The sequence below is a fragment of the Dicentrarchus labrax genome, unplaced genomic scaffold, assembly GCF_905237075.1.
Source record: "Dicentrarchus labrax unplaced genomic scaffold, dlabrax2021, whole genome shotgun sequence".
In the NCBI taxonomy this organism is placed as follows: domain Eukaryota; kingdom Metazoa; phylum Chordata; class Actinopteri; family Moronidae; genus Dicentrarchus; species Dicentrarchus labrax.
The window spans coordinates 5,951,575-6,083,888 of NW_026136711.1; the positions used below are offsets into that span (position 1 = coordinate 5,951,575).

Sequence of the window (132,314 nt, forward strand, 5' to 3'; positions counted from 1 at the left end):
CCTTTTTTATTTTTATTTATTTAACCTTGATTTAACCAGGAAAAGTCCCATTGAGTTACAGTTACTCTTCTCCCAGGGACTCCTGGCCAAGACTGGTGGCAAAAAGTTTTAAAAAATATATACATAAAAGACAGGACAAAGGTTACATACTACACCACAAATCTCTGTACATACACTATACGTACTAGAACACAAACAAGACATTACACTTAACTTAAGCTAATACAGACATACAGCTTAAAGGGCACCTAGTTAAAAACAATTACACTGTTCTGTCAGAGTTGACTTTAAAAGGTTTTTAAAAGTATTGAAAGGTGGAAAGCTGATCATTACACAGAGTTCTCCTTGGCAAACAGATCCTGCCTACATAAAGTTATATGGTTGTTTTGAATATAATCTATATATAAAACACATCAAGAAAATAAAATGTTTCATGTAAAACACATTTTCCCTCCACTTGCCCTATCTAGAGCCAGTGTTCAGTTTGTCCATTCTGGTCGACTGACAGTTCAACAATGGCGGAATCCACAGAAGAGAGCCCCCAGGAAGAGCGCAGAGCTTTAAGCTTTGAAAAGTCTAGAAGAGCTGCACCATTAAATCATTTTAACTCCACTGAAGTTAGTGCTGGGCTAAAGTGGAAGTTAGCAACTAGGCCGATGGAAGTCTCTAGTATGGAAGCCCATTTTCACTAATGTGACAGGGAAAAGTTCTGGAAGTCATTATAGTGAGAAACTTTCTCAAAATATTTACTTAGTATCTGAAAATAATGAGAAACTTTCTCAATATTTTGAATTAGTATTTGAAAATTCTGAATTAGTATCTCAAAATAATGACTTTATGATATTAACTCATTATTTTCAGAAAGTTTCTCCAACATAATCCTTCACTATAGTATGGAAATATACTTCCATACTATAGTGAGCTCACCCTTTGGGGCTATGGTTTGGATTGTGGGAGCTGAGCCCCCGTAATACATCTGTGGGGGTTGCTAATATATTGCTAGCAACCATTATTTTAATCACAAGTAATGCATTTTCAATATAATGAGTATTATTTATCTCTAGATTGACTGCTTTCTTTCTATTGGATTTACAACTCCCAAAAAACAATCCTTTCTCGTACTCGTGGAGTGCTACATAGGGTAGAATAAAAGTGCACCGGCAGCCAGCAGTGCCTAAAATAACATTCTTTCATATGATACTAAAAAGGGCAGAAGTGCATTTTTTCTTTTAATGATTGGTCTCAGTTTGACATATTTCAGGCTACTGAAACTTTGTTGCAATATGGCAGGGGAGGTTCAGGTTTTACAATCTCCTTGATGCAGTTGTTACTGTAGTAGTAGGCTGCCGTGTGTGTGTGAACACACAGAATGCCCACCCATTAGGCTATTATTTATTTATCTCCACTCCTAACATTGTTTATTTTATTGACCCCCACTAAACTCAGATTATAACTCGAACTCTGTGTGCCCCACACGATGTTAAAGTATATGCAGAAGATGCAAATTTTATACCAGGATATCAAACTTTTCTGGCTTCATGTGACACTGAGTAGCTTCTGTAGGAATGAACAGAGCCCCATCTCCAGCTCTCCTTTAATACATCCATGGCTGCCTCTGTAGATATAAACAGCTCATTCTAAGATAACAAAGACAAAACAGTTCTTCTTTTCAGGTAATTACACACTAATGAAAACACACCTATGAATATTATACTCCATTTCCTCCTAAATGTTACATAGCAGATCTTTAATATTTATTTTACTGGAACTAAGGGACTCCAAAATCAGGCATAAGTATGTGGGGAGGGGTGTATACATACTTTTTACTCTAATAATAATGCTTGTGTGGATCATAACATTTTCTGTAAAAAGAAAATCGGTATGGGAAAAGATCAGGCTGTTAAGTAACCAATTCAAGGGATGTACATCTTTGCCATGAGATAAAACAAAATGCGGGGTCTTTTTAACAGAATATCTCCCAGGCTTCATATACAGTATAAAGTACAGTAGAGTCAACCCACCTGTCTTCTCCTCCTTTTACCCAGATTGATGCTCCATGTGAGAGGCAACTTGTTTTCATGTGTCCACCAGGCAAACTTTCTTTGTGGCATCATCTAGATGGAGTAGCTCTATAACCTTTTACTGCCTGCCACACTGTGTGTTGTGTAACTACATTACACAGCGACTGCTGTACTGCCTTTTTAGGGATTTTGACTTGTGTCCTTGGTAAGGCCTTATGCTTAAACAAACAATGTGTTTCTGACCTCCAGGTTGCCAGGCCGCAGCACGCTTAAGTATGCAGACTCCTTTTTCTGTCTCTGACTGTACAGGAATGAAAGTGCATCTAAACACCCATCAAGCAACTCACCATGGACAGCAGCTATACATCCACTCCACCCATGCATACTCAGACATGCATGTGCATCACTCTGGACGAGGTCAGAGATCAAGCAGGATGTTGTAATTGTAATTGTAATTGTATTGTATTGTATTACTTTATTAATCCCACAACGGGGAAATTCCCTTGTCACAGCAGCAATTACTTGAAATAAATAAATACAGATATAAAAAACTATGGTAAAGTGCTAAAGCTATGGTATGGTGGTAATTTGAAAAACACAAACTACAACACTGATCAGGTGTTGTAGAGTCTGACAGCGGCAGGGATGAAAGACTGCGGAACCTCTCCTTCTTACACCGAGGGTGTAACAGTCTGCTGCTGAAGGAGCTACTCAGGGACCCCACAGTGTCATGTAGGGGGTGAGAGGTGTTGTCCGTGATGGATGTGATTTTCACTAACATCCTCCTCTCACCTACTTCCTCTATGGAGTCCAGAGGACAGTCCAGGACAGAGCTCGCTCTCCTAATCAGTTTATTGAGTCTCTTCCTGTCCCTGTCCGTACTGTCCCCTCTCCAGCAGACCACAGCATAGAAGATGGCTGAAGTTGCCTGAGAACAAGGCTTCTCTCACATTTTACTGTAAGCTTATACAATTCCCTCATATGGTTTCTTTAATAAACCACTGTTACAGGCGGATTTTATAGGATCTGTGTTCAATAAACTCTGTGAGGGTCTCTGGAAGTCAAGCATGATTCAAGTTCAGATAGTCAAGGAAATGTCATCTGGGTCATATGGTGTTAGTGGTCTTGTAGTGATGAATTTGCAAAGAAACAGCAATAAACAGCAGACAGACACAGTCAGCGATTAGCTGGTGAACATAGTTGTGGTAAACAAAGTGGTAACTGGTGAACGCGAAATGCCTTATCTAGAGCCAGCGTTGGGTTGGTCCGTTCTGGTCAACTGTAGAAAACACAACTGTATAATTAAAACTGGACGTAGTCTCTGTGACGTCCCCCATAGATTTGTGAAGAGCCCTTGTGAAGCTCAGTGTGGTCGACTCTGGCCGTTACCACCTTGGCAGTCCTGACTCCACTGGCTCTGGACTGATCCAAAAATGGTCAAAGAGGTGGAGCGTGGGTGGAGCTGTGGTGGGCTGAATGAAGCCTGGTTACTAAAAACAGCTACCTGTGACTGCACCCACCTGTCACTCAAAACAGCTCCTCCCTTGATTATGCATAACTTTAAGCCTAAATTAATTTAACAGCTGGGTTGTATAAAAATGCACCCCCTGTACAGTTGTCATGAATGGGGAAATTAGCTATAGAGACCAAAAGAGTTTATATACCATTGTGCCAGGCTGTAAACATTGTAGACATTTTAATATTGGGCCTTATGGGGATTGACTAACTGCTGGAGCCAGCCTCAAGTGGCCGTTAGAGGAACTGCAGTTTTTGGTAAAGAAAGAAAAGAGATTGTCTGAAGCAATCAAAAGGTCATTATTAACTTTAACTAAAGCTGTCTCTGTGCTGCGATGAACTCTAAATCCTGACTGAAAATCCTCAAATAAACTATTGTTATGTAGAAAGTCACACAACTCTTTGGCGACTACTTTCTCCAGAATCTTAGAGAGGAAGGGGAGGTTAGAGATCGGTCTATAGTTGGCTAAAACCCCTGGGTCAAGAGTGGGCTTTTTAAGAAGGGGTTTAATTACAGCTACTTTAAAGGACTGTGGTACATATCCTGATAATAAAGAAAGATTAATCATATCCAGTAAAGAAGTGCCAATTAAGGGAACAACTTCTTTAAGCAGCCTAGTTGGGATCGGGTCTAACAGACAGATTGATGGCTTCAATGAAGAAATTATTGAAGTTAACTGATGAAGATCGATAGCAGAAAAACATTCTAAATATATATCTGAGTTTACATTAGTTGAAGTCCCTGAACTTGGAGAGCCACTGATAACTGTTGATGGCAGTTGGTGACTAATTTTCTCTCTAATAGTAATAATTTTATTATAAAAGAAGCTCATAAAGTTTATGGGGATATGTGGCTCAATAGAGCTGTGACTCTCTGTCAGCCTGGCTACAGTGCTGAAGAGGAACCTGGGGTTGTTCTTATTTTCTTCTATTAGTGCTGAATAATTACAGAGGGCCTTTCTATAAGTTTTAAGATTATCTTGCCAAATTGAGCAATATTCTGATAATTTGGAAGAGCGCCATTTCCTTTCAGATTTCCTAGCTTTTTGCGTTATTCAGCGGGTTTGGTGGTTGTACCACGGTGCTAGTCTCCTATGTTTTAATATTTTCCTCTTTATAGGAGCAATAGAATCTAATGTTGTTCATAGTGAGCCTGCAGCACTATTAACAAGATGAGTGAATGTGTGTGAAAGGGTGAATGTGGCATGTAGTGTAAAAGCACTTTGAGTTGTCGGAAGACAAGAAAGGCGCTATACAAGTACAGGTCCATTTACCATTTACCATTTAAAAAAAATGTAAATTAAAGAATTTGAATGATTTGATTGAAAAGAAGTTACATCTGTGAAATCTTGCATACCAGCAGAAAATAAAAATGTTCTAACATAATGTAATAACATAATAATGCTTGAATTATTATAGAAATAAGAAAGAGCGTCTCTGTTGAAAGGGTTCTGGGCTACTATGTTTTCAAACTAGTCAGCGCTTACACATTGATTCACAGTGCAGTGTCAGAGTTTGTTTTGTACGTATTGTAATTTTTATTTAAAAAATGCTGCAAAATAAAAATATGTACTGATGCTTTTTTTGAATGTATTGGGGCCTTTTTTGCCTTCATTGACAGGACAGTTCAACATAGAAAAGGACTTGCGGCAAAGGGTCACAGGTCAGACTTGAATCCATGGCTGCTGCTGCAAAGACCAGCTCTACCAGGTGAGCTACCAGGGCACCCCTTTTATTACTGCTTCCTTATTTTTAGATTTTACCCACATTTTCTATAGCTTCTTAAAAATGTTGGTAATAAAATAAAATTCACAAAGTCTGACAGTGGCACATACAGTATATTCTGTCTTGTCACTGAAGACACTGCTTTCAGTTCAATATTCAAACACAAGACACCTGGACTCCACCATCAAGTGGGAAATATTCTTCACTAGACTTGACAATGAAGTTCTGTGAGTTTGAAAAAATGTGTTTGTCCCACTTGCAGGTCAGTTTGAAACACTGTTTTGAAACACACACATTTTCAGCTGGCAACTAAAAGGACTCTCTTTGCTACACATGGTGGTTTTAAAACTGAGCTCACAATTCAAACCAGGATGTAATCGAATCCTTGTCTGCAGCGCTGTGCAGCCTGTTGTTCTTTACTCAGAGGATGCTTGGCTGACACCGGGAAGGGCTTGGCAAAGCGTCAGCAGCTTCACACTGTGTGCTCTGGTATCCACTGGCAACCTTTCAAAGCAAATCCCTGTTTCTTTGAAAGACAGAATAAAAAGTCTTTCCCAACCATTTTTTCACTTTGATTTGACTTTCTGTAATTGATATTTTGACCCCAAGTTAAATTGTTAAGTTGTGCAGCTGGAGGGTTCATAATTTTGTCAAATGCAATGACAGGAGGCAGCCTTTTTGCAGATCGGGACTTTAAATGCCCTTTTTAAGCACACAGTGAAAACACTTTAACTTTTAACTGTTTTACTAACTTTTCATTTGTTAAATAACAAAATAATCATCAATGTATGTCAGAAACTTATGCAACTAGACAATAGTGAGAACCCGTAAATAGTATTAAATCTCCCTTAAACTCTTTAGGTATAAGATAGGAAATCTTAAAGGCAAGACAGCTAAAAAATGTAAATGTTAATATTGATTGTTGAGTTTCATTCCCAGAGTATCAAATGCTGGGAATTATCAACTATCTTCAAGCTTCCAACCCACAGCATCTTTAGATCTTTTTCGGCTCAGATTGGTTGTTTTCATTAACCCACTGTGGATTCTTGCAAATCCCATTAGGAGCACTAGGAGGAGCCAGAGGAACCTGATTTTTTAACAAATTGTCTGTCTCATGAATTATTGTCAGAACACGGTGCAAATTCGAGAAAATACAACAAAAAGTTGTTTTTAGAAAAGTTACCTACTGCAGCTTTAAAATAATTATTATAATGTCATACTTGGATATCATGTTCTGTCACACTCATTATTACCTAACCCAATAGAAAAAGATGCACCACTCGTCTGAATTCAACACTGTGTGTGTTAATGGATGTGTCGTCAAGTAGTCACAGGCAAGCTTCATTGGCTATGGCACTTGCTGCTCTTTCAAACAGAACTTGTATGCTAACAGTTAGCTATCTATCCTTTATTGATCCCCTGCATTTCACCCATCCTAAGTGTGAGGATCAGTGGGCAGCAACTGAACAGTGTCCGGGGGCCAACTCCAGTTTGGAGCCAGTGCCTTGGTCAAAGGCAAAGACAGGAGAATTAACATACATGGAAGAAATCCAAACATAGGAAGAACATGAAAACCCCGCACAGAAAGCTGGGACTCGAACCCAGGACCTCGTTGCTGTGACGCGACAGTGCTAACAGCCTTAGTGCTATTCACCATTTACATTACATCACTGCTTTGTTACACACACCTGTTTACGGGGCTCACAGTCAGTTTAGGTCAACTGTGTGCAGAGATTTAAGTGTTGTCCGTTTCAGCCCTCACGTAGGCCATCACTCAAACTATTCTCAGACCAAACAGTATCATGTTGACTCAGGGTTATATTGGCCTCCCACTCATGTGTGTTCACGTGTCAGGCAGCATTGTTCCATTGTGGCTGTGCTATCTCAGTGAGCCATGCTGCTGGATCTGTTAGTGCCTCCGCTGAACCGTCCTGTGACCCTATAAAACCTGCAGTTAGCCATTAACACACCAGGGTCTCAGGGCAAACAGTGGAGTGTGTATCTCACATTAACCCACACTGTGTAAGACCAGTTATCCATACTTACAGATCTCACCTTAACATTATGGAAGCCAATTTCCACAAACGTGATGAAAAAGAAAAGCTATAATGGCTGTCTAAAAATAATGACTTACTATCTCAAAATAATGAGAAACTATCCTCAAAATTAGCTCAAAATAATGCCGAGTCAGAGAGCCGGTGACTTTAGACCAGTAGCACTGACATCACATGATTATGTCGGATGATACTGCGATATTTGGGTGTATCAGGTGGACGGGGGGGGTACGGTGCCTGGTTGAGGACTTTGTGAGGTGGTGCGGTCCAACTGTTTGCGCTGAACACCTCCTGACCAAGGAGATGGTGGGGGACTTCAGAAGGGAACCACATCTCCACCTTGTCCTGGGTCGATGTGGAGGTGGTCAGGACTTATAAATATCTGGGGCTGCAGCTGGACGACAAGCTGGACTAGACAGCAAACATGGACGCTTTACACAGGAAAGGGCAGAGCCGTCTGTACTTTCTGAGAAGGCTGGGGTCCTTCAACATCTGTAAAAAACTGCTGCAGATGTTTTACCAGTCTGTGGTGGCCAGCGTGCTCTTTTATGCTGTGGTTTGCTGGGGAGGAAGCAGCAAGAGGAGAGACGCAGGTCGACTGGACAGACCAGTGAGGAGAGCTGGCTCAGTGGTGGGCACAGAGCTGGACTCTCTGGTGACAGTGGCAGAGAGAAGGACCCTGGACAACGCCCACCACCCTCTGCACAACACCTTCACCAGGCAGAGGAGTGTGTTCAGTGGCAGACTGCTGTCCCAGTCCAGCTCCACCAACAGACTCAAAAACTCTTTCGTCCCCCATCAGACTGTACAACAGCTCTTAGTCAAGGCAGGGAGGACAATAGATAATGGACAATTTCCTCCTCCATTTGCACTGTTTTCCGTGACATTCTTTCATTCACTGTCATTTCTGACTCCATCTGCACTACCTCTGCTACATGCTGTGACTTTCATTCATTGGTCGACAGCCTAATTTTAATTGCACATAGTTTACATTAACCTATAAACACTTAACTTACCTGCACATGTTTCATTTCTATTTTTCTAGTTTATTTTCTCTCTCGGCACATATTTTTATTCCTCTGCAAAAGTTGAATTTATCCAATTAAATGTATTGCTACTGTACTTTAGGTTAATTTTAATTTTAATTTTAATTTCTCACCAACTTGCTTCTGTTGCTTTGGTACAATGCATAGGCCTATGCAAATTTTTTTAGGGATTACTAAGTCATTATTTCATTGTAATGACTTACAGGATCTGTTCTTTTTTTATCAGATTGGCGGAACGGGGCTTCCACACTGAAGTGAAAAGCTTAAGGAGTTTCTCTCAGGCTCTACATACTGGATGCAGTAGCCTTGAGTCTGTGTGGATATCTATCAGCAGCTTGCTCTGTTGGTCGGTTGGTCAATAAGTCGTCATTGTACTACAACCAGTTGAAACCTGTTAACTAAACACAGGTGATCACCATTTAACTAAGAGTGAGTGAGTGTCCTATTAAAGTAGGTGACTACTAGCATTTGTAATTCTTTGTAATATCACTTTTTTTTATGACTGTTTTCCCTTTGACATTAAAGGGTCTTGATGGTCAGTGTATAAAGAGCCACAGTAAATTTAACATCAATGTTGGAAAACAATAAAAAGCTGTCTGGATAGGGCTCCCTAGTAAATTATGATTTCTCACCCAATATTATTTCATAATAAACTTGTGTTTGTATGATCTCTGTGTATCCTTGTGATTTCTATATATCTTATTTATGGATTAACCACTTTTAGGTAGGAACCTTCACTCAGGGAACAGGCGTTGCTGGAGGGAGGCTTTTTGACCACTACACTAGGCTACGCTACAGGTTAACGCTGTGTTGTTGTATTGGTGAAAAATGTTGTGGTTGTGTGGAGATTCATGGGCGATGGTTATGGATTCTTAACACACTGAAGACCTTTACCAGTGAAAAGAAATATTCCATCAAAAGCAGAAGTTGGACTCATCAGCATCTGTGCACCAATGAGCACGCAGCAGGCTAATGCTAACACTATGTGTACAGGGCTTGCTGTTTGTACTGTGAGCTTCCTAACTGCACAGACAACTGAGTTGACATGCTTGTTAGCCAGTGCAGCTAACCTGTATCTGCTCTTCATTAGCCGCGGCGCATCCTCTCCTCGCCATCGCCAACCTGTAGTTCTAACAGAAAGGCTAGCCAAATCTACCTGACATCACTAAACATCTTCACAAACATACTTTGGCTTTCATAGAACATAAAGCTTATCAATTGTTTTGCATAAAATTTAAAATAAATTATTCTTCATATCAGCTGATAATTTATCGGCTTTACTTTAATTAAGATAAGAGAAGATATTCCTTTATTTGTCCCACAAATAATTTAAAATAATATAAATTTCCCATTATCTGTCCCAATCATTATTATATCCCTAACAGAGACTCTGACACTATTTCCCAGTGCCATAAACGTCCCACACAGTCAATCCCTTCTTCTTCTTCTTCTTCTTCTTCTTCTTCTTCTTCTTCTTCTTCTTCTTCTGTGGATTAGATTAAATGTATTGCTGCCATACTGTTTGTTATTAATGTTCCTTTGACAGTTATTTATAGTTTTTATAATGTCCAATACTGTGCAGATATTCAGTTTTATTTCATCATTGTAGTCCCGTTCACCAGGATGAGTAAAGTAAGCAGTTTCTCCAGCTGCTCCAGGTCTTTGAACAGCTTTCCCTTTCTTTTCTTTTGGTTAAAATACATTTTATAAAATTTGCATTGTTCAAATGAAAAATTATTTAATAGATGCTGATATTGCCACAGTAATAGAACTTGCTCTATTGTCTGATCCAGTCAGCGAGACGGAGGGGAAATGACACAAAGTTGAAATTATTTTAAAAGCTGGAGGCCCTGAAGCCACCCCACACTCCGCCCCTGGCACCTGCTCTTGTGTGACTTGGATGTGTAAGCTTTCTCTTGTTTCATATCTTTAAACAACACACATAATAAATCTTATATCTTCTTTCTCTATGGTCAAGAAAGAAATGACACTTCTCGAAGGTTCTTGTAAGTTATTTGTAATAACAGGTGAACTAAGATCTTCATAATGCTAACCCTAACCCTGTTTGCAGTGAACTAGTCACACTTTTCTTTACAAGCATAAGTTTACCTGTGCCTAATCTTAGGACTTGATCAAATGTACAGCAAATGTTTGAAGGAGTCAAAGCAGAGGGAAACCAGACATAATAAATAAAATGAACTTTATTGGTATGAAAAACAGATAGTACAGTATTTGCACATAGCACAATATTTACAAAAACACTCCTCTCATTGAGCCCAGTATGTGGGTGGAGTGGCGGTCAGATACACTCAGCAGATAACAAGTGGTGCTGCACAGCAGCTTATCACAGCCAACCGATGCTGCCTTCGGGGACTTGTTGTAAACTTCCAACTTCAAGCTCTGAAGTCCAAACTTTTGATTTGATAATCATAAACAATTCCTGCGTTTGATGGGGACTCAGGAAAACAAATTGGAAGATCCCTGGGGAACCGCAAAACCATTGCTCTGACTGACTTAATGTACACTTCACTTATACCACATACTGTATTGCTGACTCGATTTCCACACTCTCATGACAATGGGTGGGCTTGTCCAAAACTCTCCCATGTTGGCTGACCCTGGGCCCATGTGTGCCCAATGCATAAGGCATACTAAGCAACATTTCCAGCAGCACTTGAAGGCATCATCAGTAAGCAGCACAGAATGGCAAGTTGTCAGTAAAGCTTCAGATTATGTACATGTGGCGCAACTCAGTGGTGCAGAAGGAGCAGCCCCCTAATAAATATCTCAAGTCACTCAGGGTTGACCCCTTTAGGAGGCGTGCAGCCGGTTGGCTGTGCTCCGCTGGCTGAGTCTGTGAGTCTTGGAGAGGGTCATGCTCTGGGTCGTGGCCCCGCTTTCACGAGCCAGCTGCTCCTGATCTTCCTCCCCCTGGCCCTCCACACTGCTGCGCTGCACCTCGGCCTCAACAGTTCTGTGTTCCCTGGCCAACATGAGGACCATCTCCGCATCCATCGTGTCACCAGAGGAGAAAGGGTGGCACACAGTCTCGACCAGGCCAATGACCGTCCCCAGCAATGCAAACACAGAGCCCACCAGGTAGACCTTCAGCAAACCACGGCTGGGTTTCTGACTCAGCATCTCTTTGGCGAATGGGATCAACTCCTGCATGCTTTCCATTTCCTCTGGTTCTGCAGCGAGGGTTGTATGTAGACCTGTTAAAACGTATCAGTGAAGAACAAAGTTATTTGAAGCATTCATTCTGTAAAATTAGCCTATTAGGCTATGTAGTTCCAGCTGTTTTTAGATGTGCAGATATACCATTTGTCTGTTTCATATCACTGTAAACACTTTTGGCTATTTAAACTGTTGGTCAGACTAAAGAAGCAGTTAAATGCATCACTTTGGGTTCTGGGAACATGTAGTCATTAGACCAGATCACATATCAGCTCTGAGATTTGCACCACAAGTGCAGCAGCATTACAAACTGCCCAATGGATTGACACATTATAAGACATTCAAATTTAAGCTACAGTTTAGTCTAGAATAAATCGAAAACTTATTTTAAAAAATGTATGTAATAAAGCCTAATATCCCATTTCTGTGTTTAACACACGTAGCATACACTCTCTACCACTGATGTCTGAAAAGGAAAAACAATAACTTACCGTGATGTGGTTTGTTCTTTGTTGTAGTCACAGGTTCTCACTATGAGTTCCAGTTTGTGGCATGAACACACCTTTACTGGACACTGTGGTCATTTATAGCCCTTCTCTCTCCACCCACACAGTGACAGCAGCTGAATATTCATGAAGCACAGAGGCCAGTTTCTGGAAACCAAAAAAAGAAGAAAAAAAGCAAGAAACTTTCACCCAGTTGTGTGTAGGCTTATTACACAGTCAGCACTGTCACTAATGTTCTCACTGATATTCCATTAGGGTTTGTGTAGTATTCAAAAGTAAGTTACTTTGAGTTCAATTTAATAAAACATTGTCAGAATTTACATTGTGTATATTGTAGCCTGTTAACCAGTGAAGCTGTGGTGTTCATACTGGTGCTAATACCATAATGTACAGTATGTATACAGTATTATACCAAAATTATAGGAATTGTTGAGAAAAAAACAAAAAAAGACAAATGAAGACAACGTATATATCTTCAGTCTGGCTTTTATATTTTATTTATAATATCTCATTTTTATCCCTCTTTTATTTGTTTTTATTTTTACTAGCCCTCTCTATTTTATCTAGTTTAACTAGTTTTCTAGTTTAGCTTAAGTAGCTGTTTAGTAAACTCTATTTTTTATTATAGCTGTTAAATCTATTTTATTGTTGTTGGTTTTTTGGTTGTTGTTTTTTTTTGCTCAAGGTCTTTTTATTTGTATTTTGAGTCATGCAAAATGCAACAAATATACAGATACAGTTAGATGAGAAGAGTATACCCCCCATGTTCCTGCTCCAACATGGGGGGGTATACTATTAAAGTATGACTTTATATGTACAAGAGTTGCTTGTACATATAAATATGGTCAATAGGACTAAAATCATACATAAGAAAAGTAAATAAATAATAAATAAGATTTGAAGAAGAAATTACAAATAAGTAAACAATATTAATAAAGATGTTATATAGGGTCAGCAGTACTGAACTGTAATCTCAACGGTGTCCATTTTTTTCTATATAGGTCAGAAACAGTTTTTCTTTCGATTTCAGAAGTATAAATTGTCTGCATCCCATGTTTTGCCTTTTTAATCTATTTCATTTGCTATTATCGGCTTGTCAGTTATCTTTGAACTGCACTCATCTGTATTAAAGGTGCTATATAAATAAAGTTTGATTCATACACAAAAAAACAATAGGACACTAAAAACTGATGGCATGAAGCTGTTGTATAGCCAGTATCTCCACTAGCCTCATATTGCTATTCTGCAATCAAGATGTTGAAGCTACAATAAATACAAGTGGTTGATGTATTTTGTCCCCTGGAAATGTCCGACGTGTCCAGTACGACTAAACAACTAAATTTGTTGACGATTACTTATTTACGTTTCATGAACAATCAACTACCTTCAAACCACTAACCCAAAGCGTCTTTCTCAACTCTGATTGGTTGTTTTCATCCAGGCCTGGTGGATTCTTACAAATGCCATTAGGAGCACTACGAGGAGCCAGAGGAACCTGTGTTTGTATTTGTTTCTAAACAAAATTGTAATTTAATTAGAAAATTTCAGACAAACAGAACATTCTTCCAATAGTTGACACTGTTCATATGGTCAACACTCAGAAAGAAAAGAAATTTAGGTTCCACAGTCTTATATCCATAGTATTAAAGCTCCTAGCCCAACAAATGATATCATTTCTGCCAGAAAACTATCTGTTCATCTATTCCTAACACATTTCAAGGACTGCTACAAACACTGGCACAGTGAGGAGAAGGAAATTGTGTCAAAGGTCAAGATGATATTAAAAAAAGAAAACAGGAATGAACTCGTGAGGTTTCTCAGTTGTTTGTCAGGTCGGTGCCATACAGGTGACCAGACCAGGGCCTCTTCATTGGGCTGATGGAGTCCATGTGAATCTTCCACATCTACAGCCTCTAAATCAGGGGAAAGGTTGTGTCAACCCAGTTACCCTGCAGCATTTCACGCTGTGAACTGTGGTCAGAGTGGAATGGCCCACACGTACCACACACACGATGATGATGATGACTAATGTGAAGCAGAGCAGGAAGCGCAGAGATGTTTGTTCATCAGGGAAACACTGTCTGTCTGCCAGCGGGGACAGCACGTAGGACAGACACTGTGATTACACCTACTGCTGTGTCCTCAAAGACGGGGTTGTTTGTAATTAGATAAGCTATGTGCTAGGCTTGACATATATAAAGCCCCACTTAAGATAGCTAGCTACTGTTAACAAAATACTAGCTATCTTCGTAGCTAATCAACATCATCATTTGTTAGTGATGTAGTTATCCGGCTAGTTCTTAGCCATCTAATGATTGATATAGATTAGCTAGCTAGTCAGCTAGTGTTTTGCTAACATTAGCTAGCTTAATATGGGACTATATATATGTCTCTTCTATTCAAAACCAACCTAAAAATGTGGTTGTCTTTTCAACATAGATTAGCCTAGCACATAGCATATCTAAGTACAGGAAGGAGGAAGTTGACCGAGGTTCTGACCAAAGCCTGCTTTACTGTTATTGGAGCACAGAACAAAAAGGGGCGTGGCTTACAAAAGGTAAATTGAAAAGGAATTTTCCCTTTTAAACCAATGGATTTTTAACTCAATTAGGCCTATCTTTCTCGTTTAGTGGACCAAACTAATTGCCTCTATTCATTACACTGATGGGATCCATAATAGACTTTTTTTTGACAGTATTGACAGTAACTAATAACACTGAAATATTTCAGATTTCAGAGCCCTCCTGTGCATGCTGGCTCACTGAGATGGCTCACTGAGATGGCTCACTGGCACACCTAAATGAAATGACCATCATTATAATCATCAGTGTTAGTCACACCTGTGTGTTTCCTGCTATAACCAATCAATCTAACTGTCCTGAATTTTGTCATAGCAGCCTTTTTTAAAGGGTTCTGTTTATTTGAAATGTTGTTTTCTGTTTCACAAAACTAATTCTACAATAAAAACAGTCAGGTTGTAGACTGCAGTAGTGTGTCTGTGAGTAGCAGCAGTCTAATCAGCACACACCTAGTGTCAATAATGACCATTCAGAATAGATAAATGATATACATAAGATACAGAGATATGTAAAGCATGAAGGAACAGAGGATAGAAGCTACATAATCAGAAGTCATACAGGGTGTGTCCCTTAGTTGTGAAAATGATATCTTGGGGGAATTTCTTCAAATTTGGCACAAACGTCGCAAACTCAAGGATAACTGATTAGATTTTGGTGGTCAAAGGTCACTGTGAACTCAAAATGATCTTGTTTTTGGTCATAACTCAAGAATTGACACTGTAATCATGGCAGAATTTCACACAGATGTTTAAGGTGATACAACGATTAAGATGACATCATTAAGTCCTTACTTGTCAATTCAGATTGTATTTTTGAAGATAGCAATATCTATATTGTATATTATATGCACAATTGATCATAATATTATTGAAAACGCATTATGCAAATCATAAGCATTGCCATTATTATTACTATCGGTTGTAGTATTACAGTGTACTGCAGTTCTGCGTGTGGTTTGTCCAAGTGGTGTTGCCGTATCCCAGCAGAAGCTGTTGCTCAATGGGGCTATGTGTGGGTACAATCACTGTCAAACACTGTACTGTCTCTCTATTTCATTAATTGAAATGGATTAAAAAAGATTGCTGTTGGCCACCACTTTATTGTAAAAATAAGTAACAAATAAGTACATCCCATGTGTTAGTAAAGTTTGAAATATAATGGCAGGCAATACATTTCATTCAAATCATTCAAATGTTGAACATTTCCCCACAGACACCCCCCGGTAGATTTGTTCCCTCCCAATGTTGACTCAATGGCTACGGCCGAGCATTTTGTTCAGTGTACCTATCAATTTCATACAGTTTTATAGATCATTTCACACATATACAAATCAAATTACACACACGGATTGAGATAAAGTTACACAACTTTCCACTCATATTTGTAAATAGTTTTGCTACAATAATGGCCCCAATAGATACAGCACACACACAGATGTGCCTCTACATGAAAAGGAAAGTCAAAAATGAATTTCAGGAAGAAAATACACCACAGAATGTCTTTGTTGTGTGTGTGATACCTTCGATAGTTATTAGCAGCAAAACGTTTGCCTTGCCAGTTGGAACCAATCCCTGAAGTTGATCTTGCCAAGGAATGCCTTTGATTAGACAGTTGTACTTTGGCAAACTTATCACTGTGTATGTGTGTCTACGTGTGTGTGTGTGTGTGTGTGTACCCATATCTTTTATCTACCTTAACAAACTTTATTGCAGAAACATTTACAGGCACACATGAGTTTAATTAGAAGGTATAGACATAGCTTGTTTTCCAGTGTCTTGGATGTTTGTTGCTTATCTGCTCCTATGTGATCTTTGCCACCTTATGATACCAACACCTCCAATGAAGCAGCTTTGGCTCCATCTCACTGTAACCAAGGGTGGGTGTTAAAAGAGGAGAAACAACCAGGCTGTTACCAAGAAAGAAATCACAGCTCCAGCTGCCATCCAGAGCCACTGAAGGCGTGATGGCACTTGTCTGAAGCTGTGTGTGTACAGTAGTCTGTGTGTGTTAGTTGAGTCAGGAGACACACCCTGTACTTGGACTTAGTCAGTGTGTCTGCGCAGAGCAGAGAAAAACATAAGGTGTGTGTTCAGCTGGCCCTCGGGCTACTATATCTTTCCACGCAGGTGATGATGAGCACACTGCCTGCTTAAACACTGTCTGCAGGGTGTGTATTTGTGTCTGCAGAGAAAGGGAGGAGTCTGTGTGACAGTGTTTCTGGAAAATACCACAAAACAGTGTTGATATAGAGTTATGTAATACATTCTTTAATGAATAAATAATAAATACTACTACTATACTAGTACAGATGAACATTTCTGCATTATCTCTCTCTAGGACATTATTGGACTGTGTGTCCAGACATGCTTTTTTTTCTAGTGTGAACTCACTCCATACTTAAGGGTTTTAAGGCTTAGAACCAGTGTGTCCACAGCCATGGTAGTGGCTCTTTGAGGCTGTATTTGGGCACAGTAATACCTTGAGTGAATTGCTAACATTAGCATGCAAAAATATTCACAGTGACATTGCATTTGTTTGCAGGTATAACAGGGGTTTTTGTAATCTAATTTTTATTTTTCAGCAATGCACCTTAGATTGACAGGAAGTCATAAGCTATTGCATACATCTGTACGAGGCTACTAAACTAAGATGATGATGAAGTCACTATATGGAAAGACACCAAAATTATAAGGATTTATCCTCTGGGACCCTGAGTTTTTTATCCTGCACATTAACAAGAGACAAATCTACAAACATTGGCTTTGTATAGTAGAGGCGCCCAGATAGCTCAGCTGGTAGAGCTGGCACCTCATGTACCAGGGCTGAGTCCTTACCACAGTGGCCATAGGTTCAACTCTGACCTGTAGCCCTTTGCTGCATGTCATCCCCTCTCTCCCCCCTTTCCTATCTTCAGCTGCCCTATCCAATAAAGGCAAAAATATATTAAAAATCATTTGAGTTCAGTTTTAGTTTGTTATTTGAGCTCACAATAGTATTTCATGTGGCTCCTTGCGTCAGCCTGCGTGTCTGGCTGTGTGTGCGTTTGTTGATTCATGGAGTGAAGGGAGTGTCAGTGAAGGGTGTGACTCTGACACACACTGTATCATAGCATCCAGGTGAGACTGTATTTATAAAGCAGCCACCTGGCAGCAACACACATTAATACAGCAGATAACAGAGCTGATACACTGCCAGGTGAGCCCCGCGTCAGGAAATACACTCAACTGGCTTTGATTGTTTCTGCTTGCTGATATTCTTTTGTTTTCTCTGTTCCAGACCTTTTCATAAGAAGAGCACAATATGAGAATACTTTTACTTGTAGCTGGTAAGATTTCCTTTTTTTTGTCTGTTGCTTTTATATTTTATTTCCTATCTTCTGGTTTACAAAATCTCTCCTGGAGCTTTCACCTTAAACTCTTCAGATGTTTACATCCCTAAACCATTGGGATTAACTATTTGAAAAGTGTCCTGAGATAACTTCTGTTATGAATTGACGCTATACAAATAAAATTGAATTGAATTGAATTGAACAGCAGCAACTGATCACACTGATCAATTAGTTTTGTAGCAGAGAGGAGAAACTAACTGGAAATGATCGTGTTGGAATAAAAACCAGTGATAGATAGATAGATAGATAGATAGATAGATAGATAGATAGATAGATAGATAGATAGATAGATAGATAGATAGATAGATAGATAGATAGATAGATAGATAGATAGATAGATAGATAGATAGATAGATAGATAGATAGATAGATAGATAGAGACTTTATTTATCCCGAGGGAAATTCAAGCATTCTCTGCGTTCTCTGCGTCTCTCTGGTCGTGATGGCACATGTTTAAAGAGTTGTAAACCCTGACAGGATTTCACTAGTCTGGGTCTGCTTAAGGCTCTTTCACCCTGACAAGGACGTTACAGAAAACTCCTGGATTTGTCCAAATTGAAGGAAAACATATTGGTGATACCTTCTTAATATACGCCTTAAAAGCACATTTTAAGGCTGATACTTTCTCACAGAAATGCATAGACCTTGACTCTGAGTTTGTCGAAACCACAAGAAGGCATTCTTTTTGAGTACCACAGATCTATCCTGTGCTTCCTTTTTAGGCGTTTTCTTTTGGAGTACAGTGATATTAAAGCTGCAGTAGGTTCTGATTGGTTGTTTTTGTTCAGACCCGGTCTTACAAATGCCATTAAGAGCGCTACAACAAGCCAGAGGAACCTCATTTTTTCACAGATTATCTGTTACATGTACTACTGTCAGGATATAGTGAAGGTTTCAGCAAATATAACAAACATATTTTTAGAAAAATTACCTACGCAGCTTTAAGGTGGAAAAAGGACATTTAAAAAACTGCAGCATCATCTAAACAGTGGTTCGCAACCTGGGGTCCAGGGATCCACAGGGGACCTTGAGAGGGTGCTAGAGGACCTTCAGAAAATTTTTTTATATTTTCGTTTCACTGTTATTTCATTGTGTAGAAGTTAGCTCAATGAGAGAATGTACAAGAATGACTACTGATCCAATAGTCATTCTTATACATTCTCTCCTACGTAGGTTTCACAGCTATTATATCTCTTCCTTTAAATTACTCTGCGTAAGCGTTAATCTAAACAAAGTATAAATATGAACTCTTTAATCCAGATTACACAGGATTTCAAATGTATTTGTTATAGGTTGTAGTGTAGTTTTGTTTGCCATGAATAGTTATTTTGTGTTAATCTCACATCAGAATCTTTTTTGCCGTTTCCAGACTATCAGTATAGGGTTGGTCCTTCTTTCTTGGGCTTGTATGTCATGATAAATCTCAGTATTGATTGTGAACTGGAATATTTGGGATGATTTTGATGACAGATGTTGGTCATATAGTTACAACGCATTATAATGTTTCATGGTTTCTCACTGTGCTGCCTTCCTCTTGACAGCCATAGCTGCAGTAGCACAGGCCCAGACAGACTGCTCTCGGGGGGCTTGCTACCCACCCAGCAATGACCTGCTCCTGGGCAGGGCCCACCAGCTCCACGCCTCCTCCACCTGCGGCCTCACAGGCTCCGAGGTCTACTGCACCCCATACCAACAGGTAGGAACAGTCCTCATCTCTGCAAAGATGTCTTGAGACACACATTTGTGTTGCACTTTTACAATAACAAGCTCTGATCAAACCTTACTCAATCATCATGATTAGGGGAGACTTCTCTGCATATGAAGGCTGGTTGGAAGTGCTGTTCACGTACACATGTAAAAGTAGTGGTGGGATGTAACTAAGTAAATAGTACTGTACTCAAGTACAAATTTGAGGTTCTTGTACTTTTCACATTCTACGTCTACTCCAGAACATCTGAGAGGGCAATATTGTACTTTTTATTGATCTGATGGCTTTAGTTACTAGTTAAACTACCCAACATTATGTACAAGTACCGCTGAAACCATTAGTTGATTAATCAATGGACAGAATAATAATTGTGAACTATTTTGACAGTTTTTCATGCAAAAATATTTTCATGGTTTCAGCTTCTTAAATGTGAAGATTTGCTGATTTTCCTTTTAATTAAATTTTAAATAGCCTATGTAATAGTTTTGAGGTCTGGACTGTTGTAAATGTGTCACTTTGGTTTCTAGATGAATATGACAGAATTTGTTACTATCAATGGATTAATGTACAAAATAATCAGCAGATGAATCCATAATGAAGATAATTATTAGTTTCATTCCGATACAAAATAGTTGAAAATGAGCATGAGTCCTATAATAATCTAATAATGTCATATATAATAGTAGAGTCAGATTAAAGAGAGTAAAATACTGGTATTGGCTTTATTAAAACCCATCAGTTAAAGCAGAGCACTACGTATGCAGACACTGAACTGGCTGTGTTCACCCGGGCCACGCATGGGTCTCTGCGTGGCACAGAGGTCAAAGTGAGCAGACAGACATGCAGGATGGAGGCTCTGGTGGATTTGGCCTGATTGCCTGCTGTCCATTTATGAAACAGTCTGATTTCAGTGCCAGTGCATCATGTTGCAACTGTACTCTTTGACCGACGTCTGAAAAGCCACTCACTGGCTCATCTGCTAGCTCAGCATAAACCTCCCAATACTGGATTTATATGCTGATTTTGAAATAACACTGTCCAGAGCAGAGGATGTGCAGTGGGCAAGATTCACGTTAATGTTATTTTCTCAAAAACTGGAGAAAAGGGCCTCTATGTGAGATATAATCCTTTAATTACAATACATATCAGCTTTCTTCATATAAAGTCCACTAAAACAAGTGAAACTGCACTAGAACCCAATGGCAGACTTTTTCTCTAGTTTGGTATGACCTAATCTAGTTTAAATGTGTGTATCTGCTGTGCTGTCATAATTCAGTTTTATAGAGATTTTCTAAAAAATATTTAATATTGTAACAGTGTAATGATAACAGGAATGGTGCAACACAGAGCAAGAGGGCAACAAAGGTCAGGAGCTGAACTGTTGCCCAGTCCAAGGTACCCCAAGAAGCTGTTTATTTATGTAAAATCTTCAGCTGCAAAATAACTCAACTCCTGCTTTCAGATAAATGTAGTGGAGGGAAAAATAAGTCTGGAAACAATGAGATAAGTCAGTAGAGATTATAAAACAGGCAGGATAATGTTACACAACCTTCTTTCCTCACAGTGTTACAGTGTGTGTGTGTGTGTGTGTGTGTGTGTGTGTGTGTGTGTGTGTGTGTGTGTGTGTGTGTGTGTGTGTGTGTGTGTGTGTTCACTCTGCCTCAGGGAATGGATAGCTGTGTTAAGCACAGACTCTTTCTGATTGATCAACGTTTTCCCTTTTCTTTTCATTTTTTCTACCTGAGCCGCACCTTGTCCAGACAGGGAGGGGCAGGATGCATGACTACCAGTAAAGACCAACAATGACAAAGATCAGAGCAGTCACAGAAACTAGTCAGATCTTGTTGGGTATATTCCGTAGCACTGCTGCAAGTATCAGATGTTGTAATAAATAATCAAGCATAATAATTGAATGAATTCATAGAGTAATGTTGATTGGTTTAGTGGCTTATGGTTACCATGTCCTTGTCAACAGCTAGGAGGTCTCAAAAGCAAGTTTCTAGTTTAACATTCAAAGTTGGGTAGATAGGAAGGACAACAAATTCAGGCTGCACCATATGTTAATTTCACTTGGTTAGTTTAAGCTGTTATTCACTTAAGTTTCTTTTCATATTTAACCTACACACATCAAATGTTCAAATTGGGCCTTTTTCTGGCAGTTTCTGGCTTAGAAGTTGGATAAATATGAAGGATAACATGGTTTGATTGAAAGCTAGGTAATTTCATAATCATGAATATCCTCACATGACTTGAAAAAGCTGTCTAGCTCTCCAGCATACAGTCCTATATTGATTTCCTGATGTACAACAAGGGGACAAGAGGGAGCCAACATCTTTCCAGTCATTCCAAAATCCTAATCCTGTCACCATGGCTGAAGGCTCAGCTTCTCCGTTTTATCCCCCACAAAAAAAAATGGATGTGTGGAAATAGTATAGATTCCAAAATAAAGAACAGGGAGATGAGGTTCCTATCTGTGATGCAATAAATATGTGTGTCTTAACAGAATGTAAGGTAAAGTGATTCCAGTATGTTTAGTGCCATTTTAAAAGTATGAAGTATATTTTCATAATTATTGTGAAAATATTGTGTATCGCAATTAAGATAATTGTGACATCGTCACCATGCCTACATCTAATATATTATTTCAGGGGAAAAGGAGGACTGAAGCACAGTGATTAATTCACAGCCTGTAATTGTGCAAGCAGAATAATGTTTTGACACAACTGTGTCTTCACCAGAGCCAAAATGGACAAAGACATGAGGCAAACAATGTATATGGTCAACCTAGTTGGATACTTGGTTGAAAAGGTTTTCACAATAGTTTCTCCTATAGACTTAATAATGTACCACTACACTAAATCCTACACACTGGTCCTTTAAGAGCTGTGAATGAATCAGTGCGCTCCAGTCTTCAGTCTTTCTGTTCTTCAGGAGCACGTGATTCAGCCTCATTTGGATTTTGAACCCTGTATTCCCTATATTGAATATTATATTATATTGAACCCTATATTCTTTATGCTATTATGTCAGATACTGACAATATGACCATGCACATAACCAACACCAGTGGTTTCAGTCCTGCAAACTAGTTAACATGAAGTGGTACAGTTAACATGAGTTCAAATGTAACCTGAGCCTCCTTGCTGACAATACAGTCCCAGATTTTGTTTAGCCAGCTAATCTACCATAATGCCCTGTAGACTTTATACCCCAATTTAGAATCAAATAAATGTTCCGTTTGTGCAAGTCAGCTGGCAACAACAGAATGCAAACAGTGTGTGTTTGCATGTGCCTTGGAGGTGACAGAAACCTTTGGAAATAAACCACGTTAGATCACTTTTAACATACATGGATAAAGTTTAAAAGAATCTCCTCGTTCCCTCTCTTTACTGAGGTGAAGCAGTCGTGAACCTGACATGGACACACCTGAGTCTTTGAGAGGATTAAATCTTGATCTCCTGAGATTAGATAAGAGGTACTGTTTTGTAATAAGAAAAAAAACTTTTAAAAGACTTAAAGTTAAATGCATTAGAGTTGAAGTGAGGACTGGTGGCCCTATAAGGCAAACGCGTTATATCTGGGATCAGTGCAGGATTCATTGAAGTTACTTAGTTTAGCCTAGCTTAGCACAAATACCTTTGGCAGGGAGAAACTTCTAGCTTTTATATTTACATATATGTGTCAGTAAAGTCAAAAAAAATAGCAATACAAAGGTTTATTAATGTAGGCATTGTTTTTCTTTATTTAAAACTGTTACGGCATCCAAGGCTGATGCCTTGAATGGGTATGAAGTCTGTGGTGGACTCAAATTTATTGTATGTTTTAACAAAAATGCTTCCATAAAATCCATTAAACTAGGCTAATGAGAGAGTTGAATTACAGACATTTGATCAAGCAGTTTCCACTGGAAAACAAGAAGTTTGATTGAAAACTTAGATCTTAATGTGAAAATGTAGACGAGCGAGTTGAGATATGTACTGTAGCTGGAGGGAAAAACATTATTAAGACCTTTATGTTGTAACAATCAGCAGCCCAGAGGGAACTTTTACCTAGAGGGAAAGCAGCCATGGTGTGTGTGCCAGAGTGGCAGCCATGTCTAGAGTACCAGCATAAAGGGCGGTTAATAAATATTGACAGTTGAAAGCAGCGGCCCAGCTGTCAGTGATGTGAGCACTTGTGTGGGGAATTATCAAAGTACATACATTCACAAACATACTGGGTGTCTCCACGAACAGCACGTAGCTCATCAGTGGGTAAAAAACAGCTCCATTATCGTAAATGATAAAGTAAAAGTTCACCCAGTGGTAATTTGGGCATTATCTGCTTTTACTGCTGCATTCTCTTTTCACTTTTACATGCTTTTGACATGAAATAGTCAGGTAAACTCAGGTGTTACCAGTGTAGCAGAGCCTTTCCAGTGAGCCAACATGCACAATAAGATAAGATAAGATGTTCCTTTATCGATCCCTTTATTGAGAAATTCAAAGAGAGGGGGAGCGAGAGCTGCTGTGTCGAGCTGCCACTCTCTGCGGTGCCGGAAGAATAGCAGCAACCTGACTCTGTTCGACCTGAATGGAACCTTAATTAATATCATTAAAAAATTGTTTAGTGGAATTGACAGTTGAGCTTCAGTCAGAACTTCGGTCAACTGCCTCCTTCCTGTACTGAGATATGCTATGTGCTAGGCTCTCTATGTTGAAAAGACAACCACATTTTGGAGATGGTTGAAAGAAAAAAGCGACATATATTTTTGCTGAAATTCTAATTTAAGATGTGACTATATATTTTATCATCATCAGAATGTGGTTGTCTTTTCAACATAGACGAGCCTAGCATAAGTTCCACTGGTGTCACAAAATGTTATTTATCAAAAACATGGTCAGATATGACTAGAGTCAACACTGTCCCGTGTTGTCTGTTACTGGGGAGAAGTTTGCCCCCAAGCTGTTGACAGCTTTATTAAAACGTTGTTTAAATATAGGACCGCCATCAGGCTTCCCGTCTGAGGCATATTGAATGGCTGCCCACTGTGTGACCTGCCCAGTGACACAGCTTATCTACCTGGCATAGCAGAGAGGCAAAGAGACACATTTAGAAGTTGGTCTGAGGTCCATGGGTCAGTTTCAGAACATTTGACACTCAGAGTGGCAAAATTCAATACATACATACACCAAATATTACCATGTAACTCTGCAGGAATGTCTGTTAATGATTTGTTTGTTTGTTTGTTTGTTTTTTGTGTCTCAGAGGAGGATGAAGTGTTGTCCATGTGACTCAAGGAACCCAAACAGTCAGCTGGCCCACACTGTCCAGGATGTCCTGTCCACTTCTGGACCAGACAGATGGTGGCAATCCAGGAAAGGTGGGAAAAAGACAGAAACAAGGACAGAAAGAGAGACAGAAATAATTTAAATCAAAATCAAAAAGGAGATAATGTTGTATCACCAGATTTGTCTTCCTGGAAAGAAGAGCTCAGTGCAATAAGTTATTTTTCTAGAAAGAAATGAATGAAGAAAGAAGGACAAAAGAAAGACAGAAAGAAAGCTTTTATGTTTGCAGGAATGAAAGAAAGAAATGAGGAAAGAAAGAAAGAAACCAATGAAGAAAGGAAGAAGCTAGCTTTTGTATTGGTAGGAGTGAAAGAAAGAAGGAAAGGTAGAACTTTCTATTGGCAGTAGTGAATTGGTATATTTGCTTTGCCCCCTGTACACTGTGAACTGCGGTGCTGCGTACAGTATGCAGTGTAGCTGATGGATTAGTGCTCTGCCTGTTTGTCCTGTAGAACTGAATCCAGTCAGTCTCCAGCTGGACCTCAACAGCCTGTTCCAGCTTGACAACCTTGTGCTGAGCTTCAAGGTATGATACAGTCTGCAGGATCACTTTTTATTTTTTTTTAAGTTTGATAAATGTGTATTTGTATTTATAGTCCTCTTATGTTCTTTATTCACCTTTTGTCCTTTGCAGGGTCCTCGTCCCAGTGCCTTTGTTATAGAGAGGACGCTGGACCATGGCAGGACGTGGCAGCCCGCTCTCCACCTGGCTACCGACTGTGCAACAGCGTTTCCTGGCATCCCCACAGCAACACCTCTCACCATGGACCAAAAATACTGCTACACACTGCCCCCTACTGGAGCAAACCCATACCAAGATCACACAGTAAGCGCAACCTATCTGTTGTGCCCTGTTTAGTTTTGTCAGGTTATAATTTAGAATTTTTTTATTATAGTTACTTTGAAGGAGCTTATTTGCTTTTGTGTTTTCACCACATTTCTCTTTAATTACTGAAGAATATTCTGAGATGTCCTCACCATAAGAGAACCATATTTTAGTGCAGCAGGAAAATAAATGTTGTTGCTTTTGGGCATAAAATCACACCAAATTCAATTTCTTGATATTAGCTTCATAATTTTAATTCTGTATATTTTTCCTGTCCTCCAGATCCAGTTCAGTCCTTTGCGTCAGTATACTTATGTCCAGGCTCCAAACAGCCAAAAAATTGAAGGTAAGTCTCCATCTGTAATGACTTCCTGGATCATGAGTGTTTTGGTCTTGAGTTAAAGGCCGTGGCCCGCTGACTCACCGCTGTCTCTTCCACAGTTGTGTCCGGGTTGACGGGGCTGAGGGTGAGGCTGACAGAGCTTGGCGATGTGCCACGTCTCCCAGGCAGAGCTCTCAGTAGATTTTATGCCCTCAAGGAGATGAGGGTGATGGGTAGCTGCATGTGCCACGGACACGCCAACCGATGCCTGCCAGAGACCTACAGCAAGGTACACAGCAAAAAGTCCAGTGTTGAATTAACTCCCACAGGGTTGATTTCAACACTTCTTCAGGGTTTATATAGCTCCACACTCACAGTTAAATGAACACTTTCGAAATAATTAAACATTTAACACTTTGCCTTCTTTAACTCGCAAAAGAGTAATACAACATAACACTGCTCTGAGTGACATTTTTTACTGTTTGGGTGGAGTTAATTTTACTCCCTTTAAGTGTAAAATCTACACTGAAAAAAATGTAATATATTATTATATTATAACAATTAATTACAATAACCTCAATCAAAAATAACAATTATTTTTGCCTTTCATGTGTAAAACAATGCACAATCATATAATATATATATATCATCATATATCATCATCATATAAATCACACAAATTAAAGGCAAAATGTGTTTTGAAATGTTCATCAAATGGCTTATGAGATGCTTATCCATGGTGATGTAGAAACTGTCAATCCAGTTCTTCTGACGCTCAACAGCTAGGAGGTATGGTTGTTGATCCTGCTGGTTGCAGAGATGATCCTCCAAACTGTAGCATGACTAAGGCTGAGATAAGGAAACAGAGAGAGAAAACTACAATATTGAAGTGTTAACTCAACCATCTCCCTGGCTAGTGTTAGAAAGGAAAGCCTGTGAAAACAATTGAATTCACTTTTTAACAACTCTAATTTACACATGTGGCCAAGAAAGTGATGTGACATTATAATCACCTTAATAGTTTTTGGAGACTTGACACCTGGGAGGTGGTGAAAGAAGATGTATCAGCAACAACAGGGAGGCAATTTCTTGTAGGCTGAGGAGAAACAGTCACAAGAATAAACTGAAAACTCTTCAAATGTAATACTTTTAAAGTGTGAATGGGAACAAAGAGGCATTATGAGTCCATCTTTTGCTCATATTCATTACAAAAATCAGATCAACTTTCAGAGACATACGGAATAAACCAAATTTATAGATAATAATATAGAAATAATGAATAAAGACTGTAACTGCAGTTATAGAAAATGATTTTAAAACAAGCAAAACAAATACAACTCACTTGTTTCCCATCAGAGAGCCTTGGCTTCAAGAACAATTAGAGTCTTGTTCCACCTTTGGGAAAGAAGATATTGATTAACCTATTATTAACTACTACTGAAACCTGCTATGGATTTCATTCCCATACTGAGATACAGCAGGTCGATGCACGCTATAATGTATATTTATTTCACTTGCAATGCTTGCTGGGATGGATTGGTGACAAGTCTTTTTCCTGTGTGCTCTGCAGGTGAATCCTCAGTGTGAATGCCAGCATAACACAGCAGGTGTGAACTGTGAGCGCTGTGCTGATCTCTACAATGATCTGCCCTGGAGACCCGCAGAGGAGGGCAACACTCACACCTGCCAACGTAAGACTTCACCCACACCTGTCACACATCTAGAAAAAACATGGAGGAAGCTTCTGTAACAAGGCTCAGACACCGTTGAGTTAAGCAGAATACATACCAGAATACACTTCAAAAACGAATCAAATCAGTGCAGTAATGGCCCACATTGCAGGAAGCTGAAGTAAATGTTCTTCTGGAAAGAAAATGAGTGACTTTCAATAAAGATGGGTCTTTTTATTTTATTGTCTTATATTACCTGCCCTCTTCCTGCCCTCTTCTCAAAATAAGTAAGTGGTCTACCGTAGATTCAATTCAATTCAATTCAATTTTCCTACCACTTAAAGTGCTTTTACGCTACATGCCACATTCACCACAAACCATCTGAGCCCACATCAAATGAAACTAAGTATACAAAGAAATGTCACACATATCACACATTGTTCTGTTTTGGAGCCTCCATCATGTCAGAGTAGTTTTCTGTTTGTTTTTGTATATGAAGTGTCTTTGGGATAAGTCTGGGTTGGGTTTTTACCCGCATCTTTCCTTTTTATTATTGCTCTCTTTGTAAGAGCTGTTTTGTAGAGACTGGATAACTTTTATCATGGTACTTTTTAATGTTTGTCTATCTGTAAAATATTTTGTCAAGAGGAATGCCTTGTCTTTTCGTGCCAACCAAATCTACCAACCTAATCCCTGTGCCCCTTCCTCAGGCTGTGAGTGTAACAACCACGCCCAGCGCTGTCGTTTTGACCAGGCGGTGTACGAAGCCAGCGGCAGGAGGAGTGGTGGTGTGTGTGAGGACTGCATGCACCACACCACAGGGCTGAAGTGTGACCAGTGTGCACCAGGCTACCAGCCGAACCCCCGCAGCCGGATGGACCGCCCTGACGCCTGCATACGTAAGTGGTTTGTTAGTAAAATTTACACACCGGTGTAGAGAGTGCAACACATCAAAATCTTTCAGTGACATGCTTCAGAAGTGTGCAGTATGTGGATACAACCCTTGATGAGTGGCTCATGCTTGTTGTTTTGCTGCTGCCAGGCTGTATCTGCAGTGCTGAGGGGACAGTGAATGGGGGCCGGTGTGACGACAGCACAGGCTCGTGTCAGTGTAAGGTGAATGTCGAGGGTCCCCGCTGCGACCGATGTAAGAGAGGCTACTACGGCCTGAGCGCCTCCAACCCTCTGGGCTGCTCCAGTGAGTCCTCCAACTCTCTCATATCACATTTTGTAACACCGCAGTCTTCTCCTTTCAGCCCTGTCTGTTTTGGATTCCAAAAATCGAGGTTGCCTGTATTGAAACACTCTTTTACTACCACTGTTACTAATCTGATCAAAGTCTCCAGTGCCTGTTCCTAACTCCTAACTCTGCTCTCCAGAATGCTCCTGTTCTCAGGACGGGTCACTGTCAGATGTTTGCGACCCAGTGACCGGCCAGTGTCCCTGTCGTCCCCACTTCCACGGCCTGACCTGTGAAGCGTGTTCAAAAGGCTACTGGAAACCAATCCTGTCAGGACGCTGTGAGCCCTGCAGCTGTGACCCCACCAGGTCACACAGTGATACTTGTGACCAGGTATGACCTCTACCCACCAACCTATAGCCCAGCCCCAGACCAAGTTGACATCTTCATGTTGCTTGTTTTGTCCGTAAAACTGAAAGTTATTCTAGAGCAAAGCTAACGGGTAACGGGCACCACAGCCCACCAGAATCCACTGACAAAACCAGTTATTTTACCTAGCAGTGGCACATAATCATAGAACACACTTCAAACTGGAATAAAACTATATGAAATTCAGTCTTTCTATCCTTCTAATCCTTGGGGACAAAGGTGCCCGTCAAAGTTAAGTCCACTATCAGTTGTTGTTGCCACTGACAGGCTCAGATTATTAATCTCAGTGTCTGACAACAGTATGGAAAGGATCCCTACAGTGATAGAGCTTTAGTTTAACCAGAAACACCCATAATATCACTCTCCACCAGACTCCATAAAACTCACCAAAACTGTATTTGTTAGCCTTTCCACTGTTCCAACAATCACTAACTGTGCTTTGGTAGAAATAAATCATTCATTCAGCGACGTAGATGATAAAAACAGCAGTTTCAGTCGCTCTACTCAGCTGCACGCGGAGCAGACCGGCTATGAAAACAAACCACAGAGAGGCTGCGAAAGCAAAATAGAGCGAGTTCCACTGTATCTTTACATAGTTTAAATAGTTTTTTGCTGCTATACTAATGTTCTAAATCTCACATATATATAACCTTAATAAATTCATTGATTTGGTAATTATAAAACGGTTGCAAATGAATCCTTTGTTGATCCCTTGAAAATATTTTAAAAACATATATAGCCCAAAATGTTTTAATGTTTTAATTTTATCAACTGACTCTGCGAAAGATGGCAATTATTTCCCACAATACGAGTGTGTTCCATTAACAAAACAAAAATGTTGAATTAAATTTCAGTACTCTAAAATAAATCTTAGTAATTCACAACCATATTTAGTAATCTCATGTAAGAATATTGATTTAAAAAAAATTGATAAATGTTGAGGGGAGGCTTTTGCAAACTGGTGATAAAATATGACAATGAGGACAAACTTTATTAAGTCCAGTATGTAGCTAACTGTTATTAACATTTATGAATTTATGAATGAAAATACAGTGGTGTACAACATGTTCTGTGTCCTTCCTTTCAGGTAACAGGTCAGTGTCAGTGCAGACCAGGCTTTGGAGGCCGAACATGTATCGAGTGCCCCAAAAACACATATGGAGACCCTCTCGTAGGATGCCAACGTAAGTCAGCACTCTCTGATTTGTTGGATTGCTGAGATGCAGTCATGGCTCATCCGAGGTTGTAGTTTAGTTTGCTGTCTGAGTCGTGGTAAAAGTATTTGCCATTTTAGTAAAGGGTAACACTTTATATTAAGGTACACATATTCACCATCTAGTTGCTTATTAGCGTGCATATTAGTAGAATATTAGCTCTTTATTCGTTATTATGAAGCACTTATTAATTCCTTAACACAATAACAGTGTCCAAATAACTTAAGTCTTTCTAATATGTTCACAGTTCAAATTAGAGGTATTGCTTAATTATGAGCAAGACAGTCTTACTCTTTTATCCCTTGTGTTATTTAATGGACTTTTTTTATTTGATATTTGATTGTAGTCATTTTTTGTCTTGCCAAATTGATGATTGGTTTTTATACACTGGTTTTCATACTTTTTTATCACTGATGTTTCTTTATTTTATTGTCTTTTATTTGTCTTTATTCATCAAAATCCTACTCTTCTCGTCTCTTCCTCCACAGCGTGCCGGTGTGATGCTGAAGGAACCCTTCCAGAAGTCTGCGACAAGCAGACAGGAACCTGCTTGTGCCGGCCAGGGGTCAGCGGGGCCCGCTGCGACTCCTGCAGCCAGGGGCACTGTGACTCCTTCCCTGCCTGCGAGACATGTCCATCCTGCTTCTTCACCCTAGACGCCCGGAGACAGAACATGAGCTTAGCCCTGGAGAGGCTCAGCTTCCCTACTGGTACCGGAGTTAATCTTGGAAATTTGGGGCCGCGCATCTTTGCCCTGGAGGACAGCCTGAACCTGATCCGCAACTCTATCTCCCTTCCACCCAGTACTGGCAGACAGATCGATAATGCTCTCTCCCAGCTGGACAAGCTCAGGTGAGGGACAGCTGAGAATTTGGATTTTAATTACAATTTTTTAAAAATGAAAATCTGCTCTTTATAAAGATTTCCATCATCATTGGATGTTAGTGGATGACATTCCTGAAGTCTTTCACTCGGTTCTCACTCTTGGATGGAACCTCACTCAGTGTAACTGAACCACTCTGATTTCTGTCTTACAGGGACCAGGTGGACATGGTTAACAATAACCTTCCACCTCTGGAAAGGATTCCTGGTCTGGACATGGAGCTAGACAAACTACGGGATCTGCTGGACCGCCTCACTGTAGAGTACAAAGCCAAGAAAGATGCAACGAAGAATTCTGTCAATCCTAACAATGCAGGTCAGAAACAGAGACAGTTTTGGTGATGACTGATTACAAGTGGTAAATGAATTACTGCATTAAGCTACCAATAAAACTTGAAATAGGGCATAATCACACTCTGGGTTTGAGTAGAACTACATTCTGATATGGCGTCAGCAGGAAATATATGTTGAATATTTTGTTTCTGTCCTATTTAGGAGCGTTTGATGCCATCAAGCACGCCTACGATGAGTCTACAGATGCGGCTAAGAAGGTCGATGCCACCGGGAACACGGTGAAGGAGTCCGCTAATGTCAGAGAGGACACTTTGGACCTTCAGAACCGAGTACAACCAGCCAACACCAGAGACCTGGACAAACTGAACCAGAGCATGGCTTCCCGACCTGACCTCACACCTGCTGCCAAACAGGTAGGTCACGTTTAGCAAATCAGTTTCTGTTAATGTCCGTTTATCTGTTTACATCACACTGTATGCATCTGTGCCACCATTAATCGGGCAGCTGTGGCTCAGAGGTAGAGCGGGTCATCCATGAATCGGAAGGCTCCTCTTGCTGCATGTCAAAGTGTCCTTGAGCAAGATACTGAACCCTAAATTGCTCCCTATGAGTGTGTGTGAATGCTTAGTTTCTGTTATGGTGAGCAGTTGGCACCTTGAATGGCAGCCACTGCCATCAGTGTATGAATGTGTGTGAATGGAGTGTGGCATGTAGTGTACAGCACATTGACTGGTCGAAAGACTAGAGAGGCGTTAAGGCGACAGTCCATTTACCATTTACCAATTAATCGTCCCATTTAGAAAATTAGTTTGTTTTGTTTGGACCCGGTGGATGCCATTAGGAGCACTAAGAGGAGCCAGAGGAACCTGATTTCTTTTTTAAAAAATGACAGATCATTCATTGCATATTTTGAGGCAATCTGGTCAGAAGTTATTGAGATATTATTATATTGAGAATTGTATTACTTTTGTTCAATGGGACCATTAGCTCCTGTATTTGCCCTTTAAATCACAACACTGTGACTTTACAGGTATGTGGCAGTGTCCGCTCAGAGCCCTGCACCCCTTTCAAGTGTGAGGGTGGAGATCTGTGTCCACCAGAGGGAAGCCCACCTTGCAAAAAGGGGGAGAAGTGCATGGGTGCCCTGCCTCTGAGCAAGAGGGCTGACACGGACGCTAAGGATGTGAAAGAGCGGCTGGAAGAGCTCAGTGGGAAGATCACAGAGGCTGCAGAGAAGGTGCAGACACGCTCACTTCTGCTGCATGTTCAATTTAAAAATTTTAAAGAATGTTATAGATTCTAAAGCATGATATAAATTCATTTCAACTCCTCACAGCTCCAGGAGACACAGGAGACAACCAATCAGGTGAGACAATCTGCAGAGAAGCTCTCCAATAAGATGAAGGCGACCAGAGACGAGCTAGAAAATGACTTAAAGGAGACTCGTGATGTTGTGAAAGAGCTCAAAGACTTCCTGTCAGGTAAAGATTGTTTTAGTGCAGAGGGCAGATGTGTGATTGGATTGATATATGGCAGGAATGTTCACTTAGTTTCAGTAATAATGGCTGATTTTTGAATGGATAAATCTTTCTTTCTGTGCAGACCCGTCCTCTAACCTGACCCACATCCAGGAGGTGAGCGACTGGATCCTGAAAGCCAAACTGCCTCTCAGTCTGGCTGCTCTACAGAGGAAGCTGGATGAGCTGAAGAATCTGGCGGCTAATTTGCCAGACAGCACAGCTGTGCTGAATGAGGCAGAACCACAGCTGGATGCAGCCAGGAAGCTGCTGCTGGAAGCCCAGGATGCCAGGTGGGCCTTCACACTCTAGGATAGACTACTCTAACTGATACTTGATGGTGCTTTCTCAAACAGTTATCAGATTTGCACATTCACAACATTTTAAAAGGCCTGGATGAAAAAATTATGTCCTTCCCTAGTTTCCTGTGATACAACTACTCTTTATTTTGAAAGGACAGCCTCATTGTGAGTTTCCAGTTGAGATAGTTACTTACTATCTTGAGCTTTTATTTTGAAAAACATGGCTCATCATCAAAAGGGAAAGACACAGGGGGGGGGGGGGGGGGGGGGGGGGGGGGGGGGGGGGGGGGGGGGGGGGGGGGGGGGGGGGGGGGGGGGGGGGGGGGGGGGGGGGTGTGTGTTTTAAAAAAAAAAAAAAAATCAATTGCCCCCTAGTGGATGACTGCAGCAAAGGTCATAAACCCCGCCCTCTCCATGTTAGCAGATTAGTGTACCAGAACAGAAACAAAATGCTGTGGTCTTTCTGAAGTTCCTTCCTCTGATTCTGATTCTGATGAGTCTCAGTGCTCTCTTATGTCTTTGTAGTGATAATTATCACACACTGTTTGCACATTCACAGGGACACGGCACTGGGAGTGAAGGCCGACGTGGATGGGTTGCTTGCAGGCTTCGGCTCGGTGGAGGGCTCCCTGTCTGACCTGGAGGACAAACTGCAGAACAGCATGGATCTCATAGACAACCTGAACAAAAGCCTGACTGAGGTAGGAAGCACAGATACACCAAACAGTGGATGACATGGTGGCTCACTGATTCCAGTTAGTCAGAAGCGTTACTGACTTTTAGAGCGGTTCCTCTTCTTGCAGGCCAAAACCCAGCTGAGTCCGGCAGAGAAGGCTCTGGATGAAGTATCGTCACTGATAAACCCAATGAAACCACAACTGGACAAGCTCAATGACTTGCTGCAGAATGTTGGCGAGAAGGCCCAGGACGCACAGGAAAATGCAGACAACGCAGAGGATGAAGCAGCTTCTGCAAAAGAGGTGAGGGACCTGCTGTAGCTGCTCCAGTTTGGAATATTGACTTTTACATTTTTTTTATTTCTGCTGTAAAGTTGGACATTTTAATACGGGGCCTTATGGAGATTGACTCACTGCTGGAGCCAGCCTCAAGTGGCCAGTAGAGGAACTGCAGGTTTTATTACTTCCATGTTGCTTAATTTGCAGCCACAGTGGTTGCAGATGGGTTGAACCCTGTTGAAGTTGCTTGATAAAGTCGGAGAGTTGAAATTAGAATGAATGAGTTTTTCACAAATGTGTGTGTGTGTGTGTGTGTGTGTGTGTGTGTGTGTGTGTGTGTTTTAGGACCTGTTGGCGTTGGCGAAGCAATTGGATCGTCTCAAAGATGAGGCTGCAGCCAGTGGGTCAGGTGGAGACGCGGGGCCGCTGGGGGATCGACTGGCGAAGCTGCAGAAGGATGCTGGAGTTCTAGTCAACACCACTGACAGCATGATGGAGGCTCTGGAAGGTAACCACACCACCAACACACATGTCTTTAAAAAACATCACTCTCAAATTCAAAAGGAAGTCCTCAGGTCCTTTGAGGTCCTACAAACATCCATTTGTAGAATATTCATGAACTGACAGGTCATTATATCTCCTAATTTCCCTGTTATCAGTTTGAGTTCTGGTCCTGTGACTGGATATTATGGGATTTGCAGTGTTTTATATCCCTGCACACTGGTCTTTTTCCAGGTAAGGGAGATTCTCTCAGGAGACTGCAGGACGAAATCCTCCAGAAGTCAACAAAGCTTGAAGGACTTGATGCTAAGGTTAAAGACCTTTTGGAAAAACTTCGAACAAAAGCCCACGACCTCAGCATCTGCCAGGGCTGAAAGTCTCCAAGCTGCCCGCCGGAGCCAGATCTGCAGCTGCTGTCACTACAACACTTTATACCAGCCTAACATGCCATTCACATCTCTGCTGTCTTCACTCTACGACAGGAGGATTCCTCCCTGACTTTGGAACACCATTACAACTCTTCTCCATAACATTGCACCTCTTCTCTGGCAGTGATCAAAGAACTGTGGGAAATGTAGGAAATCATTTCTGGGGATTAAGATAATGTTGACTACTCTTCATCATATAATAACTCCTTGAATATGTTCTGCATTAAAGGTTGTATATATGAAGTTCACTTGCCACTAGAGCACCAGCATCTCTGAGCAAAACAATGGGCACTACTGCTGACCAGACTCCACTGACAAGACATTCATTTTACCTCGCAGATAATCAGAAAACACACGTTGTCACGCAATACCATCTTTGTTAGTCTTTCCACAATCTTTTGCACCAAGCTCATCCTTAGGGACAAATGCGCCTGTCAAAGTAAGTCCACTAACAGTTGTTGTTGCCACTGACAGCATTGTACTCCATAGACAAAAACTGTAATTTTACCTCACATATTATCGGCTATGGAAACAAACCACAGAGAGGCTGCAATAGCAACACAGGAAGAGGGAGTGTGTCACCATTCTCTGTTCAGGACACCATGTCTCCACTATATAGCAAATTAAAACTCATATATATAACCTTTAAAGAGTAGTGATAAGTCACAATCTCAATGTAGCGACAGGGATGAGGGTGGTCCTTTAATGATGGTACATTATATAGGTAGAAAAACACTGTGATATTGTGAGTTTGTCAATATCATTTAACATTTAACATTTCTCACAGCCCTGCACAGAGCCAACAGAAACAATTGTGTCAGTAGCAATACACTCCATTGTGAACACTCCATTATTGTACTTGGAACTGGAGAGAGGGTGAATGTTTCATTATTTATTTGTCTGTTTTGTATCTTTTGTTTGTGCAGAATCCTTAGTATTTAAATAAAAGCCTATTAATACTTTGAATTCTGTCTTAAGGCCAGCCAGGTGTAGCAGCTATTCAGCAGCTGTTCATTCAACACAAGAAGAAGCAGAAAGTCTAGTTACTACATATTTATTGAGAAAATGATACAAAAAGAAAAAACATTTTTGTCACTACATTTGTGAATTCAGAAATGACATCAGTAGTGTTGACAGCATCTTTATATCAGCTTGTGGCACTTAATGAGTTCAGTTGTTTAACAAGAGAGCAGCTTATGTACATGTCAAAGAAAACACAGCAAACACTGGGCTCCCGTGTGACCATGACTCCACCTCAGCATAAAGTTTAATCTCATAAATACAATTTTCTCCATCACCCTTGTGTGAGGTGGAAGTCAGATTTATAATCCCTCAATGCAATCCATCATAAATATAAATATATAATAATGTCCAAAAATCTGCCTGCAAGGTTGAAAACTGTCCAAACAAACACAAACACAGGTAAATTCCCGGATTTTTCAAGTGACCAACTGTTAATGTAAATCAAGTATCTTGATATGCAGAGCAAACAAATGACTTGACCCTGAAGTATCAGAGCCTGAAATAGCTCAGTTTTATAAAAACGTATAAGCCAAGTACAGCCAGTTCAGTCTAAAAAAACTCAGCTTTCACATTGCAAGTGTCAGCTAAACTATTCAAAATAAATACATTTTCAATTGATGATATTTAATAACATTCTGACAGTAATATACAATAGATAATAATAGTTTTGAGGAAATGCATGTCATCAACGTTACAGAGTTTTGTATGAATTCTAAATTAGGAATTCCTGTTTCTGTCTGTTTAATGTGGCGTTCGCTGCATATAGACAGTCATTCCATGTTTACTAGTTTCTTTCACAGTGTAGTCACTGTATGACTGTCGATGGAACGCGTTTTCCGCAGCAGAGAACCACACCAGGCATGAAAAAGCTGAGCAGTAGACGTATCAGTGCCTTCATACCAAGATGGATGCCACTGAGTGCCATCAACTGAAAAAATGAGAGTTTTGAAAACGAGTTATCAGTTTGAATCAGTTATTGTAAAGCCGAAATCTAAATTCCAGAGAGAGACTCTTTACCTGCATGATATTTATCTTGGGTTAGCCAGCCATTCACATGACAGAACACACACCGGACTGAAGTGGCTGCTCCTTCCTCTGAGCCACAGCATCCATACTGCAACACATCACACAACCAGGATTCATTTTAATAACACCGTCATAAAGACTGAGAGAAGGATCAGAAATAATACAAGATAGTTGATTGTTGATCACGGTGTCCCAAAGCGTCTGTATTTGACGACCTGGGAATGAGACTCAACGATCAACTATCTTTCTTGTCTCTGATTGGTTGTTTTCGTTCAGGCCCAGTTGATTCTTGCAAATGCCATTAGGAGCACTAGGAGGGATTAGGATTAGGAGGGGCCAGAGGAACCTGAAGAAAATATTTTTTATAAAATGACCTACTGCAGCTTTAATAAGTTATAAACAGCTTTTTCAATACTTTTACTTTTCAACTTTATTTCTTGCTCTATGCTGTTTCCATCCTTGGAAAGTATTATTCCTTTATCAATATATTCACCCAGAAAATGCCCCAAAAAACAACTAGCTTCACCAAACCTCAAAACTTAAATAGACTTATAAAGCATTTGAACAATATTGTTTGTCAATACAGTTGATTCAACTTCTATGATAATGTTATAAAGCATACTGGAGATATATTATCCAAAGCTCTAAATGAACAAAATATTCTTGGACTATTTCTAAAAATGCTTTCACCACTTGCTTGATGAATTACCACCAAAAGGTGATGTTCGCAAATATTTGTAAATTTGTTGATTATTCATAACATAGACTATATGTCACTGTTAAAAAGCATACCTCTACCGTATAATCACTTGTGGGGTACCTCAAGGCTCCTTTCTTGAACCACAGCTCTTTTTAATTTACAAACATGGCATAATTATTTTTAAAGTAAACAATGATCTGGGAGAATAGGTAGAATGGCTTCAAATTAAGTTTCACAAAAATCCAATTAGATTTTTTTACTTACTCAGGACAACATTTCTGCCATTGATTGAACTTTATTGTTGAAATAGCAAGGAAATCTCTTTTTAGATTTTAATGACTGGGTAGCAGCTCTTACCTCTTGGATGGCCTGAAAGGAGCATCGATCTCTGAATGGAAGTTATTGACTTCTCCTGTCTCATTGACGGCGAGGGCATTGCCAGGCTCACTGTGACTGGCTCTCATTGGTGGAAAAACACCTTTATTACTGCAGGAAAGATGACTGGCAGCATGGATGTGATTCCCGTTTGGGTCGAGGACATTAGCCTTATCGTGGCTGGGTTCCAGGGTCTCCAGGTCATTCTGGGAGGAGGAATTTACTAAAATATGGGGCATAGAAAGGGGAGAGGGGGTGGGCTCCCTCTGGGACAACTGCAGTTTCTTCATGTGGTGGATTACTGTGGCTGCGTTGAAGGCTTGCTGTTGGAAATGCACATAAAAAGAAACAAAGTTATGCTGGTGCTGTCTATGTATAACATGACACGTGTCTTGAATTACTAAGGATACAGTCTATGTGATGCTCAGGTTAATACAGGGTTTCTGCTGGTTTCAACAAGTTTTTGAGGTTTTAAGGCCTTTTAAAAACCATTATGAATGCAATTTAAGACTTATTGGCCAGACTGGAAAAAATTTAAATTTAAAGTATATGAAGGAAAATGTGTATTGGTTCCATGTCAGTTTAATTTTGTAGTTGTTACAGCATTATCAATAAAATGTTTTCCCATTTAAAAGACAGACTTTGTAATTATACAAGTAACTTCATTATTCCAATCCATTTTTAAGACTAAAAATCCTATCTAAAGGTCCAGTATGTAGAATTAGTGGCATCTAGTGTAGTTCTAGATCGCACCTTCCTTGCTTCACTAAAAAAAACTACAGTTTTTTCCCTCATGTAATCAGTCTGAATTTATAACGGTTACAATGCGGAATGGATGGTGACAAGCTGTAAAAAACAACTGGACTGCAGTATAATCCACGGTTCACATGGTCAGTGTGTTCCTAATATCCATATTTTGCTAAAATATTGCTACATACACTGTTCTTGTTTGTATTTGTTGATTGCTACAGTTTGCTTACAGTATTTTGGCTGCCTATAACTAATAGAACAAACGCAGTTGCAATATGAAGTAGTCCATGAGCCAACAGTGTCACTTACCTTCCATTTGGATTTGGCAAAGTTTCTCTCCATCTGTTCACTGACTGACTGATAAATGTCGAGGCCTTTAGCTGTGTTTCCAGCAATCCTGCAAACAAGTCAAAGACATTAATTCATCTGGAAAACAAAAAAGCATTGTGTTTGTGCATGTGTGTGTGAAAGAGAAAGGACTAACCAGGGGTGTCTGAGTGCCTGTTCTGTAAGGAAGCGTTTTGTGGGGTTTTTCTCCATCATATTCCTGATGAAGTCTTTGGCTGTTAAGATATGGCAGGGAGAAAAAATTCAGTACTGACAGTGACATTATGTTTATTTCCATTACACAAATGTTATGCAAAAAGCAACTGTTTTTACGTGATTTAAATTTTCATAAAAATGGAATCAATCTATACATTTATGAATTGCAGAGGTGGGACCAATTCATTGTTTTGCATGTCATGCAAGTAAGTAAGTCCTAAGCAAGTCATAATGCACTCTTTACCAATTGTAATGTCATTTTAACAACAGAATGAACAAATCAAAATTATCTTAGGTATAATTTTTTCCAGCTGGTGCTCAGTAATGTAACGTTAGCTCTTCATGGTTCTTGTGGACTTGATTGGATTCTGTCTGATTGGTTCAAACTAAGTGGACCTGGGGAATTAAGTGTCGACTTGCTGGGAATTAATAGCATTAACATTTCACTCAGGAAATGAATTGTAACGCATTAGAAATAGCATACTTTAGAATCTTTGGCCTTGGGGGAAGGTATCAAATATTTTCAAGTCAAAAGGCTGAGTCACTGATGTTAAAGTAGAGTTGCAAGACTTTTACCCCTACCGACAAAACAAAGCTATGACTTGTATATGACGTTAAATGCAAAGTAAAGTGCTGCGCAGAATGAAGCCCATTTATAGAAAAGCTCATGCTTGTGTGTTGGATAACAGCCGGTATAAATGAGACACTGCATAATGTTGAACAGTGTCTTAGGCTTGACCATTATGTGGATGATAAGACTTTCTCTAGTCAATAATACTTTTTCTTCCGTTTCAAGTTCTTACAAAAGTCACAATACAATGCTCAGATTGATGATCATATTAAGATCAGACCCCTCATGGATACACAATTTACTTCTACTTAAAAAATGTATTTGTGTTCTAGTCCCTGGTTCTTAGCACAGTCCCAGTGTTTCTGGCCATTTTTGCAATTCCATTCAGGTTTTATTCATTTTTTTATTCCGCCTGTCCTTCACAGAAATAATTACAAATATTTTTGGTATTATTCGGTATTTGACATGTCTCTTAATACAAGATAATTTAATCCCCCAAGCAGGCGAGAACTGCCCCTGTCCATTTGGTATCTAGAGTGGCCATACATGACCTAATCCAAACAGGTCAAACCACTATAGCTGTCCTCAGCAGATGCTGTCACAAGGTATGCTGGTCTATATTAGGTTAAGCTCTAAGGATATATGAACAAATCCTGATCCATACTTAGCTAACACTGAAGTTAACCATTTCAAGGTTTCAAGGTAAGTCCCTTTGTAAGAATATTGCAGGTCCTGATGCAAGTTGACCTTATCCTGTACATTAACATGACACTTCCCTTTCAAACATTGTTCAATTCAAGCCAGGTCTTCATTTTATGTTCTATTTTTATGTATTAATCACTATTTACTGCCAATTTTGTGAACGGGTTGTAATGTAACTTAAATTTGACCTCCCCTGGCTTTTTCGGTTGCCTGTAACAGCCTGTGGACTGATTTCTATATAAGGGTTTCAGGATGTCACATTTATGCGCGCTCCCAAGTGTCTTCTCTCTCTGCTTCCCTACAGCGTCAACAGTGTGCAACACTAGCTAACACTAGCTTACAAATGGAGTCCGCTAATGTCTACAAACAAACGACAACCACCACAACACAGAGTCAAAACTCAAAGCTAACATTATTGCAAAGCTTGTGAAATATATTGAGATATTAGACACAGTCATTTGGATTATCAATGTCTAAAAATGGAAGTACAAAAGAGAGAGTGCAGGGGTTTTATGAAGACTGAGATGTTCCCTGCTGTTTCCATACCTGACTCAGAGATGTCGTCCCAGAAGGGTGAATGAAAAGAGTACTCAGCTCTCATGATCTTTGAAAACAGACGAGTCTCGTTGTCTTCAAAGAACGGAGGGTAGCCGCAGAGCCTGCAACACAGAGACAACCTCACTCAGCTGATCCCTTTATATCCACTGTTTTTAAATCCTTTACTTTACATCTACATTTTGGTTCCATTTTGGATAACTGTAGGTGCTATGGTGCAGTGTTTCGTTCCTGGTCCACTCTGGTTTCACAGAGTCTCTAGTATTCACAAATGATCCAGGTATGCAGGATATGTTTCTTTAGGTTATAATTGAAAGTAAACATTCAAATGTAAGCTTATAGTGGGGAAAATATCTCCAGAACTAATATATCCTAAACATTCAAATGTAAGCTTATAGTGGGGAAAATATCTCCAGAACTAATATATCCTCTCAGTGTTCTAGTCTGTAATGACTATTCATGAACAGTCATATACAATGATGTGTTACTGTCAGAGAACAGAACTCACAGGATGTAAGTGATGACTCCAATGGACCAGCAGTCCACTGCTTTGTTGTAGGGTTTCTGGGCCAGAACCTCAGGGGCTGCAGAATGATACACAATAATGGCTTATGCAGGTAACATTACAAGAAGAAGCACTTCAAAACTGATTACTTTTACCATAGATGTCCTGTAATATTATTGTTGTTGGGATTTAAAATGTTTCCATAAACCTGTTTATGACTGCCACCTGCTAATACATATTTATTGTAGTAGCATACTACTATACTACAACTACTAGATGAATTAGTCTTGAATATTTTGATCTGTATAATCACACTGTATAATGTAACTTAAATGATTCCTCTTAACTTTTCACCATAGATATACCTTTCAAATAACAGTGGAATATACATTTACTCTTGAATTATATTGAGAGATATCCTTTTTCATTATTTAAAAGTACAATTTTATATCAGGTATAGATAACAAGGGGACAGTGTATGGCCCTCCCCAAAAACTCACCAACATATCCTGGTGTACCACAGGCTGTGGACATGACACCGTGTTCCAACGTCTTAGACAGACCAAAGTCACTGACCATGATCTTAGCATTCTCATCTGTGCTGTAGTAAAGCAGGTTCTCAGGCTGCTCAGAGACAGAGAGAGAAAGACAGGGAGAGAGCATAAGAAATAGGCAAAGAGAAAGTGTGTGTGTGTGTGTTGTCTGTGTCCATGTGACTTAGACTACCTTTGGGGACACATTTCAGACTAAAGACCAGTTAATTGGTGATGGTTTGTCCAACTGGGGACCCAATTAGAAAAACGCTGATTTGTGTTGATGTGAGTCTATGTAATGTCCCCAAAAGTGGCATAAGTAAACATATCCATAATTCTTTTTTTTTATAGCATCCATCCTTGTAACAATTAATTGTCTTACATCATGTTGACAACCATGTAGCCTGGGCAGTGTTGGGAGTAATGTGTTATAAAGTATTTTGTCATTGTAATTCCACTACAGTCACAGTACAGTACAGTTTGGCAGTAACTAGTCATTTAAAATAGGCTTGTTACTCGTTACTTTTGTCTTACCTGAAAATAGTGGACAACTGCAGAAGAAGGCAGACTTAAGTACTTAACTTAAGTAACCTCTTGATTTTCTGGTTTATGATCTAATGCACCAACCTTACAGTGCCCTGTTAGTTCAGTCTGTTCATCAAATAATTATTTATTAACTAACTGCTGTAGCAAAGCTCAGTTAATGTTTACATCCATGTGGGCAATAACACAGTAAGTACCAAGACAATAGGCTTATAGGTAAGAAAGCTAGTCGTTGCTGCCCAGCAGTAGCAGTAATGACTAAATACATTTGTATTGTCCCACAGCAACACTAAAATAATATATCTGACAGCTGTATTACTATTAGGTACTGCTGTGTGTATTTATAAGAGAATTGACACAGACATTTAAAATGAAACACAGAAGTCACTTTACTTTGTAACTAATTACTTTTACATGTAGTAATAGGTAAAGTCATTCAATTACTTTTGAGTAACTAGTAACTGTAACTAATAACTATTTCTCAGTAACTTGCCCAACACTGGCCCTGGGTGATACCACCAGCTTAAAGTAGGCGTTTGCCAATATTAAAATGTATGATGGATTATTTTGGCAAAGAGTGAAATGATATATGTTATATGATATTTTATGGTCATTCTAATAACTCACTTTTCATTTTCTTTCTGAGTGAAATGATTCCCATTATGAGTGAGTGTGAGTGAGTGAGTGAGTGAGTGAGTGAGTGTGTGTCTTACCTTAAGGTCCCTGTGTACGATGCTGTTTTCGTGCAGGTAGCTGACGGCCTGCAGCACCTGTTTGATCACTGTGCTGGCATCCTTCTCGGTGTAAACCCCCTTGTCTAAAATGCGATCAAACAGCTCCCCACCTGACACCCTGGACACACACAAACGTACAAAGGAAATCATCAGTGATTCTATATTTCTGGGGATCTTGTTGCTTTCCTCAACTCCTCTGACCTGCCATTTGGACCAATAGTTCTGTAGATCAAAACAGTTTTGAACTTTCTTTTGAGATCACAGTTGACAAATAGCAAAAATGTCAGGTTGACCTTTATAAAATGAACATTTAGAATAATTTTTGATGGAATGGTACAGCCATAAAAAACATGGAACTTTGGGTTTGAGTATTTCGCTCAGTATAAACATCATATATGTAACTTCAATGAAGAGCTAGGACCTTCTCATATATTCTCAATATTTATTATCCTGTCAATACTTTGTTCTACCCAGGTAACTATGATGATTGATTGATTTGAAGATAATAAACTTCTTCAATCTTGAATCTTGAATCATTAGTGAAAAATGAGATGATAATAATGAGTCCACTTACAGTTGCATGACCAGGTAATAGTGTGTTCGACTCTCATAGAAATCCTCCAGTCCCACCACATTCTCGTGCTTTATCCTGAAATAATAAGAAAGAGGTTGAGGCATCAGCACTGTCTCCAGTGGAAATTATTACGTTTACCGTGATACAACTGTAATGCTGGTCCTTGTTCTTGAGACGGGGCCTAACTCATAGGGGTGCACAATATGTATTTTTTTCAGCCAATACAAAACCGATAATTACCTGCTTCTTGTGACTGATATCAATAAGATAACTGATCATTTCAGGTTTTCACATTTTAAAAACAAACAACAGTTCTGACTCTTCAAATGTTCATTACATAGGCTTTCATAGAACATAAAGCCTATCAATTGTTTCGCATAAGAATTACAAATAAATTATTATCAATATTAAACTAATAATTTATAGAAGAAGAGTTATTAATCCGAACATTTATAAAAATGTAAATTTCCCATTATCGGACGATATTTTATCTGCCCTGATAATTATTTATTTATAATTGTATCTGTACTAATTCTCATCCAGCTAATTTGGTTATTAGAACACAGTGTGGGGATTCATTTGTTAATTTTAAATTTGTTTAAATTTTTAAATTTTGTTAGCTAGAGTAACAGTGCACTTTTATTTTGAAATAAAGGCAAAATGAGTAGATAGTTGAAACCATTTATTCAATCATGTACATGGTTCACAGTAAAATACCTTGGTCAATATCATGCTGACTGTCAATGAGCCTGCACTTTTGCATGTTTGAGCTTGAATATATGGCTGTTGTGTGTGCGTGTGTGTTTACCTTCTCAGCACATTGATTTCATTTTCCAGGTTGCTATGAGCAAGGTGTTTTTTCTTCAGACATTTCAGGGCATACAGTTTTCCTGTAGACTTCTCTCTCACCATAAAGACCTCTGAAAAAGACCCCCTGCACAAAAATAGAAAATACAGACACATAAATGGAGGTGGGAGTTAATGGAGAGACAGCAGTCTATGGAAATGCACAAACAGGTTAATTTATTTATCATTCTACAGTAACATGTAGTCCCTTTTTAAATGATAGAAATGGATGATAAAAATATGTATTATGGTGGAGTGCAGAGGATGAATTCAGCACTCTTACAGCCACAAGGACTTGGCATGGGAATGTTGCTTTCTTTAAGAAATACAGTCGTTTCTGTGCTTTCTTAACCAGGTTGGAGATGTGCCATGGCAGGTTCTCTGTGATGTTGAAACTGTTCACATGCTCCACCTCAGCTCCACTGAGGTAAACAGGGTTGTGTCTTTGCCTCTTTTCTCCTAAAATCAACAATCAGCTCCTGGGTTTTGCCGACATTGAGCAGTAGGTTAACTTCACAACAGAGTTTTCTCCATGAAGGGGGGTGCAGTCATAGGTGTACAGCATTAAAGATAAAGTTAAATTTGCTCAGTAATACTTGAAAATGTAACTCTTTGTGTGGCTCTCTTGGATTTTTCAGCTGTACTGAACTGTGAAGAGTGCTTATGTTTCTGACAGGCCCTTGTTATGTTTTGCCTCATGCTGTGGTGTTTTTGCTTTAATTACTTTGCCTCCATATGTGGTGCTAAGTACTAACTACTCTGGGTTTGATTCTAATCTGATTGTTTCAGAGTGGGGGACTCTTTTGCTTGCGCCCAGAATGTTTAGTAAATATTTGCCTCTGATAAGCAGATCCTTAGGTATGTTTCGTCAGTAAAGAGAAGGAGACAAGTTAACTCCCTCTAGAACTATCATGACTATGAAATAACTGCAAGGAACAAAATGCTAACTAGATTTGTGTGGCAGCACTGAGGTATGTTTACAGTTTACTATTAATACTAATAATACTAATTAAGGTTCTGTTCCATTAAGTGCAGCAGAGCCTTTCCAGTTCAATTCAGTTCCATCCAATCAAGTTTTATTTGTATAGCGGCAATTCATAACAAAAGTTATCTCAGGACACTTTTCAAAATAGAGCAAACTGAAAAATTAAAAATGGTGACATTAAAATGGCAGAAATAAATCGGCTTGATTACTACTTTAAATAAAAAAAGGAATGGCCTTTTGCAAAGGAATGTAATGGACATCTCTAATGCAGCAATTGCAGAGTAACAGATGTGTCGACTCAGGCACGTGTCGATCTCATGTTTGCACACACCTGCCCCTGTTTATCCCTCCTCCCTTCATATACATTCAGTACACTCCACCAAGATAGTCAGTCAGACTCTTAATCCTATAATGAAGTGGTGCTAGGATGTTCTCACACTGCTGTTCTGACGTCAGTGTTCAGCAGCCTCACCACTCACACACACACACACACACACACACACACACACACAGAAACCTGACTCATTTACAGCCAGTGGAGCACTAAGCGCTTTAAGCTGCTTTAAGAGTGGAGGACAGCTCTGAGGAATCAACACCTACAGTTAACTCAGCATCCATTTGTTACAGGTCATTGTACTGAGCAGTGATGTGAGGCCAACCTGGTCTCCTGTTCAGGCTTCTTCATATTCTTTAATTACATTTTTTTTTGAATAATATAAAACAATTATAATTTTGTCAATTTACTTTATTTAAAGTTGATGCAAAAGCTGCTTGTATGAAGACATAAACATCAATGAATTTGTGAAGTCTGTCCTATTTTGAAGGAGCAATCCAGGTGCAGATTTTGTATTGCACTTCCATAAAGTTGCAGACAGACAGATCCAAAAAAGAATGGTGAAAATTGATGCAGAAGAGGCTGTGGTATCCTGATTTTCATTCAGTGTAGGTCAAACTAAAAAAATATATATGTCACATGGGTGCAGGTATCAAAACATCTGTTTGGAGAGTTAGCAAAATCAGGTAGTGTATTTTAAAAGGTTCAGTGAGTAACACTGAGGAGGATCTATATGTAGAAATTGAAAATAATATCCACAGGTATATTTTCATTAGTGTATAACCTGAAAAGGCCTGCATATAAGAATTTGTGACTTTAAAATGAGCCGTCCGTCTCTTATGGCAGAGTCCAGGTTAAACGACCATGTTTCTGCAGTAGCCAAGAACTGACAAACACTGGCTCTAGATAGGGCCCTTCACATTTCTCATATGTTTTACAGCCATCACAGTTTTGTCCTGCACACTTGGAAGGCTGCTCAGTTAGTGGCGATCAGCAACTTTACCAATTGATGCCATTAAGTCCTACCCACTTGCCGTCCAATCTCAATCACTCTGCATAAAATGTCAATATGAATTACACTTGATCAAGTTTATTTAACTGCAACGTTGTGATCATAATCATTATATGCTGATTATGTGGCCCTATTGTCTTCCAACTGGTTAACAATGTAAAGTCCTCCACTAGCAGGTAGAGTGTAATTGTAAATGGACCTGTACTTGTATAGCGCCTTTTTAGTCTTCCGACCACTCAAAGCGCTTTTACACTACGTGCCACATTCACCCTTTCACACACATTCACTCAGTGATGGCAAAGTCCATCGAACAGAAACTAACATTCATACACATTCACAGCATCAGGAGCAATTGCAGGTTCAGCTCAAGGATGCTTCGATGAGTGGGGGGAGGAGTTGGAGATCGGACCAACAACCTTCCGATTACAGGACGACCCGCTCTTCCTCTGAGCAACAGCCGCCCCAAGAGGCTCCATTGATAAAACACGCTCTCAGGGTTGAGGATTATCCTCAGCCCGTAAGCTAAACTGAGCCTGGTAACAGGGAGACAGACAGCCCCCCTTCCATTCACTTAATCCAGGAACTGCCCTCTGAATTTGGGCAAAATGATTTATTGTGTTTGTAAGAGAAATTAGGGTGAGTAAAAAGGCTAATATCTTGAGCCACTGTTTGGTTTGTCCGTTCTGGGCTACTGTAAAAACATGGTGGACTCTAGTCCCTCTGTAGCTAAAACAGCTCATTCTAAGGTAAAGAAACACAACAATTATGGACCTTTAAATGGCTTACTAGTGTGGCAAAGAAATCGGTATGGTTTACAGACTGTCTTTCAGCAGCTTGGTAACTATCCTACCCACACCATGACATGACAGTCAATATGAGTACCCATGCTTATCACAGACACAGAAAAAGCACTTAAGCACAGAAGAGTTTTTGGGCTTTTTTAGTCCCAAAAAAAATCTGCCCTACCTCCATCCTTGCAAATGGAGACAGTCACCGACTCACTGCACATTCCCTCATTAATCAACTTATACCTCTCCAAATTACATTCTTTTTATCAACTTGGTCTTGAACGCCCATTAGTGGTGTACTGATAGCCCTCAACAACAAAAAAAGCCCTCACTTTTTCTTATAAATTGCAATGTTCTTAAATTGCCTTTCTGTAACAAAAACCAAGCTGCAACTAACTGCCAATGAACCTTGATTACTGTGTGTGTACTTCACAGTACATTTCTTTCTCTTGTCTGTCTTTATTTTCATAAGCAGTACTTACGATCCCATTTTCCCATTGAAGTCAAACACATCCTTGATGTTACTGGTGCTTTTCTTCCAACTGCAGATGATCTCCTTCCGCCCCATCTTGGCTCTGACGTTGCCGTAGACTCCTGAAGCACAGGTTACATCAATTATTTATATTTCTTACTGGCTCAAAAACGCAGAAATCTCAGATCTGATCATATCTTTGGAAAGCCACCACTGTTGTACCTGGAATTATCAGTATCACATATATGTGTGTCTTTTCAACAAAATTCTAAACTGTAGCACCTTGACTTTTAACTGAATCAGTTTAGTTACTTTTATGAACTGTATTAAGACTTTTTGGAAGTATCAAAATAAATCAGACTGAATTGAATTAGGGAATTTGGGTGTTTTAGGAACCTGGAGGGAGTTTTTTATTCTACATTGATTGGCATTTTAATAATTATATTAATAATAATAAAATGTTTTTAAAAAACAAAATAATAAGATTGAGACTTAATTAATGGTTTCTGGTCACATTTTTCTGGGAGATGGTGCATCTCAGTATTCCAAAAATCCTGGATAGCCCACAGCCCTGACCACAGTGGTCGAACACACCCGATACACAAAGTCAGCGGGGGACTTCTTCACTGACCCTAACCTTTCCCTGTTCCACGACCCTTTAAGTTGTCCCCCCACCTTCCCCTTGTGTTCTGGTTACATAAACAGTTGCATGTCCATGACTGAGGTCAGTGCTCCCTGGGCAAAGCCCATTTGTACCTATCAGTTACACAAGATCCCAAAATGCAGAGGATTAGAGAGGTAAATAGCAGTGGTTAGTTAATCTTCCCTCCTCCTCATCTCCTGTTCTCCCTCCTTGTGTCTGTTGTGGGAACAGATTAGCGGCTGATTCCCTGTCAGGACAAAAACTGGGTCATTTTATAATGCTGGACTTTGCAACATTAGTAGTTAGAACATCCTAAAATGTATTTGCCAAATGATGAAATTAATTAAAGTTAATATCTCAGACAATCATAGACACATACTTGAGATTACATTCTGATGAATGGCTGCTGGAGACTTTAAACTGTCTGGAAAAACTAAGGCACAAAATGAAGCAACTTAGGGAACCCAGAATTTAAGGGGGTACAGATTCAAAGATGTACTTGAGAAAGTTAGATGTTTTGTCCCTTAGTGCTTCCAGCAAGCAAACAGCAAACACACTGTGAACAGTGGACAGTAAATTGTATACAACTAACAGTGGCTGAAATGGGCTGTTCAAGCCAAAATCAAGAGCCAAATTGATGTGAGTAGTTTCTATGAAGAGTGTAACATTAGTTTTGTCCTATTAAAAAGTATAACTTCCATAGATTATTAAACGGTAAGGACGATAGTATAAAGCGGGAAGTTTGAACCAATTTGTGTATATTCCTGAACAAAGATAACTTCATTGTATACACACAGCTATAAAATGCCAACAAGAAACCACACTGTAGTCGTAACCGTGTAATAAAGGTAGGTTTTACCTGAGGAGCGGTGCAGAGGCGGTGGAGTGGAGGTGTCCGCGGGTGGACCTGGCTCATCGACCTGGCTGCTGGCTTCACGAGGCTGCAGCTCTTCACGCGCAGGGGGGCGGAGCCTCGTGCATTCATCCAGTCAGCCGTCAGGCAACGTGCTACATTCAAAGACTCTTAGGATACTTTGTGCACGACGGAATAAACTGGGTTGGGAGGGTTACTTTAAAAATGTACTCAAATACAGTTACTATTTACCTGTTAAAAAATGTAGTCAGTAACCTAATCCAAGTATCACTGAATTACCGTAATTTGTAACTTATTATTATTATTTTCTGTGACTTCAACACCAAATATTTAAATAATAACGACAGAAAATAAATGTCAATAAGTACTGATGTAAGTGTATTCTATAAGACAACAGAACAATGAAACCTCTGAAAAGATAATGGAAACGGAAAGATTTTACGCATCAGAAATCCTCTGCTCAGTGTATTTTTAAAGAAAAGCGTATGCATTTTAAAATGGTAACCCTACAAATAAACTCCATTTCTGTAACTGTAGTGGATAACAGCTACCTTTTTTGTATACCGATTACGTAATCCATTACTCCTCAAGCATTTGAACAAGAAAGTAGGAAATGATCTGTTCTATTGTTGCCCATGTTGCATTTTATTCTGGAAAGACTGAGAATTATATGTTATGCAAAACAACTCATGTGATTGTCACTGAGTGACATTACTTTTTATGTAATGAGAACTAATGCACTATTGTTAATATTTCTTTAGGAATTTAAATTCTGAAAATTTCATATCCGCAAAAGTGAAACTCAGTCCCATCCTTTGGGTTCATTATAATTGAAATTGAATGCTAGTTTGAGTCTGTGTATCATTATCAGTGAAACTTCTGTTATATACTGTACTGTACATATTTCAAATGTTATTTTCTATATATTGTTATATACTGTGATATAGTGTACACATTTTACACACTCTCTATATTGTTGTTATATATTGTGATTTTATGCACATATTTTAATATTTTATATTTACTTTAATGTCTTGCTTGGCAACTGTAATGCAACCAGTTTTTCCCTGGGTATCAATAAAGTATTTCGGATTCTGATACTGAATCTGTTACAAATAAGAAATACATGATTATTATCTTTATTATTTCACCTTTTGATGTAGGCTATCTGGTTTCTTGGTTGTTTTTGTCTTCTTTGTGTTAATGAACTGGTATGACAGATTTTTTCACTCTGAATATTTTTTGAAAAAACATTAACCATCTAATTTCAACCAAAAATATTTATATAATATATATAATAATAATATTTACTTATGAATTAATCAATCAGTCTTCAACTTTTAGCAACATAGAGCTCAGCTTCATTAGGTAGCTAGCGTCACAATGGCTTTCTCTACAAGCGGACAGTTTTCTGGGGGCCAGGCTTCACCAATAACAGCACAAAAACACAACTTTCTCAATAATTTGTGAGAAACTCTGTGGAGAAAATATTTTCTGGTTTTCATTCTGTTGTCCTGCTCTGCCTCAACTGCGTTAACTGCTGTTAGTGTGGAACAGAGCTAACGTTAGCTGACTCAGCCCAAGGGGGCCAGGAGTCAACTCGGCAAAAAACAACAACACCTAAACACATAAATATGTGGAAGCAAACAGCGCTCAGCTTTCTGTTTCATGTGGACTAACATTTCCAGAATCTATCTAAATTTTGTTAATTTGTAAAGTTTTCTAGGCTACCCCTAGTAGGGGGTCCCGACTCCCATTTTGGGAACCACGGGTTTATAAGTGTCAATGTTGATGTTTCCAACAAACTTTAGTACAGCCTTGATTAAATGCATTGTGTGGTTCTTCTCTTCTGGGGCCAGTTGTTAACTCATTTCCATCTGTTTCTGTGTAGTCAGCATATTTTAAATTATAAAATATATTTACACTGCACGTGGAATACCTGTGAACGGCAGCAGCCATTGAAACCGTACAGTGATAATATTGTGTGTGATTATCTCAAACAAATAATCACACTCAGCATAACTGCCATAATGATTACATCACTTGACCATATGGTGATCAGCTCTCCAAGTACAACCTCTTTCTAATGATGCGGTTGTGTTAAACCATTTGCACGAGCTGGTTCACAGGCACTCCTTTACCTTCCTTGCACATGTGCTGTCATGTCCGCAGTCACATGTTTATAATGTGCAGACAATTCCACTTTTGCTTCAGTACTTTGTCCTAAAACCTTAGTAAGGTCATTCTTCATTTCAGCAGTCTGTGCAGCATGGGTCTCAAACTCAAATTGGCTTGGGGCCACTGCTGGTATTTGGCTGGCTACTTCAACATTCAAGCACTAAAGCAGTAATTAGAAAATAGTTCTATTGGTAATGCTAACACAAAAAACAAAATTGCAAACAGCAGTTCTATACATTTTGATATCATCATTATATATCATTGTTGTTTGCAGCCAAACAACAAATACAGCTCTAAAACATTTGCACACATTTGCAGGAACTTTTGATCTTTGCCATTATTCTGCACCAAAGCAAACACATTTTTTATGATAAAATTGTACTGGCCAAATTGATATGAAATAACTAGAAACAAAAAGTAAATAATGATAATCTTGTGAGCCAGATTATATAATATTGTTTTATGCGAAATGGCCCCTGGGCCAACAGTTTGAGGTCCCTGCTGTACAGCTTGAAGATATGTAAAGCTGGCAGCACAGGACATGTCTCTCACTTGTTCGGTATTGATAGCACAGCTAAGCTGATTATATATATATCAGCAGCTAATGCTGGATAGGATAGGAAGGAAGGATATTCCCAGTAGGACATATAAAGTGCATCATTAGTTGTCATAATTAGATTAATTATTTTATACAGACAATGTGTGAGAACAGGGCATAAACAAAATATTTTCTGAATGAAAACGTCAATAGCCAATATTGAGGTACATCATAAAAAAGTTGTGTGTTAACAGGGCAGGGCAAAACCTTTTAGGCACCAAAAGCAGAATTTATTAAGCCTGGTCTGGCCTGAGCCACTGACCTAACGCGTCCATTCAGGTCTGTCTACCATATACCTTCCAAAGCAAGGCTACTTTTTGGATGGAAAAATCTTTGACCTCTAAACTCAAGATATCTGAATGAAAATGGGTGAGTCCCACCTTTACAGACATGCCCACTTCATGCTAACCCAATGTAGTTCTGGACAAACAACATGTAGTTATTTTGCATGCAGTATAAATGTGTTATTTTTATTATTTTTATTTTTTTCAAGTGTATTTGAATATTTCTGCATACATATATATAAATAAACAGTGTTGGAACTAATTTAATTGGCTTTGACTGGATAACTGAGAGTCTTGTGTATCCAATGAGTTAAAAGTAGCCATTTTATTTTGGTGAGACATTGTGGTGTTTTGGGGCATTTTTTGTGTATTTAACTACTAATACTACAAACAAATTTTGGCCATAAAAGAAAATCAGTATTTTTTATTGTATTGCTTCTCTACTATATACTTACTTATTACTTGAAAGCCCTGCTTCCTCTTTCTTTAACCTGAGCACTGTGATCATGCCCAAGCAACACTTTCGTCAGGCAGCCACCACCACACACTTGACCTTTGTGTAGTGCATGTGCAAAAGGGCAGACATTGCTCAGTGCTAACACAGTGATATGGATAGACCTCCTGAATCTTAGCCTGAGGGAGAATCATCATTGCCATAATAAAGCAACTGACACTGAATAGCTCCACCAATAAATAGTGGGGTCTTTTATTTGTTTTATAGTTTGAACTACCCTAAATACCAGTTAACAAAACTAGATTTTATTTTGCTTTTATTTTTTTATCTAACATATATTAATTAATTCTTATATTTGCTCCTTAATACTAAAGCTAAACATAGCAACATCACAAAACATGAATGGAACTAAAACACACTTTAAATTTAAATATTTATTACAATTAAAATTTAATTTAAAGTACTTTATTCTTGTGTGATTTATATATTTTTGTGTGATTACTATATTTTTGTGTGATTGTATATTTTTGTGTGATTGTATATTTTTGTGTGATTGTATATTTTAAGCACTATTGTACCAAGACAAATTCGTATGTGTAAAAACCTACCTGGCAATAAATCTGATTCTGATTCTGAAATAAAGGGAAATAACTATATTTATTTAATAACATATTTGACAAAATCAAATATATTATTCTTTCGACCACGGAAAGAAAGCGTTGAAGTGCCACCTATGTAAATTCGGACAGAAAAGAGGACTCCGAAGGTTCCGGATATATCCGTTCCTCCCTCCAGTCACAACAAAGAGACGTCGCCTACGTCACTTGTTGACGTCGTGCTGATTTTGAGCGGAGAAATAATTTATTTATAAACTGACGTAAGGGCGCTAAATCTAAAATAAACCGTGAATAAAATGTGAAAATACATTAAAATATTTTGGTGAAGCAGCTGCACGCATGCAAGGTTCGATAATATTTCACCTTAACACAATAAACTCGTTACGTTAGCGTAAGGTAGCGTTAAATGGAAATTGCAGGGAAAATGACTTGCTAACGCTGCCGGTCGGGCTAGCTTCATTTTAGCTAGCTAGCTAGCATTAGCACGAGGGTAGTCCTTACTCCTGCCGTTACCCTGCAAATACTGTTTGTCGTGTTTATTGAATTCCAGTTGTGTGTATGTTGTTACGATGTGTGATATGCTATGCTCACTTTTTAAATTCAATAGGGTAACGTTAGTGATGGAACTAAGCTAATACTAGCTGGCTAGGTTAGGAGCACCACATAGCTAACGGTAGGTTGCTTCGTAAGAACCAAACTATGACCTGCAAGAACTTATTTTGTTAGCCCCTGTTAGCCGGCTATGTTAGCATTCCTGGGGACTGGGTTAGGCCATTGTATTGTTGTTTTTTTTTACTCATATATGTGACTGTGTGGTTAACGTTACATCGTAGGATTATGGCGCCCCGCTTACAGCTGGAAAAAGCGGCTTGGCGTTGGGTGGAAACGGTGAAACCAGAAGAAATCGGGCCGGAGCATATCGACCTAGCATATCGCGTCAATCTCCCGGCCTGCAAGAGAGGAACCTGCAGGTACAAAATTAACATTTCTGAACAACATGCCTCTGTTTTGCTAGCGTGTGCCTGTAAATAATACCAGTAGCAGACATTTGATTGAAAAGTTGAAAGCTTAATGGCCACATCCGCAGAGGGTTGCTAATTTGCACCATTAGTTTCCTTGTTTGTGGACAAGCCTCCATAGCATGCAGGGCAGCTCTGTAACACTTTGTATGAAAGGTCATGCAGAGCCACACCATACTTAAATTCGGCACACCACTAAATAGCTCTTTACATAGGGTGGTATGGATCACAGTGAGCAGTATCTCGTACATTTGAAATGTTAACGAACTCTTCTCCTGTGGCTCCTAACTACATATGAAAAACATAGTTTCAAAGGGTTTGTAGCTTTGTATGCAGGATGCCATTAAACTGTCAGATTTTGACCTGGAGTTTGGCTTTTGCCCTCCTAAGAGTTAGATGTCATCTCTAAAACAAGGTATTGGATCATAAGGTGATCGTGATTTGTGTTGCAGGAGAAACTGCAAAGGGAATCCCAACTGTCTTGTGGGTATTGGTGAGCAGGCATGGCTTGGGGAGATTGATGAAAATGCTTTCCACAATATCGATGACCCAAATTCAGAGCGACGAGACAAGGTATTTTTCTTAATCATTCCCACATATGTAAAATGTTTTGCTTACCTGTCTCTTTCCTGCTCAGATCACACATATGTTTTAGTAAGGATGTCAATAACGCTGCTAATTCAATACTATTTTGATAACACGTGTATAAAATGATACAGTACTCTAATTTAACAGTATAGAAAGTACCAAAGCTATAAAAAACAGACCTACTATCACATTGTCACCCCAAGGCTACACCGATGAAACAATGGGGAAGAAAATCAGCATCACATTATTTGTCCAGTGACCATTTCTGTACCAGCACTGTGTGCAGGCCATTTGGTGTGGTACTGAAATTGTTATGCAGTATTGCTGTTTTATGCGAGTGAAGTTTAAAATTCTGGTATCGCCCTGGGACGTTATCACAAGGCCAAAGATGGAATAAAAGGCAAAAGAGACTGTTGATCCCATTTCTGTTTCTGTCTCCTCCCCCCTCCAGAACACATTTGTTGGCCTGACCAACCTGGGTGCAACATGTTACGTCAACACATTCCTGCAAGTGTGGTTCCACAACCTGGAGCTGCGTAGGAGCCTCTATCAGTGCCACAACTCCAGAGCACAGGAACACAATATTGAGTCTGGTATAACTGAAAACTAAATACTGGGGATGCTTATCTGTGTTTGTTCTCTTCATGGTTTAAGCCAGCATGTTTTAGCCTGATTTTGTCATGTATTTTTCAAGTAGTAGGCTCTCTTACCCTGTGCTCAGTTATGTCTGCATGAATTATTTTAGGCAAAGACTAGAATAGAATAACATAACTAATATAATGTTCATTAGAGTGTTTGTCTTTGATGCGCAAATGAAAACAGAAGGCATTCAGAAAATACAGACTTCCACTAGTACAGAACAAAGATCCAGCTAGATGTTATACCCAAAGAAATCATCAACATCAATTTATATCAAATAATTTTGGAAACCAATATAAATCTGTCATACTGCCGACATCATTTAGTTGTGCTTTGTTCCAAAGCCCTGTCTTTCTACAAAACGGATTATCCATTTGTAAGTTCCTGATCAGATTTGTGGACAGACAGGCAAACTAACAAAGCTACAGTTACTATCTTGGAACAGTGAACTAAATATCTCTATGTGGATGTCTTTGGGAAATAATTTCACATTGGTGTTTAAGATAATTTGAAACAAGTGAGTTTACATATTGGCTAGTTTTCTGAGGCTAGCATGACACTGCCAACTCTTGCTTTCTTTACTCTGTGAGTTTTTAACTTTTGCATATGATGAAAGCATTTAATTTTCTCAGACAGACATCTCTTGTCTTTTTCAGATTACGAGCCTCAGTCCATCTGTGAGCATCTGCAATATTTGTTTGCACTCCTGCAGAACAGCAACAGAAAGTACATCGACCCGTCAGGGCTGGTCAAAGCACTGGGCCTGGACACGGGACAGCAGCAGGTAAATCACTGCATGAAACCAATCAAGACTTGAACTTAGAAATACAGGGCAGCTGTCACATTTAGAGGTGATCGATTTGTTTCTCTAGGATCTAATTGTCCTGGTTTTTCCTCATTGTGAGAAGTAACCTCAGCCTAAACTGATGTCTTGAAATTTGACCAACTCTCAAAACTGATTGATTGACAACATTTTTGAGGATAATTTAACAATTACGCATGTAACCAACTATTAGCGTCAGGATTACACAGCAGAACTAACACAGAGAACGGCAGCGCCTGCATGTTTATTGGTTGGTTATTGGTTCAGGGATGCACCGATTGGGAAATTCAGGGCCGATACGATGTTTAAAATAACAATTTGGCCAATAGCCAGTGCCGATAGCAGTGTTTTGGTTTTTTTCCCCTTTGTGCCAGGGAAACAAACAAAAGACAAGCATCTCTGCCTTAGTCTATTTGTCATCTAAGATGTTAGACACCGAGCTGAACAGTGGCCAACTTATTTGCTGATAGGCCAATGTCAGTCAATGTCTGTGCATCCCTAGTTATGTTTTTGAGACATGGGTTCTGTACGGTGGCAAGTGTGTCTGTAAGTGTGACTCTATCATCGCCCATTGGTTTGTAGGGTACCTTTTTGAAGCCTTGAATTCGGCGTTTTGGCCGTCGTCATGACAGCTAGACGGAGCCAGCGCGCGCCAGTGGACGTGATGTACTGCGAGTTGAACTACGCTCATTGGCTGAACAGTTTTGAGCCGGAAACAATGGCAGCTCGCCTGGTCACACGTGATCTCGTATGCCAGCTAAACAGTACACTGAAATAAGAAAAGTAAGAAATAGTAGTAGTAATAATAATAATAATAATAATATATTATAATATAATAATTTGATCAGCACTGCCTAGTTTGACAGTTTGATCTGAGTTTGGTGCGCTGCGCTGGACACACTCACTGAGAGTGACATGTCAATCAAAAGCATACATTATGGTCTATTTTACTGTAAATGGGACCATCATTTACTAAATGTACATCATGCTGTATGGAAGAAGACTGAAACTAGAGATTGAGACCATAAACTCATTAGGAAACTGTTTACTGAGCTCATAAATCAAGTCAGAAGTTGGCTCATTCTCCATTGAGTGAATGATAACGGTGTGTCATTGCAGCCAATGGAGCTCCCCCTGTTGGCCTTTATATAGAATGCAGGTTTGCAGACACTTCCGCGTTGGCTACAGTTTTCAGACCTGGAAGCTCTGTCCATTATATATACTGTCAATGGGTGGCACTGAATTCAAACATTTCATTTTCAGGATGCCCAGGAGTTTTCAAAGCTTTTCTTGTCTCTATTGGAAGACACACTGTCCAAGCAGAAGAGCACCAACCTGCAGAATGTCATCCAGCGGCAGTTCTGTGGACAGTTCTCCTACGTTACAGTGTAAGACCACTCGGCACTTAAACCTGACACAAGTTTATATTTAGCAAAGTGTTGAAGATCAGAACTCCTCAAATTGTCGTGATTTGTATTTTGTTAACTATGTGCAACCAGAGGCCAAAGTGAGATGAGGAAATTTCTTATTCAGCTTAGTAGCGAAGAAGAATGGAGAAAAGGCCTATGTCCCATAGGAGATAAAAGAATACTACTGGCTTGTCAGGCAGGTAAAGGAAACATCTCTCATGACAGGATATTCCTAAGCATCACCTTCCGCATTCTTGCCAAGTTTATTTCAGTGATGCCCCACCTACTGTATAACGATATCTGTGGCTTTACAGGTTATAGAAAGTGTCAGTAACTGTTGCAGATGAACAGAATGTGTTGGCTTCATGTCAAAACTGTCTTCTTTGCATTATGTCCCATGACCTGTTGCACAACTCTTCTTTGTTGAAGTATGAATTAGGCCTCAGTCTGTCACCTTGGCTTCCTCACAGAAATACAAGCTGAACCTCAGCTGTGAGAGAGGAGTCAGGCATAGTCTCATAATTGGGAAAGTTGAAAAGGTTGGCCTTTCCATATTTCACATAGAAATAAGGCTTGGTCATGAAGTAGTAATGGAATACAGGAACAGGTGGGCTTTTGCACAGAGGAAGTTTTCCTGTTGCTCAGAGAGATGTGCTCTCTTAAGGACATTTTTTTTAAAAGTCATGCTGTCTGGCTGTTTAACACTGCTATCACATGCGGTGCCAGTCAGAGGTGAGACTAGGTTTAACAGCCGTTTATTTAACATTCTTGAGGGAGATGGAACCCATTTTGTTGTCATGTTAAAGGAGCAGGCAAGATACCAGCTGATTTTATAGGGCTTGGTTTAGTGAAGGGAAGAATCATACAGCTACTTTTTGCTTGACTTGATAGAATGATTTTAAGTATTAAGCCAGTAAATATTGTTCAAGTTACAAAATGACACGGTTGACAAAAAAATGCTAGACCATACAAAAAGCTATTTTCTCTTTTTCCAGCTGTAACGAGTGTGGCAGATCATCTGCACTGCCGTCCCGATTTTACGAGCTGGAGCTGAACATCCAGGGCCACAAGAACCTCACCGAGTGTGTCACAGAGTTCCTGAAGGTAGCTATCATTCCCTACCAACATCTGCTCCAGTAAATCATATGAGTGCATTGTGTGATGTTAATTGTTTCGACACTTAATGGCACAACAAAGGATGAAGATAGTATAAGAGACACAAAAACATCAGTTCAATGGATAGATGTGAGAAAATAGTTGATCGATATTTTTATTTTTTTGCTAAAAAAAAGTTATTTGGATTACTAGGGCTGCTTGATTCACTCAGTTCAGGCTTCCATGCAATATTATGCAGGGTTCCCCCATCTCCTGGAAAACCAGGACGTATTTACCTATTATTTTTTAAGTTGTGGAAAAACCTGGAAATGAATTAATGTGACTAAATATCCTGGATATAATCTATGTTGTCCTGGAATATTGTTATTGTACTTTAACCCCTCAGATTGCCTATGTAAAGATAGGTTAGAGAAAAACCATAGTAAACTCAAATCACCAGAGACACTGCAGAAAAATTGTCTTTGGTGAGAACAGCACAAAAGTGAGGTAGCATGGAGAGAAGTAACATGGAGTGTCCCATAAATGTTGATCACCTACCTGTGTTGAATCGGAATCAATTCATCATGAACTCTGAATTCAGTTCAATTAAATTTTATTTGTATAGCGCCAATTCATAACAGAAATTATCTCAGGACACTTTTCAAATAGAACAGGTCTAGACCGAACTCTATAAAACATTAATTACAGAGACCCAACAGTACCACCATGAGCAAGCACTTGGAGACAAGGGCAGAAAAAAGGCAGAAACCTAGGACAGATCCTCCGGCTCTAGGTGGGTGGTCATCTGTCTCGACCAGTTGGGGTGAGAGAGAGAGAGAGAGAGAGAGAGAGCGAGTGACAGACAGACAGGTGCACAGCAACAACAGTATTGGCAATGGCAATCTAGCAGGACCATGGCAGGAGGCTCCACCAGGATCGACAAGAACCAGCATCATTAAAAAGGATTTAAATGTTTTCATTGTGAAGAAAACTCCTGGAAAATGTCCTTGTTTTTCTTAAAGACTAGGAACCCTGTCAGGATTATGTGATGATGATTCTGCTCTGTTTGTAGGGGGCAGATACATTTGTTTTTATCATGTCTTTGTCATGAGCAGTCTGAGCCTGCAGACTGACTTAAACTCAATAGTGGATTTAACATTGTGCAGTCGCAACAACATTTAAAGCATTTGCATGTGAGCTGCCTGCTTTTTTCTTTTTTCTTTAAAGCATGCACATATGGATTACATTAAACATTTTTGTAAATAAAAATAAAATAATGGTGTCCTTAAAAATTGTGGGAGAAAATTATCATCTCAGTTCTGAGTGGGAAAAGAAAAAAATCTGGATTCTCATTTTCACTAGAATCACATAGTCATATTGTACGGGGCAGTCTATTAAAAAGGGCTAAACAAAATAACATGAAATCAATTCAACCTGTGTCATTTGATTTTTTTTGTCTTGACGTTTGTATTTGTGTGTTCTTGTAGGAGGAGAAGCTGGATGGGGAGAACCGCTACTTCTGTGAGAGCTGTCAGACTAAACAGAGCGCCACCCGAAGGATCAGACTGCACAGCCTTCCTCCAACCCTCAACCTGCAGCTCATGCGCTTTGTCTTTGATAGGTCAGCCATCACTTTGGACTGTATTGTGTAAAAAGACATAACATCTGTGCTTTTTGATGACCCTAAGTACCAAAATGTACCAAATGTTTAAATAGTTTTTAAATTAGTGTCTGCTCCTTTCTGGTATGAGAACAACAGCTTTACTAACAGTGTTGTCTTCTCCAGACAAACAGGCCACAAGAAGAAGCTCAACACCTTTATCAGTTTTCCAGAGCAGCTGGACATGGGGCCTTTCTTGGAAGGAAAACAAGGTATTGACACGTATTAACCTCTGAGACACACACACACACACATTTTGCACTTTCACTTAATAATCAGTGCAAACTGGCATGTGTCAGCTATACAGAAGACACAAAGTACATACACTACTCTTTTTCTCTCTCTCTTAGTTTAAGTACTTTTTAATTTAGAAAGCTAGAGTGAAATATTATATATAAGAATATTTAAGATCAGGAGCAAAGCAGGGCAGCTTCGTATGGGTGATGGATGGCTGTCACAACAAGTTAATTAGTCTTTTCTAGGCAATACACTGCCCTTTTCGACTATTTACACCTTAGCACAGCAGTTTTTTTTGTTGTAGACTCTTTTGAAAAGTTAAACGTGTTGACTCTTTTTGTGTGTTTGGACTGACTGTTCTTCTAGACCAGAAGTGTGTTTATGAACTGAGCGCGGTGCTGATCCATCGGGGTATCAGTGCCTACTCAGGCCACTACATTGCCCATGTGAAGGACGCTCGTACTGGTGACTGGTACAAATTCAATGATGAGGAAATTGAGAAGATGGAAGGCAAAAAGTTGCAGCTTGGCATTGAGGAGGACATCGGTGAGTAGTAGAAAATGTACACTGTGTAGTTTTACCGTCCTGAAATTCATTGAAACTTCATGTAGTCTATTGTTCTAGCACTCTTATTGTTATTCAGTATTACTGGTAAGATAGATAGATAGATAGATAGATAGATAGATAGTAGATGATAGATACTTTATTTATCCCAAGGGATATTCAAGCATCCACTAGCAGCATACAAACATACATTACACATACATTAAACATACATTATGATTAAAATTAACCTAAAGCACAGTAGCAATACATTAAATTGGATAAATTAAACTTTTTCAGAGTTTAAAATGTTTAAATGATGTTTAAAAACATACTGTACACCAGCTGAAACATCCAACTGCAGTAAAGAAGTTTATGTGTTGTCACCATAATAATGGTGCTTACTGTTTACCCATCTGAGGATCATGTCTACATGTCATTTATAGACTTTCTCAAAGTTGTTGCTCTTTCTTGGTCTTTTTGCTTCCTAGCTGAGACCGTGAAGTCCCAGACACGAAAGCCAAAGTGCAGTAAAGGCTACCACTGCTCCAGAAACGCCTACATGCTGGTGTATAAGGTCCAGGAAGAGGAGAGCTCAGATCCCTCCAGGACCAACGTCGAGGTGCCAGGTGGGTAGTAATCATCTCTAGGTTCTATCTTCGTTTGCATCAAGATTTTAAATGTATAATATATAAAATGTGCTGCTAGGGGGTCTGGCACATCAAAGCAATAATAAAAGAAAGTTGATGACATCCTAAAGTGGGGTCATGGGAGTTCTTGTCTTCAGTGTTAAACAACCACCATTTCTGATGGAAATCTATCTAACGTGACTCGGGTAGAAAGTTTTATTCTGGTGCCCCATGTACCAAGTCTCTGCTGTAGTGCCATGGGTTCGAGTCCGGCCCACATATTGGGCTGCCAAAGTTAATGGGCAACACTGGGTCTAGTGTTTATAGACATTTTAATGTAGAAACGTTACATATTATACATTTAAGAAACTTATTTTAATAGTAAAAATAGTTCCTTCATCCTGGTCTGTGTCGTCTTGTCTGATGGTTTCTTGTCCTTCTGTCCTGGCTCCCAGCCTTCCTTCAGAGGTTGGTGGACCAAGACAACCATAAATTTGAGGAGTGGTGCAGTGAGATGGCCGACATGAGAAAACAGAGCGTGGATAAGGGCAAAGCCAAACATGAGGAGGTGAAGGAGCTCTACGAGCTTTTACCCGCAAAAGACGGTCGGTAAAAACATTCCCTCATCACCCACAGTCCACTTAACAGAAGCACTAAAGAATGTACATGTTGAGACTTTCAATTTAAAACATCCCCTGTCTGTAGTAATACAGCTAGTACAACACACCATACTGAACTAAGATGATTGTGATTTTTGCCAAAGCAAATACTGTGTCTTGATGTTTTGTTTTAGAATAGAACAGTTTCCAGTGCATTTGATTCCACATAATTTCCATACTTAACATGTGTAGATATGTTAGGATATGAGAGGGTTAAAATACAAAGAGCCAGTTGTTATCATAGAATAAGCCTGGATTTAATGAATCAAGACCAGAGGTCCTGTGTCTCTTAATGTTTGATGTGTTTCTCTGCTTTCTCTCCTCAGGCGAGCCGTATGAGTTTATCCCCCTTGAGTGGTTGAAGAAGTGGCTGGACGATTCCACTGCCACAAAAGAAATTGACAACTCCTTCTTCTTGTGCTCTCATGGCAAACTGCACCCAGACAAGGTGGCGGAGTCCAAGAGGGTTTCCCTCCAAGCTGCTGAGCTCCTCTACGAGCGCTACAGTGGAGGGCCAAGACTGGACGGTTAGTAAAACAGAGGGTGTGGTCTCTTCTCAAATCATGAGCTTCGGCAAAACTGAGAAAGTTTTAGTGCTTCCAGTTCAATATTTCCGCAGATGAAGGTATCACAATGATCGGTTAACTATTCTAAAATTCTGAAAACCTTCAAATAAAATATATCTATGTTTGTGTACTTTGCGTAGCTTTAGATTAGATTATACTTTATTCATCCCACATAGGGAAATTCACTCGTCACAGCAGCAAGTAAGTAATTGGAGGGAAAACAATCAATACAGATAAAAGACAGATATAAAAGCTATGGTGAGTAGTGGTGGTAATTGGGAACATAAGGGAGGGAGGGAGAGAGAGAAGGCAGAATCAAATCTGTTGAAAAACAGATTAAGTTCATCTGCCCAGTCCTTGTCAGATCACCCACTCCTTTTCCGTGGCCTGAGATGTTCTGCAGCCCTCTCCAGACATCCGTGGCGTTGTTCTGTTCCAGCCGCTTCTCCAGTTTCCTCCTGTAGCTGTCCTTCCCCTTCCTGATCTTCTACCTTTAAGCATCCTCATAGGTGTATGAGGTATGTTTGAAGAGTGAGCCTCAATTATACAGACCCTCTGGGATTTCACTGACTTTATAAGGGCTGGTTGGGGCCTAAAAGGCCTGATTTCAAGGCAGCTTTTCTAAATTACATTGCAATGCATGTTATGATCTTTAAGGCAATAAAACTGCAGGAGAATGAAATCGGTAGTAGTTCGGTGGCGTATGGCTCAACGTTTTGCTCAGGGGACTGACAAAACTCACAGGACCTTTCATAAAATAGAATGCAGCTCAAAGTTCTTCACAAGAGAAACAAATTGATGACAAAGGTATTAATAACAGAAGACATATAAGGAGTGATGAAAGAGATTAAAGAGATAAAGACATTAAAAATAATAAAATATAGTTAATAATGGTAAAAACAGCCTTAAGATATAAAAGCATCTATGCATCATATAAAACAAGTATAAGAAATAATGAATAACAATGATGTAATAAAAAGGTGGAATTAATTAAAGGCATATCATGAGCAGAACATGAAAATAAGTTTTGAGCTGTTTTGCTTGTTGCTTGTCTGATGTGTGATGGGAGTTTGTTACGTTTTTGGCTCACTGAGAAAACCAGTGCTTAACAACCTAAGAAAACAGTTAAGGAAAATAAGGTATGGAGGTGCTAAACCATTTAGGGCTTTAAAAATCAGTACTTGTGGTTACAGGTAACCAGTGTAGGGGAGCTAGTACTGGTGGAATATGTTCGCCTTTTCTGTTTTTTGTTAAAGTTCTTGCTGCTGCTTTTTGAATAGAGCATTCCAGTATAGAGTACATTACTGTAATCCAGACAAGATTAAAGGCATGGGTGACCTCTTCCAAAGAGAGGCTATAATTGTAGAGATATTTTTTAAATGATAAAAAGCAACCTTTGTAATGTTGTTGATATGATATGTGATTTAAAATTCAGCTCAGAGTCAAGAATAACACCCAGGCTTATTCTGTAGAACCAGACTTCCAGGTTCACTTAATATTTGTTCTCTCTATTATGCAAGTTCTAAAACTGGGAGGGAGGAATAGTAAAAGAAGCAGCAACCTCAACAAAAGGAACTGGTTAGTTTAAAAGCAAGTGTGTTAATTTTGATTGATTTGTTTTCTTAACGTTGTGTAATCATTCCCTAACATATTTTTAGCATCTTTAGTTGACTGAAATAATGGTTGAATAGTATTGTCTATATTTATCATTTTAGGAAATACTCGTGTTTGCAGTCAGATTGGAAACTTTGTACCTAAAGCTCATCTCAGTGTCTAGAAACGTTTCTAGTCCTGACTGTAGTCCTGACTCCTAAAACTACAATGTACTTTCTACATCTACTTTTTTTTTTTTTTTAACATATCCCACTTTTGTGTTTGTTCAGGCTCCTCTCTGTGTAGAGAGTGTGTTAGCCAGCGATGCAGAGTGCTGCGGCTGAAGAACCAGCTCAGTGAAGACTACAAGGAGGTCTCCAACATGGTCAAACGCACACTCAGGTAAACACACTCAGGACAAGTGTTTTCTGGTATCCCCTTCCCATTTTATCCAATCATTAAAGAGGACAAAGAGGTGGTCCTCAGGGGCAGCAAGCAGTGTGGTGATGTGGGGAGGAGGGAGGGGACTGCTGTCTGCAAGAACAGACAGGAAGTTAGCCAAGATGCAGATTTCACTTACAGCAGCTTTAAGGCTTCAAACTAAGTTTTAGAGTTCCTCAGTGATGCAGTCTGTGAGAGACTCTAATGCACCAGCAGCCAAATACTGTACAACCACACAGCTTATTCCATAAATGTCTGAATGAAGCAATATGGAACATTTAGTTACCTGTGTCTGAATGACAAAAACCATCACCTAAGCATATATAGATATGAACCAGATTTGTTATGTACTCCATGTCTGAAAAGGCCTAAAGATTCGATTCCCTTCTGTTGTTGCAGCTGCCAGCAGCTGATGATGATGCAGGAGAGAGAAAATAGGTATCTAAATATGAATAAAGTTAATTAGGGGTATTTCAGAAGAAGATGCAATTCCTCTAGTAGAGAAAACCTCTATACAGAAGGCTATCTAATGTAATGATGGGTATTTATTACTGTGTGTGTGTGTGTGTGTGTGTGTTCCAGTGGTGAGGGCTACTGGGTGGGGAAGACATCTCTGCGTAGCTGGAGGCAGTTGGCTTTGGATCAGCTGGAGGAGGACGAACATGAAACCAAACACAGCAATGGCCAGACCAATGGACAGGGACCACACACCAACAACAACAAAGGTGAGGGGAATGGATGTGTTTTTGTTTTTCTCCTAGTGTGTCTGTTTTGTTGTCTATTTTCTGTAAACCAAAATACAAGAAGAAGAGAAAAGATAATAATTGTGTAACATTGTGTACATGGGATGTGCTGCATTACATCAATCCAAACTGTGGGGGGGGGGGTTGTTCGGACAGGCCTGCCCCCACTGCTAAAAAAAATCCTAGAGGAAACACTGCATTGACATTGTTGGTGTTTGACTGCAGAGTTCAGCTCCGAGCTCTCAGAGGGCAATGAGGACGAGATGAAGACTTTCAATGAAGACATTGTCTGCAGTCACGGTACTGTCCCATCATCAGCATCTAGAATGATCTTAGCAAATACTTTTAACATTGATGTGCATTTGGTTTTTGGCATACATATATTATTGTTTCCAGGATAGAGGAACACATGGAACATTTTAATATAATATGAGGGCAGACTCCAGCACATAAATCCAGAAAAAAGTAATAAATGAATAAACAGAAAAATTTGAACAGAAACATGATTTTGTTGCTATTACATATGCACACATACTTTAATTGTTAATGTGTTGGTCTTTGAATGTGTTCCTACTGTAGCGGGTTTGAGTATTCTAGAAACTGAACGGAAGCTGGTGTCACCTGAAGTTTGGACCAAACTGAGGGCATACTTCCCCAAAGCCCCAGAATTCACACAAAACCAAGAGCCCTGTCAGCAGTGCCTGGTGAGTACACACTGACAAACCATAATTCTAAAAGTATGTTCTCCAAGCCTGCATTAAATCTGTAAGTGTAAATATGGAATTAGGTTCAGTGTACAGCCATCTCACCGGGGCTTGTAGTGTCTGATTGAGATTTTGATTTTACTACTACTAAGGGGTGGCTGTGGCTCAGAGGAAGAGCGGGTCGTCCCCTAATTGGAAGGTTGTTGGTTTGATCCCCGGCTCCTCCCGCCACACACATGTCGAAGTATCCTTGAGCAAGATACTGAACCCCAAATTGCTCCTGATGCTGTGCATTGGTGTGTGAATGTGTATGAATGCATTAGTTTCTGTTCGATGGACTTTGCCATCACTGAGTGAATGTGTGTGAAAGGGTGAATGTAGCATGTAGTGTAAAAGCGCTTTGAGTGGTCGGAAGACTAGAAAGACGCTATACAAGTACAGGTCCATTTACCATTTACTTAATAGTACCACCACAGAAAAGTCTAAGGCAACAAAGGGATAGATTAGCAGTAGTGAAAGGACACTACAACCATTAATAGCTGCAGTAATCCTGTCCATGTTCTTTGATTCACTGTGATAGAGGGCAGTGATCACAGTGAGCTAAAGGTTTGCAGTGGAGATGGTTTTTTCAACTTGCTTCATGTTGTCCTCACTTTCAACAGTCTCCACCAGCTTCAGAAACCTGTAGGAGAAAACAAGCTGACCATCACCAGTCTTCAAAATGTATTTAGTTATGAAGTTAAAGGTCCAGTGTGTAACATTGAGGAGGCTCTATGGTCAGAAATGGAATATAATATCCATTTTCATTAGTGTATAATCACCTGAATAGTTGTATTTTTGTTACCTTAGAATGAGAATTACGTACAGATTCTGCTGGTCGCCTTCCATGGAGTCCAGCAGTTAGTATTAATCTGCAACTTCACCACTAGATGGCACTAAATCCTACACGGTGGCCCTTGACTGTAACTTTTATAAAATGCTTGAATTAAGAACTTTAGGTGTAAAAGCATTAGAGTCGTCTTGGAGTTAAAACTGTTGAGTTGTTCAGATGTAAAATGTGAGTTAATTAATTCACTTTTTGCCAGTATTGATGTTAAATTGCTCTTCAATTGCATTCAGTATGGTCTTTTAACAGGTCTCAGTTCTTACATTGAACGTGTTGAAACCTGTAAAAACCCTGGTATCTCTATCACTTGGTGTGTGTGTGTGTGTGTGTGTGTGTGTGTGTGTGTGTGTGTGTGTGTGTGTGTGTGTGTGTGTGTGTGTGTGTGTGTGTGTGTGTGTGTTCTGTTACACTAACCCTTTAACATGCAACAATAAATCAATCCAAATTGATGAAAGCTACAGTCAGACAGCAGGCACACAGAGTAATGGGAAAGTAAACCATTGGGTTAGTGGTGGAATTACAACTTTTCCTTCTTGTGTGACCAGACATTAGAGCAGGAAGAAAAGGACAACGAGGCAGTCAGTAAGATGATGGCCCTGGACCAGAAGAACCAACTGCTCAACCTCTTTAATGAGAAGAACCGGCCAACACTTGCCAAGTGGCCTCAGGTAGACACAGAAATGAGAGTGATGCATGTGCGAAAACTGATACTGAAAATAACGTACAGTACATTGGAAGGTCCATAAAGAATAGAAAAAATGAGCTTCAGTAACCAGAGAATTACAAAGACTAGGACATATACAGTATATACAGTGCAACATAAATTATCTCTCCTCTCTTGTTTGTCTCTCCAGGGCACAGATGTACTTTACATAGTCCCTCTTTTTTTTGTGGATGAGTGGAGAAAATTCATCAGGTATGTTTGTTTCAACAGTGAAATGAACAAAATCATGTTATTGTGTTTGTTGTCACATTGTTAAAATATAATTGGACGGTATGCACTCAAGAACAAGGTCGCTTCTATAAAAGGAATAAGGAAACAGTTTACTTTGGCATGAATATCAGATGTGTGGCATTAGTAATTTGAGTGTGCATTAAGGTCAACCCTTTCATTTCCAAGTCGGCCAGTCGCTGACTGCTTGATTCCACCATGGCCACCAGAGCTGATCGCTGCTGTTCTAGAAAATGCTCGTGATTCCACCAGAAGCGCTGTAGCATGTTTCAGAAGTGGCTATGCTCTGTGGGGAATATGTCAAGCCACACAGAGCAGAATGTGTAGGCAGAAAGACGTCATAGAGAATCCGGTCACTTTTCAAAATAGAACACCCTGTGTAGACCTCAGATTGGTAAATCAACCAACAAGGAAACAGTTTAACTACATAGCCTAATTACCAATGTTGAAAGCACATAAATCAAGAAGTAATGGCCAAATCAGAGCAAATCTGGCGTGACATGTACTGGATGGACAAAAAAAAGCATCAGAGACATGACGTCACAGAGCTGCGCGTGGTGGAATCAAAGCGTAATGATGTTAAATATGACTGGCTGGCAGTAAAATTGCATATCACCATTTCAAATTGTAATTTTTCGTTGTGTAGGAGGCCCACAAAATCCTCTCCAGTGTCTAATGTGGGCAACACGCTGTTGCTCTGTCCCCACGGAGGCTTCATGTTCACCTACGACTCCCTGATCAGCGGAGATGCGCAACAGTGAGTTCTGCTTATTTAACTGACCAAAAGTTGTTTTCCATCCACAAACAAATTCCCCACAACATTTCAGATGCAGGGACATTTCAGTCTATTATAACCCCCACTAATACTTAACCCTAAACCCAGTGGGTGTGGGTTTGCGTTTATTAGTATTAGTGTGTAGTAACCGGTCAAATCGGAATCAACAAATACATGCAGCTATTATTTTACCTAGGCCAGTTGCAGTGTGCAGTATGAATAAAGTCAGTATATGAAGAACCATGAAGTGATGTATTGCTGATTGGATACTGCTGTGGTCATGGTCTCATGTTGTGCTGTTTGTCCTGCACAGTATAGCTCTGCTCTGGCCCAGCGAATGGGAAGTGATCAGCAGACTCTTCATCGTAGACCAGCCAATCTCCATCCACTGCTTCAAAGAGACCACATCCAGCGGTTCCACCACTCAATACACAACTCAGCCTGGTAAGTTAGGGAAAATGGGTCACCTCACATGTTACGGCGCAATTTTGTTACGCACTTTTTTCACTCACACATAACTGCCTGTAGGCTTAAAAGGTGGCTTAAGGAAATTTGTATTATGCTCCTTTGTGAAAGGCAGTAGTCGGCTTGGACTCACTTGTTACAAAGGAATCCAGTAGTGAGTCTGTTTCATGGTGACAGAAAGTATCCAAATGTCCAAACTTGGATGAAGTGGATTATGCAGTAAGAGCTGTCTGATACATTTATATGAACAGCTTTATAAAGCCACAGTTTGATACTTTTAGGTAGAGTGTTGGGTTGACAGTTTGGCTTCTCAATGTGCTTGATTCATTTCATTTTGTGTGTGTGTGTGTGTGTGTGTGTGTGTGTGTGTGTGTGTGTGTGTGTGTGTGTGTGTGTGTGTGTGTGTGTGTGTGTGTGTGTGTGTGTGTGTGTGTGTGTGTGTGTGTGTGTGTGTGTGTGTAGATCTGTGTTGGGAGTGCAGAGAGAGCTTCCTTTTCCAGCAGCAGAGGGACCTCAGAGAGTATACCCAAGCAACCATCTACATCCGCAAAGTCATCGAAGACAAGAGGGTACAGAAAAAAGGACTTTCTAGGTCGTCCAACACCATTTTTCCATATAATAATTAATAAAATGAGATCCACACATTTGCGTTTTCACGTTGTCCCCTACATAGATGATAAAGGAGGCAGCTCCAGAACTGAATGCCAGCAGCTCTGAGGCAGAGGAGGAAAAGGAAGAACAGCCAAAGGTGGATGGAGAGAGAGACCCAGACTTCAGCCAGGTGTGTCCATTACCAACCACACTATAGCTGTAGGTGGAAGGATTCCACCACAAATACAGTAAATCACTCACTAGGGCTGTCAACCACTGTTCTGTATTTGATTTTATAATTGAATTGAGGGAGGGGGTGTCTTGTCTCGCATGGGCCCGAACCACTGCACTGAATGCACTCCCTGACAGACAGCAGTCTCACAACATCACTTTAATTGATTGATTGAGAATAAGACGTTGGTCAGGCTGAAACGAGTGAATACTTCAACTAGAACTGTGTGGTCATGATGACAGAAAGTTCACAACCCAACTCAGCAGCAATGAATAGTATGTAAACAACTGTGGGAGAGTGCTATGAGTGCTAGAGCAAAGCTAGTGTAAGTGTAAATATATAGAGGTTAATTATCTGGTGCAATTTAGGGGCTGCAAGGTGGCTTAATGGATCAATAAAGGATAACTTAATGTCAAGAATGTAACAAATTTAACTGGGTTGAGTTAGAGCAGCAAAAATACACGAGCAGCACTCAACCACAAATGATACGTTTTGCAGTACACATTTTTAGTTTTATTGAAACAATCTGTCTGGACAGTTGAGCTACTACTTGGTTTTAGCAAAGATGAAGCATAGAAGTATCATCTGTTGCCAGCCCTAATAGCTAATAATCACATTGCTTCCTTTCAGTCAGAAGATGGTGCAAAACGGCTAAAGCTGAGTGACAGCAGCCCAACCTCTGCAGCTGCTGTTCCTGTGACCAACGTGACCAAACTAGGAGGAATCAGGAGAAGTACCCGACACAGGAAACTCAGAGGAGAGAAAGCACTAATCGTTTCAGCTAATCAGACACTTAAAGAGCTGAAAATACAGGTGAGTGCTCCGATGACTGGATACACGCCTGAAGCAGTTCAAATGAATGTGATAAGGAAATTGTTTATGGTGTCTTGAGGATGGAGAGTGAAGTTTGTAATAAACTATACATAAACTGGTTGTTACCATAAACCAGTGGTTCTTAAACTTTTTTCTGAATTCCTGTTACACACCCCCTGGGGGGTGATCGGTCTAATAAGCGGCAACACACAGCTAGGGCTGGGCGATAAATTGATTTTACCGATAAATTCAAATTCGTAAAACTTCCACAACACAGGCGCTCCCTTTGGGCGGGTCAACACGCAAGCCGTAGGTCGGTTGGATGGTTTGGTTTTGTGGCGTCTGAGAACCCGCTCTCCCCGCCGAAAGTCTCCAAACAGATCGGTGTAAAAATTAAGTTTACTCACACGCGCTGCATTTATAGTCACTCACACACACACACACACACACACACACAGTCACTCTCTAGTCTAGTGCGTGGTCTTGCTCCAGATTCCGGGAGATTGGATCTCATTTGTGGGTGTCAAGGAGCCGCTATCAATATGCGGGAGACTCCCGGAACTTCCGGGACAGTTGGGATGTCTGGATAAAGATATAAAGGCTTAAAAAGGAAAATGTCCTCCTGTTTGGTGCGCCCCACCTGTCACGTCTCTATTCGCCCCACACTTTGAGAATCACGTCCATAAACCATAGAACTAAAAATGGATGTAGTCATTTTAATATGGGGCCTTGTGGAGATTGACTCACTGCTGGAGCCAGCCTCAAGTGGCCAGTAGAGGAACTACAGGTTTTGGCACTTCCATGTTGGCTACACATGTCACAGTCAGTAATTCTACAGATGTATTGGACGCTGTTAACCAGAACTATAGAGATTATAGTAATAATAGTAAAAGATTGTGGATAGATAGTGATTACTCTATAGGAAAAGAGTAGTCTGTATTCACTCAACTAACTTTGCCTGTGACCCTGTAGATTATGCATGCCTTCTCCGTGGCTCCGTTTGACCAGAACCTCTCCATTGATGGAAAAAGTCTGACAGACGACTCGGCCACGCTGGGCAGTCTGGGTGTCATCCCCGAAAGCATCATCTGTCTTAAGGTACTTTCTACTTTCTACACAGACACCTTACCCACTGCTGCTTTCATCTTGATTCCAGACATTATCATTTTAATCCAAATTCCATTGTTTCCTTAAAGGCAGACGAGCCAATAGCAGACTATGCTGCAATGGATGATGTCTATCAGGGTAAGTGGAATTATCTTCACCTCCACTATGGCTGCTACACTACCATGATTTAAAAAAGCTATATTATGATCATATTGTTTTCTCATCTACTTCCTTCACAGTGAGAATGCCTGAAGAGGGATTTAAAGGTGAGCATGCTTTTTCTTCACTTGTTTTTAAATGTTTTCCATCATCCAGTAGGAAGTGAACATCTCTATTATCTACACTGATGCATTAAAGCTGAGAGGAACTACCCTGAAATTAATACTGAATTCAACTCATTATTGTGTTTGGATTTCTAAAAAAAAAAAAAACGTGAGATGTGATCAGAGGTTTCTACATCTGGAACCAGGCTATGCAATTCAAACATTGATTTATTCTTGCTAAGGATTCAAACTGTGTATTATTTGTTTATATTTATATTTAAAGGTCCAGTGTGTAGGATTTAATGGCATTAAGCTGAATCGAAAAACACAGACAGCCCTCTGTAGAGTGTTTGGTTTGTCCATTCTGGGCTGCTGTAGAAACATGGCAGCCTCCATGGAAGTCGACCCATGGTGTCTGTAGATAATAACGGCTCATTCTAAGGTACCAAAAACATTTAATTTAGGAGGATCTATTGTCAGAAAGGGAATATAATATTCATAGGTATGTTTTCATTAGTGTATAATCACCTGCACATAATAATCATTGTGGTTTTGTTACCTTAGAAGGAGCTGTTTTTATCTAGAGAGAGAGCGGGTCCTCTTCTACAGAGGCCATGTTGAACCGCCATGTTTCTCCTAAACAGACAAATCAAACACTGGCTCTAAACAGGGCCTTTGACATGTACATTTGACTCAAACCAGCATAGTTTCTCTTAGAAGATTGAGTGGTATTCAGTTAGTTGCAATCTGAAACTTCACCACTAGATGTCACTAAATCTTATACAGTGGTCCTATAGGAGCTTTTTTTTTTTAACTCTGTATGTATCAGGTGGCCAGTTAAGGCTTTACCTTTAAGGTGTAAAGTGTGATTTGGTTCTGATTTGATCTAATAATTTCCGTTCCTCTCTGCAGGCACTGGGCTTCTCGGGCACTGAGGAAAGCTATGCTTGAATTGGACAAATAACAGATGGAAATTTTAAAAAAGGCTTGAATTTGTCAAGTGTCCATATATAAATAAGTGCTTTAATTTGTTTTTTTACGTTTTGAGTAGGCTTTCTTTAATAAAACTGTGACTCTGTTACAAAGCCGCTGTTTTTCTCTACATAAGGTTAGCTGACCTTTGATATTTAAACTTCCTAATCATTCTGAAGGACTTTGTGGTAGCGCTTCTGCCTGGGTTGAGGAAACTAGGTGGATTTGTTTTATTCTGAGGCTTGGCTTCAGTTCACTTCTACTGTTACTCAAGAAAATGGGCTTTGTTTTGGACTCTTAAATTATGGCAGAAGAAAAACTCAAGACAATGTTCTTTCTTTCCATTATGTGGAGGCTTGTGTTCTCACTGCAGAGTTTTCAGGTTTGTCAAACGAATGCACGAGTAACTGTTAAGTATTACAAATATAACTGCTCTTAAATGTTAGAACATTTATTACCTCTACAATCTATATCCATATACTCCATGTGGCATTTAGAGATACATAGCTACACGGTATGTATAGAGGCTGATTCCTGCAGAAGTGTCAGCAGTGCAAACCTCCAGAGAAACAGAATGCAAGCAGTGATATGTCCTGTTCTTTTCACTGTTATTTCTTATGGACAATAAAGTTATTTTCAAAACACATTGTCTCACACACTCGTAATTATTAGTTCAACAAATTGCCTAACAGAATGCGGTATTGGTGGTACAGTGCTGTACCAAAGGTGGTCCATTGTTGAAAGTAGTTTGTAATTATCAGAATCAGAAATACTTTAATAATCCCAGGGGGAAATTACTTTAGTTACATATACTCCAGATGTAAAAGACATAGAATATATATATATATATATATAGATTAAGGTTTAAAATGTACGGTTTAAAATCACACTTTCAAATGTGCAAAAATGGCAAGTGTAAGTGACCATATGTACAGTGACCATGTGCAGTTTCTGATTGTCCGTGTTTGAGGTCAGATTACAGAGAGGGGGTGTCTGACTGAGGGAGGCGTTGTAGAGTTTGATGACCACAGGCAGGAATGATTTCCTGTGGTACATCTGGGTGAGAGGAGTCTTCTGCTGAAGGTGCTCCTCTTATTAAGCTGTTGTCTAAATTCTTGGTTAAAGGACTGAAGAGGTTAGTTGTTTAACGAGCCAATATGGGATTTTTGAGACACATACCAATTTTTTTTTTTTGTGGACCAATGTCATAAAACAAAGGTAGTCAGGAGGCTGCTTTCTTAACTACAAAGAATATTTAAGTGACCTTTAATAAAGTTAGAGTTAAATAATTGAACATACAAAGTGTCAACTGATTCCAGTTGACACTGCTGAGAGCTGCTGCTTCTCTTCCTCTGTGCTGCTTGCCACAGTGTTGTAAAATCACAGTGGATTCTGCTGGATAAACTTTGCAGTGACACCAATATATTAGCACAAGCACTTTTTGTCTGCATTATATACCAGGAAAAAAACCTGTTTTCATACCAGATAACATATACCACACTAACGATAATGTTTGTAATATGGCCTTGTCAGATGCTAACATTGGCGGTAGGGCTCTATAGTTTAATGACAGAATCAAACCAAACCCAAATGTCATCCTCCTAAACCTGTTTTCCTATGGAAACTGTCTCATTACTGGTGCCATCTAGTGTGGGTAAGGTACACTACAGATACAGTATGATTGATTGGAATACTTTGTGTTATTTTTTAAATTGAAAAGTAGCATTGTCTGTAGATGATATCCTACACTGACACAAATAAAGTTATCCTTCTCAGTCATAAAGTGTTCATTTGTTGGTGATCATTAGCTCTATTTGGTTGACAAAGGGAGAAAGACAGAGACAAAGCTACCAGCAATAACAGTAGCAACAACTATACTTGTAGAAATTACTGATGATGATGATAATGATGATGACAAACACCACAGTGATGGGGATTGATGAACAATAATAACAATAATGGCAGGAGGCTCCACCAGGATCCATGAGAACCTGCAAGATGAATGTGGTGAGGGTGTCTGCCTCCCGAACCACAACTGGAAGCTGGTTCCACAGGAGAGGAGCTTGGTAACTGAAGGCTCTGGCTCCTGTTCTACTTTTAGAGACTATAGGAACCACAAGTAGCCCAGCATTCAGAGAACGTAGTGTTCTAGAGGGGTAATAGGGTACTATGAGCTCTTTAAGATATGAAGGGGCCTGACCATGAAGAGCTTTATAGGTGAGGAGGAGGATTTTAAGCCAATGCAGAGAAGCTAGTACAGGAGAGATGTGATCTCTTTTTCTAGTTCCTGTCAGTACTCGTGCTGCAGCATTCTGAATTAATTGGAGCGTTTTAATGGACTTATTGGGGCAACCTGATAATAAAGAGTTGCAGTAATCCAGCCTAGAAGTAACAAATGCATGGATTAGTTTTTCTGCATCTGTCTGTGATAGTATGTGTCTAATTTTTGTAATATTATGTAAATGAAAGAAGGCAGTCCTAGAGGTCTGCTTCATGTGGGAATTAAATGACAAATCCTGATCAAAGATAACTCCAAGATTCCTGACAGTGGTGCTGTAGATGGATTGGTCGCACAACTAGTTTTTGTCCCAAGGCGGTTACAACCAAAGTCATCTTTGCAATATGCCTTTTTTACAGCAGCCATTTTGACATGAAATAGTAGGGTAAACACAGCTGTAACCAATTAGATATATTGTAAATATGAAAAAACACATTTAAAATATGTGAACAGGTTTTTGTAACATTTATTTTTAAGTCTGCTTTTTAACATTTACATTAGCTGCTATTAACTCATTAACGTGAATTCTTTTTATGGTCAGTGCTATGCTATATGTTATAACTATACTATAATATTCACCATTTCTAATTTATCAAGCAATGAACAATCATTAATTAATTAGCTCATTATTTTAGGTACATTTTATAGTCACACATTTTAACGTGTAAGTTACCATCTTATATTACATTTGAACACTTTCACATTTAAAAACAAAAAACTAACCAAAACCTTTAAATTTAACTTTTTAATATTAAACCTGCTTAAATTAGCCTCTTGTGTTATCTTCATTATCTTTTTGTTTTTTTTCTTTATGCATCGAAATTATTAGATAAAAAGTGCGCATGCGCCTCAATGGCAGTTGGCTTTTTAGCTCATAATTTCGATTTACTTTAAGGATATTTTTATTATAAAAGTTAAGTTTTATCTGTCTTTTTTTTCCTGGTGGAAATGGGCTTCCATAATAATGAGACATGTTATATTGTTCAAAAATAAATTCAAGGAAAAAGAAAAAGTCCTCTGTGTTTCCCAATGGTGCTTCCTGTAGCTTTGCGGCTAACGTTAGCTAATGTTACATGTCGGTTGAACCCCGCTGTATGCCATCATTGTTGGGTGAGTAAATACAGTTGGACTACATAACGTATTCGCATTTAATCGATGTTATATTTTCGCTGGACAGTTTGATATCAATGCAGCTAGAAAGGCAAACGCGTTAGAAAAACAGCGGGCACCGGAACCGTCCCCATTTGGCCGCCGTACCGTCTGTCTCCATTTTCAAAATGGCTAATCTTTATTGCGCACACCAGAGTTGTTCAGCATAGCAGTTTAAATAAAGAGACGGATCGTTTGAATTATTCAAGGTAAAGACATCCATTGACTGGAAGCATGTTGGATGGTCGTCAGGGTGTTTATGTCAGCGTCAAACTGCTGCTGTATCCCAATGAGCTTCACTTCATTAACATTATTAACCTTTTTTACATTACATTAGCATCCAGAGCTAAAGCTAATGACAGACAGCCTGTTAGAGCCGGCTAGCTCGTGTTGTATCTGGTCAATCCTGCCAGAGAGCTTCAGAATGTGAAACCTGTGAGCTGACAGTCGGCTGCTGTTACAATGTGGACCAATGCTGTGGAATGTAGCGAAGGCACAGTAGCTTACTAAATATGATCTTAAATTTACTTTTTCATACGCCAAATTCCATTCAAATACAGACTAAAGACAGGGTTTCTTATGGTGCAGACACAGAACTCAAAGCACATTACATACTGGAGACGTCTTATGAATATCTGTGACCCATGGGGTTGGGGTTAGGGTTGGGGTTGGGGTTGGGGTTGGGGTTAGGGTTGGGGTTGGGGGGATTCTGTAAATCATTATAAAAATACACTTTCTCAAAATATTGACTTAGTATCTCAAAATAATGATAAACTTTCTGAGATACTAAGTCATTATTTTCAGATGCTTAATCAATATTTTGATACAATTCTCATTATAAAGACCTACAGAATGTTATTTCCCCTCACGTTGGCGGAAATGGGCTTACATACATCGCAACATTTTTTAAAAATTTAAACTGTCAATTTCTGCATTAACTTTGGCGTGACGTTCTCTCCGTACAAGAGAGGACGTAACATTCTTCCCCCTCCAGACTGAAACAACATGATGGAGCTACCCAACTACAGCAGCCAGCTGATGCAGCAGCTGTGGGCCCTGAGGAAGGAGGGCCACTTCTGCGACTGCACCATCCTGGTGGGAGACAGCCCTCACCGTGCACATAAACTGGTGCTGGCTGCCTCCAGCATGCTTTTCAGGTAGTGTGAGCGTGGGATTTGAAAGGTGATCTGCAGAGACTGGTTTGCATATGGTTTTATTGAAGTGAAATATGTGGTGGATTGGAATTCATATTCTGTTTCAGATCTAGGGTTGGGCAAAGTTAAAATTTTCCAACTGGTCACCATCAGTCCAACAATTGGCAATTGGCAATTCAGCTGGGAGATGAGCAGCAAGTTTACTACATGCAACAAGCCCTAACAGCTTTAACAAAGAAAATAAACTCAGCAAATATCATTAAAGGAAAAACACCTATTAAATAATAAAAACATTAAACAGTTTAGGTTTCTCCCTTATACCAAGCTAACACACTTCATTCAGACTTGACAGAAACAAAAAACTCACCAAACCGTCTTTATTATTCTTTACACTGTTCAACAATCACCAACTGCTGTTTTTGCTTTCAGTCGTTCAGTCTGTCAGTGAGTGGCTCTCACTCTGCAGAGGCATTAAATGAGCAAAATAAAGTGACAGAAATCGCTTAAAGAAAAAACAACCGGGGATGGGGAGAATTGCTGATAGCCAATATATTGTTTAAATCGCCCAACCCTATAAATCAGACCGAAGTCGAGTCTCAGACCTCATCCATGCAAAGTCCCAAGTCTTGTCAACGCGAGTCTTGAGTCAGATTTCAAGTCAGTAAAAACAAGCCTCAAGTCAACTCCTTGCAAACATCTTGAAGTCAAGTCTCAAGATTTATTAAGTATTAAGTCTCAAATTTCAACTCCTTGATGGCAAGCCCAAGTCACAAGACAACTCCAGATTTTCATAATGATTTACATAAGTCTAACTCGAGTCTATGTTTACAGCTCTAGTGGTGGACATCCACATCACACCCATATTGATTAATTTGATGCACAATTTTAGTCAGGTCTGTGACGGGAAAATCTAAAAGGCATGTTCTTTCATGTAGTTCATCTATTGTTATTTATCTGATATCTTGCTTTTGCCAACTTCATGTGGGCAGAACAATCTGGCCTGTCACAAACCAGTCCCTCCATCTCTACTATGGTTTGTTTTTTTGTCATTTAAAGGACCAGTGTGTAGGATTTAGTGCCATCTAGCAGTGAAGTTTTACATTGTAACTAATTGCATACCACTCATGTTGGTATTTGATGACCTGGGAATAAGAACAGGGTGTGAAGTGTGTAGGAGAAACTACGGTGGCTGTGAAACTTGCGAAAGGCCCAATCTACAGTCATGGTTTGGTTTGTCCCATCTGAGCTACTGTAGAAACAGTGTGGTTCAACATGGTGGACTCCATGCAAGGTGAGGAGCATTCACGTTTTTCACACACTTCGCAGCCACCTTAGCTTCTCCTCTGTTGCAGATTGCAACTCCACCTCTAGATACCGCTAGATCCTATACAATGGACCTTTTAATAAATAAACAAATAAAATAACCTCAATCTCTGTCAGGTCTCTCCTGGATGGCTCCGACACTATCTCCATCGACACAGCCATGGTTTCCTCGCAGGAGTTTGGCTGCCTGCTTGACATGGTCTACACTGGCAAGCTGCCGATAGGCAAACACAACGTCAGCCGCATTGTTGCCGCCGCAGACAGCCTGCAGATGTTCGACGTGGCTGTTGGCTTCAAAAACGTCCTCACCAGTCTTGTGAGCCAGCATCCCCCAACCCCTGTCCATTCTACACAGAGCCCAAGCCTTACCGTGATCAACAACACCCAGAGCCTAAAGTGCGAAGGTCCAGCTTCACCCAACAAGGACGGCTCAGATTTAGAGAAGACAGGGCTGAAGGCTGAGCTCAAGAAGGAAAACTGTCAAGGGGACAGACAGGATGACAGTGAAGACCCAGAGGAACCAGCATGTAAAAGGACCTGTGTGGAGCTCTCCGAGTCCTCAGGTCAGTTTCAGCTGCTGTCAAAGGGCTGTTTTAGGGAGTTCAGAAACGTGTTGAAGACATAAATACACTGAGTTACCAGCTCATTAGGTCCAACCAAAACAGCAACCTGATACTGTCCTAACACTTATTGACTGCACTGTTTTCATACGTTTGTATACACAGAGCCTGAAGAAGCCAAATCCTCAGAAAGTGAGGTGGAAGAAAACAACACGACAGCAGCCACGGTATCCAACAGGTCTGCTACTGGTCTACTAAAACATTTCTCCCAGAATCTGGAGCTTCTCAGCAGCATGCCGTCTGTCCTGGAGCTGCTGAGCCAGGCAGCACAGAGCAGCCTGGAGGAACAGGAGAGACGGGTAGGACAGGTCGCCCCAGTCCTGAAAACTCCTTTTATCCCTACAGTTAAACGTGGGGTTGTCGCGCAAAAGTAATGTTTGTGTTCAGTGTTACTTACTTAGAAATGTTCTCACTTTGCATAGGCTACAAAATAAGTGCAGGGAAAGGTGGCATTATGGGAAAGCCTCCGAATATGCGATTCATTTGTTACTAAAATAAGAATCCTTACGACTACAATAGGGCCTTCGCACGGTCAGTGCTCGGGCCCTAATAATTCAAATAAAGGCATGGTTCTCACTGTAGTTGTGATAAAAAAGGTACATTTCTGCTCCTGCCAGGTTGTGTGTCAGTGCTGTGAGGAGGCAGATCCCAGCTCAGCATTGGAGAAGCTGGTGAGCAGAGTGAAGGAGGGGCAGCTCATTGAGGGAGCGCTTCGCAGACTGCTCCAGACTGTTCAGCACAATGCTCCTTCCTCCTTCCCCAACACCACTGCTCTCTCTGCTGGAGGAGGCAGAGGGGAACACACAGGAGCCAGAAGGAGACCAAGGTGGAGGTAAAGAAGAGCACTTTGTGACTCAGTGTAAGTGGATATGTCAACTTTAAGCCTACTACAGTCAAATAAGGCCACCAGTGAGAAGATTGGCTGTTGCTATGTAGTTGATCTTAATGCATGGGTTAGATTTGATCATATTCCCCATGAAATTAAACAAGGAGGTAGAAACATTACCACTTTTGTCCACAGGGACCGCCAGAATCAACACAGAGTGAACGTTCTTTTTAACAAAACGAAAAAGCGCCTGTTTTCAGTTGAGCATTCACTCAATCTTGCTGCTGTGACAGTGGTAATTGTTTTTAACCATTTGTTTTTACAGTTGACTCAGAAAAGCAGAACTGCACCAAAAGTGAAGAAGAGCAGGAGGAAGAGGGAGAAGAAGTAAACAGTAAGGAGGAGACCGAAGAGGACGAGAAAGTCACAAATGCTACCACGGATTCTTCCTCTTCCACCTCCCCCTCCAAGCCCTACTCCTGTCGCTGGTGTAAGAAAGGTTTTGCCTATAAGTGTCGAATGCTGGCCCACATGAAGCGCTGTTCCATGTCCCAGGAGTATGAGCAGCAGTGCTTGCAGTGCCCCGCGAAGCTGCCCAACCAGCGGGCCCTGCAGCGCCATCGGGTAGAGGCTCACAACAACACGGCGCGAGTGAAGAAGAAGGTGGCCTGTGACCTCTGCGGGCGAACCTTTGCCCACCCATCAGGTGAGAATCAGCCAATCCAGGGAAAGCAATGCCTCTCTATGTTTGTACACAACACAAATGCTAATGACCAGCTTTACACTCCTAGCGCTGACACTTACAGGTCATGCTGGTTTCGTGTTCAGAATTTCTAGATGATGAATGGTGCCAAATAGTTGAAAATCTGCAGTAGGTATCTTTTATAAAATTGAATTGAATTGAATTTGATAAAAATAACATTTTGTCATATTTGCTGAAACTTTCACTATATCCTGACAGTAGGACATTTCAATTCAATTCAATTTTATTTGTATAGCACCAATTCATAACAGAAGTTATGTCAGGACACTTTCCAAATAGAGCAGGTCTAGACCGAACTCTTTATAACATTATTTACAGAGACCCAACAGTACCACCATGAGCAAGCACTTGGTGACAGGGGCAAGGAAAAACTGCATTTTAAGAGGCAGAAACCTAGGACAGACCCTTCGGCTCTAGGTGGGTGGTCGTCTGTCTCGACCAGTTGGGGTGAGAGAGAGACAGAAAGACAGAGACAGACAGACAGACAGACAGGTGCACAGCAACAACAGTAGCAACAACTGCACTAATAGTAGTGGCTGATGATGAAGAAGATGATGACGAAAGTGCAGAAAGAGAGATAGAGGAAGAGAGAGAAGCTTTATCAAAGAGGAATGTCTTAAGCCTACTCTTGAATGTGGAGAGGGTGTCTGCCTCCCGAACCACAACTGGAAGCTGGTTCCACAGGAGAGGAGCTTGGTAACTGAAGGCTCTGGCTCCTGTTCTCCTTTTAGAGACTATAGGAACCACAAGTAGCCCTGCATTCAGAGAACGTAGTGTTCTACAGGGGTAATAGGGTACTATGAGCTCTTTAAGATATGAAGGGGCCTGACCATGAAGAGCTTTATAGGTGAGGAGGAGGATTTTAAATTCTATTCTACATTTTACAGGGAGCCAATGCAGAGGAGCTAGTACAGGAGAGATGTGATCTCTTTTTCTAGTTCCTGTCAGTACTCGTGCTGCAGCGTTTTGAATTAATTGGAGTGTCTTAATGGACTTATTGGGGCAGCCTGATAATAAAGAGTTGCAGTCATCCAGCCTAGAAGTTTATTTGGGTGGCTGTGGCGCAGAGGCAGAGTGGGTCGTCCCCTAATTGGAAGGTTGTTGGTTTGATCCCCGGCTCCTGGTGCCACATGTTGAAGTATCCTTGAGCTGAACCCCGAATTGCTCCAGATGCCGTGCATCTGTGTGTGAATGTGTATGAATGATTTACTTTCTGTTCGATGGGCTTTACCATCACTGTATAAATGTGTGTGAAAGGGTGAAAGACATGTTTGTAATTTACCAAGTAAAAATGCATGGATTAATTTTCTATGTGGAGTTAAATGACAGGTCCTGATAAAGAACCAAATTCCTGAAGTGGTGCTCGAGGCAAGGTAATGCCATTAGAGTAACTATAACTGTTTTGGGGCCAAATAATTTTGTTTTTTGGGTTTTAATATAAAAAATTTGAACTTTTTCAAGATTTTTTTTTTTTAAAAAAATTTTTTTTTTTTAAAAAATTAATTATTTTAAAAAGGTTTTTAAAAAAAAAAAAATGTATCATCTGCATAGCAATGAAAGTTAATGAAGTGATTCCTAATAATATTGCCTAAAGGAACCGTATATAAAGTAAATAGTATTGGTCCAAGTAAAGAACTTTGTGGAACTCCATAACTAACTGTAGTATTTATGGAAGATTCATTGTTAACGTGTACAAACTGCGAACGATCTGATAAGTATGACCTAAACTAGCTTGGTGCGGTTCCTTTAATGCCAATTTGATGCTCAAGTCTCTGTAAAAGAATATCATGGTCAATGGTGTAAAATGCAGCACTAAGATCTAATAATACAAGTACAGAGACAAGTCCATTGTCAGAAGCAATCAAAAGGTCATTATTAACTTTAACCAGAGCTGTCTCTGTGCTGTGATGAACTCTAAATCCTGACTGAAAATCCTCAAATAAGCTATTATTATGTAGAAAGTCCCACAACTGTTTGGCGACTAGATACTCTGTGAAACAATCAGGTTCCTCTGGCTCCTCCTAGTGCTCCTAATGGCATTTGCAAGAATCCACTAGGCCTGAACGAAAACAACCAATCTTGAGTTTTAGCTTACCTACTGCAGCTATCATCTGTCGATCATTTTCTCAATTAACTGGCTAGTTTTTTAGTTCAAAAGATTAAAGAAAATGGTAAAAAATGTTTCACAAAGCCCAATGTGATCCTCAAATGTCTTGTTTTGTCCACAACCCAATAATGAATATAGAGGACTAAAGAAACAAGAACATATTCACATTTGAGAAGAAATATTCACATTTTCTTAAGAATTGGGCAGTTTATTTTATTGTTGATCATTTCATCAGCATCAGTTGCTTCATTCATGCTTCACCACCAGTGGCTGCTTAGCTACCAGCTGACTAGTAAGTTAAGTACTAGTAGTAATCAGTGTTGGTCAAGTTACTTGGAAATAGTAATTAGTTACTGATTACTGATTACTTCCCCAAGAAAGTAATCCAGTTACTTTACTGATTACTTATTTTCAAAAATAATTAGTTACTTTACTAGTTACTTTACTAAGTTACTTTTCAAAAACATGATGCACAACCTGAATACGCTATAAAGCGATAGACCTTTCAGCCTAATTCTATTCTTTCTGCATATTCCATCATCTAAAATTGAATCAAATGAAACAGTCTCTTTTTTAAAACAATATAGCCAGCGACGAGCTTCTTCAGTTCAGCGGCACTAAGTCTATTTTCACCTGTTTAGCAGGAGAGGGGCCCTCGGAGGAGTTTTGCACGGTGGAATTGGATGTGGTAGCCACAACGGTCATGTCAGTGGGGGATCCAGGTTTTTTTCAGTGAGTTTCACATTCCTGTTCCGGCTTGCTAGGTGCTTGCTCAGATTTGAGGTGGAATTTTTCGCTGTAGATAAAAGTTTTCTTCCCACGCAGAGTGTACAGCGGACACTGATGTTTTTGTCACCTTTTACTGAGTCAAACTCAAAGTAATGTCGGTACTTCCAAGCATTAAACGCTGCATGGTCCTGCTCTCACCCGCGCTCCATGTTGTCTCTTATTGATCACTACACGTGTCAGTGTTTACCACTGACGTCGCGGCGCTCATACGTCATTGTCACTCACGAGACAGTCTCACAAAACAAAATCACGGTTAAGTAACGCAGTAACACAGCCTGCTTGCGGGACAGTAACAGTAATCTAAATACTGTTTTTGCAATTGTAATCCCTTTACTCGTTACTTGAAAAAAGTAATCGGATTACGTGTTACTGCCCATCAGTGGTAGTAATATACAGTCATATTAATATACAGATTAGCCTTTATAACCTGACACTCCTCATTGTTAGGATAGAGACACAGTTATCTGCATATTCCCATTCATTTAGTATGAGAAACCCTTGCAAGGAACAGGGTGGAGGAGCTGGTGGTGCAAGCTGTGCAAAGTTCAAATAAATGAGCTGTCTCCTGGAAGGGGAGGGATAAATTGGCACAGCAACCATCACAGTTCATCAGATATGTATTGTTAAGTAAGAAGGTGTGATTAAGTAGGTGTAATTTACAGCACTCTGGTCACTGAAGTGAAACAGCAACAGTTGGACGGACAGCTGAGTGAGGGAGGTGTTGGCGGTTCCTGGCAGCCTCACTGCATCATGTGTGACTGGAGGTGGTAAACTGTCATCAGCTGCTGAGCTGGGTCGGATGGATTCTTAAGCACCTTGCCTCATTATCACTTATATCACCTCTTCCTTAAGGGAACCCTTTTCTACCATTGTGTAAACTCAGATTTTATGGATATTTCATATCATATTCAGTGCATACCAATAACAGTAGAGAACAGCTGATAAACTGTACAATGAACCCAAACAGTTAACACTAACTCTAAACTAATTTTTAAAAATCCTATGTACTTAGGAGTAACTTAATAGGCTTCTTTTTTGTTCATTGTTCTAGGCTCTGTGAATATAGCTTGTGTTCAGGTCTTCCCCTTCCCTTATCCTGGGAGGTTTATAAATTCAGTTTATATCTTGACGAAATGAAACTTTTTGTTATTTTTAGAGTAGTTTTTTTCTTCACAGAAATGAATTGCTGAGATACAGGCCTACTGTATTTTATTTTAATTCTTTTCACACTCCTTTGAATTAAGAAGGTCTTGCAAGCCTAAGCGACTTATATAACAGTAGAAACAGAAGTTTATTTGAAATTTGAAAAACTTTACGAAAAAATTACGATGTGGTTGAACATACAAATGTTTTTCACTTGCAGCAATGAAATGTCATCCTGTCCTGAAGTTTTTCATTCTAAACTGAACAGATGTCTGTTAGGTCACTCTGTAAATGTTCCACAGACACAAACGTATGCGATGTTCAAAAGCTTAAAGTGTGTCACATTTCTGCTCCCTCTCGCCATATCTCAGGCATGATCTACCACAAACGCACTGAGCACTTTGAGGAGAAACCGTTTGCATGCGAGGACTGCGGAGCAAAGTTCGGCGCCAACTCATCTCTGAAGAACCACATGAGGCTGCACACGGGGGAGAAACCTTACCACTGCAAACACTGCGATATGAGCTTCAGTGTGGCTGCCGCACTCGCGTACCACACCAAGAAGAAACACTCAGAGGGTACACACACACACACACAACCACACACACCTATGTATTAACAAAGAAAATGTTTGTGTTGTTTACAGCACTGCTGCTGATCCACTTTTTCATTTTAAACACAATATACTTAAAATTGTTCATTTAAAATACAGATTGGTGTTAAACATTAAGATGATATATGACCGTAGAGTTATACATATTATTCCACTGAAAGTCGACATTGAATTATTGTGTTATGTTCCAACATCCCCATTCATAAAGTTATCATTTATTTCTACAATCGGGACAATTGTTCACTTAACTGAATCTGAATGTTTGTTGAAGTTAGAGGTGAAAGATAATATCAATACACTTGAGTATCGTAATGTTTTTTGTTATGTATTGATTTTTTAAAACAGAGTTTGGTGGTGTGTTTTCTTAAAATGAGTTTTTTTTATGAAAAATAGCAATATATCTCCTTGATTACAGTATTGCAAATTCTTGCCAATACACAGCCCTCATTGCAGTGTCACTGATGATGAGGCAATCTAAGCTTTGCATTGAGCCATCAGGACTGAAACAATATCGTGTCAGCTATGTCTTTACGTGTCCAGTCAGTTCAGTCTGTGCAGTCCCACTTTGTCTTTTTGTGTTTAGGGAAGATGTATGTGTGTCAGTACTGTAAGGCCATCTTCGCCCAGTCCATTGAACTGACGCGTCACGTGCGGACACACACTGGCGATCGGCCTTATGTGTGTCGAGAGTGCGGCAAAGGCTACAGCCAGGCCAGCGGACTCACCGTCCACCTGCACACCTTCCACAGTAAGAGCACGTTGTTTACTGTCATATAGAATAGAAAAGATCAAATGTTCAACTTTAATAGACTTTTAACTTTTAATATGTGCCTAAAATTTTAATTTGACTTTTTAGGACTGTCAGGGGTTCTTAAGGGGGAAATAGCAGGTCAACAGTACATAACATTAAAGTGTTATACATCATCTGAAAGCTGGGAACCTAAAGATGAATTTGAGATAAAGCTCAGCTCATAAATCTGTAATAAACATTGTGTTTTGCCCTTATTCAAATACTGAAAGTTTACACTGTATAAGAATTTAGAACATTATGATTGAAGTAAATGATGGTCATGCCCATCCTTAACTATGTCTTTTAAGATGTTGCATTCATTTATTTAATTTATATTTAACCAGATGTTACAAAGATTTGGTGCGAAATGTAACCCCTTCAAAATACCACTTTAAGACACCAAGACCATAACACTATACCTGCCATTAACAAGATATTCTGTCATTTAAGATGGAATGCTTCCCCGTCATTGACAAGATATGCCAGCAGTCCGTGTTTTCGCTGTTCACAAAGTTAGAATACTTCTTCTATAATTCTGTATAAAAATAGTGATGTATTCACTTATTCATAGAGAATAATCTTGGAAGATTAGTGAATGTGATCTAAAATGCTGCCGGAGACTGGTTACTTCAAAATAATACTCGGCGGGGGCAAGTGTTCATGATGTGATGTGGTATCTTAACTTTTGACATTTGGAGATTTCTGGAAGAATTGGATTAGTGATCAGATGGTAAGCACTTCTGTTCTGGAATATTCTTATAAACCCCATTATTGTCAATATACCTAGGACAGTCAAGTTTCACTACAATGAAATGGTTACTATGGGGACCAACATCATCACATGAATACAAATGAGATCAATAAATCTACAAGAGTCTCAGCTTTCCAGTTGAACCCAGTTTATTCAGTTCCAACACTATTTAGGAACCCGAACTGTGAGTGATTAGCATAAAGTGGGCATGTCTGTAAAGTGGAGGCTCCTGGAGACCCATAGAACCCATTTTCATTCCGGTATCTTGAGGTCAAGAGGTCAAGCCAATTACTTTTTCCTTGCCAAGATTTACCCTACCTTTGGAGCTTTTTTTTTTTTTACTCAATTCAATGTCAGTTTTATTTATATAGCACCAATTTAAAACAAACCTTTTTTCAGGACACGTTTCTTATACAGCAGGTCTAGACCGTGCTCCTTATGAGTAGTCTCAGTGGACAGTTGCCTCAACTGTTTTTTAGAGGTGTTCTGGTTTCATATGGTTCCAGTAGCTTCACTTTAAACTCTAAAATGGAGTCCGCTGCAGCCTCTAAAAGACAGTGAGGTCTACCAAAGACCTAGAAGTCAACATTCAGTATTTTTATCATACTACTGTAACAGCAATAGAAACACATTGTGGTATGAATGATGCACTGACAGCAAGCTGACATAATAATGATGTCATTGTAATCATTAGTAATAATGATGTCATTAATATTTAATAATAATATTACTAATGATTACAATTATATCATTATTACAATGACATCATTGTGATCATTAGTAATAATGATGTCATTGTAATCATTAGTAATATTATTATTAAATATTAATGATGTATTTGCTGCTCCCTGTCAGATTTGTCGGAGCCTCATGACTGTCAGAAGTGTTGCCTCAGCTTCTCCTCGCTGGAGGAGCATCGCCAGCACATCCAGGAGCTCCACCCAAAGGAGTTCCACAAGTGTCCCACCTGCAACAAGGTGTTCACCAGCGCCGCCCTGCTGGACAAACACAAGGGCACACACGCCGGAACCAAGCCCTTCAGCTGCGACCTCTGTAACAAGTCTTACCAGGTAGGATGAGGTGGCTCCACCTCACTGCTCTGAGGCGATGGTCAGTTCCTCAGTAGTGTGCTGTAGAATTTAAGATTATGTCTTTCTCTGTTGCCATAGCAACTCTCGGGTCTGTGGTACCATAACAGGACCAACCACCCCGATGTGTTTGCTAGCCACACCCGGCAGCTCAAGACCCTGGTCCAGTGTGATGTCTGCTTCAAGTTCTTTCCCAGTGCCGCCAGTGTGGCCAAACACCAGGCTGCAGAGCACCAAGGTGAGGATGGTCTCAAATGTGGCCTTCACCAGAAGGATTCAGCCCCTCAGACACATTTTGCTACATCTCAACTTAAGGGGATGTTTCAGGAATCTGCTGAAGATATGTAGAATGATTTTAACACCAGTGACATGACTTTGTAATGATCATAAAACAGCGTGAGGAGCAGAGTAATGCAGTACAGTGTGAGAGACTGCTGGACAGCTCCTGCTGCTGGGATGACGTCTGAGGAGAAACCAACAATTTGATTAAACAGCACCATATCTCTTTCATTCAGACACACATTTAATCCCTCTGTGTTGTGTAACCAAAGGGGATTAGAGAGGGAGATTAAAGAGATTATATTCTATAGTTTTCCAAAACGCATTGGGCTTTTGCAGATAGTTAAAGATTAGACTTCTTTAAAAGTCCCATTTTGCTTCATCCACTTTTTGGACACAATGTTTACCTTTTATCAAGTTTAACAGCAGACTCAAGAAGCAGAAACATAATGTCTAAGATGGGCTGCTGCACAGAACAGGACAAGCAGAACTCGGCTATTTTGATTCCAATAATGAGAGAATTAAAACTGAAATGACATCACAGTGGAATTACATTATTGTTGCACTCACACCTACAACATGAATTTTATTTTGTATTTTATTTGTTTATTTTTTACAGGGACAGAACACAGTTAACAGTAAATGCACAGGAGTTAGCTAACAGTTAATATGCATCTGTTGTCTCTGGGCAGGTAGACAATTAAAGGACCAGTGTGTAGGATTTAGTGGCAACCCCATCGCCTTACCTTTCCTGTACCAGGCACGTAGGAGGAACTATGGTGGCCGTGAAACACATGAAAGGCCTTATGCCAGTATTTGGTTTGTCTGTTCTGGGCTACTGTGGGAACATGGTGGCCTCCGTAGAAGAAGACCCGCTCCCTCTGTAGATATAAACAGCTCATTCTAAGGTGACAAAACCACAACTATTCTTATATTCAGGTGATTATACACTAATGAAAACATACCTATGAATAATATATTCTATTCCTGACAATAGATCCTCCTAAATGTTACACACTGGACCTTTAATGCAGGCAGGAGTTTCACTGTGATGGATTACCTAACATAAGTAAGATTAAAGTCTCCCCAATTTAAATTGAATTTGTCTATTTGTGATTTGAAGTTTAAAAAAACAACACCACTGGTATGGTCCTTTAACATTTTATTTCAGTTTTGATCCTCTAGTAGTTGAGTCAGTGCTGATCAATGCTTGGCCACAAAACATTTTAATGATGAATGTGTGCTTGTTGAGTTGTATCTTTACCCTCGACTTCACAACCTGTGCGTTAGCGCTCATTTCTAGCCGCTCAGCAAAGGACTGAAGAAGTTTCCATGTCATGTACATGTTGTGACTTTCTGAATGAATGAATGAATATATACCAGCAGCTCTGTGTGTCCGTCCTCCAGGCTTGGCAGCGTCGGCAGAGCGCTGTCCGTACTGCCCGGCTGTGTTGGGCGGGGAGGAGGAGATGCAGGAGCACATCAGCAGCCAGCACGTGAGCCCGAACAGCGAGGCCACCAGCTGCCTCCTCTGCTCCCTGGTCTGCACCTCCCAGATGGAGCTGCAGGAGCACCTGCTCTCCTGTCATGTGGAGGCACAGGAGGAGCAGGAGGCCGGAGAGGAGCAGCAGGCCTCCACCTCACACACAGTAAGGAGCTCTGCTGGGAAAAGCAGTACGCACAGGCTTCCTGTATGCTCATCATTTCAGCCCTTATCTGTTAAATATGAAAAAATAGCTGAAATGATGAGCTGATTAACTGAGAAATGAACAGAAAATGAATCAAAGAATCATTTGGATTGTTAAAGGTTATATATGACATGCATATTTTTGTGTCTGAGTGTATTATTTCCTTTTTAAATTAATAGATTCTTGACACATATCATTTTATTATATTAAACTGGTTTAGTTTGAATAACATTTTATTTCAATGTTGTAGATGCCACTATTAAATAAAGAAAACTCAGCATGACACAGGGAGCACATTAAATACAATCGAGCTGCAAGAGAAGTTTATCTTGCCAAAAGAAAAGAGAGAGAGCTTCAAATCAATAGTAGGAACTATATGTATATATTTATGAATATTTGGTTTCACCACCTGACATTGTTTGGGTGGTTAGGTTAGAAATACTGTTACAAAATGAATTTAAACTCTCATTTAACAAATAAATGTTGTCAAAACACTTTGTTCCAGACTCAAAAATATGCACTACATACATTTTAATTGACCATTGTCATTGACCCATATATGGAATTCTCTTGCCAATAGAGCACCAGCATCTCAGACTAAAACAATGGAAACCACAGCCCACCAGACTCCTTTGGCAAAACCAGTCATTTTACCCTGCAGATAATCATAAAACACACTTCAAACAGTTTGCCTTGGGTCTTTGTTAGGTTAGGTTGCTGTTCACACTGTTTTTCAACAACAGTCGCCAATTCTGGTTCGGTTCAAATAAACCTTTAATTCACAGAGTTAGATGAGAAAGTGGCTCCGTAACGAGCTGCTATGGCTGCCATTTAACATTAGCTAATCCATGGGGACAAATGGGCCCGTCAAAGTCCGTCCACTGACTGTTGTTGTTGTTGTTGTTGTTGTTGTTGTTGTTGTTGTTGTTGCCGCCACTGACAGCGTTATGGAAAGGATCCCTAGAGATAGACCACCTCTGCAGTCTACTCAGTGCTTAGATTGAATGAACTGTGATTGGTCAGTCTGTAGTATGTCCAGCTGATATTCAGCAGTGCTCTACTACAGTAACATCCTGTTAATTCCTGCTTGTTATAGATATTATTGTACACTGAAACAGGAACCAGTTCCTGTTGAAATCTGCACATTTTGATGCTAAGCTTCCAGTCTGTTTGACCAATGATTGCTGATTTCTTATATTCTGATTGAAATGTTGCTCAGAGGGATCTTTGCATGTGAAAGAGCAGAAATATAGTTGAGTCCTCTCAGCCATCTGATTCTTATTATTTATTGCACACAAGCTTTTTTTAAAAAAACATTATTTATATTGATTTTGATTTAAAAAAAGGAATCAATAACAACAACCCAGTGCATATAGACAGTATTAGCATTATTGGTCTAGGACTCCACACACACCATCCATATATTCACCAGAGCACAGCAGTATTGGATGGTGTTATACATGGAAAAAACAATCAGTTCATTTCTATGTTTTATCCCATTTTCTTACAGAAAGATGAGTTCTCCCACCAATACTGTATCTCAGCTTCTCTAAAGTGACAACATCTGATATCAGAGAACAGGAGAATCATCCCCAACCCACTCCGTCTTGTAGCCTTCCTAGCCAACATTAAGAGAAATGGAACTGTTTCTTTGTGTACCTTCAAAGAGTCTGGTGTACTTCCTAGTATGCATTAAAGTGGGATCTTTTAACCTGCAGCCTAATGAAGTAGCACTATGAGGTGAAAGCAGATCTATGTCTGTGGCTGACATTGCAGTGTTTGACTTGCTCTAAAACGTCATTACCCTGGTCCAGTATCAGCTTGTACAGTGTGATGTAGAAACTTGAAGCCACCAGTGCACATCCACTGAGAATGGACTTTACAGTGAAGGAGGAGACATCTTGTGTCCAGCAGGGAAACTTTAGAAATCAACAACATTTGCATATTCAGAGATTCTGAAAGGAGTAGATGACTTTACAAGGATTTTAATGTGGAAATTATAATTTTTTTTACAGAAAAAGTCACACACATTGTTCCAAGCAGACTGTTGTAAATATGTCTTAATACATGTCCCTTTAATATATGACCTCTCTGTCCCATCAGGGCAGTGAAGGGGCAGAGTCGGCCCTGTCGGAGGAGCAGGCGCAGCTGGCAGCCGCCCAGCAGGTGTTTGTGACTCTGGCTGGTGGAAGAGAGGGCGGGTCATCAGCGGAGGCCGTGGAGGTCAACATGTACGACCTGCTGAACTGCTCGGTCACTTACATCTGTGAGGACAAACCGGCAGCTCCTGACTCTTAACCGCAAACTTTGAGCCCTGGAGGATCACTGTGGACACCGAGCAGTTTTATGATTTTATTGTCTCCTCCAATCATCAACAGGCTAAACTGATATCATCCACAAGCCGAGGACTCTTCCTGTTGTACGCTCATCTTTATTCCACCGAAATCTGTTTTGCAGTTTAAATAAATGTGGTGAATGTGTTTCACTTCAGTTTATATCTGGAGAGGTTGGTTTATAAGGGTGCTGACAAGAGCACAGAAAGTCAAACACAAAGCAGAAAAACAAACATGACCTACCTTGGTCATGTTACCATGACAGCAACTCCCAAGACTAGAGGATGAATGTGGACTTTGAATGAAAAGTAAGAGCTCTTGACCATGAAACATTTTAATGGGATAATGTGTTTGAAAGTGTGCACGTTGATTGATAAGGTTTGCTGTATTTTATTTTTATTTTTTATCGTTGACAACAAAACCCATGAAAAAACAACATTGTGTTAGTGCGTATCTCAATATTCTCCAAATCCTTCACCCTGGCTGTGGCTCTCAGCCCCGAGCACATTGCTTCCAATGGAAATGGAAATCTGTAAAAACTGGTCACAAATGTATTTACTTTTTTATTAAAGACTGTAATATACTAAAACATTATTCTTCAAACAGGAGGAAATATCCAACACAGTATGAGAATCTGGATCCATATCTGATCAGCACTGAATGAGCTGTCAATCACAAGGTAGCCCCGCCCTTAAGCATACCCTGCTTTATGGTCTATTTTACTGTAAATTCAATTTCAATTCTATTCAATTTTATTTGTATAGCGCCAATTCATAACAGAAGTTATCTCAGGACACTTTTCAAATAGAGCAGGTCTAGACCGAACTCTTTATAACATTATTTACAGAGACCCAACAGTACCACCATGAGCAAGACCTTGGCGACGGGGGCAAGGAAACACTGCCTGTTAAAAGGCAGAAACCTAGGACAGATCCTCCGGCTCTAGGTGGGTGGGACCATCATTTACTAAATGAACATCATACTGTATGGAAGAAGACTGAAACTAGAGATTGAGACCATAAACTCATTAGGAAACTGTTTACTGAGCTCATAAATCAAGAGGTCAGCTCATTTTTCCATAAGACTGAAGCCCCCTGCTGGACGTTTGAAAGAATGCAGTTTTAAGACACTTTTGCGTTGGCTTCACTTCAGACCCAGTAGCTGTCCATCATACTGTCAATGAGACATAACACTCTTCAGCAGACACAATCACTGTTGGTCTTTTTATGGGATTTGTTGACAATATGAAAACCATCGAATATTGGCAGCCTTATCCTTTAAAAAGCTGAAGCTAGCACATAAAGATGTTGTGGCTGCATTGCATTCTGGGTTATTTTCTACTGTATGTGTAGAACCTGGAATCACTCGTCTGTTTCTTTCTGTGTGATTGTTCGGTGTCAGTGACCACAGTACAGCTTTCTGAAACACCTCTTGATGTTTCACATTGTCCACATTCATTAGTCCTGGAACATTAAAGTCTTGTCTTGTTAGGAACTGGAACTACCGCCTCGTGTTTGTACGCCTCCGCCAACCACTCGTTTCTGTCTAGACTCAGAATATATGCTGTGAATATTTTGAAGGAACTGAATAAAAAGGTATAAAGTTTGGCTAAATGGAAGTTATCACTGTACTGATAATACATATACGTCAGTCAATATACATTATATGGCATTCACAAGAATGCATAGATGGGCAACAGAGGTATAATAAAAACAATAACAACACATGTATTTATTTGTTTATTACAGAAGGTTCACAGGCGGCAACCTGGTGACAAGGATAGATAAATACAAACCTACAACCTATATTCTGATCGGCTCATACAGCAAAGTCCTGAGTAGTTAGAACAGAGAATACGTTTATGAGCAAGTTGTGCTCAGTAGCATGTAGTAGAATATTCGTACCATTTAATGGGGGGGGTTGGGGCGGTACATTCTCTTTCATAAAACCTAAAAATTCCTATTAAATGTGGTATTTTGAGTTCTGCTGTTTCATCAGGAAATTCTGAATTAACAAAATTGTTATTTTACACTTTTAAACATTTATTGCATTACATTGTCGAGCTGGGGTTAAACCAGAATTGCTAACAAAATGAGCAAAGAAGAACAGTGAAGAAGAAATCGCTTCCAACAGTAGAAACCCTGATTTTAATAAAGGACCGCTAAAGTGTGAAACCCAGTCTGGAAACGAACTCCAGGAACATGTACTATTGATTTTCTTACAATTTCCCAGCATTAAAGGTCCAGTATGTAACATTTTTGGCCATTCATTCTACATGAGTGCTTTTGGAGAACCAAGATATGTGGAAGTATCTTTCTTCTTTCTTTCTTCAGACACAGTAGATAGCACTGCTTGCAGGCTGTGCAGCGATCTGTAATGGACTATTATTAATGGACTATTATGTCAGAAAGGAAACATGATTTGTATCTGCACAAGCCTCCTAGCAGTGAGTAAGACAAAGAGGTTGAGGCAAGGTGCGTGAGGATCAGTACATCCAACAGGTCTTTGTGCATCAGGTTTGCTAACACCGTTTTAAAAATAGTCCACATTCATCTATCTGTCTCACCGGGGTCTCACTGAGCTGTCCTCATTATTGTGGCCTGAAATAAACCTGCAGCTGGAAACCTGTTGGTGCCACCTGCTTGGGACTTTTATCTGCCCTGAATTAAGTCTGTCAGGTGTTCCCATGGTGTTCCATCCAAAGAAGCTCCATATACAGTATTATGGTTAGTTTGAGGGTTTAGAATAGTTTTAGAAAGTGTTTAGTAAGCTCTAAACTGGTGGTACCTGCTGGGGGCAATAGGCTGGGGTCTTCAGAGGAACCTGATGTTTATTTCTAGGGAAGGCTGTTAGACCACGTTTTGGTTTATTTGACCGTGGCTCCTAACAGTAGTTGGTACAATTTTCAAGTCTTCTAATTTGACTATTTTGCAGAGGTACTGAGCGGACTGGACAGAACTACAAGCCCTTGCAAGTATGACGTGACTGGTTTTATGTGCGTAGCTCGGTTCCTGGACTGATGACATCTCTGCTGGTTAAAAGCTTTTGCTTTTGGCCGTGTACAAAGCAACATAAGAGTGAGGACACGTTCATTTTTCTTACTAATTACAAAGACACAGAGAGCATGGCTACAAACACCACCTAAAAGACAGAAAATGGTCACATGTACACACAGAATGTAATAACTCATGAACCAGAGGTGCTACATGTAGTTTTTCATGTCATTAAGTTACCAATGCAAAAACAGCAATGCTATTCCAAAGACAACTTATCTACTAAGCCTTTTTGCTTTTTGTCTGCAGCAGTTTGTTGTTTTGTGTAGGGCAGGTAGCGTCAGAGGTGATGATACCAAAGATCATTTTGATTCATTTTGTTGTTATGGCATTAGAGTGCATTATGACTTGCTTAGGACTGAAAAAGTCAAAGTTTAGGACTTGGGACTTGAGTGCAATGACTTGGTCCCACCTCTGGGTAGCGTACCTGAGCCATATAAGCAAAACAATGAGCTATCAATAAGCTTGGAAATTCGCTTTCATGTTGTAAGCCGTCATTTAATTCAGTCCTTCATAAATGGACAAATATAAAAAATGTTAAATGATGGAACTTTAATGGTAAAACGCTCCATGTAGCACCTGCACGCAACCACAACACAAACACATTATAAATGGATAAATAAATAAAATGTACAGGCTGCAGCACCTTCCTCACACAGACAGCAATAGGTGCTTCACATCCCTTCAGAAACCAGTCATACATTGCTTTCGCTGCATGTGTAGTGCAAATATTCCTCCAGAGGCAACAGATGAAAGCAGGTTGCCTCCAGTTGTACTGTGTCCTGTGTTTCACGTGTGTACATCTGGTATGGTAGTCCACATACTGCGGACAGCATCATTACAGGAAATTCCTTTGAGTTTCTTGTTTCAGTGGGAGTCAGAGCAAAGATGCCAATGTTTTAAACTGCAGTTCTTCTACTGACCACTAAATGCTGGAGAGAGCCACGCTGAAGTGTGCTGAACACAGGAGGTATCTGGGAGGGGTCCAGGAGGTATCTGGGAGGGGGGTCCAGGAGGTATCTGGGAGGGGGGTCCAGGAGGTATCTGGGAGGGGTCCAGGAGGTATCTGGGAGGGGGTCCAGGAGGTATCTGGGAGGGGGTCCAGGAGGTATCTGGGGGGGGTCCAGGAGGTATCTGGGAGGGGGTCCAGGAGGTATCTGGGAGGGGGTCCAGGGGTATCTGGGAGGGGGCAGGAGGTATCTGGGAGGGGTCCAGGAGGTATCTGGGAGGGGTCCAGGAGGTATCTGGGGTGGTACATTTTGGTGCACACAACCTCGTAATGCATAGAGCTCAACAGTGACGTCTGGAACGGCTCTGGTTCCAGATGTTAATCATTCCGTGAGTTATAAGCCTGGAACCAAGCCGGCCAACTACGAGATGAACTGACCATAAAACATTTTGTTCAGAGCCAAAAAAAACAACAACTTTGAAAACGGAAAAAGGTTTAATTACTATTAATTATTTTAAGAGCATAGGAACTACTCATCTCATTAACCATTGTGAATGCTAGCTTTTCTAAGATAACCTTTAGTGTTTCTACTGTTAATAAGAGTGTGGTAATATATTGTAGTTGGATTGATTTGAACATGATTTGTGCGACTCATGCAGTTTCATGTTGACTGATGTTAGCAACAGCTAGCTCTACCAATCAGAGAAGTTGCTGATACACTTTAGGATTGTGGGTATTAGCAGTATTTCAACATGAGGTCGCAGATAAAAGATGTTGTTCTTTAAACAAGGTGGATATCAGAAGAACTTGTGGCTCCTGCAGCAGCGTATACCATCGTTTCACAATGGCATCGCTCGTAGAAAGTCTAGCTTGGATGGCTACGATAGTATGGCTAATAATCTAAATCCTCTATTCAGAATATGAACGGCATTTCTACTTCCAGAACCTCACCGTTGAGCTCTATACCCTCCAATGAGTAACTTCAGTCCAGAATTTCAATCATTTGAGTGTTTGTTGAGACAAATCGTTAGTGAGCCGAAAATCAAATGTGGCAGGCAGTGCAATTACATTCCAGGCTTCCAAACGCCCCTTCAGATACCTGTGCTGTAAGACTGTGTATGGGACTACCGGCATGTGAAGCTGTCTAATTATTTTATCCTGAAAGGATACTTTTGCTTCCATCTGATTCTCGGAGTACAATGTCAATGCAATATGGCCACCGAGCGAATAAAGCCTCATGCTATGTGCCACCTAGCTGGTGATTTTCTTGCGGGGCAGGTAGGCATTAGTGATCTGGTTCATCACTACCAGGGCGGGGAAGAGGGGCAGCAGGAAGAAGGCCCACCAGGCTACCCCTTTTACCGTGGCCTGGAACCAGTCTGAGAACATGGCCGACACCACGGTTACCGTGGCCAGCAGGTAGACCACCAGGCCACAGGTGGCGTGGTACAGCTTCAGCCTCGGCAGAAAGGAGGAGAGGCGGAGCAGCTTGGGGAAGATCACGCAGATACCGCAAGACGCTTGGAGCACGGTGGCGGCCAGGGTGCAGATGCCCAGCCAACTGTGCCAGGTGACCAGGTGGGAGTGCTCTGACACGTTCTTGCTGGCCACTATGAAGCCCAGCCCAGTGGCAGCGGCTATCAGGACCAGAGCCTGACAGAACCAGTGGAGACGGACTTTACCCTTCCGAGATTTGAAGCAGAAGGGGGATCCTTCAGCCGAGAAGAGGAGGATGCCTTCAGTCATACACAGGCAGTACTACAGAGGGAAGCAGGAGAAAGGTGTTCATTAAGGTGTTTACACTCTTTGTTAGCTAAGCAGGCAGACACTGTGTGTAAAGGAACACAAAACAAGATTTCTGGGTAAGAAAATACAAGACCAGGTGGAGGCAAAGACACCACAAGCATAATTTCTGCTGGTTATAATAACACAGTATTCCACCACTGAACATAGACGCCAACTCCTGTAACGTTTGATAAACACTACAGTGACCAGCTGTCTCAGCTGCATTTTGAGCTTTACTGAACACAACTAGGCTTCATTATTAATAAATGAAGGAATGACTAAATGAATAAATGAGTGTGTGTGGTGGTTAACAAAGTGAGTGTCCTAAATAGGCTTCTATTGTATGTGCTTTGAATTCATTTCTGTGGAAGACAATCAACACATCAATCACAGATTAACAGCTCAAAGGGGAGAGTTGTTCCTGACGGGGGAGGCATGATGTTTGCACAGTAACTTATCACGGCTGACGGACTGTGATGACGCATCACGACCGACTCATCACGCCGTACTGCCACAAGGCATGACAGAGAACACCCCAACACCAACCTGTGAGCCATTTCAGTAGCTTATTCTAGGTCAGTTTGTAACACAATATGTGACGCAGTGATGCAACGCAGTCATTAGTGTCAGCACTCCCTCCCATCTATTATTCACAGTGGAAAGAAGGAGACACAGAGACCAGAGGGCGTGAATGTAAAGGTACGCCAAGTGCTTATAGGAGAGTTCATTTTCAACTGAAGAAATACTCATTAAAATCACACCTGTTTTCACACATGATCTGTTTGTGTCAACACAGGACCGGGTATCACATGATTACTGTCTTACCTTCCTAGCTTTATACTGACTGAAAGACGTGCCTGTAGTAATATGTTCATCTTTAAAGGTTACAAAATTCACTTGCCACTTGACTAAAGCACGAGCATCTCAGACCAAAACAATGGGCTCTACGGCGAAACCAGTATTTTTACCCAGTAGATAATATATTCAAACTGGACAGAAACAAAAACTCACCAAAAAATGTATTTTTTAGTCTTTCCACAGTCTTTTCAACAATTACCACCATGGTTTGGTCAAAATAAACCCTTCATTTACTGGAAAGAGCTGGACGCAATGTAACATTATTCCTTAGGGACAAATGCGCCCGTCAATTTAAGTCCACTAACAGTTGTTGTTGCCACTGACAGACTCCGTGTCTGACAACCTTATGGAAAGGATCCCTACAGAGATAGACCTTTAGTTTAACAAGAAACAGCCGTAATATCACTCTCCACCAGACTCCATAGACAAAAACAGCCATTTAACCTCCCATATTATCATATTATTGTAGCTTCATTCAAAGTGGACAGAAACAAAATAAAACTCACCAAAACTGTCTTTGTAATTTATAATGATCCAATTTGATCATTGATTGACTATGAAGACTTTACTATGTTTAAACCTGAAAATAAAAAAATTTTCAGAGGGGAACCCTTAAGACAAAAAGATTGGCAGTGTGTGCATATATTGTGGGATTCCTTGACATGAAAAAGTTTGGGAACACGTGGATGTTTTTCACAGTTTCCGCGACACAACTGCAATTTGCCGTACGTATCCCACAAGGATACTGAGAGGAGGGACAAAGTCTGCTAGTTGTAACACAATTTTAAATCATCATCTTTCCTCCCTACATCATGTTATAAACATCTTAACATAAAATACATAAATGTGAAATGATCGGTTATCTTATCTGTATGGGCCACAAGGAGCAGGTAATTATTGGTTATCGGCTGACAAAAATCCAAATTGTGCATCCCTAATTGCTTATTTACTGAAATAATGCTGCATCTAAACACATACAGCACTGCAGCTCTACATAGAAAACAGAGTAAAGGGAATTGACCAGTCAACTGGGGACAGCTTCTGTAATTGGGGTAGTAAAGGTAGTAGTAGTAGTAGTAGTTAAGGTTGTGGTTAGGGTTAGTCACCAGGAAATTAAAGTCTCCAAAAGTGACATAAGTAATGTGTAGGACTGTCAAGAGACTGATGTAAGCTACACACCAGCTGACATCAAAACACTGCCAGGGTTAGTCGGAGTAAAAAGTGAGAGGACAACCGAGTGTGCAAGCTGTGACAACTGAAACTCGAGAGGACCTCAGACAACTGTGTGTGTGAGAGCCTTTGTGTGTGTGTGTGTGTGTGTGTGTGTGTGTGTGTGTGTGTGCATAAGAGAGTCATATATGGACTTACTGCGACAGACATACACACTGGATGCCAAGAAAACAGACCTGGAAGAAAGAGAAACACCAGTAAGTATCTTACAATCCAAAACCACCAAAAGAAAATGCATGGCAGTCATCAAACTGTTGGATGATCACAAAGATAACAGTGCCTTCACATCTGAGCAGGAGGTAGGGGAGGTTCAGTTCTTGTCTCGCAGGTTCTCATGGATCCTGGTGGAGCCTCCTGCCATGGTCCTGCTTGACTGCCGTTGCTAATATCACTGATATTATTGTTATTATTATTATTATTATTAATATTATTATTACTACAGTTACTATTATTATTATTGTCACTGCTCATTGTCCCCCATCGTTGTTGTCATTGTCGTCATCATCTTGTTCATGTTCATCATCACCATCAGTCACTACTATTAGTGTAGTTGCTGTCTGTCTCTCTGTCTGTCTGTCTGTCTGTCTGTCTGTCTGTCTGTCTGTCTGTCTGTCTGTCTCTCTCTCTCTCACCCCAACTGGTCGAGACAGACGACCACCCACCTAGAGCCGGAGGATCTGTCCTAGGTTTCTGCCTTTTAACAGGCAGTGTTTCCTTGCCCTTGTCTCCAAGGTCTTGCTCATGGTGGTACTGTTGGGTCTCTGTAAATAATGTTATAAGGAGTTCGGTCTAGACCTGCTCTATTTGAAAAGTGTCCTGAGATAACTTCTGTTATTCAATAAAATTGAATTGAAAAAATTCTTTCCACCTAGTTTCTATTGCTTGCATGCAAACTAAAACCAAAATGATGATCACATGATCCAGAATCTTATAACACAGCTGAAGGAAACAGAAGGAGCAGATTTACGGCTGGCTGCACATTAAATCCGACAATATTTACTGCTCTAATCATCCCAACTGACCTACAGAACAGTTCTGCGGGACGTTTAATTGTTTATCTGTTAAAAACATTAAATTCTATTTCTGCCAATAGATCCTCCAAAATGCCAACCACTGCTGGACCTATAAAAATACTAAACATCAGAGAGATTTGAAAATTCATCCTCAACATTTGTTGTGCTATGGTTTCAGAATGATGAGTTCAAGACTGATTTTAAGGTTCTCTTATTTGTTTTTAAAGCCATACATGGGCAGACACCCCTATACATCACTGCCTCCTAGATCCTCAGAACAACTGTTTCAAACTGTTCCACGATCGAGGTTGGCGGGTAAGGGAGATCGAGCCAGCTCCAGAGCGTCAGAATAGCCTTGTGCTTTCACTCAAACACTGCCCTTCCACTGACACATTTAAGACAAAACTCAAGACATTTAGATTTTCAATGGCTCTTGCTTTTTCTTAGCTGGTTTTAGCAAATTATAATCTTTTATGTTTTTATTGTTTCTGTTTTACATTTATGCAAATATTTGATAATGGCTAACAATAATATTCTTTCTTTCATTACCATTTACTAGTGTTAAAGCTGCAGTAGGTAGTTTTTATACAAATAACTTTTTATCACATTTTCTGAAACTTTCACTATATCCTGACAGACCAACCAGAGCCGAGAAAGATAGAAAAACACTTTGGGTTGGACTGTGTTTGATGCCCTGGGAAGGAGACCCAACTATATTTCTCAGCTCTGATTGGTTGTTTTGGTTCAGGCCCGGTGGATTCTTGCAGATACCATCAGGAGCTCTAGGAGGAGCCAGAGGAACCTGATTGTTTCACAGATGATCCGTCCCATGTTCTACTGTCAGGATATAGTGAAAGTTTCAGTGAATATGACAGAAAGTTACCTACTGCAGATTTAATGTTTCTTTTCTCTACCATTTCAATGTCTTCAATTTGCTATAGACTCCGTACACTTTAATTTGTATAGCACTTTGGGAATAAGTGCATGATAGAACATGTCCCCTGAGCCCTTTTGTCTAAGCCCCGCCCCCAAATGTTCCCATCATCTGGCTCCGCCCCTAAGTCCACCTGCAATAAATCTCTTCTGAAGCATTAAATGCCACACTTTATCTCCACAACGTTATTAGGAGGAGAATACTTTTTTTTTTAAATGAATAAATACAAATAAATTAATTAAAAGCAATTGGTACAATGTAAAGCCATTGAACAACAAGATAACCATCTCAATGAAAATGTTACGGTAGATGAATATGAGTGATGAAATCTGTATCCATAGATCCACTCACTGGTTCCGGGTCTGGACAGCAGGGAGATGATGAGGGTCAGGCCCAGACCGGTGACATGAGCCGCTACCACCGCCGCCCTCCGCAGCCACACATAGAGCCAGTACTCCCGCATCCCCAGCCCCTCTCCCACCGGGCTGTACTCCACATCGGACCGCATACCGCCGCTGAGTTGAGCCACCTGCCCGGCTACCTGCGGACTCCGGAAGCTGCGAAAGGTGCGCTGAAACGGCGAGCCGCGGCGCGTGCTGTGTGGGGACACCGCACGAGCTCCATAATTATTTAGATAGGGAGGAAGAACCGGACAGCCACCGGGCAGACGGGCGAGCTGCTGAACGTGACCTAAAGATACACACAATGACGACACATAGTACTTCCGGTTTGTAGTTTTTTCAAACTCCACGTCTAGTCAGTAACAGTAACAGTCAGTAACAGTCAGAATGTAATAAATGACTACATTTATAAAACATTACAATAAAAAATATATAGGGAATATCCTTCCGCCATGTAATTTCTGTTGTCCTGTTAGTGGTTACCTCTGTCTCCCAAAGTCCCTCCATTTTGGATTGGCAATCTTAGTGCAATGAGTTCAAGGCTGTTTTAAGAGGGTTGGTTGTATGGCTCAAAATCTATTAACTTCCTGTTGTAATGTCGGCCAATTTGCGCCGACTTGACGACAACAAATAGAGCGGGCTGTAATCCCTCCGCAGCAAGTGCGGTCCGACTATGGATTAAAAAGTAGGTCGTCGCAGTGTCACAGGCAGAGACCGCAGCAGCAGCAGCGGCGGCGGAGACTGTGCGGTCCCTCCTCCGGTTTCATACACTACCGGCTAGAGCATCTCCCGCCACATCTTCTGAAAGCAAAGCCCCAGCCCCAGCCCCAGCCCCAGCCCCAGCAGTGCCACAGGCGATGAAAGTGTTACTAAATCATAATGCTCGTGAACCACCAACTCTCTCTACTGACGGCTTTTGTTTTGGTTTCACTTCCTGGTTGGAATCTGCCGAAGAGTGTGAGAAGTGAGATGATTCACTTGTTTCCTGCTTAATTTTAGTGCTGGCTTGGTGTTAGACGGCGGTCTGATTACCTCCTCACATATAATCACTAATAACAATACTTACTTTACCGTCAGTATGAGGGGCAAACCAGGGCAAAGGGCACCATATCATCCAGAGGTTGAATGTGAAGACTATATTTAAAGTACACATTTTATGTTCTCCAGTATCAAAGGGCTTAAAAAAAACACCAGTTACTATCATCACTATCCTAAAAGAACATTCCTTCTTTAGTATGTTATGACCCCCCCCCCCTCCCTTTTTTTTAGTATGTTGTGCTTGCCACTGTTTTGCATAGACCTTTATCACAGCAGCCATTTTGACACAATAGGATAAACACAGGTGTTACCAATGACACAAATTTAGGTTTTAACAGCCAAGGTTCTGCTATTGTGGATGTTGGCTCACTGGAAAGACTTCTATACCAAGTGTAACGGAACCTCAACATAATTCATAATGCCTGTGTTTACCCTTCTATTTCATGTTTGTTTTTGTTACCTTAGAATGAGCGGTTTTTATCTACAGAGAGAGCGGGTCACCTTTCACTTGAGTTTACGCTTTACAGTACAAAAAACAAAACACTGGCTCTAGATCGGCCAATCACAGCCACCGTAGTTTCTCCCTTACACTTGCAAAGGAAGGGTGAAGCTAGTGAGTTGCAATCTGCAACCACACTGCTGGATGCCACTAAATCCTACACACTGTTTACACACCTTTAATGTTCATCATTTTAACCTCGTCAAAGCTGCAAAACTCAGATGCATTCAGAGATGTTTTTATTTTGAGATGTCCTATTGTATTGTTTTTTCTCAGTTAAAAATAATTACTGCTGTTGCAGCTGGCGTCAAATTACCTGAACATGCTAGATGCGAAAGCAATCAGAGGCTACCTGGCTCTGTGCTCTCTTGTTGTGTACCCAGGCACTGTTCAAACCTAAAGTGGATGTGTATTTTAAGTTCTACTGGGGATCCAAAAGTTCATGTCAGGCTGAATTTGGGGGAAATTTTGAATAAAACGAGGTAGAAGACATTTCACTGACTGTGAGCATCATTTAGATTGTAAAACCAATTTTTGTATGTGTGCAAATACCTGGCTAATAAAAGTGATTCTGATTGAGTGTGTTGGAACAAGCAGACAGAACATTACTGGGAGACTGTCATACACTGTTAAGAGTTGACTAAACGTTAAGAAAATGGGCCACAGAAACCAAGTGTAAAGGACATTTTTAATCCATTTTTATAAACCAACATATTTAATTTAGCAGCATAACCGGATGGTCTTGAGGTATTTCTAAATCCATACTCTGAATTTTATCCCACCCTCCCACTCCCAGTTCTCCCTCAGACATTCATCCAAACAGATTCACACACCAACAGATCCAACTCTGCACATACACACAACCTGACACACACATACTTGAGCGTTTGCTCAAAAGACACACACACACACACACACACACACACACACACACACACACACACACACACACACACACACACACACACACACACACACACACACACACACACACACACACACACACACACACACACACACACACACACACACACACACTTGAGTCCTGTTGTCTCAGTCTTGGACTGAGCAGAGCTGGCTCCCTCATAGTGGCTTGTAAGGCAGGCACACTTAATGGTGCAGTTTTGGCTGTGGGACAAAAGAAAAATTGGAAATTGTTACTTCCATTTTGATAACTGGTTTGTATATTCACTACAGAAATGTACAAAATTGGGTACAATTAAACAACCTGACATACATGGTGTCAGAAAAGTCAGAAGAAGAATCAGATGGCTGGAGAAGACACTTCCCTTGTGTTAAGCTCATGTTTAAAACCAGACAATTTTTGTCAATTTTGGAGATTTGGGAGAACTGTACCAAAATCTGAGAGTGTACCTTTAAATATAACAAAGTCACTTTATATTCTGGTTAGCTTTCAATTTAAAATAGCTGATTATGCTTCAAGCTGCTATTAACTCCAACAGCGTAACCGTGTGGAAGAACAGTAACATGTTCTTTTTAAAACCCAACATATTTCAAGACAGAGTTATTGCAGTCCATCTATCATCTGTGAGTGTTACCATGGAAACACCACTCTAAGCTGAGAGATAACTTTGGGCAGGGCTGCCTAAAGTTTTCCCACCAGATGTTTATAGCAAAAGAATATTTTTTATAATCTGAGCACAGGGGCAGAGTGAAGAGATCTCAGAGTGATAACTTCTGTTATGAATTGGCGCTATACAAATAAAATTGAATTAAATTGAAGCACAGGAAGTTTTCACAAGTTACAACTGACCATTCTAAAGTCCCGCCCCTTTTTGCTCTGTGCACCAACAACAGTTGAGCAAGCCTCGGTCAACTTTCTCCTTTCCTGTATTTAGATACGCTATATGTATGAAAGCATTCGCATGTTTCTCCACTCATTCAGGTTTTTCTTTCAAATTGTCACAGGTCTGTATATATAGTTAGATCTTAAGTTAGCTAATATTAGCAAAATGTTAGCTAACTAACAATTGATGAAAATTAGCTATCTAGCCAGCATGGTGTTACCATTTGCTTTCAATTGTAAGTAGCTAGCCAATGAGTATTGAATGTTATCTAGCTAGTTAGCCAGTGTTTTGGTCAACTTGCTAAATTAAGATCTTTTATCTTTTAATCATCTTCAAAATGTGATCTTTTTGACACAGAACAACCGAGCACATAGCAAATCTAAGTACAGGAAAGGAGAAAGTTGACCGAGGTTCTGACCGAGGGTTGCTCTACCAAAAAGGGGCGGGGCTTAAGAAGGGTCTAATGTGAAAACCAGCCCACAAAGCACCAACCACATGTTGACATAGTGACTGATTTTCATGTAATTCTAATATATATATTTTAAAACATTATGTAAAATTAGTTAGAACAGGTATCTTTTTCCCCAAACATAATTGTACTCAGACAATCTGTTACTAACAACTATTGTTTTGAAAGGTGGCTCTGAAAAGTTTGTAGCTTGCCCTGTGGCAGAAGACAGCAGCTGTAGAGAACATAGATTCACAACAGTTAGCAATGTATTCCAATGGGGACCAAAGATTGTTTGATAATCAAAACATAACTTAATTGACTAACCTAGGCTAACATCTACTTGGTTAATGTTTGTTTATGCCTACACCTGCATTTGACTTTTCAAGTATATTTTGGGGAACATACAATAGAACTGTGTCATACGCGCATGGAAAGCAGTTAGCTGTTTGTTTCTTCGTTGAGGTAAAGGAAGCAGCCACAGGTCATGAATAGATGGTAAGAAAAGAAAAACAATCAGGATCAGTGTTGCGTTTGTCAGATTGGCAGGGTTCACCATCTGCCTCTTCAGGGCCTGTAGAAACTTTACAGCGGCTGTTGTTAGGTCAGCTCTACAACTTTAAACTATCAAATAATGTTTCCTGTCCTCCAAACTCACCTTCTGTGTGCCCAGTTTCTTCTCCACGCCCCCAGCCAGCCCCCCACCTTTACTATCCTTCCAGGGGTAGAAGTTAGAGCGTGGAGAGGAGGTGGTGGTGGAGCTGGAAGAAGAGGAGGGCAGGCGGTGCGCTGAGGGTTTGGAGGATGGCGAGTGCTCCTCCATGCTGCCCCCCTTGCGTTTCTTCACCAGCCCATGGTGCTCAAAGCCCCTCCCGCTGCCTTGCCCGTGCAGTCCTGAGTCCCCCACGCCGCCCCGGCTGTGGGAGTTGTTGGTGGCGGAGGAGAGGTCTGGGGGCGAGGAGTGGCCCAGAGGAGTGTGAGTTCGTCTGTAGGTCCAGACTGCCTTGGCGGCTGGTGAGTGGGACTCTGAAGGGGAGGGCTGGGGGCGGGGTTTGCTGCTGGGGGAAAGCGTGCCATTGGTCTGTCCATGTGGGAGAGGAGAGGGAATGGGGGGTTTAGAAGAGGAAGATGAGGAGGAGGAAGAGGCAACAGAAGGTGGGCGGCCCCGGTCCTGGAGGACGATGCAGTTCCTGTCGGGGCCTGAGTGCTCCCCTTCTTGGGATGGGGCCTTCCGTTTGCGGAGGGCAGCGGCGGCAGCAGCCTCCTCTCGTAGCTTCAGCATCTGCTTGCTGGGACGCCCCACAGGGTTCTTGGGTCGGCTGGGACCCACTGGACGCAGCGCCACAGGCTTACTCTGAGACACCAGGTGACCTCCACCGACGCCGCTGCCACTGCCGCTGGAGTTCTCTGATTGTAGGGCCATCTGGGGTCTCCCTGGACCACGACTGGAAGAGGAGGAGCAGGAGGATGCGGTTTTGAGGGAGGAGCTGATATGACTTCCTGTGCGCACCTTAGAATGTAACGAAGAGGAGGAAGTGGCGGCTATGGAAGAGGGAGACGAGGAAGTGATGGTCTTGGCAGAGGGAGGTGGAGACAGGTCTGTGGCTTGAGGTATTTTCCTGGATTTAGAGAAAAGAAATCCATAAATCAATCAACAGACGTTAGATCAGACCAAATTTTCTAAATTGCATCTTCTAAAATGTAACATTCTATGACAGAATTTTGCAAATGTGTTTAATATTTGACAGATTTCATGCCAACACTGTTCAAGAACTTCAATTCAATTCAATTTTATTTGTATAGCGCCAATTCATAACAGAAGTTATCTCAGGACACTTTTCAAATAGAGCAGGTCTAGACCGAACATCTTTAAAACTTCCTTCAGCGTTAGAACTGAGCATGGGATGTCAAACACACTGACATCCCATGCTCAGTTCTATGGGGATGTCATTGTGTTTGGACCAATACAGGAGTGGTGTGCACTATGGCTGCAGCTATCCATTATTTTAGTAATTGAGTATTCTACTGATAATTCCATTGATTAAATTAAGTAATTGTTAAAAGTTATCCAAGAGCAATAGTAAATATACACAAGAGAAAATAAGAAATGTGTCTAAAAAATGAAAAACTAATACTGGTAGTCAAGTATTTTCAAAGTGGGTAATGAGTACTTTTGCTTAAATAAAGGGTCTGATCCTTCCTCCACCCACAGCCTAACTGCACTGTGTGTTACCAGCCGAGCCTTCCCAGGTTTAGTCTGGTGGGTTTCTTATGGGAAGTGAGTCTTAAATGAAGGGTGGTTGCGTTATTTGAATCAGCCATAATGTGTGTTCGAAAAGATCAGTAGTTAGTGAAAGGCTGAACAGCTACAGCAGCTAGTTAGCAGCTACAAGGCCCCATGCTGTTGGGGCTAGATTGGTCTTACAGCTGACACTGTACAGAGTTTTTGTTTTGTTTCAGCTTGAAAAGATCCCAAACTTTGGACATTTTGTCGTTTTCTCTTTAATACCTCGCTATGTTCTCTCCAAAGAATGTTGTGTGACAGTAATAATCATCCATGCAAAACAGTGCGCTGTATGACTGTATATAGTGGTATGGATTAAACCAAGCTGCGATGCAAGGCTTTAGTAAACACGTTACTCGAGGAATCGTTTCAGCCCTACAGTACACAGTGTGGTTAACTTATTCAGATAAGATACAATATTTCTTGAATAAATCTTAACACTGTTATTTATTTGAATACAATTTTAGTTAAAAATCTGTTTATTTTAAATAAAATGTTTTGATGGTTGACAAGAGTCAACTGAAATCATAAACAGCATGCATTAAACCCAATTCCTGTTGACAGTAACCACACCAAATCACTGCTGTGTATTTTAGGCTTTAAGTAACATAGCAACAGTACTTCTGTGGGTTGCTACATTACATTAACTCTCACTGGTTGAAAAGTTCTCACCAGCAGTTAAACTTGGTAAAACAAAATTGGTTAGAGTCAAACACGGCTTCTCTCATTGCACCACGAGAGTAGCAGACTCTGCTAAAGTGAATAAATCAATGACACAAAGCAGAAAACTCCACCTGTGCATCATCCATTATTGTCATACACAATAACACCATATTGGGCATTACTGCAAGTTCCTGAACCACTTTTTATATTAAAGCAAATTAAACACTGCTGCATCAACCCCTGTGCAAGGCTTCTCATGGACCACAATGGTGGTATTGATACAGTATTGGTCTGACCAATCTATATAAAACATTAGGGCTGCACAATTACAGTAATATAAACTGCTAAATAAAATATGATTCATTAGTCTCTCAATTTTTGTGCTTTTTATACTTTTATATTTCATATCTTTGGTTGTATATCTGTCTTTAATATTGCTGGGTGGAAGGCATACTATTTGTAATTTGTTTTATAAGAAAAAGTTCAAATCAGAGCTCAAAGTCCTACACTGTCCACCCAATATGTGAGAAAATCTTGCCAATCTTAATATAGTAAACATACAGTAGAAAGTGGGAAACAATCTGATTACTAACCAGCCATAATGAAGCACAGATTTGGAAGTAACTGGGTTACTGAGGGCTCTGATGTTCTGAACCCAAATTCTACCAATGAGATTTTTTCTGAAGTGAATAAATCAACGTAAAAGGCAGATATTCAGGGACATTTTTTTCTTACTGCCAACTTCACAGACTCTACACCACTGCTATTCCGGGCAACAGAAAACACCATCTGCTTCATCTATTAGTGACTAAGCAGTGGGTTACACTCAAGTTTATCTGCTAGTGTTACCAATACACAGCATCTGATGTAAGTAGCCCTCATCCATTTACAGTGGGAAGAATCTACAAATTGGATAAAGGTGGAAAGTGAGTGGTACACTTGGCCAATTATTATTCACCACCATTGTAAACACAGCACTGGCGATTGGTAAGTTTCAACTGTGCAATCAGGATGGTGGTAGAGCCACTGTTGTTAAGTAGCAGACAATTTGCATTAGTGGGCTGAACATTTGTAGCGTGGGTATGTCACCCATCTGAAAGCTAATTTTTATCAGACATTAAAACCAGTTCAATATACTGGGCAGGAGGCAGAGCCAATTCTGGTCCACTGAAACCTTCTGGTTTGCTTTTTTCAATGGCTGTGTAGGTTTGTGTAGAAAAATACCATCAGTAAAACACTGTTGTATTTTTACCACCACCAAAACCCTTTGAAATAATTCGGCCTTAGCCAGACACAGGCTAACAACCTCTCTCCACCACCAAATAGGAAGCTGCGAACCAGGTACTTAATTTGGTTTTGGCGAAAAAACACTGTCAGACATAAGACGGTCAATTAACAGCATTATAGGTTGGTGTTAAATTCAGTGTGTATCTGATCCACCAACCGGCACTTTTACTGATAAAATCTCTTGAAACGGTCCACCTCTCATCTCTACGGTCTTTTCCTACTGAAAGAGTGCAGAGACAACGGAGGCTGAACCAGTTCAGTTGGTACAGAACAGTTTCGTTCCAGATTATATTTATTATTGCTTAAATTGACAAGACTGTTAATGTATGCCACCATTTAGCTCGTGTTTCTAGAGTGACGCGTTTTTACAGACATGTTAGGATATTTCTTAAAGGGAGTTTGGCAGAAGGAGCTTTTAGTTAAATTCAAACTGCTAATATGTATAATTTTGCATGTTTTTGATAAGGGTGTCTGTTGTTAGGTATTAGTTTGATTAATGCTTTAATGTGTGTATTGATTACTGACGCTGGCTGATCAGGATCATTATTGGCTTATTTTACTTTCTTATTTAGTTATTAACAACAGCATGGTGTGAATCATTGCCCTTTTTAAACTACAACACTTAATGGTGTGGGACCAGACTTCGGGACTACTTCTGAAAGATCTTGCAGTGTGTGACCTCCTGTTGCTGATCAGTCAGTAGTGTGCAAACCACATTGACTTCAAGCCTTCCGATTACAAGACTGAAAGTTGTGTAGTGTGAACTGCAGGGAGATATGATGATGATATTGAAACTCATGCAGTGTGTTCAAGGCAAGAGAAGCATCAAGAAATGGAAAATATATAAAAAGGTGTTTTAACTATATAAATGCCTGTGAGAAAAAATAACCCGTTTTTTTTTTCTTGCAAAAAATTCTTAAGGATTAGCACCATAAAAGTAGAAGAAAGCCAAAAAGGCCAAGCAGAAATGTGAGTTCAGGTTTCTTACTTCCAAAGATGGGCGCTAATGTGCTGCTCCAGCATGCTGCTAAGAGCCGACCTCAGGTGGTGAAGTCTCCTGTCAAACGTGTAGATGCCGTGACCCAAAGCATGGCTGCCAAATGAACAGACCTAGAGAAAGAATACTTGTTGTAAGTCTGTTATAGGCAAGTGTCCCCTTTTATTATCTGTACCTGTGGTGGTCAGTGGTGGCTTAGAAACACCCTGAATTATTCTGTGGCCACATAGTTGCAGTCAAATCACATTTCAGTGGTTCTGTGTTTTGATGTATTTCTGGGTAGAACAGGATAACAATCTCTGCAGGGAGTGACTTGAAACTGCAAACAACATAAAACCACCATTCTTTGACATGTGACACAGTTTGAAATTTCCACTGTCCATACCTTCACTATGATATGGGACTAATAAGGAATTACTAAAATTAGGACAAGATCACAAAGACAAGTCTCTGATAGTGCTGTCAGTATCAGTCAGGTATGGAAAGCTAACCCCCACTTTTTCCTGCTAAGGACGTGCAGCAGGAATAGCGCATTGGTCCACTGAGCAGCATCGCTTGCACAAACATGATTTTACGTGATCAGTCCTCACAAGGAAAAGTTACCAGTGATCTTATCACAACAGACAACGTCTTCAGTGTGCAACCTAACACTTGTAAGCCTGAGGCTTTTTGGGACAAAAGTGCAGTGTGATGACACAAAATGGGTTTGGAGAAAAAAAATCCCTGAGAAAAAAAAAAGCATGGCAGAGGATCTAGTATGCTTTGTAGTTTTGTTGTTATGATGGATGTTAATATCGACTTTTAAACAATGATATTTTGGAGAAGAAAAATGATGAAATATGCCTACAATAGTTCAGACAGTTAATGTGATTTATTGTTTTGCACATCAGGTGGTCTATGGGATAATAATGTTCCTCAGTGTCTGCTTCACTAGCATGTTCTGGTATTTGGGGAAAGCGATTTCTTTCCAACGCATAAGCCGTAACAAGTTCACTGTATTGCAGGGCCATATTTGAGTTTGATTTTGAGACTTTCTGCCCCCTAGAGGTCAGAAAATGCTTGTTGCAGCTTTAAACAAGTCTGAACATTTTTTATCATTTCTCACTGTTAAACCGAAGCGAAAACTACTCACCGCTAGTGGTTTGGGATGTGCAGCAGAAGACGAGAATTCAACAGGCTCGTCAGGACTTTCTGCCTCACTTTCATCACTGGAAATTCGTCCATGAACAAGAGGCGAGGGAGCTCGGAGACTTCCCTCATCCTGCCGCTGCTTCTCCTCCTCTGGGGAGCTCTCTGACACAGCCGTAGGTCGACTGTAAAACAAAAAAATTACGCTTGTTGGTTTAAAATATACTGCACCTAGTTATAATATAAAATATACCGATGCTCACTATCCAATTATGTAACTTTTCTGCCTTAAAAACAGCTTCACTGAGTTTTTCCTGAGCCCCTTATGCCTGTTCTTGCACTATGTCACTTTTTGTTCTAGGTCTGAACAATTGCATTACACTTTACAGCAGTAGTCACACACCACCGCTGAATTTGGAAGTTGGATCATATTTTATGGAGAAAATGTTTTGTGGTTTTCCCTCTGATGTCCTCCAGCTGCTCTGCCTCAACTCTGTGATGTACAGTTTCCTGATGGACAGTAAAGAAACTTCTGTTAAATGTGTCTGCTGTTCCGTGTAGCTGTACTGTGCTGGACGCCAGGGACTGGATACCCAGAGCACCAGGGCTGTGGTTGTGTTCACACTGGTAGCACCAGAGCTTTGGACCACTGGGAGGAGGATGTTTTCAGGGGACAGGGGAACGCTGGTGGAGAGTGGCGCCAGCATCACGCCAGAAGAGAGTGGTCAAAGTAAATAGGCTCAAAAGGCTCCTACGGACACAGCTAATGGCAGAGGAGGACAGACCGAACGCTTAGAAGACGCTGATGGAGGAAGCTGAGAAGAGAAAAGGTGAAAGAAGCCATGGGACAAGAGTAAATGTGGGCCTGACTTTTAGTGGTTGGCGAGAGCTTGGTGAAATAAAAGGCTGCAGAGAGAGCAAGCTGGCCTTCTTGCTGTTGGACTAGTCAGTAATATTAGCTGTTTGCTGTGTCTTGTGTTGTTGCACTTGCTTGATGTTTGGCTGTGTTGAAAAGTAATTGACTCACTAGTTCATCAAATGTACAGCTGTCCATATTTAACACAGTGGTACTGCACTCTAGAGCTGGGTGAACAAAACAACATTGTTCATAGTGTTGCTTTAACTTGCTCCACATCAACATATCTCATTGCCTTTGGTTGCATTTTTATTTTCTTGTTCCTACTCATTGTCAAGTTATTAATTCAATGATGTTTGTATTTAGAGAGAGCAAGGAATATACAGAACACCGCACAATATGAGGGAGCGTGTGGAACCACAAAGAAGTGAAACTGAAAGTAGCTATATTTGGTGATTATGTAATTCCTTGTAAGTCTGTGGTTTAATAGCGAAGTGACTGAACGTGTGAACACTTGTTCAGTAGATTTGCCACACACACACACACACACACACACACACACACACACACACACACACACACACACACACACACAGTATGTTAGGGAAATCATTTTTACCAAACTTACTTGTGCTCCTGTCTAGTTTTCACTAACTGACCACACATCACTGCTACAAGCCAAATTATTTGTTTGATCCACTAAGGTGGTTAAAGAAACAACTGTTATTACTGTGTGTGTGTGTGCGTGTAGAAAAATGTGGCTGCTTGAAAAGATTGTCTTAAAGCTGCAGTAGGTAATTTGTGTGAAAATAACTGTTAGATTTGCTGAAACTGTCACTATATCCTGACAGTAGTAAATGGTAAATGGACTGTACTTATATAACGCCTTTCTAGTCTTTCGACCATTCAATGCACTGTACACTTCATGCCACTCACCCCATTCACACACTGATGGCAGTGGCTACCAACTGCTCATAAGAACGGAAACTAACTTTCATACACACTCATACACCGATGCACATACATGAGACAGATAATTTGTAAAACAATCAGGTTCCTCTGGCTCCTCCTAGAGCTCTGATTCAGTAGGCTTGAAGATAGTTGATGGTGAAGTCTCAGAGTTGGTATTTGACGATCTGGGAATGAGACTCAACAATCAGCTATCTTTCTTGCCTCTGATTGGTTGTTTTCGTTCAGGCCTGGTGGATTCTTGTAAATGCCATCAGGAGCACTAGGAGGAGCCAGAGGAACCTGATTGTTTCACAGATTATCTGTCTCATGTTCTACTGTCAGGATATAGTGAAAGTTTCAGTGAATATGACAAAGTCATTTTTACAGAAGCTACCTACTGCAACTTACTTTACTTTTATCTGCTTTATCTGGCAATGGTTTACAATGTCTACAAATGCCCTCGCCTCACCATGCTCACCGTATGTATGCATCACTAGCTAGCTTCAGTAAAGCCCACCAACCTGAAAGCGGGGAGACTGGCCAGAGGTCTCCTGCAATGTGGAGCCCCAGCCTGCTCCCTGGGTGCCTCTGGGCTGGGGGACCGTCCAGTGGAGGAGCCTCCATCCAGCGACTGGGCCCCTTTCTCACGAACCTTTGTCTTGAGTTCTGCCACTAGCTGGTCAAAGTTCTTGCTGCGGCCCACCACCTTCCTCCGCTGGTGGATGGAGTGGATCTAAGGAGCAGGACACAGGATACAGTCAGTATTTCATTTTGTTTGACTTAATTTCAAGTAAATTGCTAAAACTTGTATCTGGTTAGATTGTAGACTGGCATGCCAAGCTAGAAGGTTGGATTAAAGCACAATATAATAAGCCTTAATATGCTTAACTTGAGGTACTGTCAAAGAGCACTGCCCAGCAACATCAGTGTTCTGTACTTTGAACAGGTTGCAGCAGGGTGCCACTTCCCTGCTGCCAGACACCACCAGTTTTACAAAAAACCTGCACAATAAGCTACAGATTCCACTTACTCCAATGTCATCACCTAGCCAGATATAGTGGATTGTAGGTTATGACACAGGATAGCAATGACATGATTGGTTAGTGAAACTCTGCAGTTTTGTTTTTTAGCAATGTTATTGTACTGGGGCGGCTGTGGCTCAGAGGCAGAGCGGGTTGTCCTCTAATCGGAAGGTTGTTGGTTCGATCCTGGCTCCTCCTGCCACGTGTCGAAGTATCCTTGAGCAAGATACTGAACCCCAAATTGCTCCCCAGTGTGTGAATGTGTATGAATGTTAGTTTGTGTTCGATGGGCTTTTCCATCACTGAGTGAATGTGTGTGAAAGGGTGAATGTGGCACGTAGTGTAAAAGCGCTTCGAGTGGTCGGAAGACTAGAAAGGTGCTATACAATTCAATTCAATACAATACAGGTCCATTTATCATTTACCATTTACACAGAGCGACAGCATGGCAGGTTGTAAACCTTACAAACCAAGTCTTAAAATGACCACAAACCAAATGTCTTCATGCATAGGAGTTTGATATAGGAGTTCAATGTGGTGCTGAACTGCAAAAAACAGCCAAATCCAAACCAATGTTGGCCAACTAATATCATAAAAGTCGAACAACAAAAAGGGAAATGTTGAGGTTATGATTAGAGATGGTTGGGTAAGGGTTCAGTGTCATTTAAGCTAAGGTGACAGTAAGTTAACTGTGGGGGGGGGGAATACACAAGAATGCATGAAAAGATCCCCCTCAGCAAGCCTGAGACCCATCAACGATTTCATTCCAGTGTGTCCAGACAGTAACAAATCTTCCAAACTAGTATAAGCAAAGGTTTTTTATTTTTGGCAGTACAAACCAAGTCCCTTATGGTGCCAACTTCAGCCCATTTGACTCTTATTTTAGGGTGTATGTAGCCTTGGAACCAGATTAATCTGCTGTTTGTTTAACATGGGGCCGGTTTTATATAGTTATATAATGATTGACAGAGGAGTATCACCAGTCCTCATTTAAAAAGTCACATGTTTCACTGCTCTGATTGGTTGTAGGTCTACCCAAATGAGTCAGGCTGCAGGTCCATCAAGGGCAACATGGCTCACGAAACAGATAACTGTCAAACTAGCCTCGGATGTTCTCAGAAACACATTTTAGTGGACCATTTAGCTGAAGTTAAAATGACTAAATCGATTTGAGCTTTTGAGTTTATCACTCATTTCCCCGCCTAAGCAAGATTTTTCCTAAAGAATCATCCCAAATTCTAATGGTATTGTGTTTTAACTTGACTTAAAAACAAATGATATCATTAGGTTAATTGGTGGCCACTGTTTATTTAGTCAGCTCAATAGTTCATGTGGGGGTCACAGCTTTGTGCGTTAGACGTCCCACTGTTTTAACAGAGCACATGAAGGCGTACACAGAGCAAACAAAGGATCGAGTTTTAAACAGTTCATCCTTCTCATTAAAACATCTCTGGATCTGTTTTTGCTTGGAAAATCCCTGATTAACCTATCAATTATTTTTGAGTATTAACTGATTTATTCTATTAATTGAAAACAGAAATTACATTTGACAACGACAAGTTATGTCATCAAGTTATTTTCAAAATTCTTTGCAATAAAATCAAAGAGACAAAAAAAAAAAAAAGTAACTACGCCACAACACTGGAGAACCTGGGGCCAGCTAAAGCTTGATATTTTTTTAATGACAAACGAATGTTCAACAAATTTCTGTCAGAAAACTAAAACAGGAGCACATTCAAGGGGCTTTATCCAGTAGCACTACTGCGGTTATCACTGAACTCATACATCAGTGTTGCTTATAAAACACAATCATTCTAAATGAAGAGTCTGAATGACTACACGACAAGTCTCCTAGTAGCAGGTGGGAGAGAAAACACAGCCACCTACTGAGAGTCTGTTCACCTCACAGAGCAGGTAGAAGATACAGGCTGCTTTCCTGCGTGCCTTTCCCGTCACTCCTGTCATTTCCTGTTAATCAGGTCATCCTGTCTGCTCGGCTGGATGTGGCCTCTCACACTCACTTCCTCCTTCACACACCAGCCACCATATAAGGACTCTTCCTGTGCTGGGAGCCATTTTCACCGCTCAGTATCAGTCAGTGCTGATCAGTAACAAGGAGCAGTGACTTGATTCAAAAACACCTAACCTGAAAACCAGTGTTATGGCTATTTTTTGATGATGGTGATATAATTACTTTCAAAGCAATTTTTAAAAACACTGAAATGTACAAAGTGTAATAGATCCAACTCACGCTAACACCTTTACACAATACAAAGAATCTATGGTGGAATTCCAGATTGACAGAAGATGAGCAAGAGGGAGGTGCTGATAAATCTATACTGCAGGACCATGAGTGGATTTGAAAGCAAATTACTGGCATAAGATTTTCTGTCTGGGAATCAGTGCAAATTGACTTGAATTTATATGACTGTCACACTACTGGTATTGGCCAATTAGTGCTTTTAAAAGTCAGTGCAGTTCAATAATTGTTCAAATCATATTTTGGTGATAATTTATGTCCATAAATACAAGTAGACAACAGATTAAAAAAGGTAAAGGAAGCTTCCATATAAAGGCTCACTAAATGGTTTAATGAGTATGAAAATGGTAAATTTGCTACAGACCCCTATAGGAGATAATGGAGTAACGTGTTAAATGAGCACTCTACGCCACCATCATTAAAGTCCACGTGAAATAGAAAGCAGAGTGCTGTTGCTGCATTAACACGGCAGCCAGGGAGGGACTTGTTGCGGTAGGCAATAACACTGAATGTGTGCTACATCCCCCCCGTCAGGCAGCTATAGCGGTCCTATTATCTGACTCTGCCAGACTGGGAGCTCCCAGTGAACAGCACGGCCAGACGGCGACCAAATACAGCATTCAATGCCAACGGAGGACAGTTTGACGACAGAGAATAAAGTACCAAAGTGTTTGGGTTTTTTGCCGGGCTTGGCTCGTGGCACCCAGGGTTGAGTCAGCTAATGTTAGCTGCACAAGCTAACTACAGTTGCTAACGGCAGCTAACATCCAATTTCATTTAATTTCCCAAATAAATAATAAAGTTGTGTTTTTGTACAGTTACCAGTGAGGTCTGGCCCCTAGAACTAAACTTTGCTGTGTGTCGCTAAAAGATTAACGGGTGAATGTCATGATATTATGAATGAAATTGGTTGGATCACATGTACTCAAGCATGCTTTACATTTTGTGTTACAGGAAGAAAAACATTATTGGATTTCAACATAAAAATACATAGAAATAGATTTGTTAAAGTTTTTGGTATATATTGTTAAATGACTGGGGATGTGATCTTAACAAGATTAATTTCATATAATCCAGTCTTTAGAAATGAGAGAATATCTTTTGGAAGAAGGTTGTTCATTCTTCCAGTAGAGTTCCACATATTTGGAATCAATCACAAGGAGCACTGAGGCTGTTCATCATCCCCACTCTACCATAGACATATTTCTGTTTGCTACTGATCTGATAAGGGCAGTGTCAAAAATATTATCTGGCTTGTTGGGTGGGTTGCTGTCTGAGTAACGACAAGACCACAAACTCACAATCCATTTCCTGATGTGTACTAATTGGGTCAAAAGCAACAGGGACAGGACCAGACGCTGAAATTAAGCCTCTCAACCTTTTCGCTGAACTACACAGAGAAAACACGAGAAAAAGGGAGACATGAGGAAGAACAAATGCAAAGACATGAAAATGTGACGCAGAAGAAGTAGGGCATTAGGCTGGTGAAGCTGAGTGTGTTTGGAGCTTACATTGCATGTCAGGAGGCGAGTGCAGACTTTCTTTCTGTCGGGGTCAAGGACGCCACAGTGTTTGTCCAAGTCACATTCCCTCTCTGAAGACACAGAGAAAGCATCTCAGCTACATCAGACAGTCAATGAAAAATGTAAACATTTCAATATTTCTGTCTATACAAAGTACTGTCAATAACGCCAACAAAAACTTTTCAATATGTTGCAACCTAGATGTTTTTGACCACTGAACACTATCTACTCAGGAGGAAATTCAGCTGCATTTTTCCGTTGTCTCTTGGTGCAGATACGCTTTTACTTTAGTCAGTGCAACCATCTACCCAGGCAGTGTCACAGCTTCCCAACCAGTCAAACTGGACACCCATTATCACCACCTGAGGCATCTTTTTTTGGTTCTAGTCTATGCTCTTCTATTTTACTGGGTGACTACACAGCACTAGTGTTCCTGAATGTAGTGAATGAGTAGGGCTGCACAATATGGTAAAAACATATCACAAGGTAGCCACGCCCTAAAGCATACCCTGCTTTATGGTCTATTTTACTATAAATGGGACCATCATTTACTAAATGAACATCGTGCTGTATGGAAGTAGACTGAAACTAGAGACTGAGACCATAAACTTATTAGGAAACTGTTTAGTGTGAGAAAATCAACTCATTTCTCCATTAGACTGCATGGTATCGTTCTTTCATTGCAGCCAATGGAGCTCCCCCTGCTGGCCATTACATAGAATGTAGGTTTAAGATACTTCCGCGGTGGCTTCACTTCACAGACCCAGAAGCTCTGTCCGTTATATATACTGTCAATGAGCTTGTGTCCATCCACAGTAGTTCGGACCAATCAGCGTCAATCAAAGGAACTACTAGCAGCTACAGCATGAGCTATGGCCGTGGTTTAATGCTAGGTATGCTATGGTGGCTGCTAAAGAGGTTAGCGTAGATGCTGCTAGCATCAGTTCTATTAGAACTGAAGAGTATTTCTTCACTGAAAGAAGAGCAAAGAACCACACTGAAGGATTTTCTCCATGGAAAAGAAGTTCTCTCGTGTTATATGATTCGCTGATCTGATTGGTTGAAATTCGCCCATGATAGACAGCGAGAGGTGCTTCATCCAATCACCTGCCAAGTATTTTTAGAAAGTGGCTGCACTTTCCAAACAGATTCCAACGACGACTTCCCAGATGGTTCTGTGTAACAAACCATCTGGTGCCGTTAGGTCAGCATTTATAGACATTGACAAAACTGACGCTGCTGCTGTCCTAATATATTACCCATGTAGACGCTGTGTAAGGCTGCATTTTCAGTAAGACGAGCATCCATCCTTCAATTGTAATGCTTTACATATCACCCAAATCTTTCCATTTTGTACTCACTGGAGGCCACTTTGTTGTAGGGTCTTGGGATTCGGTGGCCCGGCACTGCAGAGGCCAGACAGGAGTCCTTCCTCTGGCTCTGGGGGGAGGGCCTGTCAGTGGGTGAAGGTCTACCGGGCGGGGTGCCTCCATGCGGCCAGGGCGGATCTCTGAGCGATGGAGGAGGAGAGCTCATGGGGGGCTCCAGGGGTGGCGGCTGCTTGAATACTGACGACTCTGTGTGGCTGCCGTGGGTGGACTTCTCCAGTGGGGAATGTCTGGTTGATGGAAGAGGAAGGGCAAGTGCAAAGTTAACTAAACAGCACTGCCAAAATTAAAAGAAACCTTTTTGTGTATGTGTGTGATAAGATTTTTTTAAAGCAGGGTTCCCCCCCCTCAAAAGTGAAATCTGCATTTTGGCTAACTCCCTGTCCATTCTCACAGTAAGCAGTCCCCTCCCTCCTCCCTACGTCACCACACTGACATTCTGCTGCCTGCCCTTGAGGACCGCCTCTTTATAGAGTTCTCTCTCCTGATTGGATAAAGTGGAAACGGATACCAGAAGCTGTATTCTGTCAGAATGTAGAGCTATTTAACACTTCTTTCAACAAAAACATATCACTTACAGCACCTTTCAACTTAGTGCATTGAAACGTGTGAAACACTTTGAGGATGGACTGTAATTCCAATGAACTTATCACCATCATTTTTACTAACTGAAAGGAGAAGCAGTAACAATTTTCACCTACATTTGGCTGCTTAATATCAGCGTTTTTACATAGTTGTTTTTAACAGTAATAGGCAATTAAGGACCATTACATTGTACGTCATCATTTCATAACCAACGTGTAAAAACAACACATTGTTCCATTGTTTGTTTTTATGGGGGTTGTGTGTTGGGCTGTTTCTTGGCAGGTATAGTAACCTCCTGACGTCAACCTCGCGGTGATGACAAGATGTCAAGACGTTACTTCCATTGGTCAAGAAATAGTCCAACACATAAATCTGCAAGGCGCCGTTTGAACTCCAGTTTTTGTATTAAACAAATGATACATAATGTCTTAAGTGAGCTTTAGGGATGCTGATAGGCAGATTTTGTGACCTTTGGACAGAGCTAAACTAACTGGCTAATAAGGCTATAGGTCTATGTTTACCAGACAGATATGAGAGTGTTGCCAATTTTCTCATCTAACTTTTGGAAATTAAGTGAAAAAGCACATTTTGCAACTTGTTAAACTAATGCTTTTAAACAAGTTCAGTTCTCAGGCCTACACACAAACACAACCAAAGGCTTTTTATATGTATCAAAACACAGGACTACACTTCCTCCCCAACTTGCCCCACTGGGTTCTTACCGGACTCCATCCTTGGAGTTCTTGGAGTGTCTGTACTGGGGTGGTGTGGAAGGCGAAGGCGGGGCCACCCGTATCTGCCCGACGCCCTGGCCACGGCCCTCCCAGGCTGAAGCGGAAGCAGCATTGGTCCCGTGGGAAGGAGAGTGGCCGTGGTGGGGCCTCTGCTGGGGCTGGGGTGCAGGAGCGGGAGAGCGCAGTCGGGCGTAAAGCTTGGCCAGAGGGCCGTGCCTCCGCTCGCAGTGCTTTTCGAATGCCTGCGGCTTCACCACTTGGCCACAGTGGCTGCACACCACCAGGTAGAAGTCATCGTGGCCCGGGTAGAGGCCAAAGATGGACATGTCTGGGAGGATAGGGGAGATGAGGAGTGATGAGGAGAGGAAATACAACGGACAGACACAGGAGACGTAACATGGCAATGTCACATTGTGGGGGCAGGCAGGTAAAGATGGTAGATCTTCTCACTTCAAAAGTACTTTCAGAGTTGGACAACGGTGTCAGAAAATACCAGTGAAATCAGAATCAGCTGGTAAATGTCATTTGGTAACCAACTTCATCAACTACCCATCAAATACCTGTAGCCCCGTACAGGTACTGTACATTGGTGGTGCAGTGGTTTGCCATGGGGACTTGTTGTATCTTGAAGTTTGGATGTTCTCACACTGTCTGAGTAGGTGAATTTGCCCGTAATTGTGAATATTTAGCGGTCTATATATTTAAGTCAGCCTGCCATAGACTGACGATTGGATGAATATATTGGCTATTGCCGATTGGCTGAGTCATTAACTGGTTGGGTTTTTTAAGTGATCTTTGTCATTTCACTTTGCTCATTTAATTGTCTGCTTCCAAAGGTTGAAAGCCGCTTCATTCAGCGGCACAGTAACGTTACACACACTGATCGAAACTGAGTTGCTGATTGTTGAAACCGTTTCTGTCAAGTTTGGATGAACTGTGTTATGATGAGTTAACAAGGCAATTAAGCCAGTCTTAGTTCAATAAAAGAAGTTTTAAAGAAAATCACATACAGAAGGTGTACGTTTGTGTTTTTCTGTTTAAAGGGAAAGTAGGTATTATGTTTCCTTTCTTTTTGACATTTTGAGAGTTTAATTTGTTCATAAAGCTGATGGCATGCTCAAATATATCAGCTTTCGCAGGTAGTTGGGCTGACAGTGGCCGGTGGGAAAACTTTGTCATATTGCCTAACCCTACTCTGCAGGATGTACCCACCCTCTTACCTAATGTGTTAGACTCCAGCCTCCCATGCCCCTGAACAGAATAAGCAGGTATAGCTTAATGGATGGGGTGGGTGGATATTGATCTGGCAATTTGGGGATTTCTGTAAAACATAAACTGAAACAAACCATTCAATAGATGTAAACTAAGTGAGAAAAAGCAGAGAAAAAAAGAGAAGACTTTAATTATACACTTTAAATAAAATCAAATGTGTGGACCCTAGTTCATTCTTCTTTATCATCACTTTGCTTTGACTGTGAGAAGATGAACATATTTACACACACACACACACACACACACACACACACACACTAGTCCTTTTGATTTATCATGTCAGGCTCAGACACGCACACATAAAGACAGCTGCTGCTACACAATGGCAGAAGGTGCCCAAGAACAACACTACCCAGGCTTTGATTCTAGCCCTGGTCTCTGCGGCGAACCGGTACCTCCATTTACTCACTACCTCTGGGCAAGGCTGGAAACCAAAGAGAAGCTGAGGCACGGTTGATTGAGGGTTTACGGGTCAATGTACAAGCACAGTAATGCAAGCACTCACAAAGAAGGTTATCTTGGATGTTTCCCCAAACAACCACAGACTTGACTGTGTCTTGTAGATGATGGCGTGCAGACTTACCCTCCTTACTGAGTGACATGGCCTCTGCAGCCTTTTTGCCATTCTTGCTGCAGTCGTCCACATCGGGCCCTGAAACATCACACATGACATACGTGTTCAATATGACCCTCAGGAGGTCAGATGTTTTCCAAAAGTTGGATGTCAGGTTCATCAGCAAGACAAAGCCTGACCTTACTCCACAAATTGTGCACATGAACAGGCCCTTAAGCTGTGTTATATAAAGGACTGATTTCAGGTCAACTGCTTCTCCACTGACTGCTGCTGGTCATTTGATTTCTTGTCATTTTTGTAACAGTTTGTCAACAACAACAAGTAGCGAAAGGTATTGTGTGGTACAGGAGGACTTTATTTGATAGTTATGGACAAAGTAGCACTTGGAGGGATGCCAGACAATGAGTGAGCGCACATACTTAAAGCTGGGAAGGGCAAGAGCACTTCTGGGGCTGAAGTCACACATATGAGACCTCCTGCCGCACACAAATGTGGACATGAGTTAAATGGAGGCGGCGACGCTGGAAATCAAACGGTAACATTCAAACGAAGCGAAAAGAACACAGAGTAACGTTAGCCTATATCAAAGGCTGGGCCAGCATTTACATGGTGGCAACAGCATCAGACTCCTCCTCCGTCACCGGTGTCCACTCTCAATCCTGCTGCTGCTGCTGCTGCTGCTAGCATTAGCACGCTAACGCTAACTGCCTCGTCGTCAACGGCTAGTCTGGCTTGCTCGCTAGCTAGCTAGCCTAGCTTTCCACGGCAAGAAGTTGCTCGCCCAACCATCCACACTAGCCTCCTTCCGCTCTGATGCCACCGCTGCCCGGCTGCTTTCACTAAAACGGGACGCATCTCTGAGACGCTGGCAGCTTGTTTCATGGCCACAGCCGTAGCACACACACTGTAATGGATATATCTGAGTAACTAGCACTTATTTTTTCTTGAAGACAGCGTATGCAGTGGGACCCGGGAGAGAGCAACATGTTACCCACCCAGCGCTAGGACCCGGCAGGGTCTTTGTTTGGGTAACATGGTTAGCTCTGTCCTCCGTTTCCACGAAAATAAACCCCGGTGTTTTGGTTAAATGGCTTCGCAGCTGCCGGTGTTTGCGTCAGTGTGCTTCCTTACCATCCGCTGCCGTCACACCGGCCCACTCGGCCCAGGCAGTCCAGCTTTGACCCACGAAATCATCGAGGCTAGGCACCCGCCGATCCAGAGCAGCCATTACTTTTACTGCGCGTTCACGCACCGCCATCATCACTGCGCGGCAAGCAACTTACGTCATATTTCGCGCTCTCGACAGGATAGGAACTTCCTGCGTGCGCGTTCTTGGAACACCCACACACACGCACACACACGCACACACACAACAGGGGCGGATCTAGAGGAATATTCATGGGGTAGCAGAAATATCTGCTGATTTAATCACAATCACATATATCAATAGTTGCTTGGAAAAGTCACCGAGCTCCCGAGGGGGGAGACAGACAGGGGGAGACAGACAGGGGGAGACAGACAGCAAAGGGCCACAGGTTGGAATCAAACCCAGGGCAACTGCAGTAAGGACCTCAGCCTTTGTATATGGCCCCAGACATCTATTGCACGTCAGTCTTTCCTAGGAGGGCATCTCCCCAAGGGCGGATCTAGAGGGCTAGCAAGTCCTAAAAGATGCCTGACCCCCCCCCCAAGCTGTCACCCAGTTAGGTGTCAAATGTATGTAACAACATTCATTTAGATTCTTTAAAAATAACATGTTAAAAAATGGAAATGAATGTAATGATCTGTTATGGCCACATTCTAGACTCAGTTCAATGAAAAAAGACGTGTATTTGGAAAAATGTCTGAAGATTTAAAAATAAAACAGTTTATTGATTTCTAATGCCACCTATAGATATTTCTATTCACTGCTTTACTAATGTGCCACAATACTGTTGGTGAGTTCAAATCTCTTCATTTGGGAGCTTTTCCGAGCAAATATTGATATATGTGATTTTTGTGATTAAATCAGCAGATATTTCTGTCACCCCTTACACTCTCCATGAAACCCTCTGGACACCCCATGAATGTTTCTCTAGATCCGACCCTGGATCCCTTCTGTGTGGTGTTAAAAAGGGGGGAGTTTTCCCTTACCTGAAACAAGGATCCAAGCAATTCTCTATTGGACTGTATTATAGTGATATGTTTCTGTCCCCTACATGTCTGTAAATGTGTGCAGATAGAACATTAGAAATAACTCTTTACATACAATATTGGATTGTAATAGAACACCGCCACCAACAGCAGCCTCAAAAGTTACCATAATGATCGAACACTTCACTGTAAAAGCACGTTCATTCAACTCAAACTGATTACATCGAAATTTTTAATTTAGACTAACTAAACTTTGTAAGTTAAAAAAACATTCTTGATCAAGTAGCTTTGGTAATTTTAAGTGACGCTGACATCATTTTGTAATCTTTATGTTTACTGTGAAAACAAAATACCAAGGAAAAAGTAATTAATCGGGAATGTTTCTTTAACTTGTAAGTTATAAGGTTTGTATACAAAACTAATTTAGTGTCACTTAAAATTAATTTAGAATATTTTTGAACTTACCTTACCATTTTTGATGTAATCATCAGATCCGTGGGGGGAAATTTGTTCCCTACAGTTGTTCCACTCACACAATGTTAAAGAATAGTACTTAAATACAATATCTAAAACAATACATACATTTAATAAAATGGAAAAATAAAAATGGAAAATAGAAATATAATAAGAGCCTATATACAAAGTAAATGTAAATGTAAACATAAGTATAAATAAATGTAATCTTTGACAATCATTTTTTTTTAGGTAAAATAACTCAGCATGTTACAGTTTTCTATGAATGTTATAAATACAGATTTGTTCTAACTGCCACCATCACCAACTGCAGCACAGTAGCCTACTGTGAGCTCCTCAGAGGCCCTGGCTACAACAGTGCAAGTAAACTATTAATGTTATTTACATATCCTATGTAAACTTCTTTCCTGGTTCAGACAGACTCTTTGTCTCTTCCTGCTCACAGCAGACGTGAGTCACTGCACTGACATTTACCTGTGTGTATGACTCATGTCATCAATCATCAGTGACATTAGTGCTGGGTGGGACAGTACAGTAAGTGTGGTTCAGCCTATATTTGTACATTCATGCAAATACATATATTGTCTCCACCAGTGTTCGGCAGTAAGGCATTATGAGCAATAATATTACTTTCCCCAATAATAGCTGGTACAAATAATTACTAATGAATTTCAGTAATAATATTACAGTTACCCCCCAAAAATGACTAGTTACAATATTACTTTTGTTGTCACGCCCAACTTATTTGGAATCTAACAATCTAGTCCAATCTGACAGAACAACCTATGCACAACGTACACTACCCATCGAGTACCGCCACCAACCCCCTTTTTTTCTTTGTCTTTTTTCTTTGTGCATTTTCTCCATGTCCTAATGTCTCTGTATTTATGTTGTTGTTTTGGTAATTTCTTTGGTTTTGTAAATTTTCTTGTTATCCTTGTGTTAAAGCATACAATTAAACAGCAAGGTCTCAGCCTTGATACATGGGGCGGCAGCTCTACCAGGTGAGCTATAGGGCACCGTATAATATTGCTTTTGAAAAGAGTAACAAGTAATGAGTAATAAATTACATTTTTGAGTACAAGCCCAACACTGGTCTCCGCTGAACAAAGTGGGAGAGTGAATGATCTTAAATGATCAGAAGTCACAGGTCCACACACGTGAACACACCTTCCCCTCTCTTAATCCCTGTAAGTGGTTAAGCCTCACACAGCTAGTCAGAGCTGCAACTCAAACACAGTTCACCACAAAGACGTGATGTAACTGTACATCACATTCAGGTCAGGTCACCATACACCAAACTCTGGGGAAAATCTGTGTGGAATAAAAAGTAGCTTTGTCTGAAAAAAATAGAGATGTGTTTCCTAGAAATGCTGACGAACAATATTTGAATTATGAAAAAAGATGGGATTAAATACTTTTGGATTTATTTGGTAGTCACTCAAAGTGATTTCTCAGATTAACTAAATCCGAGATAGGGGCGCACAGTAACTCACCTGGTAGAGCACACGCCCTGTGTAGGAGTCCTTACCATAGCGGCCAGGGTTTGATTCCAGACCTGAACACAAGCTATATTCACAGAGCCTTCACTCTGATAAACAGCCTCGTCCTGCATTAGAAACATTCAAACAACCAAAGAGCTGATAGAACAATGAGAAGTAATCACTGAATTTGTCCAAAAACAAGCCTATTAAGTAATAATGAATAATATGAAATATCCATAAAATCTGTCACTTAGTCAGTTTACTCAGTGATAGAAAAGAGCACCCTGAAGGAAAAAGGATGGGAACCACTGATATAAATCAGGGTTCTTGAGTGTTTTTCAGGCCAAGGACCACTTAGCTATTACATATACTGTATACAAATATGTTGCATATTAAACTGGGCCAACGCGTGCATACAAAAGTTGTTATTGACAGATTCATAAATTCATGTTTTATTTTAAAATATTAGTGTGTGTATTTTCAGACATATTAAATCTTTTTAGGGAAAAATAATTACTTGTAATCTGGCATTCCCCCGCAGCGACTCATAGGACATTTAAACAGCTCATTCTAAGGTAACAAAAACACAACAATTATATATTCAGGTGATTATACACTACCTATGAATATTCTATTCCATTTCTGACAATAGATCCTCCTAACTTTTACACACTGGACTTTTAATGAGTGGTGGAATTTGTGTTAAGGGAGCAGTTTTTGCAAAATTGTGCACGTTGGGCTCAACCACTGAACTTCTTTATGTCTATTTTAAAATAACACATTCCTTCACATACACCTTCCTAATGCCATAGAGAAGGGGGGCTAATCTACAGTCTTCATTCTGTCCAAAAATGCATTCTAAGGTTCAGCTGATGTTTGTATCAAGCTCCAGCAGACAATTCTTCCAACGTTCCAATGTTCCTAATGCTCAGAGACCATTTTCACAGCAGCTATTTTGACATGAAACAGTAGGGTAAACTCAGCTGTTACCAATTACACTGATGAAGGTTCTGTTCCATGTAGTGTAGCAGAGCCTTTCCAGTGAGCCAACATGCACAATAGCAGCACCCTGACCAACCTTTAGGCTTGTGTGCTCTTACATACATCAAACAATGTGTGGTTGGGACCCTTAGCCATATTTCAGATGTCTGCAAGTTGTCAGCATTTCCACCAAGAAGAGACATTTCCCCTCTAAACTTTTCAGATGGTTTGATTTAAATAACTCTTCATAATCCAACTGTCAGCCAGTGCAGATAAACAAAAATGTCTGCAGACACATCTGCAGCTGCTGTGGAACGGTGTTAGTTCTCCACCTTGTGAGTTTTGGGAAGGTGGTGAAAAGTTAGTTTGGAAGCTTGTACTATAACTCTCATACATCCTGCAGTAAATGTTTGCCTAAATTTCCTGTCGCCACCATCTTTCTGCTAAATTACAGCAAATCTAATCTAAAACTGCTACTGGCTAGTGTTATGTGTATTTTGTTATCATGTACTGAATAATGCAATTGAATGACACACATATTGTACCCCTGCTCTTCCTTAAGTACCAGTCACATTCTGAATGTATTGAAACGTTCACTATATCCTGACAGTAGTAAATGAGACAGATAATCTGTGAAAATTTCAGGTTCCTCTGGCTCTTCCTAGAGCTCCAGCAAGAATCCTTCAGGCCTGAACGGCGCCTGGTTAGCTCAGTGGGTAGAGCTGGCGACCCACGTGCCGAGGCTGGGTCCTTGCTGCAGTGGCCCAGGGTTCGAATCCGATCTGCGGCCCCTTGCTGTGCGTCATCCCCTCTCT

The 132,314-nt window shown here is 40.5% G+C and overlaps 7 protein-coding genes across 15 annotated transcripts; 3 read left to right on the top strand and 4 right to left on the bottom strand.

Annotated features, from left to right (window-relative positions):
- Nucleotides 1-10,544: 10,544 nt before the first annotated feature.
- On the bottom strand, nt 10,545-12,100 carry LOC127371881 (G0/G1 switch protein 2). The gene is made up of 2 exons (XM_051415080.1): nt 12,030-12,100; nt 10,545-11,576 (listed from the first exon to the last, which is right to left on the bottom strand). Exon 2 carries the CDS (start codon nt 11,539-11,541, stop codon nt 11,173-11,175), a length of 369 nt encoding a protein of 122 aa, XP_051271040.1. The 5' UTR covers nt 11,542-11,576; nt 12,030-12,100; the 3' UTR covers nt 10,545-11,172.
- A 5,647-nt stretch (nt 12,101-17,747) lies between these two features.
- On the top strand, nt 17,748-36,536 carry LOC127371821 (laminin subunit beta-3). Of its 2 annotated transcripts, XM_051414968.1 has the most exons (23): nt 17,748-17,818; nt 17,900-17,948; nt 19,553-19,707; nt 24,967-25,081; nt 25,502-25,575; nt 25,684-25,875; nt 26,158-26,221; nt 26,317-26,486; nt 27,768-27,888; nt 28,578-28,766; nt 28,910-29,065; nt 29,247-29,440; nt 30,564-30,660; nt 31,179-31,542; nt 31,728-31,888; nt 32,068-32,279; nt 32,897-33,103; nt 33,203-33,347; nt 33,469-33,676; nt 34,245-34,386; nt 34,489-34,665; nt 34,987-35,149; nt 35,377-36,536. In XM_051414968.1, the coding sequence occupies exons 2-23, from the start codon at nt 17,924-17,926 to the stop codon at nt 35,514-35,516; spliced, it is 3,471 nt and encodes a 1,156-aa protein (XP_051270928.1). In that variant the 5' UTR covers nt 17,748-17,818; nt 17,900-17,923; the 3' UTR covers nt 35,517-36,536. The 2 variants fall into 2 exon arrangements, with proteins under 2 accessions (XP_051270928.1, XP_051270929.1); XM_051414969.1 differs by having other exon boundaries at nt 17,799-17,948.
- Nucleotides 36,537-36,608: 72 nt separating this feature from the next.
- On the bottom strand, nt 36,609-50,728 carry LOC127371845 (calcium/calmodulin-dependent protein kinase type 1D-like). 2 transcript variants are annotated; one of them, XM_051415011.1, is made up of 14 exons: nt 50,644-50,698; nt 49,898-50,031; nt 49,152-49,263; nt 45,513-45,638; nt 44,705-44,779; nt 44,110-44,248; nt 42,821-42,944; nt 42,324-42,399; nt 41,807-41,919; nt 39,929-40,007; nt 39,754-39,841; nt 38,677-39,017; nt 37,611-37,707; nt 36,609-37,521 (listed from the first exon to the last, which is right to left on the bottom strand). In XM_051415011.1, exons 3-13 carry the CDS (start codon nt 49,235-49,237, stop codon nt 37,644-37,646), a joined length of 1,311 nt encoding a protein of 436 aa, XP_051270971.1. In that variant the 5' UTR covers nt 49,238-49,263; nt 49,898-50,031; nt 50,644-50,698; the 3' UTR covers nt 36,609-37,521; nt 37,611-37,643. The 2 variants fall into 2 exon arrangements, with proteins under 2 accessions (XP_051270971.1, XP_051270972.1); XM_051415012.1 differs by lacking the exon at nt 49,898-50,031 and having other exon boundaries at nt 50,644-50,728.
- Nucleotides 50,729-54,951: 4,223 nt separating this feature from the next.
- usp48 (ubiquitin specific peptidase 48) lies at nt 54,952-75,837 on the top strand. Of its 5 annotated transcripts, none has more exons than XM_051414976.1 (29): nt 54,952-55,049; nt 55,623-55,760; nt 56,261-56,381; nt 56,848-56,989; nt 57,692-57,819; nt 59,122-59,246; nt 60,263-60,371; nt 61,850-61,983; nt 62,149-62,234; nt 62,626-62,805; nt 63,294-63,431; nt 63,887-64,036; nt 64,417-64,617; nt 66,540-66,651; nt 67,090-67,128; nt 67,273-67,415; nt 67,659-67,733; nt 68,013-68,137; nt 69,569-69,691; nt 69,878-69,939; nt 70,622-70,732; nt 71,064-71,194; nt 71,678-71,784; nt 71,889-71,996; nt 72,669-72,851; nt 73,824-73,949; nt 74,048-74,096; nt 74,198-74,224; nt 75,134-75,837. In XM_051414976.1, exons 2-29 carry the CDS (start codon nt 55,627-55,629, stop codon nt 75,154-75,156), a joined length of 3,192 nt encoding a protein of 1,063 aa, XP_051270936.1. In that variant the 5' UTR covers nt 54,952-55,049; nt 55,623-55,626; the 3' UTR covers nt 75,157-75,837. The 5 variants fall into 5 exon arrangements, 4 of the variants coding, with proteins under 4 accessions (XP_051270936.1, XP_051270934.1, XP_051270937.1 ...); XM_051414974.1 differs by having other exon boundaries at nt 54,977-55,135; XM_051414975.1 differs by lacking the exon at nt 54,952-55,049 and adding an exon at nt 55,245-55,462.
- A 2,495-nt stretch (nt 75,838-78,332) lies between these two features.
- zbtb40 (zinc finger and BTB domain containing 40) lies at nt 78,333-96,387 on the top strand. The gene is given in 13 exon segments (XM_051414989.1): nt 78,333-78,581; nt 79,587-79,777; nt 81,215-81,660; nt 81,823-82,016; nt 82,335-82,484; nt 82,486-82,549; nt 82,869-83,249; nt 87,717-87,923; nt 88,542-88,706; nt 90,355-90,569; nt 90,669-90,825; nt 92,274-92,515; nt 94,658-96,387. Coding segments are annotated over 12 exon segments (2,568 nt in total). The 5' UTR covers nt 78,333-78,581; nt 79,587-79,625; the 3' UTR covers nt 94,853-96,387.
- A 3,245-nt stretch (nt 96,388-99,632) lies between these two features.
- On the bottom strand, nt 99,633-105,924 carry LOC127371869 (probable transmembrane reductase CYB561D1). The gene is made up of 4 exons (XM_051415055.1): nt 105,594-105,924; nt 105,061-105,399; nt 102,901-102,938; nt 99,633-100,647 (listed from the first exon to the last, which is right to left on the bottom strand). The coding sequence occupies exons 2-4, from the start codon at nt 105,215-105,217 to the stop codon at nt 100,141-100,143; spliced, it is 702 nt and encodes a 233-aa protein (XP_051271015.1). The 5' UTR covers nt 105,218-105,399; nt 105,594-105,924; the 3' UTR covers nt 99,633-100,140.
- Nucleotides 105,925-107,316: 1,392 nt separating this feature from the next.
- On the bottom strand, nt 107,317-127,716 carry atxn7l2a (ataxin 7-like 2a). 3 transcript variants are annotated; one of them, XM_051414991.1, is made up of 10 exons: nt 127,559-127,714; nt 126,437-126,505; nt 124,570-124,909; nt 123,236-123,492; nt 121,863-121,945; nt 117,591-117,802; nt 115,267-115,447; nt 114,126-114,247; nt 109,562-110,522; nt 107,317-107,775 (listed from the first exon to the last, which is right to left on the bottom strand). In XM_051414991.1, exons 1-10 carry the CDS (start codon nt 127,686-127,688, stop codon nt 107,758-107,760), a joined length of 2,373 nt encoding a protein of 790 aa, XP_051270951.1. In that variant the 5' UTR covers nt 127,689-127,714; the 3' UTR covers nt 107,317-107,757. The 3 variants fall into 3 exon arrangements, with proteins under 3 accessions (XP_051270951.1, XP_051270954.1, XP_051270952.1); XM_051414994.1 differs by lacking the exon at nt 127,559-127,714 and adding an exon at nt 125,802-125,916 and having other exon boundaries at nt 126,437-126,503; XM_051414992.1 differs by lacking the exon at nt 126,437-126,505 and having other exon boundaries at nt 127,559-127,716.
- Nucleotides 127,717-132,314: the final 4,598 nt, after the last annotated feature.

Bases quoted from the DNA above. Each gene is read 5' to 3' on its own strand.
- LOC127371881 (XM_051415080.1), bottom strand. From the start codon at position 11,541: ATGGAAAGCATGCAGGAGTTGATCCCATTCGCCAAAGAGATGCTGAGT.
- LOC127371869 (XM_051415055.1), bottom strand. From the start codon at position 105,217: ATGCGGTCCGATGTGGAGTACAGCCCGGTGGGAGAGGGGCTGGGGATG. The intron at 102,939-105,060 runs GTGAGTGGATCT...TCTTTCTTCCAG, and splicing joins GCTGTCCAGACCCGGAACCA to GTCTGTTTTCTTGGCATCCA. The intron at 100,648-102,900 runs GTAAGTCCATAT...TTCCCTCTGTAG, and splicing joins CAGTGTGTATGTCTGTCGCA to TACTGCCTGTGTATGACTGA.
- LOC127371821 (XM_051414968.1), top strand. From the start codon at position 17,924: ATGAGAATACTTTTACTTGTAGCTG. The intron at 30,661-31,178 runs GTAAGTCAGCAC...CTTCCTCCACAG, and splicing joins CCCTCTCGTAGGATGCCAAC to CGTGCCGGTGTGATGCTGAA. The intron at 31,889-32,067 runs GTCAGAAACAGA...TGTCCTATTTAG, and splicing joins TGTCAATCCTAACAATGCAG to GAGCGTTTGATGCCATCAAG.
- LOC127371845 (XM_051415012.1), bottom strand. From the start codon at position 49,237: ATGGGGCGGAAGGAGATCATCTGCAGTTGGAAGAAAAGCACCAGTAAC. The intron at 44,780-45,512 runs GTAAACACACAC...TTATTATTTCAG, and splicing joins GAAATCAATGTGCTGAGAAG to GATAAAGCACGAGAATGTGG. The intron at 37,708-38,676 runs GTAAGAGCTGCT...GATGTGTTGCAG, and splicing joins CCTTTCAGGCCATCCAAGAG to TATGGATGCTGTGGCTCAGA.
- atxn7l2a (XM_051414991.1), bottom strand. From the start codon at position 127,688: ATGATGGCGGTGCGTGAACGCGCAGTAAAAGTAATGGCTGCTCTGGAT. The intron at 123,493-124,569 runs GTAAGAACCCAG...TCCATCAACCAG, and splicing joins AACTCCAAGGATGGAGTCCG to ACATTCCCCACTGGAGAAGT. The intron at 110,523-114,125 runs GTAAGAAACCTG...CTCTAAATCCAG, and splicing joins ATTAGCGCCCATCTTTGGAA to GAAAATACCTCAAGCCACAG.
- usp48 (XM_051414976.1), top strand. From the start codon at position 55,627: ATGGCGCCCCGCTTACAGCTGGAAAAAGCGGCTTGGCGTTGGGTGGAA. The intron at 64,618-66,539 runs GTTAGTAAAACA...GTGTTTGTTCAG, and splicing joins TGGAGGGCCAAGACTGGACG to GCTCCTCTCTGTGTAGAGAG. The intron at 69,692-69,877 runs GTAGACACAGAA...TTGTCTCTCCAG, and splicing joins CACTTGCCAAGTGGCCTCAG to GGCACAGATGTACTTTACAT.